The sequence below is a fragment of the Anguilla rostrata genome, chromosome 16 (genome assembly GCF_018555375.3).
Source record: "Anguilla rostrata isolate EN2019 chromosome 16, ASM1855537v3, whole genome shotgun sequence".
NCBI lineage: Eukaryota > Metazoa > Chordata > Actinopteri > Anguilliformes > Anguillidae > Anguilla > Anguilla rostrata.
This window is the reverse complement of record NC_057948.1, coordinates 30,439,640-30,546,313: the sequence shown is the minus strand read 5'-3', so window position 1 is coordinate 30,546,313 and position 106,674 is coordinate 30,439,640. Positions and strand designations below refer to the sequence as shown.

The 106,674-nt window shown below is 42.9% G+C and overlaps 2 protein-coding genes across 8 annotated transcripts; both read right to left on the bottom strand.

Annotated features, from left to right (window-relative positions):
• Window positions 1-15,252: 15,252 nt before the first annotated feature.
• slc9a5 (solute carrier family 9 member A5) lies at window positions 15,253-43,928 on the bottom strand. The gene is made up of 16 exons (XM_064312038.1): window positions 43,467-43,928; window positions 36,135-36,437; window positions 35,247-35,410; window positions 32,456-32,534; window positions 31,950-32,127; window positions 29,020-29,240; window positions 28,456-28,658; window positions 26,714-26,803; window positions 24,357-24,427; window positions 23,983-24,109; window positions 21,690-21,781; window positions 20,768-20,894; window positions 20,008-20,166; window positions 18,632-18,704; window positions 18,311-18,442; window positions 15,253-18,072 (listed from the first exon to the last, which is right to left on the bottom strand). The coding sequence occupies exons 1-16, from the start codon at window positions 43,795-43,797 to the stop codon at window positions 17,534-17,536; spliced, it is 2,889 nt and encodes a 962-aa protein (XP_064168108.1). The 5' UTR covers window positions 43,798-43,928; the 3' UTR covers window positions 15,253-17,533.
• Window positions 43,929-44,754: 826 nt separating this feature from the next.
• Window positions 44,755-93,703, bottom strand: fhod1 (formin homology 2 domain containing 1). 7 transcript variants are annotated; one of them, XM_064313826.1, is made up of 26 exons: window positions 93,145-93,703; window positions 90,662-90,768; window positions 87,210-87,274; window positions 71,867-71,934; window positions 70,767-70,872; window positions 70,002-70,096; window positions 69,108-69,219; window positions 68,892-68,986; window positions 68,264-68,407; window positions 67,168-67,532; window positions 62,496-62,606; window positions 60,913-61,023; window positions 60,204-60,227; window positions 59,592-59,642; window positions 57,579-57,760; window positions 56,027-56,146; window positions 53,488-54,461; window positions 53,091-53,246; window positions 52,690-52,872; window positions 52,049-52,168; window positions 51,459-51,620; window positions 50,551-50,741; window positions 49,843-50,035; window positions 48,414-48,600; window positions 47,832-48,008; window positions 44,755-46,356 (listed from the first exon to the last, which is right to left on the bottom strand). In XM_064313826.1, exons 1-26 carry the CDS (start codon window positions 93,307-93,309, stop codon window positions 46,277-46,279), a joined length of 4,344 nt encoding a protein of 1,447 aa, XP_064169896.1. In that variant the 5' UTR covers window positions 93,310-93,703; the 3' UTR covers window positions 44,755-46,276. The 7 variants fall into 7 exon arrangements, with proteins under 7 accessions (XP_064169896.1, XP_064169897.1, XP_064169898.1 ...); XM_064313827.1 differs by having other exon boundaries at window positions 53,488-54,443; window positions 93,145-93,700; XM_064313828.1 differs by lacking the exon at window positions 60,204-60,227 and having other exon boundaries at window positions 93,145-93,702.
• Window positions 93,704-106,674: the final 12,971 nt, after the last annotated feature.

Genomic DNA, 106,674 nt, shown 5'->3' with positions numbered 1-106,674 from the left:
TACAGCATCCCTCAAACGATTCCCAAAATACGTTCATGCGTAGACGTGCAAGTGTTGGCAGTTTCGCGACTGCAGCCGGCTTTGGCCACTGCTTGCTCAAGTCGCATTCCCACCCTAAATCTACAGATGTAAAAAACAACACTTGTCACTTTAAAAGTGATTGGCCAATCCTACTTCGCATGTTAATACCAGAATGCTAGTAAAACGCAGAAGCTGGAGACACATGCCCAAAAAATTTCAACGAGGCGAAGGGTAACTGGAGACAACTCAAAGAAAGAAAAAAAAAATTAGAGTGCACAACTTTCTATTTTCTTTTTTTCCTAATACCTGAAGACTAGACATTTGCCAAGTAAACAATTGTTCTTATCCTGAATAGGTGACCTGCTACATTACACTGCAATCCGCTACACCTATTATTGTGAGACTTCCTGTTCCTGCCAAGTGTCATTGTGATCCAAACTGCGCTGGAAACTGACTCAACTCTTCGATGACATCAGAGTTCAAGTTTAAAGGAAGCCGAATGTGTCATTATGGGACATCGGAGTCCATTGGCCGTTATTGTCCACGTGTTTCTGACGCATTATTACACAAGGATACAAGAAACTGTTTACGCAACTCAGCTGACCCATTTCAGGACGAATATGGCTGTGGGACAACGGCACTGGCAAAAGCGGCGAATCCACAGTCAGAAAGATCACGCGCTTGCCTTTCTGGTTTTTCCATCAAACACTCTCCTGTGTCTGAAAACATAACATGATCACTGTGCTTCGTAGTCCAACTGCAATACAGCGACTGGCACTTATTAAAATCTACTATTCCTAAGAACACAATATTTTGATCTCTATATTTTGAATCTCTGAACTATGTGGGAGAGAAGTGGCCTGATTCAATAATAACAATAATGGTAATAATAATAATGATGCATACAATACACAGGAAATAAGGTTAGCAAAATGTTTCTGTGCACTGAAAGTCTGGGTGCATTCCTGCATCATTCTGGCTGTCCATCACGTCTGATAAGGCACACACTGCACTGCTGAGGGGGTGCCCAGGGTTACAATCACAGAAAGGCTAACGAACCACCGCTAGCGCTAGACCGCGAGAACTGGGATCAGCACACAAGCGTTCACCTGTAGACCAATCAGAGGCAGAGGTGAGCGCTGGCGAGCGTATCGTGGGAATGCGAGCGGGAGATGGCAATCAGCAGCCACACAGGATGGCATTTCTGCCTGGGGCAGGGGGGCGGGAGGAGGCTAGCAAATACCTCCGCGGCAACTCCAGGCCCCTGGCCTGAGCCAGCATGGGGCAGGGCCCGTAAACACAGGCATTAAGTGGCTAATTGTGCATTACAGGCCCATAAGGACAGCAGAGAGATTACACATCCAGGCCTGGGGGATCTGCGGTTGCATTCTTAAGACCGTGCCTTACGCTCGTTAATCTTCACTGGAGACCCACTGCATGGCATTTTACTGGGGGAAAAAAAACATTTCACACGTGGACATAATTTACCAGTAAAACTCTGCAAAATTCCATCCGCCATTAATTTCACATCCTTATGCACTTTTTGTTCTCATGGATTTTGGTCGAACAGTCAGATCTGGCCAATGGCAGTCCACTTCCAGGGAGAGACACACTCCCGGAATACTGTGAGGAAGCAAGCTCAAGATAGCACACAGGCCTGTGCGTTTTCCAGGGCATAAACATAACTTAATATCCTCAGGACTATTTTGGTTTCTCATTAGTCAGACGCACGCACAGGCTATATGAAAGATGCCTTATGGAGCTTTACAGCAGCGCAAGTGTGCGCGCACCCCCCTTGATGCCCGGGGATGACATCACCCTGTAGACCAGGATAAAAACAGTGCAGCACCAGACATCCTGTCTCCTCGCCAGCTCTCAGCTGCTGCCCCAGAAGTGACTGTCCTCTGGCAGCGCCATGAAAGACATTCTTTGTGCTGGCTCCGCCCGACGACCAGAGCCCGGCGCATAGGCCGCTGCCGCATTCTGAAGGGCCCGCGTCAGCCAATAGCGTCCCGTCCCCAGTGACTGTGAACAATGTGTACAGCGAACACAAAAGGAGGACAAGGTGGTCTGATGGGGCACTTGAGTTCAGGGGATTTAATGCATTTCCCCCCTTTTTTTTTCCCATCAATTTAAAATGCCACACATATCTATACGTCAGCACGCACCGCCACAGCTTCTGCTATGGATTTGGGAGTGCACAGACAAGCATGTGATGTCAGCTTTTGCTTCAAGATCACACGGTTGCTCAAATGTCAGGTTCACACGGACATGAGTGAGAGGAAGATGCTTCAATCGACCAGAACGGGTCGCTGGTGTGCAACAACCTGCTATCAGCCAGGCCACCTGAAACCCTCCCGCCCCTGGGGCAGCACTCCAGCCAACTGTGCATCGCCAAGCACGGGTACCAGCCAGTCAGTCCTGGCACAGTCCACACCAGATACACGGGGCTAAATTAGTCAAACCTGGCACAGTCTGGATTCCACACCAGACACATGGGGCCAAATTAATCTATACTGGCACAGTCGAGACTCCATACCAGACACAAGGGGCCAAACTAGGATGAATTCATCATCTAACAAATGTCAGCATCCATAACCAAACTGATAAAAGATAATAAAGCCATATGGTTTTCTGAATGAGATAACATATTGTGTGTGCCAGAACATACATGTAAACCCAGTTTAAGTAATCTACAATCTTCTGAAAAGCAGATCCAGATGTGTGGCCACTCTGTGCTGGTTATCACGGCTACACAGAAGATAAACATTCCAGCCACTTCAAAGAAATCTATTTGTGAGACAAATACACAGAACTGCAGGTCGGCTGAACAGAAATTATCCATGCATTTTTGCATGTGCACGAGCAGAAGGCAAGACACACATTCCTGCTTCACTTAACTGTGACAAGGGCAGTTGAGTATGTGAATGTGTACATTTTTATAAACAGCTTTAGCTTTTAACCTAGCCAATAATTACGTGGCACTAACTGCAGTCTGGATCAGGTTCACCCCGAGAGAAAGCCATGAGCCTGTGGACCATTCGGTACTCTGGGACAGTGTGGATTCAGAACAAGGTAATGGGGCCCATGCAAGCACTACCAAGCAGCCAAGCAGCACACCGGGAAGAAGATACTGTGATGTCATACTGTATAATGCCATTCAGAATTCAGAATCATACTGTATAATGCCATTCAGAATTTAGAATCATACTGCATGATGCCATTCAGAATTCAGAATCATACTGCACGCCATTCAGAATTTAGAATCACACTGCATAATGCCATTCAGAATACGTTACTGATACACGGCCATGTTTAATATTCAGCTCTGCTCAGGACAATTCAGATAATCAGAACTGAAATCTATAGACTTCATTAGTGCCACTGCTTTCAGCAATGTACTTATTCAACAATGAACAGCCTACAGGACAGCATTAGAGAAATAGTAACGTATATGGGACACACCAGAAAGAGAAACAACGATGCCAATCCGTTCTAATGCAGAGAAATTTAATTGTCTGTTCCATGTGATATGCCATTGTGAATCTACATCCAACCTCAGATACAGATGCTTCCTAAGCAAGCACAGCCAAGCCTACATGACTTAACTGTGATGAATAATCAAATCACTCTGACAGGACAGATTAAGGTATACGGAGGTGTCAGATAAATGTGCAGTTCTCCCCGGGACCAAACAATACCAGCCCACTTTCTTTAGACCCACTTTCCTCTGCTAAATGACTTTTGCTTGGCGCAGATATAATAGAAATAACACAACGTGTTTGCCATTAGCCTCTAATGGACTCATAATATGTCAATACTGACACCGTGTCATACATGCAAGACGCAGGCCAGCTGCGAAATTAAATTAGATCACATTTGCAAAGAAAACTACAGCTGATCACAAACAAAACGGAGACAAATGTTCTGCTAATGCAGCCTCTTTGATAAAGGCACAGAAACACAAGTGAGCTAAACGGTGTGGACCACAATGTGACATAATTACATTAACAAAGCCATATGCTGTCTGCGATCACTCAAGTCTTTTATTTGAAGGCCCAATGACAGCTTGTGAACTATAGAGGTGTCGGTGAATTAATAAAAAAGAAACAAATTGTCAAAATCCTCTCATCAAACAGCCGTTTCATTTAATAGATGTCCAACGTCCACATTTCAAACATTGTTTCTTACAAAAGATATAACTAGATTATGAAACGGATCCAACAATAGATATTTTAAGGCCATTCACAAAGGTGCACTTTCATTGGCCACTGAGTGGCAGCCGTCAGATTCAATTCAGTCATCTTTTCAGAGAGAAGTGTTCAGTGTCAATTCAACACTAATGGAGTTTATGCGAGTTGAAAAGTGATCATGTAGGCTACATGTACTGTCAAAAATGTCCTCTAATGTTAAGAGTTGATTCAACACTGAACATTTTATTGCGTTGTGCATTCTCACTTAATGCCAAGACTATCACGGCACCATCAGCAATGCTGTACAGGCAAAATAGTGGATAAGAGACAACAGGCATCATAAAAGACAGACCATTTCTCCATCTAGATTACTTTAAGGGGATTATCAGTCAAGTCAGACAGACAGACTTAAGTGCTTAACATTTTTGGTCTAGTCAAGGTCGTATTTTACCAGTGTGGTAATAAATGTCAGTTGATGAAAATAAAAACATACATAAACTGCAGTATCATGTAGATGCCTTAGCTAAAATGTCTCATTACTGATACAGCAGGCTAAAACCTATTTGTATTTTAAAAAGCAGAATTTCAACTGCATGCTGGAGCAACAATGTATCCTCCTCTTAAAAACATCTGTACGCTCATATTCATTTATCTCATTTTTGTGGTTTAATTACAATTTGATTGTCAAAAGCGAAAAGAGAATTCCTCTAACGAAGCATGTCTGACGCTGTCATAATCTGCAGTTTAAGAAAAAAGAAAAAAAAACAAGAACTGCACACTAAAATTCAGGCAGGCATTTCAATGAAGAAATACCAGGAAGGTAAGAAAAGCGCCTCCTCCATCATTCTTTTCCGACAGGACAGTAACAGAGCACGCTCAGTGGCAGCTGCAGGAGGCATATGGCAGCTATCGGAAGGTGGAGGGGCTAAGATTATTCCCACCCAAAACCATAATCTGACCCATCGTTAGCTAAATATTTAGCACTACTTACTGTAACACTTATACAATGTGCAATTTGGAGGCCATGTCTGTGAGCAACATTAAATAAACACAAGCATGCTTATTTTTCCCACGATTCAATTATTTTTATAGTAAGTTCTTTTTAAAATACGCCATGGTGTGAAGTCAAAGTCGATTAATCTATTCAGCTCAGTCAGAGAGGACACAAACCTGAAGGGTTTTCACCAGGAAAACTGGGCATGTGGCTCAAGGTCACTGCGCCGTTTCGCGGACTAAAACCAGGCACACCCCCACGGGATCATGAACCAACTCCATTACGACCGTCCGACACAAATGAAATATTTGGTTCTCTCCTGAATATAGCCAAATTCCCCCCTGAGCTTCTGGGAGATGGATCTCCCTGCCACTGACAGGAAAGCCTTGTGTTGGCTTTCAGCAGAGTCTGGGGTAAGTCAGCGATATGACAAACGGTCATCCCTAAAATCGCATTACATGATAAATGCAGGTTAATTTGGCCTGTCCACATCATGCGGTCCTGGCACAGCAATATGCTCATTCTGAGGGACATGATGCAAACTGCTACCGCCAGTGCCATCCAGAATCATCAGTCAGGTGACCACTCTTTCTCTCTCAGCTAAAATCTAAAGCACTGCAGCAGTGGAGCTGGGAAGTGCAGTTTACTCCAAAGTAAACAGAACGGCCCCAGAATGGATGGCGACAGCAAGCCCATTCATTTCCATACGGGCCCGCATTTACAGTCTGCAGATCTGTTTGCTTTATGCTATCACCGTTCAACTCAGCAGTCAGCCTGTGTGCAAAGCCAACAGAACATGTCATCGCTGTCAACATCCATCGAAAACAGCCACGTGAGCACTGCAGAATTTAACAGCGTTGCACACAAACCTTGCTACAACCATGTTGTGCACAAGGCCTACATAAACAGTTAAAAATAGTTCTCAAATTATGACCTGTGGCAGCAACCTGCAGAGGTAATTTTCTCATTTTAACGAGGAACAATTCACATTTCTGCATCATTACGCTTAAAACTTTAACCCTTTTTATTCATAGAGGATACAGACACTGAGCAACACTGCTTGAGTAGCTAAAGCACCAGAATGGCTGAAAACCAGGAACCCCGTGATGGATCACTGCTGAGGCACGGGTGTTTCTAAAAAGGTCATTAACCTTTGCCCGGCTCTCCATAACAGTAATGAAAGTTGTGGAGGGATCACCCTGCCCATCACAAAAAACAAACCCTTTTCATGAATATCCAATGAGCATCCTTCGCTCCATCTCTGAAAACACTTAATTTCCACTGTAATAATGTACTCCGCCCCATGGCACACACTCATGTAAAATGTACAAAATCAGCACACCACAGTAAGAGACCTGGCATGAGATCGTTCAGGACAGAGCAATAAATCACCATTCTCTCTCACAGAGAGCCCAGGGTGGATATCGTTTTGTGCTGAGGATATCAGATATGGGATATGGTCTCTGGTGAATCACTCAGAGCTGCATTATCATACTCGTGTGGTTTTAAAGGGCCAGTGAACCTAATCTGAATAAGCTGCAAATTGTATTATATCTTAAGATTGTGATCCAAAAGGTCATTGCGCAGCCTACCCTGCCCCATAGAACATGTTTTTGAAACAGCTAAACTATTTACATGGTAAATTCAAAACCCCACCAAGTAGCAGATGGGTGTATCCAAGCAGACTGCATCACACTGTGGACTTTGATACAGAGCTGTTGCACAATACAATGGAAGCAAAGCAATTTAGAAAAGTAAAAGGAGGACACAAAGACGTCAGCTATACAAAGACTCTTGGGGCTTCGTCCGCATGACTTTATATAATTGTTTCCATATTCAAAGTGTATTTAAGAACTCGCTCCCAGATCGAAAAACTGCCTTAAAGGGCATCCATGTTTACTTCGTGAAAAATTAACTGTAGTTAATTGCCTTACAATTGTAGAGACTGCACATTACTATACAGAATGCAGTGCTTGAAAGTCCAGAAGGAAATGAGTTGCAGGGAAAGATAACAGGAGGAGGCACTAAGAACAGAATGCATCATGCTTACGACGACCATTTAGAAACATGCGGTTTCTCCTGGTTTTTAACTCAATACATCCTTCATGCACTTTAATTAAACATTTATGTCAACAGAAGGCTCTGATAAACCTCTCCATTTTGTGTAAAGAAGACGGGATGTTAGCCTTAGCTTGACGATGACGTGAATGACTGAGATGCTCTTTGAGAGAGCAGGGGATGCGGAGCAGTAGGCCCCATTTTTACAGTGGAAGGATGTGAGGAAGAGCTCTCTCAGACTCTATCAGATGGCCCGGTACCCAGCGTCAGGGCGGAGCGACGCAGATGACGGCAGCGTTTCCCGGGGAGGGCGGAGCCTGACGTGGCGCTGAGCGAGACTGGTGTGTCGTTTCGCTGTGGAGCTGCTGTAAAACGCTGTGCCTACAGCATGCGGCTCTCATTTCACACACAGCATGTAGACCGGGTGTCCAAGTGCACTGTGGGAGACTGTGTCTTTCCTGGCTCCCTGCGAGACCTCAGCTGACGCCTACACTTAATGGGGTTTTATAAGGACAAGCTAATACAATAAAACCCTCCAAATCGTTCCGAGCTGCTTCCCAGGAAGTCATTTTCAAACTGCTAGACTACACATCCTACCACTGGCCTTTATTCATGTTAGGCTTTAGCCCTACGCACACAATCTCACAGCTTCGGCTTGCTTTGCCTTGGCTTGAAGGGCTAGCGTCGGGCTCAGGATACAGCCAGTGCTTCAGCAGCAGCAGAACTGTCCACTCTGTGCATTCTTCCGCCGATTACACGGGCCGCTGGAGGCGAAGACCGCAGGCCGAAGCCCCCTCCCGCTGAATCCGGGCCGCCTCTTACCTCCAGCACGGACCTCTCCCACCTTCGCTTGAGAGCGACCTACCTCCAAAAAGGCTTCCTTTTCACAGGCAGAAAAACGCCCCGGGCACACACCTGCAGTAAACACCCAGCCCCCCTCAATCACCCCTGTTAACATTTCTTTAGGAGCGGAGAGCGATCTGCACGGGCGCCCTGCTGGGCACCTATTGGCTGAGGAGGGGATGTGAAGCGGAGCGCGCTGCCAGATTGGAGGGGAGCCACGCTGGACCCGACAGATACACTCTCTCCCTCAACCGACAGCCCTGAGAATGTTACTATGGAGCGCAGCCCACACGACTGGTATGTGTGTGAAGTCAGGCAACAGCTGGCCTCTCCCCCGGCCTTCTTACGGCATTCATTACGCTCCCTGTGTTAACGGGGGGCACCTTTAAGCTGGGACCTGGACGGATACCACAGCTGCTTCGGAGATGATCTGGAGTCCGAGGTGGGACTTCACTAGCGTGTAGCTAACTTTTTTAACGCAGTCACGCGCATGAAGGTTTCAAGGCTTCAATCAGCTAAACACTGCTCTCACACACGTCCCTGGCACGGGGACACACACAGCTGAAGGCTACGCGGTGGCGTGAGCTCAATAAAAATAACGCACATAGTTTTTGCCAGAAATACTGAATCAGAACAGGTTGTGTCGGTTCTACGCAAATGGCGTTCAATAAGCCATCATCTCCAGTAACCTCTTCAGCTGCAGGCAAGACCCAGTTCAGTGAGCTGTATCACACGTCATTAATTCAACCATAAAATGACTGAAATTCACAGCTAGTTCTGTTAAATTACAGAAACTAGTGAATTCTGGATATCCATTAAATGTACATTTTTTTGCGGTTAATAGAAGGTGACTAACCACAGAAGCGTGCGTTTCACCAGCGCGTGAGTCACACGACAGCCCGAGCTCAGCCAGACGCGCTGAATTCCTGAGACAGGTGAAGAGAGGCACTCACCCGAGAGAGAGAGCAGCCCTGCTCCTGTCCTCAGGCTCTCCCGCGCCGCGGCTTCCAAACTTCAGAGAGACGCACGAGCGGCTCAGGGTAGCGGAGAGAGGAGGTCCGTGCGCCCGGGTTCCCCCGGCTGCGTGTGCGTGCGCGTGTGTGTGTCAGCGGAGAGAAGAGCTGGAAGAACACAGTGTGGTCAAACACGAGCCAGCAGAGCTTCACAACATGCTCTCCCTCTCTCAGCCTGGCGACTCGACCCGACTGCTCCTCCCCCCTCCCCCTCCCCCTCCCTCTCCCTCCCCCATCCCACCCCACATCCCTTCCTCCCTCCCTGCCCCCTCTCTCTCTCTCCCTCCAAAACCCTCTGCTTCCCTCATTTGCCTGTTTCAGCACGTGAGCTTCCCGATCTGATCCTGTGTGAATGTAACAGACAGCTGGGCGGAAAAGCCCCCTCCCCCCCAAGCAGAGAATGGAAAAGCCCCCCCCCCCCCCCAGCAGAGAACAGGGACCCTCTCCGCTCGTTATCCTGAGTGGCCCGCGGTCCAGTCCTGGGGGGCACTCACTGAGCACGCTCCGTAACTCGGAGAGGGAGAAACCCTAACAATATGAAGGCTGGTAATGTCTCAGTGTGGTTACCACGGGCAACAGCAAAATTAGACTTAACTAAACACTGTGACATTTGTGCTCATTAGTACTAAGAGCTATTGAGTGTGAATTCTTCACAGTGTGAGTGTCAAAACAGATCTTCTCAGGCACCTTGTGTGTGCGTGTGTTTTAATAACCAATTTTGGTCTTTACAAACAAAAAATTCTGCTGTTGCATGAGAATTTTTTTTTGTCATTTAAATAATTACTAAATTTAAATACTGCAAACCGTCCCATCCCGCCCTCCCCACCCTCCTCCACCCAACAGGTGCTCAGTAAATTTGACTTAGGTGACTCACCTGACTAAGATGAAAAATAATTCAGATAAAAACAACCATTATAAGATAGATAAATGGCGATAAATCGAAGATTTGTTAAAATGTAGCACCAGAAGTCCAAATAATAAGGCATCAGTTTGCATACACTACTATGAATTTTTCTTTCGATCACAAGTAATTAGACTAAATCTTCCGACAATAAGATGATGTGTTCTATTCACAAACAAGCTGCTTTTCTGGTGTTAAAAAGCATGACCCAATGAGAAGAGTTAACTTAACAGCTCTCCATCACTCGAACACACACCTCCAGGAGGAGTGTAAACTGCTTGGGTTCATTCGGGCATGTCAGTTATCTGTTATAGCATGGGCACAGGCTGCGTGGAGCTCCCATGATAATTATGAGTCCCATAAATATGAGTCACCTCGACAAACATGCTGATCTCCAACAGCCACCTTCAGGGCCCGTTGCAACATCCTGAACGGCGAATGTTACACTAGAACACAGGGTGGCTAATTCATTTAGCCTTTCAGGCGCCATTGAAGGAAACTGACAGACAGTAGTACAATACAAATAATGTTCAGGGCGAATTTAAAATGCAGACGTTTCAATAGTTTCACGTCTCGTTTTGCCAAGCATTAAGATCCCTAACGCCTGGAGATGTTTCCAATCCTATTACTCAAATTGCCCATTACCTACCCACCGTAACACGAATTCTAGCATTAGCCATTTAATTTCCATTTAGAGCACTGATTCTCATTCAGAATTAGGCATGCAGCCTAGGACAACCGTTGCCAGGCCTACCAGTCATTATTATATAAAGACCGTTACTAACAACTCCATTATTTTTAACTCGTAGCTAAAAATTTTCTATTAAGTGTAATCTGCTTAACATATAATGAATCATAAAACACACTGTGTCTCATTGTCTAATCCCAATTTCTCACGCAGTAGCCATAATCTTCGTATAATCAAGCCCACAGTCTGTAATATACCGTGGTGCAAGTAAGCAACACTGGGGAAAGGAGCATATTGGAGTCAGGTTATAAAAAAAAACAAACAAGCAAGATGTTGCATGCGTGTTGAAATTGAGTGATGATCCCAGACTCATTACAGCGCGATTATGCGCGGAAAAGGCACCAATTAAGCATGACAGCATATTTATGCAAACATGAATGCTGTGCGCCCCAAACACAACTAACCTCTTCACCCCAAAAGCTGACAGAGACAGATCTGATTAACTCTCTTCTCCCTGGGGAATATATAAGACAAGAACTGTTTACATACACACTTTAAAAGAGGAAAACGAAAGATTCTGGGACCATTCAAATATATATTAACAGCTTTCCCCGCAGAGGAACATTAACACAGGGTTAATGTTCAGGGCTAAAGAATTGTGAAAAAATGAATCACTGTCAAACTGACAAATGCTAACCCATCACCCACCTTAATTAACACAATTAATACACTCTTAGAATTCAAGTTCAGGCCTAGGAATCAGCCATATAAAACTATTCTCTCTCTAACAAAAAGTGAACAGTTTAGCACAAACCTGATAAGGCAAGCACTACTGCAGTATATAAAATGTGTAATGTGTACGAAGCAATTCCATTGCTTCTTGACAAACGCAATGCTCTTTACATGAAAGGTCAGATTAAATCCACACAATCAGGCAGAGAACTGTCACAATCTAATGCCTTTCTATGAGTGTTTCTACCTACCTGTCTGTTGAGCTGACAGAGTTGTCTTGATTGTGAGCTAAAAAAACAACATTAATTTCTGACCCAGGCTAGCTGCTTCATACTGCCAGCTAGACAACAATCCTCAACTCAACAGCAAAAAGTAATCACAAGGACTGACAAGACTGACAGGTATGAAATTAGTCAGCATGCCAGCTGTCAGGCACTACCATTCTCAGGTGTATTTCACCAGTACAGGCTTATTTTATGACAGCTGAACCATTACAAATGAACCTACACGACAGGAAAGTGAGTTTTAATTTTAACATCTGGATTGATTTCCCACCACACTGAGATTAGCAAACATGAGTTAACACAGAACATATGCAGTAAAGCAACTGCACAAAAAAAAGATTGAGCAAATTCAACTTTCAAATAAATGAACACTTGGTTCATGGGGAATGTCCTTTCCAGCACAGAACTGAAAATTATTATTTTAATCTGACATGCTTATTTGAAACCACGGAGGGTACCAAAAAGAGCCTAAAATGTAGGCTTTAAACATGTATGCCATAAACATGTGCCATAATGTTGAATAACAACTGATGTGCATGTAGAATGCGCACAGCTCACAACCAGACAAGCCCTTTTTGAGTTCATTAATGTGACTTTAATCCAAGACGACATCCAGAGTTCATGGGACATTTTAATAGCCAATATAATATAAGGGTGAAAATAAAAACCATATAGACTGCCCTAAGTTTTCCTACATGTGAGAATGAAACTCACAGGTGATGTGAAGCTTATTTTTAAAAAACTTAGAAGGAAGCCCACGGTTTCCAAAGTTTTAGCCACCCCACTCTTCCCTAGCCTGTCCCACACTGGGCTGCACAACCTGAAAACACTTCCAACAGAAATAGCCAGTGTGCATGTTAGCAGCGTGTATCATCAAGGGCTTCTGCAAACAGGTGGTCTCGGAATAAAGCTTTTATGTCTCACTGAAATGCACAACAGTGTAAATGAACAACACCCTATGTGTCACCTGATTTAAAGCTCCTCCGCACTGTTTGAGCACATGTACCTCAGCTGAATGCCTATACAGGAGAACTATTGTGCAACCTGAAAATACCTCTGACATGCCGTGACATGCTCAACAACACCTTTCCAGAGTAAAGATAATTGAACTAAAATAGTAGCCAACATGCCAAAGAACAATTAAAACCAATGTTGCCAGTTGGCCACACTTCACCTACTCAACCTAGTTTAAAAAATAAATTTACCAGGATTGTTGCATGCAAATGATTGTAAAGAAAGGTTTGAACTAAATAAGACACTATATTGCTTGACAAGACTCTTTCTTCATTGTTCAACTGCACTGAATTCAGACTCAGAATTTACATCCTCTGTTGCCGGGACACCAGCTACCTTGTCTGTTATTTATATGGAAAATTACCCATCTCAAGTGCGCCATGCCTCTCATACCCAAATAAAGCAATCCGGTGGACTGCACTGTCACATCTGCGAAGAATGTGAGCAGGTTTTCCACCCTAGAGAGCAATTTTCCCAGAGGCCACTGGAACGAGCCATACACATGGGTGAACATCGCCTCTTAATCCATACATGGCAGGCTGAAGCCTGCACAAACAGCTGACTGACACACAGCTGTTCCTGGATCAGTGTTTGACATTTCGAGTACCCCTTTGTGTAACCTGCTGACCAATGATCCAGGAACGAATAGATCGAGACTGTGATTTGGAGACTGAAGCATAAAGTTTCCTTGATTCTGGCAAATACATCCCTGGCTTTTCTGTACTCTTCAGCACTGCATGAATCACGGCATGCAACAGACACAGCAACTACCAAAAAAATAGATCCGATATTGGGACACTTCCATCCAATGAGAAAAAAAGAAAATTGGACAATTTATTGTATCAGAATTTTCAAGACAACCTCCAACTGCACCTATTGCATTTACATTTTTGCATTCTGTCTATCAAGGCTACGTTGTAAATTAAATCCTCTTACACATATAATCCTTATTTCCCCCTCACCGACCTTTGTATTTGAAGCAGTTAAACAGTTTAATCAGTGATGTTAACAGGATGAAACAGGTGCGTATCACTTAAAACCTAGCTTAAAAGCACTCTCGCAGAACCAGGGGTGCATCAGTAACACGCTCACTGCCTACCACCAGCCAGTGCAGTGGCAGCCATCTAATGTAACTCAAGTTTCCGTCGTTTTAAACTTAAAGTTAACAAGCTAGCTCTTAGGAGCAATTTGGGTAGCGGTTTTTAAAACCCATCTTGCGAGTAAAAATTCGCTATCAAGCTATGCTACCTTGTTTTCACAGGCCATGCGACAAGTCCGTAGGTATTACTACTCGCAGCTAGACTAGATTTCTGTACCAGCAAACGGTAGCATTTTCAAGAATCTCCAGTCCCAGTGTAGCTAACTACACTCGTCTTAGCATTAGCTAACCGTAAACTAAATAATACTTTGGCTAGTCTATATACAGCAACAGTCTCATAAGCTTTATTCGTTAACTTGTTTAAAATACGTTTTAAAACGTTTTAACGATCTAGCAACCATTACCTAGCCGTTTCCAATGGATTTTGCTAGATTAGCCTCTACGCCAGTGGTGTCAAACTCGTTGCCATGGAGGGCCGTGTGTATGCAGGTTTTCATTCCAGCCTCAGATCTTGATTATATAATTAGTTAAATTATTGCGATTAGGATGAGGTTTGTGCACAATGGTGACCACGTCTATGTGACCGCATTGTCTAAAAAAATCTTAATCTGTGCTTAATGCAGTTAACGCATATGGCTGAATGAGTATTGGACTCAATTAAGGCAGCATTATTGGTTGGAATGAAAACCTGCATACACCGCCCCCATGGCACGAGCCCAGCCTACGCTTCGTATCAGCTACTAACTCATTTACACTAGTTCTAGTTACCCAACAAAAACCGGTGGCAGTGATGTGAGAACAGGAGTCATGCTAAGCATATGGCAACGCTACGCTAGTAGCAGTTACCCTGGAATTACCCAGTTAGCTATGTAGCCAGTTTGCCGAACTAGCTAGTTACTCACCTGACCCAGCAACAGCAGCCGACCCACAAAGGTGGCCGTAGTCTATTTAACTGCCTAATGTTGAAACCTCTGATTTGTATTTCGGGTATCAGAATCATCTTACATATACCATGGCGTTAGACTCGTTAATTGGTGGAGTTTGAACAACACGATAAGCTAGCTGTACAATGTAGATCACTCTGCCATGGAGGCCGATGTATGCAAATGCTAACAGACATTAGTGCGCTGCAGTTTCCTAAATTAAAATAAATGATCATATGGTTTAAAGCATTGAAGCACAGAAATAAAAAAATTTTATTAACATGTCACATGATGTGGGAATAGTTTTTCAACTGGTTCGTTAATTGAAATAATTTACTCATCTTATATCGCTCGAGGTCTGGAATTGCTCGCAATACAGTGCTTGACCAACAGCTGCATTACACGTGCTAGACTAACCTAATTTACGTCAATCTGCTTCCGATGAGACCGCACAAGAGGGAAAGTGATGAATTTATTGATAGAACCATGTTTGAATTTATTTTAACCTTTATTATTGGACCCATGTGAACATTTGAAGAAGTTAACATTTGGCACAGATATGTTTTTACATTGATTTTCTACATAACAGACATACCGTTGTAAGAAGGAAAAAAAGACACTTTTAGTTATCTCGTTAAAATAGGCCAGTACAACATTCTTTGCATATTTAATTGGCGGTAAATGTAGTTAAAATTACAGTAACAGACAGTTAAGGTGACAAACGGCCGCACGCTCAACGCCAGGCACTGCGAATGTCTTCAAGGCCCCGCTTCTATTTGCGTCTACACTTTTTTGAAGGCACATCCCATACCAGTGCATACGTCGTCATACATCCATTCTGGGGATTTTGCTTAATAAAACATTGGGATTCAAGAACAAAGTAACACTTTTTTTTACTAAAAAAGAACAGACTAGTTATAGGACATCACAAGACCACAGCAGTAAGGCCCATTTGAGATTCAAAATCCCTCCCATGTTCTACTCTGCTGTCTAAAACTAGTGTTAGCCTACTTTAATCGTGTCACTTACCATAACAGAGACATATGTCATGGCTGTCTAACATGTTCACATTTATTTGTATGTGAATGTGTGTTCAATGTTGCATTTATATCTATATGGTGGTGAACAGTGTTTGGCTTCTCAGGTAAAAATCATTGTAAATTGATTTCAAATCGAGTAGCCTATAGCTCACATGCAAATGTTTGCCTTCTACTGTCTGTAAATTTGGTAGGCTATACCATGAGATGCTGTGGATAATTAGGTACTGTCAAAAGTTAATCTGTATGCTCTCTCTATTTTCTATCTTGCCACACATTTGATAATATGTACCTCAACAACAGGTATTTAGCTGGTATTCATGTTTATGTCTATTTTTGTCTATTTGAACTGAACAGATAAGCATGTACTTGTATGCTTATTACTCAGAAAAGGAATGGAAGTATTGAAATATATCATTAAGCTTTCTTGTCAAATAACTTAGATTAGGCACTATATAATGGCACTGTTTAAGCCTCTATATACCATTTTAGCACATCAATTCTCCATCAGTTACATCAAAGACAACAACAATTTCAAATATAAAATATGATAGAATGCAGTAATGATTGACAATACACAAGACACATTCATTGTTGTTCACTTTGGTAGTTAATTCTTTGTTGTTTTCAGTTATTTCAGCTTTACAAAAAGGTGTGTCCATCAATATTTATGAAAAAGATTTTATATAAAGAAAACATGACACTCATAAATAAGGCTGCATTCATAATTCACAAATAAATAAGAGTACTGTTAGACACAGGATAATTTAATTGTTGCTATTCAGTCATCTTATGGGAACAAATCAAATGCCAAAACTGTATGTGATGAGCGTAAATGGCTCACCTGTGAAAGTAATAATAAATATATACCTGATCATTTTCAGGATTTTCTGTACACCATGCAACTTTCACTGATACCGAGATATTCTTGTCAGTAATGTTGCATTTCTCTTGTTGATTCATAAAAATGAGGTGTATCATAAGTGGGAGGGAGTAAATCTTATTGCTCTAGTTTATATTACATTTCTCTAATATCTTGAGTTATTTGAATGAGAGGAAAGAGTCAAGCTATGTCCTATTCTACTCCACAGAAGGGAAAAACATTGACATTGACGCCAGGCTGAATCTCTCATTGCCACACTTCAGTTTAGAGAATGCAATCAAACAGGGCTTCTGCATTTACTCAAGTAGAGTCTGTCCAGTTTTTAAAAAAAATCTGTGGTAATGTGAAAAGAACATGCAGACTTCTCAAAATATATGCTAAAAACACTACTGTAGGCATGAGCATGTGAAATAGCAAAACGGAAAACACGTACGGTAACTGACATCATTTGACATTGTGACATCATTTCATATATAAGCAGCTTTTCCTGCAAGTAGTTGCCCTGTCCCTGCCACACTACCCGCACCACAATTTCCACCTTTTTTTCCAGCACATCCACCTTGAATCTTAGTGAAATGGGACACAAGATTCTGGCCTACCCTACAAAAAGGTGTTCAGAAGTAGAAGTAATAATAATCAGAAGTATGCACAACATTAGGCCAACTTACTCAAATCGAAATAGTTTAAAATATGCCAGAAAAAAGGTCCTCTGTCGCATAATATGATGGTATGTTAGGCCATGACTGTTGTAGACACGTGCCACCTTTTGGAGGAATAAGACTGAGCCAGGCAGACACAGGTGTGAGTGTGATGCAGACAGGGCCTTCGTGCGCTCTGCAGCTTCAGTAAACTACAGTTGTGTGGGTCCTCTGCTGCGCAGCGCACTGCCAGGAGGGGGCGCTGTCACCAGGCCCCTCAGATACCCGCGGGGGTTCCTGTTAAACGCGGGGGGTCTCCTCCCCGCACCCTGAGAGGCGGGAGGAGGAGGAGCAGGAGGATGCGGTGGAGGTCTTCCGGAGCTCATGAGAGGCTGCGCCTCCTGCTGCTGCAGAGACTGGCCGTCCTCCTCCTCCTCCTCGCCCGGGAACTGGAAGCGGGCGCTGAGCACGGGCGCGCCTCCCCCCGCCCACACCCCCTCCTGCCTGAATATGGCCGCCACCCGCGGGTGCTGCGGCTCGGCGGGCGCGGGGGGGGACGCCAGGCTCTCCAGGGACGAGATGCTCTGGTTCCAGGCCTGCTGAAGGTCGATGGGAATGATCTTGGTGGTCTCCATGGAGACGCAGACGGGGAGAGTGCCCCCACCCCCCTTCCAGGGTAGGTGCTTTTCTGCGCAGGTGGGAGACGGGGGCATGACGGAGGGGCTCTGACACACCTCCAGCGCAGGTGAGGCTTAAGAGAGACAATGGTGAAACAAAGCTTTAGTACAGAGCACGAAGCAAGCAATGCTCTGAACACAACACTGGCCTGCTATAAGGTACTGTCTGAATTTGCTATCTCTGCATTCTGCAAGATATAAAAAGCCCTGTGTGCTGAAACACATTTAATTAATCAATAGAGAAGTCTTGTGTGCTGAAATACATTTAAATCAGCATTTAACTGGAAAGCAAGCCTAGCAGGCCTCGCTCACCTGGTTTCGCTTCCTCCCTTGAGATTTCTTCTGCTTTGCGAGCCACAAAGGTGATGCCCACATCCTCTTCTCTCTCAGGGTCAGAGTTTTCACTTTTATCTTCCTCTGATTCTGCGGTTGGGACCACCGGAACTGCCGCCAAACAGAAATTCTCCGTTATTCTCTACTGCTTACTAGGTTTCACTGATTGACACATACCATGCTGAATATGTATGTCTGATGAGAAATGCAAAGTAGAGGCATAAATTAACATTATCGTTAAGTCAGCACTAAAGCAAAAGTGAAACTTAAATTCCTGTTTCTGCTGCGTCGAATCCCTACCGCTGTCTTGCCAGCTGACATTTCTTCTTGGTTTGCCGTTGACGTCTTGCTCCTTGGCATCTGAACCCTTGCGCTGAAAAATAAACCCACATGAAATGTTGGCTCTTATGTCCATTATGCTGATAACTGTATCAGATATGTCACAAGAAATCTAAACAGCAGCCTCACACTAGAGCTATTCATATACTCATACTCTATTATGGATATCCGAGAAACACTATCTTCTTTCAGTCTAAAATGTTTTTATTGAAGGAAATGGGTACGGTATGTTGAAAGTACCCATTGCAGGAATCTTAGAATGGAGCAGAACTCCTGTCCTTGTTACACTCAAATTCAACACAGCTGAAAAATCAGTTTTCTGCACACATGGTCAGCAGGTCAGACACAACCCATATGGGCTGTATATTCAATTCATTATAGACCAAGTATATTCATTTAGACCGAGGACAGATTTCTCCTATTTGGCAAGCATATGCTAACCTTGTATTAATCACCACACCTATCACGGGATGCTATGTGTCAGTAGAACATTGGTAAAACAAAATGATGCACGCAGGGGCAATTACACTTGCATCCAATGCCAGCCGAATCTAACTAACTCCATAGCTGGTCCAGATCAGGACAAATATGATCCATATGTGATTTCTTTTGGGTTCAGACCAAAGTCATTTAATGTGACGTTCATCGTGAAAATGTACATATGTCACAGAGGTTACACAGAACCGTCACCCTAAGTACTTGGCTTGAAACCTGAAAAGATTTGAGGTTTTAATTATTTTTCCTCAGTTTGAATCTTGGATGGGGTGCTGCTGCTGGGCCTTCAGATAGTCTTTCACGTGAATCAACCTCCATTAAATACCCAGGCCAAAAAACATAAGCTATTTAAGCTGTCCTGGATAAGGATCCGATAAGGAAACAGATATTAATGAAGGATGCCAAGCACAAGTACGGCTTGAACTGAAAGGAGTCTACTGCGAACACGCACATCCCTCATCCCTCAGGCCACTGAATAGAGTATACTTATCACCATTTCAGCATAGTCATTAATCAGGGCGAAGAGTACCAGCATCTTCTAACTGGGTTCTGAATGTCTTCCCCCACACACAATCAGTCATGCCCTATTAGAGGCTTCTTCTTCTCAGGTTCTGCTGCCGTCAGTGTGACTTTCAGCAGCTCGTCTAATGGCCCTCAGGTCACACCAAGGCGACACAAACGCAGGGCCACAAGCCTCTCTGCTCATCCCTCTTCAGCTCGGGCTCTGTGAAACCTCTGTCACGCCTCATTGTTTTTCAGGGTGCGGGGAACCAAAACTCAGCCATAACGACTCTCTCTCCGGGAGACACGATAGAAGGTTGGCGTCGGCGACGGGGTCCTGCCTTTTTCTGGCTGCGGTCCTTCTTGTGGCGCCCTTTGCCCTTGTGGCGGGTGGACTTGAAGGACTCGAGGCGGCTGCGCATGTTCCTCTGGAACACCTCCCGGTCCTGCCTCTCCCGGTCCCCCACCATCACGAAGTGACGGCTGTAGTGTGCCTGGTACTGCAACACAGGAAGTGAAGCAAAAATACGTGGGACACTAACGTGGGATTAAATGGCACAGAACAGGCCCAGATGAGAGACAGAGGGGGTCAAGGGGACATTTGAGTGTGACAGAAACATTATGGGATGTTTTAGGGGGAGATGCAGGTCGAAGGGTAGTCATTTGGACCAATTGTTTTGGAGGATGGAAGAAGACAGACTGGTTAGATTGTTGACAGACAGACCGAATGACTGAAGAGACTGAACGACAGAGACTGAGAGACAGAGACTGAGAGACAGAGACTGAGCGACAGAGACTGAGTGACAGAGACTGAGAGACAGAGACTGAGAGACAGAGACTGAGAGACAGAGACTGAGGAACAGAGACTGAGGAACAGAGACTGAGCGACAGAGACTGAGTGACAGAGACTGAGTGACAGAGACTGAGCGACAGAGACTGATTGACAGAGACTGAGTGACAGAGACTGAGTGACAGAGATTGAGGAACAGAGACTGAGTGACAGAGACTGAGCGACAGAGACTAAGTGACAGAGACTAAGTGACAGAGACTGAGTGACAGAGACTGAGTGACAGAGACCAGCTGGGAGGACTTGGGCCTTACCCGTCGCCGAGGCTTGTACAGGTTCCCGGTGAGGAGATGGTGTGTCTCTGTCTCCTCCTGCACCTTCCCACTCGGCACCATGTCGATGACCTGCAGGTCCAGGCACACTCCGCTCTCATTCCCCCGTCTGCCAGGGGGCAAGAAGCCGGACACACGCGTCACTCGCCGAACGCAATGCATGAGCACTACGCTCTAATCACGACATTTATTTACGTTCATACAGTAATCTGACACATGTCCACACTTTACTGAAATTAACCATTTATGGTATAATTGACTGTAGTAATTATAAGGATTTGTGATTTCAAGAGGAAGTAAGCAGATGCTAATCAGAAAACAAAGGATGTATAAGATGTATATTTCAGGTAGGCACAGCCTGGAGGGTGTGGGAGTGAGTGACTGCAGAAGCCTGTTAAAGGCTTACATTTACTCATAATGCATTAGAAATAAATAAAACAAATATTTTAATAATTGGTTGTGAATGTTGTTTCAACAAGAAAATCAGCAACCTCAAATGTTTCACAGTGGACAGGAATTAAACATACAGAAAACACAAGTTGTGCCATTAAGTCAAAAATATGAATAAAACTTTTTAAAAAATGTTATAGTTATAAAAAAGGTCAGATGGCACACTCATATGCGCACACGCACACACAATGGACTCACACACACATGTACCCATGAAAACATGCATGCACGCACACACACAATCACATTCACGTGCACACATGCACTCACAAACACACACACACACATACACAAGAACACACAAACCCACTCACTCACACGCATACGCACACAAACACACTCACGTGCACACATGTACAAACGCATGCACTCACGCGTACACATGCACTCAAAAACACACTCACACGCATACACACGGACACACAAACACAGGGGAGGCCATTTCTGCACTCACAGGTAGTTGGAGACGTTGGTGACATCTGAAAAAGACGTCCTGCTGGCCATGGACGGCAGAGACAGCCTGGCAGAGGACAGCACATTGCCCCCCTGCAGAGACACAGAGGAACGCACTGCAGGGTGGAAACCTTCCCATCATCCCCCGCAAGCCCCTATGGCCCCCTCAACCGGACCCGGTGCCACCACAATGCACTCTTTCTAGCTAGAAGAATTTTGCACGTCAAGAAATAACAGACGAAAAATAATGGGCATTTGAAAATAATAGATTTGTTATTATCTGTGCATCACATTTTTTGGCTGAAACCAACATAATGTCTTCAGATTGCTTTAGAATGTTATGGCGATGCAGAAGAAGAATTGTTCTCAAGATGTGGACAAAGTAAGCTTGTCAAAATCAGTCAGAAATAAGAGAATTCAACACCTCCTTACATAACCTGAGTAACAAAGACCAATTGAGCTTATTTGAAAGGTTGAACCATTAGCAGACTTATTCTTATGTTACACATGCTTTCTCCTCTTCACCATTTCAAAGGGATCTAATCTAAATCCACTCAATCTTTGTGGACGTTTAAATAACTTTCACTTAATCCTCTTTTTATTCATAACTTCACTTCCCGCGTCTGTCCTTAGGCAATGCTTCACCTTGTTCTTTCCTCCTTGTCGACGACTGGGTGGTCCACTTTTGGCAGAGAACAGTTTTTAAAGGACTTTGTTTGTGCTAATATTAGCAGCTCGACGCAGCACAGAAAGCTGTGTGGCCTAAAACTCAAGGATAGAGGAAATGATACTTTTCTGGGATTCCGAATCATCAAAAAAACAGCATTGAGTAATTTATAAAAGATAAATATTGTCAGTCTCTCCACTGCACTGTTGAGGACCACCATCTGTGTTTCTGTGGTTCATGTAACATCAGTTGTTTGGAATCATGAAGAAGTCCCCTGCTTATGACAGAACAGGGGCTCAGTCATATCATCACTTTGTCATGATTTTGTGTGTGTGCCCACGTGCATGCGTAGAATATGGCTGACAGTGTTAGCAGAGGGACATTTTCCTGTCCCCAGGATGGAGCAGGGTAAGACACAGCTTTCAGACACTGCTGTACTTATATAGAGCATTTACGTACAGGAAGCTGGGAGATCACAGGCCATACGGCTGTTTTCTTTTAGAATTAGATGTTATTTTGTTGCTTTTAGAAAAACTACACTTGAACATCAATGTATATAGTTTGCCCACTAATTTTACCTTAAACCAAGGCCTGTACAAGGCATATCAAATTGATTAAATAAATGCATATCTGGCAGAATGAATTTGTCTATGGCCAACTCAGTGTTACGCATACGCATGTGTTTAGGCTATGTGTTGGAAAATGGCCCCATCTGCTGGTCATATTGGGGAAACCATTATACAGGGGTAATACTCGAGAAAGTGTTCACCTTGTGGTTTTAATCTTTGTCCTAATGCTGATACAAGCAACTGGGTTAAATTGTTATGCTTCACAAAGTGACCACCCTAAAATGTGTTACTGTGTACACTAAACCTTCAAAAGCCTATATTTTAATAATGAAGAATCTGTGGACACTTCTACATTTAAAATATCACATACTGAAATGACTGCACTACTTTCCTCCTCTCGAAATATCTCAAATATTATTTTAATATCCATACAAGCTTTCAAAGGACCCACTTAGCTGCCCTGAAATATAGCAATATTACTTGTAATCCATCTCACTTTTCAGCTAAGCATACATGAAGTCAGCTATTAGTGTTTGAAGAGCATACTTGCACATTCACAAGCTGCAATTTGCCACAGTGAACAGAAAAATGAGGAGAAGCAATGTAGTCTGGCGTTTGCATCAGTATTTTGCAAAGAGCTTCGACTGTAGTAAGCAAGCTTTTTATTCCAATGATTCATCCTTTAATTAGGAAGTCAATATTGCTTTGATAGGATATGGGAGTCAGGTTTTCAGAGGACAGCCATGGTAATGAGGATTTCACAGACAGTGGGACTGACTTCAGCATACACTGACTTTGAACCTTCATACGGAGACTCGCATGTATCAGCAGAATGTATAAATTAACCTTTGCCTTTCTGCCAATGTTTACTGCTGCCAACGGAACTGGAACAAGCACACGGGAGGATAAGAGTCTGAAAGCAGCCCAATTAAGTACCGCACATGCTAAGGTCTGTGCACTCAAACAGAGCGTCTGTAGCAATCTGTCAGAGAATTCAGCAGCGATGTTAAATCACTGAATCACTTCCCATTGTAAGTCAGACTAACAGCAGGCCTTACCTGATCAATGAGACTGATGGCATCCCTGATGTTCATCTTCTGGTACACCTCCCAGAGCTCCCCTTTGTGGTACACAGACTTCCGCATCAGAAGTTTACTCAGGTAGTTCTTGTCAAACTGCTCCCACCTACATTCATGAGAGAGGGGGAATGGGAGGGTGAACAAGAGGATGCCATTATGTGGTGCTGCATGAGGAGTATGCCTTATACACATAAGGATTTGCTCAATAATAATAATAATAACAATAATAATAATAAATATTAGATATACATCTCTATAAACATCATAATGCTTGTGTGGTTCTAAGGTTAAAATAATGTGCTTTATTCCAGAGAAACTACAGATCTGAGGCATCAGGGGACAGGGACACTGACTTGTCTCTCCAGTGGTGGTAGCCATTCAGCCCAGCGATGTCCTCCACTGCAGTCAGGATGTGGTCAAACGCCTGTAAAATTCAGAGACGTGAAGGGACCCTAATCTTTTGAGCCAGGGTCTGCCCAGTTTGGGCCTGGCCTCCTCGCTAATCACTGTTCATTTTTCTCCATTTAACGTAGACACAATACAGGCATGGTTCATTGCGGTTGTCTTTATTCCTGAGCTATTATCTTTCCACAGGTAGGGGTTTAAAGTAGTTTAAGTTAGCAGGCTTTCAACCCCTCAATCAGGGTGCTTAATACAATCCCTTTTTTAAAAGAAAGAGACACAGAGTGCATTGCAAATCATAAATGCAATTATTTGCCAGAGATTGCAACCACTGATCTTTGTAAAGGGCTAATTCTACCTAGCGATCTATTTACAGCGTGTTATACTGAGAGAATAAATACTAGCAATGAAAACTAGCAAACAAAAGGGGTCCAGAATTTAGAAAACCCTGCATCAGGCAGGGCTTTGACTCAAGCATAGCATCTGACAGCACTAGCAGCATTCTGAAATCACTAGACAAAATAGGAAATGACATGAAGATCATGAGGTCACCAGAAAGAAATTTCTGCTCACTCTAAAAGAATCAAAATCATCTTGTTATGCATGACCTTTCTGAAGCCTACCGATCTCATTGCTGGAACATACTCTGTCAGTTTTTGGAGGGTTCACACTGACACGCATGTCGTCCAAAACACATGGTCAGCTTCTGCCTCATTTCACTGTGCTCCAGCTGAGCTGCCACAGTTCCTATACTGCAGGACTTTGCTATTGATGCAGTTGTCACACAAAGATTGCAAGTACCCAATCAATCACAAGTGAAAAGGTGTGGGACATCATAATCACCACCCCTGTCCCAGCCCCCAGGGCAACATTTGGCCAAACCTTCTAAACACCACTAAATTTCCAGTGTGACTGGACACAGAGCACAGGGAAAATCACTGCACTCAAAACGTGGGAGGCTGTGTTTTCAAGACTTAGGGACCACAGGCACTCTGTGTATGATCCAGAATGATTGAGCATAGCACCGTCAGGATCCCTAAAGGATTTTTTTTTTTCTCTGAAGAATAAGACAGTGGATGTTTTTACTTTTTTTTCTTGGCCTCTACGGGTATGTGAAAACCCCATGTCTGAACATTAAAAATATAATTTCTCTGTTCCTAGGCTGGTAACTCAGCCTGTATACTTGAAAACTCATTGGGACTGAATAGGCTCCATCACCTCGCGCGACCCTGCCCAGGAATAAGCGGGTATAGTTGATGGATGGATTGATGGATGGTAATTGGGACTGACAGGCGCAGTTCGCATGGTCCTTAACACAGACAGTGAGGGGACAGAGGGTTCACTATCACTGGGCAAGCCAGCAGGACTGTGTCAGCTGGGATCACACTTAAACATCCCGTTTGAAGAGTCCTTTCAGGGGAGAGGAGACACAGAATGCCTCCAGTTATTCTGCTACCATTATCAGAGAGAATGTGCCCAGCTACCTAATGAAAATGCTTCTGCTTCTGAGCAGATAAAGGCCTTTGATGATTAACTTTTTTTTACTGGAGCAAAAATGACGCCACTCCTGCTCACTGGATGAGCCAGCTGCAGAGTTTAAAAATACCCCGATGCATCAGCACAGAAACGGCTTGCAAGGTCATCATTTTCGAAGCCATAGCTCTAGCTCGTGAAAAATAAGTCACACCGAAAAATCAGAATTCAGTCTAATGGCTGTTTAATCAAATTACTGCTGATTCGGTTAAATGCAGATTACACCATGCATTATGAAAGGGTTTAGCAAGGATCTGATATCTGCCCATTTGTCTAGTTCTTTATGCCGTAGAAGGTATTGTCTCAACTGTAACTGTTATGTTTGTTGTAAATTTTACGTTTATTGAAAAAGTTCAACATATTTGAAGCTTTCGGATTATACAGCGTTTTAAAACTTGCTAGCATAGATTTGTTCAGACAATAACTGGTTAAGAGCCTCGGTTATCTGCCGAAATGCAAATGAAATGTAAATGCAGTGGTTGAGCTCCCGGCATGGTAGAGCTGTGAAGGACGGGTGTGCTGCAGCAGCACTGTAACCCTTAAAGGTGCTTGAACTGAATTTTTGAAGCAAACATCCAGCGGTATACAAGGATTTGCATGTAACAAATAATAAATAATGTGAAACCGGCTTCGGATCAAAGCAAATGAACAGAACGAAAATGAAAACGGAAGCGCTTGTGCGAAGTGCCGACTTTACCCACGTGTGGAGATTGCCGTCGAGGCTGTGCATTCCCGAATGTTTTACGAAAGCGTAGGCTTGCAGCACGACACTCACCCTCTCGTGGATCTCCTCGTTGATGGTGGGCTTCCGGTTGGTGCTGCGCGGCACCTTCAGCCACTTCACCAGCGGCTTGATGGTCAGGCCCTGCACATTCCCAAGCACAGAGCTGAAATCACTCACCACAAAAACGCGCCCTGGAAAACCAGCTCCTGCTGACCACTCAAAGGTCAAAGGTCGTGACACAGTCACTGAGCTCACTGAGAAATTCCTTTGGGATGTCCGCGGGCTTGCTGTCGATATGTGTGTTGAGGAAATCACAAAATCCACAATACATTTAAATAGTTGAGTAAATACTGGGAATTCAAAAAATGTTCATGATTATTTAAGGAAAAAAATATCACTGGCGTTCAGTAGAGTTGTCCGCAGGTACAGCATATGCATAGTAGATAAGTTCTGGTCACACTTGGAATAGCAATGCTAACAATAAACGCAAAGATATGTTTGACTAAAGTTTGACCGCATTTATTTATTTTTCATCACACCTGCCAGTTCCTGGAACAACCTTTCTGAGAGCAGAAGTGAACAAAGTCCCGTTGAAGCGAGAATTTAAGACAGAGAGGACGGCGGGACTGCACAAAGAGCACGTAGATACTCTACTGTGATGGATTTGCTAACTTTGATAGCTAGCATGTAGCCAATCACAGGTTGTAGCATATCATAAAGCTGGGATATCACGCTACGTGACTATCTTTGAATAAATCCACTGACCACTGATTTTCAGGGAATTTCTTCATTTTGCCCATGTGTCCCTCTTTCTCAAGGCCTTCTGATTTAGTCATACAATATGACCCTGTGCATTATTTAAACAGAAATAACTTTCAGGCTACAGATCTAGGTTGGAGGTGATTCAGAATGGGCAGGAGGCAAACCCTGGCCACCGCCTGTCTCGACAGATTGCTTCAATTCTGAAATTGTTCTTTCAATCATGTAATTGGTTATTCATTATTCATGATTCAGCCAACATGGGAGCTGCCTGTGGAAAAACATCCACTGTTTGCCCAAGGGTCCTGTTACGCTGCTCAGGTTACACCATGTTCTCCGGTTGTCTTCGTTAAGCAGGCTTGATGATTTTTTAATATCCAGTCATCTTCCTGCCGAAAAATAGGCCATTCTCGCGATGTACCCCGGTGCAGACCCGACCCATGGTGGCACCGCCACCTGCCCCACTCCCTGACGCCTGTGCTCCCAGTGCTGTAATTGGGGGGGGGGGGCACAAAGACTCCCCACCCGCCCCATTCGTCATAATCACTGGCTGTGCCTCAGAGCAGGATTAGTCATCTCTGCAGTTTAACCTCCTCTCTCCCGAAAATGCCAGCTCTGCCAGCAATTACCTTCTTTCTTTTTTTATCGGAGAGACGGCTGAACGGAGACAATGGAGCACGGAGAGACCCAGAGAGAGAAAGAGATGTTAGCCCAGCCAGAGCTAGAGCTACGGTGGTAATTACGCAACCGCTAATCAGCAACTGCGTTTTATCAGCACCGCGCTATATTCATTTCACCAAGCCGTTGGACAGACTGGATGGAATTTCAGCGAAATACGCTGAAAAGTAATAAGATACCACTCCAATGGTCTGTATCGGTTTCATTTAGCCTTTTAGTTATCCCTTTTGGAGATGGGGGAAATAGGGTGCGACACGGTTTGACGTAAAATTAGTGAGGCATGAACTGCGACAGGAAGCCATTTAGCAATCACCACAGCTTCACGTAACATTTTTTTTACGACTGAAAGCACCTACCTGAAACATGACCGTGAAGAACACGACGATGATCGTGGTTGCCACAAAGTAATCCTTTGCTTTCACGTGCTCAACTTTAAGCAATATAACCAAGGCAAATGCAACTGCTCCTCTCAGGCCCCCATACGACATCACCACCTGGTCAATCTTGTCGAGAGGAACAAGTCTGAACCAATTCAACACCCAGGTCTGCATGACAACACCTTCCAACACAATGAACAGACACAGAGTCACAGACATGAGCAACCGGCAGGCAAACGCATTTAAAATATAATTAGCAGATAAAACTGCTTAGCAGTTCTCACATAATGCAAATTAATACAATTGGCAATGTGGCATTATCTGGAGTCAGATCTCTCTCTCCCTCTCTCTATAAATTATGTCAGTTGATATATTAGAATAATTAAATTAAATGTTACTTATTCACATAATTAAGAATAAAGATCTCATTCAGAGTACCCAGTAATTTTCAATCCATAAAAACGGTGATTTTCAAAGCAAGCTGGACGAGAAGTCTGATGCCTGTGGAACGGCCTGATTGCAGTGCAGAGCTCTCAAACTCACCCACGGCTCTGAAGAACAAGATGAAGATGAGCGTACAGACGACCAGGCCTGTGTCCCAGGCCCACTTAGTCTTATCCACGGCGGAGATCCCCAGGAAGATGAAGATGATGGTCTCCGCGATGCTGGCCAAAGTCTTCATGGTGTACTTGACAGTGGTACGGGACTTCTGGGAGATGTTTGCCTCCACGTACTTATTGCAGCCGATGCCACAGAAGGTCATGCTGCCAGTTGGGAAAAGGCTGATGTTAATAAAACAGGTATTTACTCATTACATTTACATTTATTTGGCAGACGTACAATATCCAAAACGACATACAATAAGTGCATACCAAAGGTAATTGGAACAACTACAAAACACAGGACCGATAATACTCATTATGTAATAATTATTCATTATCCATGAGCACATTAAGTCCAGTTCAGAAAGTTATGGTAAGTCAAACTAGGAGCCATGACAACGAGCTACAACACAAGCAACACTACTCTCGAGAGCGATGAATTTGTTAAATGAATGGTAACCTGGTCTCCCTTAAAGAAGGTAATGAAAGCCAATTTATAGCCCCAAAATTGAATTCAGAACTGTAGGCAAGTACTTCAATAGTGTATCATTTTGATACTCCAATTTTGTAGGTTAAATCCCCAAGTGTGGTGCAACAATTGTACCCTTGAGCAAGGTACTTCCCCTGAATTGCTTCAGCTGTATGAATTGATCATTATGCAAAACGGAAACTGTGCAAGCTGCTCCGGATCAGTTATCTGCTAATTTTCTCACAAGTCGCCGTATTAACATGGGGATAAAACAGATATTACACACGGTGCATTCAGGCATTCATACACAGCAACAGCTGTACTGTGCTGAAGCCACAGTGCATGGGAATACAGCTCCTTAAATTAACTTCTGTTAAAACACAGATGATGATGTCTGTTCACAACAGTTTATACTTTACCCACATTACGCAGATAACTGTTTGCAGTCATAAAGAAAAACAAAGCTTTTAGTAATGACTCATTAAAGAAAGAGAAGAGTCGGAGCGGGAGAGATGCGTTCGATACCGAATTTGTAGAAAATAACATCAATATTGATGAGAAAATAAACTGAATGGTAAAATAAAGGCCACGCCGTATTTTTGAAAGAGTAAAATTTTAAAATGTCAGTATGAAGAATATCAAATTAAACGCGGTTTCGCCAATAACCTTTCCATCTATTGTGAAATGGAAAGGGTGCTTCAGCTCGAGTGCCTCTGGCAGACATGAACAATTTATTGGTCAGATGAGGGCGCTATGGTTTAATATATGAGTCACCGTTTGCGGCAATTGCCAGCACATATAGGTTATAAAACATGATGAATGGCCACAGCTTAAACGGCAATCTTGAGCAGTCTTGAGCAGAAGCCGCTGAAAATATTTCCTGACACACTTTTGAAACGCTCCAAACCGAACGCGCTCCCGTGAAATTTTCCATCCTCCGAAACAAACAAAATGAAGACGTCCCTCAGAATAGACTGAACACAATACACCGGGGAAGAGTGCATAACAGTAAACAGCATTTCCCAATGTGAATTATTTGCACTAGTTTTTAATTGCACAATAGCGCACACGTTATGCATGCCCCTTTGCAACTGTCCTGCACGTGTGGATTTTCATATAAATATACAAAATGTTTCATAAATGTATGTGGTACACCATGGGCTGCGTAATGAAGAGCACTATATGAAACAGTGACACACTTTATTTTAATTTTAAAAAGGTCACAACGTGCCATGTCTTCATTTAGAGAATAAGCTCCCCTCGGATCAAAGTAAGCCAATCATGACCCACACATTGAAATTCACACTGGCTGCTTTCTTTGTGCAAGTAATCTTAATCCTGGTCATACAACGCAATGAGTTGTAATTTGTCACCTCATCACAATTTAAATTGGACGTAGGCTCATACAGATGCGGATATATACATGAAACAGGCTTGTGTGTGTGTGTGTGGGGGGGGGGGAAGGGGTGTATGGATTACTGAAGATATGCATTATAGTAACAATCATTACATAACTGTCATGAGACTGATATATTCTCTCTGCTCTCGTGTGTTGCCTTGAGTGTGGGAGATTTTGGAAAGAAAGGTACCCTTGCACAACCCTGCCAAAATACCTAAGGAAATGTAGCATTCTTATGCAACAAGTCCAAAAAATCGTGGTGATAAAAAAGACAAAAGATAAAAAAGTGCAAAAGACCTCACATCTTCATCACTAACAGCACTGCTACTCGTGGCACACATGGCGGAGCCCTGCAATCCCCCCCCCGCCCCCCCCAGCCACTGACAAGAAGTAATTTGCGCCATCTGGTTAAATTTTGTTGCTGGTCGGAATACTGATTGAGGTGTTCCGTCAGAGCCGCGTCTCCTCTGCAGTAACAGGGGAGGCAGGATGCACACACCCACTTCCGTCTGTGTAAACCACAGCCTTCTATTCTCAGGCCCCATCGCAACGCAAGCACACTCCCTCCTCTGCACCACGTGACCTCGGCTTCCTCGTTCACTGTGAAGGCCTGTACTGGGGCTCGACACCCCACACACTATTCTGTCCACTCAGACTAAGGGGGGGGGGGGGACGTCGATTTCCCGCAGTTTTACCCGAGAGAGAAATGTCACCGAGAGTGTCACCCTTGTAAATGGAACATTCCTCTTCTCTATAGAATGTTCCGGACCTGCTGAACCCATCCTTGCTCCTCCTGTAGAAGGGGCTGACTCATGCTCTGCACCACCACATGCTTTGGTATGACTGTGTCCACTCATGACCAATTAGACCAATTTTTTATTTATTTCTTTTTTTTTTTGCTGGCTGCAAGGCCAGACCAGCTGCCCAATGTTTTTTTTTTTTTGTTTTGTTTTGTTTTTTTTTTCAAACACGACGTTAGTGTCCGCGTGCAGGAGCTACTCACGAGAGGATCGCCGACAGAGAGAGCAGCTCGGCCGTCAGGTAGGCCAGGTAGACCAGCAGGAACACGAAGAGCGGCTCGATGATGCGCACCTTTTTGGTGAAACGCGTGGCGAAGGCCAGGATGAAGGCGAAGATCAGGCCTACTATCGTCCCCCCAACGCTGACGATGAGGAAGGAGGCTGGAGGAAGAGCAGAGGGGAGGCCGCCAGAGAGAAACACACACAGTGATGCAGAAGGAGACATGGAGTCAAACATTAAGCCCTCTCCATCTCCCCCCACCCACCCAGAACACACTCTCCTACCAGCACTACTACAGTTTTTCAGTAGTGACCCACATTTCCATCAGAGAATCTTTATAACACCCATTCAAAAGGAACCCGTTCCAATATACCAATATCATGCCAGAAAATACAAGCAATCCCTCCAGATCTCAGTCATGAGAAAAAGCCAACTTGTCATTATGTAAAGGAAAGATTACCACAAAAAACAATGTGTGATCTTTCTTACCAATTCCTTTGAAATAATCTGCCGTGTGAATGTTCCCTGGCCCCACCTCCACGAATGAGATGTAAACTTTATATAAGACCTAGGGGGGAGGAAAGTATATAAATCATCAGTTTATTTCCATATTTTTATTTTCACCCATTGCAAATGCATCCTAAGCTCTTTCTCAGTGTGCACCACCTTTACCAAATATCATCTCTCAGTATGTTAGGACCTATAGCTACATATCCAAATATACACAGCTACATACATGTTGCTCACACATACTTTATGTACATTATGTATTGTAGACTATTTCTGTTGTACATCCAACACAAATGTCTATGTGTAACTGAAAAATACAAAACTTCATTTAGAGATTTCACAGTGAGGGCCACCTCTTTCTTAAGCTATTCACGATTCTGATCTGATTACCCTGTGCTAGTGACCTAATGATCTAACGCTAATCTTGGAATAACCCTGAGATTGTGCTTTCACCTTTTGAAAATCAGTCAATCAAATTTAATTAGAATTTTACAAAGGATTTGTCACGTGTGCAAAAATGGTCATCAATGCAAATTTCAGACAGGTATTTTCACGTTGTAATTTTAGTGGTTTAAATGTGATTTATTTCACTGAAAACTGTCCAAAATATAAAATAAAGACCCTGAAAATACTGCATGATTGCATTTGTCTTGCAAAAAGAACATAACTAAGTGTATTAACCAAAGCAAATAATAAATCTTTCACATGTATATTATTATTATTATTATTATTATTATTATTATTATTATTATTATTATTATTATTATTAATAGTCCAGTCCATTCTGCAGCACAACAAGCTTCTTCAATGAAAAATGTGAAGAGTTTACTCCTAAACATTTGCTGGATAAATGTTGCATGTCAGTGAAAGGCAAGACTTCATCCACCATTCACCATTTATACTGAGATGGTCTTTGATCTTGCTAATGAAATGCACCTCATTCATGATGGGATACACATAATAGGGTAAGTACCAGGTGAAACTGTCATAAATACCCAGTCTGTCAAAACCTAAAAAAAAACTATATATGGCAGATACACAGATTCAAACCTTTTTGATTTATTTAATGTGTTGATTTTTACAATAACCAGTATGGCTTAGGAGGCCTTTGTGGACTAATCACTACAATACAGCAACAGCTTGTACCATAACACAGCAGTTACATAACAGTTAATTTGCAAACGCAGAGAACATTGTACAGGGGATTAATGAATCTCATTACATACTGTTTTTAGTACATGTTGATCATCTTAATTCCAGCTGAAGCTTCAAACAGCTGTTTCAGCAAAGTAGATCATGGCTCTCATTCTCTGAGCCAGTAAATGACTTCTAAGTAACCCGGAGAAATGTACAAGCAACCTATTTACAGCATGCAACTAATCTGCAATAAGTCTGTATCAGATTGCACTGCAGTTGCTGCGTAAAACACAATCTGCACTGAAAAAAAACCTTTGGGATCAAACTAATATGAAGTCAATATAATACGAAACCCCTGAGATCAAATGATTACTGGGCAGTGAACGGAACTGACACTGGATCAGAGGTGGAGTTGGAATGACTCAACAATGAGGCACCCCTTGCTTTTGCTTTTACAGCTTTAGCTATTACAAAAATAGAGAGAAAATTACAGGCCTCACACCATGAATCAGAGGGCCCTGGAAAACGATTGCTTTGAACTTTTAGATAACTTAAAGCACAGTGAGGTGGAACGGGACCCTACAGTAACCGAAATGTTTGGTCTAGCAGGTGGACAAATCCCAAGAATGTCGATGATGATGACCGATAGGCTGTGTTTCAGCAAATCGTGCCTCTTTTCAGAGAGCCAGCCAGGGGTCATCAGAGCAGAGAGATCAGCCGAGCAGATTAAGTCCAGAGTTTAACGGGTCACGCTAACAAAAGGAGCTTGTTGAGGTGATTGAAGCATTCCTGTAAGGACGGTATAAATAGTGGCCATGCAGCCAGAAACTGCCGTGAGGCTCCAGAGGGAATTCCAGACGAGCACAGACTCAAATCCGAGACGCGTAGCCCCCTCAGCATAGCCTGCGCTACAAACTAGCACGGACCCAGAGAACATTCTTGTGGTGAAAAGTCGGTGAAAAGTCAGTGAAGCGGCCTCTCGGCGGTCAGGTGAAAACCCGGCTACATCTGGTCAAAAAGTGAAAGTTTTCAAACCGACTAGCACATATCCAGGCTATATCAAGATAAAAACCTAAGCCATATCGGGGTTAACCCAGTAGCGTTTATGCCTAAATGTGTCGCAGCCTAGATCTCTATCCCTGTAGACATCTAGACTCTGGACTTTTGCTCACTTAGGACATTCAGGTAAACTGATTAGCCGAGGTTCCCGCTCTTGGGACATGTTTTTAAGGGCAGGAAATGTGAAAAGGCTCAGCGGTTAAAGATAATCAGAAGCTGGGGTTCAGAAGCCCTGCTCTGACCCCAGGTTGAATTCCTTATTTATGCGTCCTGACAGTTGAGCTAGCCTCTGAGCCTAATGCAGTCTGCAAGTAGTGCAGAGACACCAGTGTGGAGGTGGGGGGGTAACAGGTACAATCTGAATATCACTGTGGACCCATACATGGCCTTTACTGAGAGGGGTCTCTATTTTGCTTTGCCTCAGCCAACAACGGGTCACAGCCTAGACTGTGTCTCTAAGATTATTTTAGTCATGTTGTCATTTGTGATAGTCATCACACACACACACATAGCCCAACTCCCCCCCTGGATTACTTTCAGACGGAGGTCTGCGGCCTGACGGCCAATGACTCACCACCGTGACAGCATCGTTGAGCAGTGACTCGCCAAAGACGATGATGAAGAGCGTCTCGTTGACGTGAACCTCCTCGAACACGGCCAGCACCGCCACGGGGTCCACCGCCGAGATCAGTGCCCCGAACAGCAAGAACTCCATCATCCCCCCTTCCACCTTTTCATCTGCATCCTCCGGGAGACAGGAGGTTGGGTTAGGGAGCTGCCTGCCGCTGAAAATTCATCCAAGGCTTCCCTCCACATCACACTGTCAGAGCGGCTCTGAGGCGGCCCGAGTACACCGTTCCATGCTGAACTCTGTCGCTCTGTTTATAAAAGCTAACTGTCCAGATGATGTGATTTAAGCTGTGCTCTAAACTGCTCTGATAAGACTGCCCTAAGGAGAGCCTGAACCTGTGAGAGCCATCCTTCTTATAAATAGACCTCCACACGGACAGGCCCAAATCGGGCCTCATCCAGGCTACAGTGCTTCTCTCTGTGCTAGCAACACCAGCCAGAATCACCTTCTACAGTGAAAATACCAGACCTGGGTCAAATACGTATTTGTTTTGGATTCAAATATTTTTCTACGCTTTACTGATCTTGTCTGGTGTATTGGAACCAATGAAATACTCTCAAAAAGTGCAAACTCCGCCTTCTGGTCATACAGGCAGGCTCAACTACACCAGGCAAGATCAATGGAGCACAGAAAAGTATTTGAATCCAAAACAAAAAATGTATTTCATCCATGTCTGAAGAATACCCTCCAACCCCGCACTGGGCATGTCGAAGTGTCCTTGAGCAAGACACAATAATGCTCTGGCGAAGAACATCAATTGTAAGCGTGGAAAGGCTATATGGTCCATTACATTACAACCCATGTGGAGGCCGTGCCTCTGCACAAACTCACCGATTATTCCTGCCAGCTTCGCCCCATACAGACAGAAGCCCGTGCAGAAGGCGTTCCACAGGGTGCCCACCACGGCGTACATGAGGATGGCGCCCAGGTTGTCGAAGAACAGCCTGCTGGGCATGAAGTAGCCGGCATCCCCGACGATGGTGGGCAGCAGGAAGAGGAAGAAGAGGCCGGGCTCCAGCTGGTACAGCTGCTTCTTGTTGGCGACGAGGACGATGCCACCCAGGACCAGGCCCAGCAGGATGAGCAGGCAGCTCTCGGGAACCACGGTGGTGACGCGCTGGGAGAAGTGGAACACTGAGTGGAAGACGACACGGGGTTGGCCAACTTCGGTCAGCTGACTGGAGCGAGACTTTCCATTTGAGACTGCATCGCGTGCACACACACACACACACACACGCACACCCGTCTCCGTGTAATCGCACACATTCTATCGCTACCTTAGTTTAGGAAAATAAATAAAAAATAAAAATTTTCTGCATTTTCAATTAATTTGTTCATAGACAATACATTTGCCGAAGGTTTTCAGTGAATGAACAGTCAACTCTTGTGTTGACATTGTGTATGTTATTCAAATCATTGAAAATAATAAAGTAGAGCACAGATAAATATATGACTTTGATATGATGTGTCTTCTTGTAGCTGGGAAGTCAAAGCGGTCTGCCAAGAGATCTAAAGCATCTGTGAACAGATTTATTTTTTTCAAACCTGTAAATAGCATGTGAGGGAGTGCGAGAATGTGAGATTAAGGCTGACAGCGTTACTGTGAAGCCAAATGCGTGCGTTGGCAAGCCTGTGAAAGATATGAACCCACATACATAATATGGCTAATACAGTATCCACCTCAGTATAGCAGACTTACGTTATGTACAATTACAAACAACTCGCTCTCGAAAAGAGAGTCCAACAAACGAATACACACTATTTTCATGAACATATAATATTGTTGGTATCTTAGGCAATACCCACTAATGTTTCTCATGTTTCTTTTCTAATTACTCTTATCACATGACATCTCACAGTCCCACAGCCTTAGCATAGTCCCCCAGGGATCCATTCTTGGCCCCCTTGTATTTGTTCCCTTGGCTCAATTATATCCTCCCATACCTTCTCCATTCACTGCTATGCTGGTCATATGCAGCGTTTCTCTCTTTTCCACTGTAAATTTGCCTCAATGACATTTCAGTCTCGACTATCGAATCGGCATCTCAAATTCAATGCTGCCAAAACGAGTTATTCTACCTATCAGCGACATCCTCCCTCCTGAAGAAACTTTCCATTACCCTGATTTAATAACATAATGGTGTCTGCAGTCTCTGGGTCCGTATGCTGTCCAGACTGGACTACAGCAACTTTTTTTCTTATTGATTTCCCTGCATGGGTCATAAGATAAGATAGACTTTGTGGTCCCAAAGGAAATTTGTTTTAGACACATCTGGTGCTTTCTGTACGAAGACAGTATACATAATAACACACAATAGGACAGCACAATTGCACATTGCTCATTATACATACATTTAAGACAGGTACCTACAATACATACAGCACATACATACATTATATAGCCTACATAATACAATCTGGACTCTCCAGATCATTCAAAGTGCACCTTATCTATAAATCGCCAAAGTACACACAACAGGCCCCTCCTCATCTCCTCACCGTTACTAACAATGCACTATTTGCCTAGCACTTGTAAGTCCCATGCAAACAGACACGCACCAGTTCACAGGAACCTACCACCACCTGATTTTTTTCCAACATTTTTTGAGACAATTATACTGAACCATGTTGTAGAAAGACACATTAGACTATACGGTGGCCCTGCTATACAGTATATTAACACTCCCACAGATGTACTAACAAAGGTGTTTCTTAACTGTCAGTCAGAGCTCTGTCTGCTACAGTTGCTGAGACCAGTTTCACAAATTTGTATAAGTTGTGCACTCATACTGATTGCAGCAATGGAATGCAAAGGATTTTGTATTACGTTAAGAACTTGCTCAGTTGTTAGCATGTACACACACATCAGTTAGCTGATTAAACACATACATGCAGTGTCCCACTGGGACCTCTTCTGCACAGTACATGCCACAGAGAGCCTTCTGAGTGAGAATATAACATGCACAGAGGACACATTACATTGGAAATTTTAGAAAAATCATTTTAGAAAATCATTTAAGAAAGGTTGATGGTACTGTAATACACAATACATCAGCACTTGACCTGTTAATTTATGATCAATAAAAATTGTTTGTTTGCTTTGGGGATGCCCTGTCCAATCAGCACAGTGAGTACAGTCACTAATGAGAGATAAAGTAACAATGATTAGCTAATTCATTTTCCCGGCCATTCTGACTAAACGCTGAGGTAGGGCTACGGGTCTGAGCAAAATAAAAGCTCTTTGTCTCTGCCTGAGGTGTGCTAATCAGAATGCTGTGAATCACCAGAGAGCCAATAACACTCATATGCTCACACACACACACACAAACACACAGACACACACACACGTACACACACGCACGCACACACGCATGCCCACACACACACGCACACACATGCACACACACATGCACATACAAATGCACACACACACACAACATATAGTACAGGTACATACAAACATAATAAACAAACAATCGCAGCTACAGTAAGACCAACATAAAAACATGTCTCTTCACACCACTTTAAAGGCTAGTCACATCAAAAACAAGTTTTTAAATCTTTGCCCACATAGTCTTTTTAAAACGTACACTAGAGTGACATAGCCTGAGAGAAAATAAATATCTACAGCTTGGATCATTGATAAGACAAGTTCACCTCACAATGAACTGTAAGAATAATTACATATTGAATCACACCAAAGTAAACATGCAATTGTATTCATGACGTTTATGGCAAGGCATGGGTGAACAAGACAACCTGGATTATATGTATATGTGCAATATGATGACTTTACCTGCAGTAATTTTTCTATAGTGAGATATTTTTTAGAATGTATGAAAAGCTAGTCATTGTGCAAGGTGCAATGCCTAGCCAAAAAATAATTCAGCGCTTCATGGTACGTAGCCACAGTAGTGCAAGAGGAAGCATTCTCTGCAATTTGATATTGTGACATTTTCTTTCACTCGCCTTATCGCCATTCCTCTTCCTAAATGCAAAGTCATTTCCTGAAATGCTTTGCTGCCTTACAGTAAAAACATTCAGAGAAAAAGCACAGAGGCTTGAAAATATCTGAACACTGAAAAAATCCTTGAACTATTTCCCATTTTTAAATTCAATTCAGACGTTACAACAGTAAATGACAATCAGCAATATCTATGAAATTGAAAAATGCAAAAAATCCAAGCTATGACAGCAATTTAACAAACAACCATTCCCTTTCAAATCACAGAAATGTTCTCCCTCTGACCATGAATCTCAGAAACGCAACACATTCCTGCATAGCTTGTAAGGTACATAAGTACACCCATCAATTGTCCTCCGGTACCATTACAGCAAATGGCATTATGTTCAAAATGAGCACACATGGTGAGACATCAACTGCGGCACAGTTTGAAAACTTGGTTTCTTCTAACATTCTACTCTGATGCTCACGCACACCCACAAACCTGTATTTACTTATGATTTTAAAACTGAGCAAAGAGCATCACACATGCATGGTTTTAAATAAATACTATTGGGATGCCTTGCTTTTATGATCATGCATGTGTAAGTGGCAGTGTGGGAGAGTGGGTAAGAAACTGGGCTTGTGACTGAAAGGCCATGGGTTAGATTCCTGGGTAGGACACTGCTGTTGCACCCCTGAGCAAGGTACCCAACCTGCATTGCTTCAGTATATATCCAGCTGTATAAAATGGATGCAATGTAAATTCTGGATAAGAGCATCTGCTAAATGCCTGTAATGTAGTTAGGAGAGATTTTGTCTATTCCCACTCACCCTCACTCCATGCTTCTCCTCACATTCATCAGTTTCCAGTTGAAACCAACATTCAAATTTTGCATGGAGCCTCATACAATCTTCCCCCACTCATTCTTTTTTCATCAGTCCTTGCAGGCTTGTGCCCTGTGATTATCCTCAAATATTCCCTGATCTGTCCACAACGCTGTACCGCGTGTCGCCATGACGATGCCCATAAACCCTCAGCCTTGGCACCCCAGTGGTGGAGTGATTCATCTGCTCCAACCAGGAGAGCAGCCGCTCTCCACCTTCCACCACTTCTCTGAGTCTCACCTCTGAAAACTGGGTTTACCCAACCCCAACCACCTTTAATCTTTAAGTGTAAGACTAGAAGCATCTCTGGCTGCCTTTTTTTTTTTTACAAGCACTAACTTCGGATTTAACCTGGGGTTGAACTTATTTAGTTTCATTTTAAGTGGTTAAGATGGCTCCATGTTGCCTTCAGGTAGCTACTACCGCTTCTGTTGTACTTTACTATCCAATAATTTAATTGTTCTGTAAATTACTCTGGATGTTGGTGTCTGAAAAAACATGTATTTTCATTTTTTAAAATAATGACAAGAATACGTGTGTAGCTACACTTTTAAATAACAAATTTAGGAACATTATTTTATTCCATTACTTACAAAATATTGTTTCATTGATTTCACAATAACAGACCACTGATGTTTAATAATGCCCATGTTTGGCTGTACATTTCCATTAGCAAAATGTCAACAACAAATAATAGCATCTGCACTGTCCTGTGCTGCCTTAAATGTCCGCACAGAGACCATCCAGTGGAGAAGCCTCTGTCATTTACAGCAATAATTATTTCAAAAGAAAACAGGATGTTCTTTCTAGAATTAAAAACAACAACTGTTACAAAATGAAGCCAGTACCAAGGAGATAAAATGATATGACTACCATGGTGAATCTATCCAAGATGCTTGAATGGTGGCTTGCTTAATTTGTAAGACAACAGATGGAGGCTGTGCTGGTCTCGGAGGAAGACATTTCTTATGGTATTAGCTGAATCCTGGCAACAAGATATTTACTTAATTTATTAAATTAAGCAAGGATAAAACACTGTGCAGGTTCTTTTCTGTTTAAAGAAAGATCCATATTGACCAAACTAATATCTACCTCGTTGTATTTTTTAGGCAATTAGTGGAGAAAAACATTTTGTGCACTAAAAGGGTCAGTTCCTCAAACACAAAATTGGTCAAGGGGCATTCAGTGTTTCCCTTTAAGTGAACATACCTGTGAAGATGTTAGTTCTCAAAGATATCAAAGGCAAGCATTATGTTAACATCAAGTACAAACTATCTCGAAAAGTAATCAGTTCTGATTCCACTGTAGGTTATTAATATTATAGATGTTAGACAGTACGCTTCTTTATATAAAGTAACCCCATGGTACAGTTGCCATAACTACTGTGAAGTGGGGGAGGGGTTTCAAACTTGGCCGCCAGACTAAATAGTTAATAACCATATCAACTGTGAAATGAGGCCCACACTGCTTTGGTTGTTTGTGTACTGGAATCAAACACACTCTGTAGCACACTGTGAAATGGGAGGTGTGTCTGGAAACAGTGAAGCGCCCTGTGTGGCCGTGTGCAAACAGAGAATACTGTGAGACTGCTACTGGTTCTCAGACCTCGTGTTAGTCTACCTTGGGACCTCCACTTGAGGGCCACAGAAATTCACAGAATCTCAGTTTGGGGGTGAGGGAAGAACACTGACAATGTGAACTAGGATAGGAGACAACACTGAGACACAGACCATATTTAAACTGAGATATTTAAGCTGATACTCAGGCACAGAGGAAACAACGGTGACATTTAACAGTGACTGAATATTGGCGGTCAAACACAGAACAGACATCACTGAGACTCACTGGCAAAGGAGAGAACATGGAGACTCAGACACAAAGAATGCCAAGACTCTGACAGAATAGAGACTCAGACACAAAGCACACTGAGACTCAGACACAAAGAATCCCAAGACTCAGACACAGAGCACACTGAGACTCAGACACAGAGACTCAGACACAAAGCATCCCAAGACTCAGACACAGAGCACACTGAGACTCAGACACAAAGAATCCCAAGACTCAGACACAGAGCACACTGAGACTCAGACACATAGACTCAGACAGAATAGAGACTCAGACACAGAGCAAACAGACTCAGACACAGAGCACACAGAGACTCAGGCACAGAGCACACTGAGACTCACACAGAGCATACGGAGATCAGGCAAAGAGGAGAGAACACAGTCTCACAAAATTATACAATCACAAGATAATTCAGGAAGGGAATAAGGTATCCCTGAAACAGATGATCAGTTTGAATTTGAATTGATTCCATGTCTACTGTAAATATTTGTACTGTATTCTGATTGTAAGAAAGCTGCCATGAAGGATACAAGCTTTGGCTTCCTGAATACGGACCGCAATGGTGCATTTTTGTGTGAGCTTGTTCCTGCAACAAATCAAGCTCAGGAAATAGCTAGACTGTTTCGTCATTTGCAAACATGGTTATAACAAGCGATCCATTATTTAAAAAATGTTCCATTAGCACGTTTAGAGTTTGCTGTTTGAAGCCCAACCTCATGTGAATCAACACGAACATAAAAGACACGTCTGTTCCAAGGTCATGTAACATGGTGGACCAGGACTTGATGCTAAAGTGTAAGTGGTCACATTGATAGATGGCAGAAGCTAATCCGAGGCTTCAGGTGTCAGAAGAGACTTTGGACCAATGTTTATGTCATGTGGCTTTTACATCACAAGCCAGCACCAAAAAAATATTGTTTAAAAAATATTACAAAACGCTAAACGTCTTTCTATAGATCATAATCCTCGTCTATTTTAAACACCGATGGTAGAAGTACTTACAGAATGTAAACAATGCAATAAAACCAGCATTATTTCTGGTGGAGGGGATTCCTGAAATCTTACAGTATTTCGGTCTTTGTTGAACTTTAGGCATCTAAATTTAACCAATTATGACAGTTTTTACGCAGTGTTCATCGTTAATGCAGTGACAGTCGTTCTGAAATAATAAACACAAGAAACGCACAGGTTTTGACTAATTACTCCGTGTTCGTTCAAAGCTGCTCAGCGATATTCAGTGATCACCATGGTTAACTCTTTCAGTGAAAAAAATATATATTTTCATTGTATAGCCATTTTGATAGTATAAAAAAATCACCTTTCAGCAGTACTACAGGAGTAAGTGATAAAACTTGTGTGGGATAAACATGTGTGCAGTAATATTGCAACTCCAACTCGTGGATAAAAGGATTAGACAACAACCTGATGCGTTTCCCACCATGTCCACAAGTTTGTTCTAAAATACAAAATGGAATTTTACCACTTACGTATTTTCGCGACACTGGCCACCAGGATCCATATGGCGATAATATAAGGTGTCTGTACGTAGCTCCATTCCCACTGAACAATTTTGTATCCTCCACCGTGGTGAGACAATTCGCCGCGATCAGTGGTCGCAGCTGACTCATATGAGTCCGCGGATCGAGCTAAGGCTATCCCAGCATCACTGCGCTCTTCGGGAAGATGATGAGACGCTGTGGGGGATGGCACCGGCGCAACGGCTACGGCGAGTTCTGTGCGAGGTGATGTCTCAGTCACGTAAAGGTCAGCTACAGCTCCGCTGGCTGTAGACAACGCCAGCAACAGAGTGACGAGCATCTTCTTGGCACAATCAACGGACTGTCATGTTGCCTTCTCCTTTATACATCTGACGGAGGAGCGTAAGGACAGCGGGTGACCAGTCACCGGCGCGTAGTACAAACACCTCTGCCTGGACGAGAGCGGAGGTATCGCTGTGGCGTATCTCAACACGTGACGGCTCCCAAGGGAGAACAAAGATTTTTTATTAAAGAGCTACTACATTTCCGTGACATCAGCCCTCGCATAGATTGAGGCTTGGATTTAAAACACGCATTACTTACTTCACTGATTTAAAGGGATAGTTTCCTATAAATACGTGTTATTTTTGGTGAGGTACTGTAAACCAGCTAACCAAGTAAAAATGGTTTGGTGTGTTCACGGATTAGGTTAAACTTGTCTTTGTGGGAAACCGGCTTGTATTCAACACTCATTCTTTCAGGTTAACTGGATAGAAATAGAAATGACAAACATATACGTTTATAGGGGTTATTAGACATCTAACACAGTGGGATTCACTCGTAATTCTGGATTTTTACAACCCTGATGATATCTGAGATGCTCTTCAACCACCAGATGACGGGACAGTCACATGGAACTACAGGCTACATAAGATCTGGCCTCGAGTACCGTTTACTATGTAAGACTTGAATCGAAGACTGGACATTTGCAGGTTCGTGCTGTAACTAACTAGCCGAACACGTTCCCTCTGTACTGGTGTACCATGAACTAAATATACGCGCACACCACCTTGTGGACAAAACGGAAATATAAATGTAGGCTATTCGTATCACAATATCACAACAGAATTATTCTGACTTTTGTAAACAAACCATCAGGATCATTACTGCAGTACCATTAAAAATAAATTACCGAAAAAATAAGTTTGAATGTATAGTCAAGTTCAGTCGCCTTACTTCCCTCAGTTTAGTATCAATGGCTTAGATTCAAAATAAAAATCATGAACTCTCACAAAGCTTATTCAAATCTGTGAAAATGTTTATTTTGAAAGACATTGCATTTTTTTTTATTACTTACTGATACATCAGTCATTGAAGGCATATGGGTCTTGCATGTATACATTTTACATTAGTTTCCACATGAACAGCAAAACTTCAGCATCTCATGGATTAAAACAAATACAGCAAGGTAAAATAGCATTCAGCAGACAAATAGTACTTCTGTTAATGTGCCTCATAAGACCGTGGTAGAGAGGAGTTTCTAACAATGGAACATATCTACACTGATACATTCATCATGTAAACACAATATTCAGAGCAAAACAAACCTTTAGTGATCTCGCACATAAAGAATACTAATTTAAAGAAGGGAGTACATTTGATGTGACATACAAGTAATTATCAATAAACAAATATTACCACACCTAACACTCCCCCCAGTGCAAAAAAGCAACATCCACACCACAGATGTATAATTTCCTTCACAATACACATATTCAGCATTGTCATTTTAGGGACTAATTGTTGTGTTTTCAGGTTTAAATTTAAACAGTCCACATGGCACCTACTGTGAGCCCACCTCCCCTTCCCTTAAGTGGCTTTTGTCACTTGCCAGGCCGCCATTGTAAATAAGAATTTGTTCTTAATTCTTGCCTGGTGAAATAAAGGTGAAATAAAATAAAATAAGGCACTTTCTTCGAAAGAAACTGCGTGATGGAGGTCACGGTGACCTCGATTGGATTAGTTTCATTTGAATTTTGCTTCAAAACTTAACGGGACAACGTAAAATGGCCGAACACTGTGAGTTAAGGTTCTGACATACCCCTCTTTCAGTTCGTTCTTAAATGTGCTTACACAGTGCCGCTAACTGACATTGCAGCTAAACGGTTTAAATGTTTTGAGGATGATTGAAGCCATATAAAAAACTCAGGTGAGGAACAAAACCCCAAAAGTAACAACCAAATTCATAATGCAGCAACAGTTAATCCAGTGCCGATTCGAACAAAATCCAACATGGACCGTGGTGGGGACTCCTCTCTACAGTCTGTTTCAAGAATTGTCAACATAAGTTAACCCAGAATGCTTAAAACATAATATTATCAAGTCAATATAATCAAAAATACTTACATCTGTACAACATTTTCCCACTTAAAACTTTCAACATCATAGCTTAAAAGTATGTAACATCAACTCATCTATACACTTTGGAACTGAAAATATGTGTCTAGCTTGCGCCACTCAAAACATACTTTCAGATATTCAGCTTCTTCTGTCCCCATCTTGGGCCAGAGGAAGCTCACTTTTGCTTACAGTTGCCTTCCAGCACCTTTTGTCAGACTGAAGCACTTGTGGTTCGTCCGCTGTCCACCTGGAGAGTTATTTTCGGCCCTTCTTGAAGCGTTTCTCAGTACCCATTCCCTAAGCAAAATTGTCACACAATTACCCTCCTCCTCCTCCTCCCTGTGTTCCTGTGGTGCCGTTTTCCAGAGGACTCTCCCCAGCTGATCACTCCTCTATTCTCAGTGCAAATGGGCCTCTGCTCACAGCTGCTCACTGTCTTTGCTCAGTCCCAGGGCCTGCACCATGTCCGAGCTCAGCCCACTCTTCAGGGTCCTCCGCACTGGAACATAACACACACACACACACACACACATCACAACATATACATGACCTACATAGCCACAATCTGTACTGGAACATAACACACACACACACATCACCAGATATACATAACCTACATAACCACAATCTGCACTGGAACATAACACACACACACACACACATCACCACATATACATGACCTACATCGCCACAATCTGTACTGGAACATAACACACACACACATCACCAGATATACATAACCTACATAACCACAATCTGCACTGGAACATAACACACACACACACACACACACACACACCACCACATATACATAAACTACAACAACAAAAATCACAACAATGCAAGCACAGGTTCATGAGCTTGTAGTCTAAAGCTCACTAAAATCAAAAGTCTGTGTTGTCTGTGTGTATGCATGCATGCGTGCGCATGTTTGAGAGAGCAAGTGAAAGACAAAGAGAGAGAGAGACAGAGAGCGAGAGAGAGAAAAGGACACTGTGGGGGACAATCACCAACTACTTCAACAGACCAGAGAGACGGCCAGCGTCACTGATATAAAAGTCACTAAGCCTTATGACACAGGGATAAAGTGATACCTGGGGTTGGGAGACTTGAGCAAACACGTATGGCAGTTTCCCCACCGAAGCCCAGTGTAAGAAATTACTTTGAGCTATCTGACGGTCAGGAACCCGAAATTCACAAAGAAAATGTTATTGTCTGGGTGGCATTCGAAAAGGAAACGGCAGTCAGTGCACAGAGCTGGGTTATTAATGTCTGGTGAAGAGCCGCATAGCCGGCTGGCATTCACCACCAACACCTTTCTCCCGTCCGATCCAGATCTACTGCTCCCGGTAGACAGGAAGGAAACCACCCCCACTATTACCGACAATAACGGGAGAAACTGCGGGGAGATATGCTGCCTGGTTGCGATAATGTAATCTAAAGCACTGTGCGTAGCTGAAAGAAGAATAATGTTGGGAAATTGTTACTGGACTTGCTTTCAAAGTTTTCAGTTGTTGTTTTTTTTTTTTTTTGTAAAAAGCTTATCTTCAGCATGTTCTAATGTTTGTAACTTCAGCAGAATGTGTGACCCGATAATGGTTGAAACAGACCATATCCAAGAAGAAATATATGAATAACTGCATGATAACAATAAAGATTGACCAAGCCAGTTCTAGAAAAATGATGACGGAAGCATAAATCTTAAGTCCCCAGCTGCCAGTGTTCCTAGCCAACAGGTCATTCAATGCAAAGGCCTATGCCTGCTTCATGTAGCACCACTTCCATTTTAAAACTGGCTTATCTGATCAAACAGAAATACATTAATAGATACAGTATGTGTCTGGTATTCCATTGGAATCAAATCCAATCAAGTCAATGGAGATGAATTCTTAGGTGAAAATGTCTGGAAGGGTGGTGGTGAACTTTGGGCAGAGGGGGGCGGTAGTGTGCAGACCTTTTTGTCACAGTACTTACAGGACTTCCTATTCAGGCGCGAGCGTTTGCGTGTTTTTGGACTGGACTGTCTCTCAGTGGGGTTCTGCGCGACACACTTCACCAAGTGGGCTAAGATTTCATCCGTGGCGTCGTCCTGTGAGTTTTGGCTCTCCTCCTTGGCTAGCGTCATACTGGATGGGCTGACTTGGCCTAAACCTGGCAAAATACGAAGAGCGGCATATTAAAAAAGAAATCACGTACATGCTGTCTGAACACAGCACTGCCCCAAAACACCAAAAAAAAAACAAAACAAAAACAGAACAACTGACCTCAAACAGCATCACACAAAAAACAGTTTCGCCAAGCAAAGTACAGCTCTTACGCTAAATGCAGTAAAACCTTCCCCTCAATTAATCCAGATAGTTTAAAAAAAAATATAAAACAACACTGTCGACAGCAGCTCCAGAACACTGCGTCGGCAGCAGGGGGTCCACAGCCGAGCCACATTTCTCCGCGGGTCAGAACGATCTAGCGACTGTCAGAAAGAGTGAGGAGCCAAACGCACGCCGCCTGAGGGGCGAGCCGGGAAGCGGCCCGGGTTTTGGCCAGCGGGACCCTTACTTCTGACGGCCCGGCTGCGCCGGATGCCGCCGCCGCCGCCGCCGCTGCCGCTGCCGTCCGTGTTGGCGGTCAGCATGTTCTTCATGTTCTCGTGCTCCTCCTGGGAGGGTTCGGGCTCCGTTACCGTGGAGACGGGCGACGTGCTCTCCTGGGGCTGCGGTGGCACGGCACCAGAGAACTTCTCCGTCTGAGAAATCGACAAAAAGGGGGGGGGGGGAAACTCAGCTTCAGCTTCACACAGACCGATATCTACCCATATATAGCCTTCATGAGATCTTCAGAAAGGGGCGAAATTCACTGTTCTTTATAAACCGTGGATTTATGACTGCAATGTAATAGTACTTCTTGGCTATAAATAGCTGTACGAAATAAGTATTGTACCTTACCGACTGTGTTTTGTAGTTGTTCAATGATGATGATATGCACTTTTGTACGTCACTTTGGATAAAAGCGTCTACTAAATAAATGTACTGTAATGTAATGTAAGTACACAGTACATGTTCCTCAAAGTAAAAAGGCTCATTTATATAGAGGGGACACGGCCCTGTAGTGAGTGGTGGTTCGGTACAGCACCCGGCACACACACACACACACACATGCACACACACAGACACACACACACACAGACACACACACACACACAGACACAGACACAGACACAGACACAGACACAGACACAGACACAGACACGCGCGCACACACACACACACACACACACACACAGACACGCACACACACAGACACACACACACACCAGCCACACACACAGACATGCACGCACACACACAGACACACACACACACACACACACACAGACACACACACACACAAACACACACACAGACACAGACACACACACACACACACACACACACAGACACACACACACACACACAGAACACACACACACACACACAGACACAGACATGCGCACACACACACACAGACACACACACACACGCGCACACACACACACAGACACACACACACACCACACACACAGACACAGACACAGACACACATGCGCACACACAGACACACACACACACAAACACACACACAGACACAGACATGCGCACACACACACACAGACACACACACACACACGCACACACACACACAGACACACACACACACACACACACACAGACACAGACACAGACACACACACACACACAACACACACACACAGACACAACACACACACACACAGACACACACACAGACACACACACACACAACACAGACACACACACACACACACAACACACACACACACACACACACACACACACACACACACACACACACAGACACACACACACACACACACACACACACACACACACACACACACACACACTGATACACACGCACGCACACACATACACAGAGCCGCTGGTTAGCTCTCTCTCTCTCTCGCTCTCACCTCAGTGATCAGCTTCCCGCGCGTCTTGGTCCGCTCCCGGTGCGCGGCCCGTTTGCGCTTCTGCGTCAGGACCCTCTCCCGCGCGGTGCGGTACTCCAGAGCGAACTCGCTGATGATCTTGCAAAACTGGGTGATCTTCGTGTCCCGCACGGAGTAGGAGGGCTGGCCGAGGAACAGCAGGAAGGAGTGGAACCTGTCAAAAAAAAAAACAAACGTTCCTGTGAGGTCACAGCACTCCACCTGAACATAGCCCAAGAGTCACTATAAGGAACGGTGATTCAGGTCACGGTGATGGCAGTCGTATTACTTGTATATGCAGTTCTTTATGTTCATGCATTTTCTTCACAGATTCTCAGGCTGATACACACAGCTTCCTGAATTGATGTAATTCAAGATGCCATCCCCATGAAAAGCCAGCAGGGTTGTCAGAAAGCATCTTCACATTGCACATAAAAACTTGGTCTTGGTCAGTCAAACACATACACTAAATACACCAAAGCACTATTTGAAAAACAACTCCGGAAAGTGAATTATCCCTTTGAAACACTCCTCCCTTCAAAGAACTCGACTGGCCATTACCTCTAATTACAAACTGACAACTGAGACTGCCGAGTTAAACGCAGGAAACGCAGGAAGCGAAGAGATAAGGAGACTCAACAGCGGAAGACATTTCACGAGGTGGGGAGAGAGGTCAGCGCAAGAGGTCACCTGTTGATGATACGCCTGTGCACCACTTTGAGAATGATGATCCTCTCCGTGCAGTCCTTCAGAAACTCCGTCATCTTGTTCTTCAGAAGCACCTTCGTCTCATGTTTGGCCATCACCTTCAGGCTATCCCACGATGCTTTGCACCTCCTCTCCAGCTGCACCAGGTTGTCTGACAGCTGTTCAAACTCCACCTGAAGCGCAAAAACACAGCGAGAACTTTTTAAATAGATGAACTGTTATGAAGAATTCCCAGGCAGAATTAGAGATTAAGTACAGGATTCACACAAGTCTCACATTAACACAAATATAAAATAAACATCTGTTATATTATAATGTATTTTATTTATTCATGGTAATTATTGTTTCCAGTAATAAAAAACACTGGTGTGGGTGTCAATTGTTTGGTGTACAGAGAATACTGCTGTGCCATAGCTTGGGTAATTGGGAGCCAAACACAACTGGAACAGCATTTGACTTTTCCCAATCCTTTTTTAAGGTATGTTTTAGAAACATAGACCAGTACCCTATATCAGTTGTAGATGACTGTTGGAACCAAAACAGAAAGCAACTAACTGATACAGTATCCTGTGTTGATTTTAATTACATACTATGTACTGTAAACATCATATGCACTTATAATATTTATTCATTGCATCACATATCAAGGCCTGGTAGTTCTTTTCAATATTCACCAGCCCCAATATTCGTGTCTGCAAGGAGGAAGTCAGTTTCTCAGGGAGAATGTGATCGGCTGGGAGCAAGTACATTTATAAACATGTCCTTGTCTCATGTTCTAATTTACGTCCCATACTTAGAGAAATAAATAACTTTGCGAATGATATCAAGTGCAGAATCATATCAACGATGGCATCCATAACTCGGGGATAACTCATGACACAAGGGCTCACCTTAGCGGAGCGGGTGATGGCCGGGATCTCAGAGTAGATGTCGGACGTGTCCGGGTACTTATCCACCACGAAGTTGCAGGCGTGATGCAGAAGAGACTGCCTGTGCACTGTGTCCTTCACCTCAATCACCTTCTCCAGGTAACTCAGCTCAAAGCCCTTCGCCTGTCGGATAGACAATCGGTGAAAGTGTCACCATGATTCAAACACTGGACTCGTTCAACCTAAACAGAATATACAGAATGCCAATATTTTCCAATATTTCATGACTCACCAGCACGAGAACAAATAGGTCAGTAGCTTTCGATGATGTTAGTGCATTTTTTTTTTTGGTCAGAGTCGATATAGTCATTTAACTGTAGCATGCTACTGACAGTTTACTACGCATAGCGTGTTTTTGGATGAAAATGCAGGGCCAATTTTTTGCCACTAAATTCGGTTAAAAATCTAAATTTATTGACGTTCCGTGGATGCTTTCTAAGAAGAACTGTTCTGTTATTTGATAGAGAATGACATAAAGACTTAACTTTGTACCAGTATGCTGAACAGAATGAACATGCCAATAATAATAATACACCAGGAGAGCTGCTCACATTGGTGCCGTTCAAGAAGTTTCCGATGGCCAGGAGAGTTGCGAGGACGCGCCTGAACGTCTTGTTCTTGGCAAGTTGTTCCATTCCCAGCTTCAAATCAAACAGAGGCTCAGCAATCTCCTAAAAAATAAAGACAAGAGCAAACACAGAGATATTGGGGGGTCAATGAGTAGCTCACATGCTGAACTGTCGTTGGCTGCGTCACTCAAGGTTGCCTCTACTGGAGCAGTTTGACATTGCAACTATCCTCAAATATAGAAGTCAGATTTGGTTACTTTGGTACATTCCCCTATTACTTTATCAGTCCTATCCGAATAAATAAATAATACAAATAATTATTATGTAGAAATGTATATTAAATTAAGTTTATAAATATTCTCTGCAGTACATAATTAGATGTTCAGAAATGCTCAATTAAATAAAGAATTTCATGATTTATTTTTGTTGCATCCAGACAGAGAAAATCAATTACAAATATCACTTAAAATGGAGCAAGCCTAGTTCATCAAACATGGCATAGTGGGTGATAAATTGTGTATTCAAGCACTAATGGTGGTATTCACAATAATATTTTCCAGGAAACGGCAAATCTCCCCTTTGCTGCACTGCCTGATGGTTCGGTCTGATTGCGAGTCGCTGACCTTCTCCGTGGTTTCGTAGTTGAGTTTGAAGGCCCAGAGCTGCAGCCTGGCGGTCAGGCCGCTAATGGAGGCCAGGGTCAGGAGGAACTGCTCTGCCGTCCCCAGGGGCACGTCCGGATTGGCCAACTGCGCCTCCTGGATCTTCTGCTTCTCCTCCTCAGTGGGCGTCATGGTCAGGATTTTCTGTCCCAGAGGGAGACGGGTACACAATGCTGTCACTGTGTCGACTGTCCTGTGACATCACGTACGCTCGGCCAATTTATTCACAGAAAAATGGAGGGAGGATTTTTTTTGTAACCTTTTGCGGTGACATGTTTATTTTCCACGATAGATAATGCAATACAGCTTGTACAAAGAGACTGGGAGTCTTGCTCCCTATAACCTGAGAGCATTATTCCTACCTCAATGCCTTCTTTGCTAATGGCAAATTCATCGAAATTGAGGATGGCAGCTTTAATGACGTGGACCGCAGGTAACACAGTCATCCCGATGTTAATCGCATTGCTCCTCTTGGAATCCAGGACATGAATCTCAGACTTCTTCACTTCTGGTCCTTTCTGTAGGGGACAGTACAGCACCACTCAACACTGCTGACATAAACAAATACAGACATACTTCTCCAGCTCCAGTTCTCCCCAAAACATAGGCTAGGTAATTCTAATTTTCAGCTTTACAGTTACCATGCTGTCCAGAAACATTGTTTCGGCACAATGTAATGCTCTGGAACAAACCACAGAAAGAACCTCACTCATATAATGAATTGGTTATGGACATTTTTGGTAGACAAAAATGAGTTACCTTGGCAGCAGGAAGCTCTTTGGCCTTTGACTCAAACAGGTGCTCCAGTTTGGCTGTGTCCACGGTTACTTTGTCCAGAGTTGCCCAAACCGTGCCACGGCCAAACTTGCATTTCCTGGGGCTGTCAGGCTGTTTGAGCTCCTTCCAGAACAGTTTGACCGTCTTCCTCTTTTTGGTGAAAGCTGGATCAGGGGACTGGGAGGGTAGGGGTGGAGGGATTCCCATTCCTGGTGGAGGTGGAGGGGGTGGAGGAACTCCACATAGTAGGGGAGGAGGAGGAGGAGGAGGAGGAGCAGGAGGACCCAGTCCAGGACCTCCTGGAGGAGGAGGAGGAAGAGGAGGAGGGGGTGGGGGAGAGGCTCCTAGGCCTGCTATGGGCGGAGGAGGGGATATAGCGCCCCCATTGTGCATGCCCGAGCCAAAGGAGTCCATGTCCAGGACGTCGATGTCCTCTTCCTCCAGCAGGTCGGAGAAGTCCAGGTCCTTGATCTTGAGGGAGCTGGAGCTGGGCGGCAGCCGGTCCCAGGAGGTCTGGCTGCTGACCTTGGACAGCGGCGTCATCATGGTCTTCTCCAGGCTGCGGGAGTGGGTCTCCGCGTCGATGCTGTACTGCGGGCGCAGCCTGCTAACCTGCTGCTCCTCGGCCAGCCGCTGGCGGGCCGCCTGCGCCGTGCCCCCCAGGCCCTCCAGCTCCGCCCGCAGGGCCCCGTCCTCGCCGGGCGGCGCCGCCGGCCGCGCCCGCAGGCTGGAGAGGCGGTCCGCCACGCCCGGCCCCTCCCAGGGCGCGGCGTCCCCCGGGCTCTCCGCCCCGTCGTCCCCCGGGCCCTCCTCCGGCCCCGGGCCCTGAAGGACCTCCTGCGAGTTCTTGGAGTACAGCATGTCCATCATGAACTTCTTGTCGTTGGACAGAGTCCTGTGCTGCTCCGTCGTGCTGCCCCGCCTCTGCAGTCCTCCACCTGCCGAAGGAGAGGACCCTGAAACACCTGGGATTTCAACAGGTGTGCGTGTGTGGACCCCCGGGGTCTACCTGGCCAGACTCAATATGCACTGACTATATATAGACTTGGAAAAATGAAATAAGGGCCGTACTTCCGTAAAATATTATTATACATCTTTTACTTGCACAAACGTTTCAGGCCAAACGCCCTTCTTCTGCGTGTAAAAATAGCAATATGCTCTACTTTTGACACATTGAAAAAAGGCATTTTGCCCAAAACGTTTGTGCAGATAAAAGATATACAATATAAAAATATTTTATGAAAGAGTGGTCCATATCTCATTTTTCCATATTTAATGCAAGACCGGCACCCAAGTTCACATACTATTGAGCTGAGCATGAAATCTTTCAAAATAGAACCCATTTTAACTTATGATGGGTGTCTCCTGGTGAAACACATTCTGCCACCACCTGATGTCTACATTCCACCAACTCTGACGCAGCATCACTTGAATACATAAATAAAATATTTCCACTCCAAATAAAACATTTCTGTCTGCTCTGTAATACAGTATTTTCTTTAGTGCCTCTGTGACATGTATAACGTATCGAGTCTGAGCATGCAAAGATTTCCAAAAACACATTCACATTCACAGTGAGTAGCATTCAAAAATATGCTCTCTCAGTATCTACATTAAAACAACAAGTTCCCATAAAACCAAGGAAACGACGCCGTAAGTCTGAAACCAGGCTGGCAATCGAAAAGCAGGCATACGCACACAGAACGAAAATAATAACTATCAGAGTGAACGAACAGACGTTACCGTTGAAATGCGCAGCATTGGAGCAAACCTCTGTGTTTCCGCAAAGAACCATCCTGAAAGCCTAGCGAGCAATGCGGAGCGGCTGCCTACAGGAGCGAACCGAACGCTGCAGACTGACTTAATTGTTGGGCAGATCAAAACAGGAGAAGGAAAGCACCCACATCTCCTTCTCTAAACACGTCAGTTATTTGCCCAATTTAAACAAATCTGCAGTCCCCCCCGGGCAAACGGCCTCGTTTAGGGCGGAGTCATTTGGCGGTCGGCCACCGGAGCGAGATCTTATCCCGCGGATCATAACTACAGGATGAAAACGGTGGCGGCGGAGTTTTGATTTAAATTTTCCTTCCATTCGATTTTTCCCCATTCAATAAAACCAGTACGTGATGCATGCAGATCGGCCTTTTTTATTATTATTTATTATTCACTTCTATTCATTCTGTCATTATTTGCTGTCATGACAAATGTTTGTGTATTCTGCTGCTCTGTTGCATGGTCAGTGTTGAAATGTGACCATGAAACAATTTCTCATATTTATAGCTTGAATTTTACATTCCTAGTATACACCAGTTTATAATGTCAAATAGTTTGCATTTGACCTCAGCTAAATGTCTTGAGTTTCACTTAAAAGCACCTAAATTCAACGTCAGGCATTATTCAACCAAGGATCTGTAATGACAACACATTTGTATAGTCCTGATCCAAGGAAAACTGAAAAAGGAGAGAGAACGAGAGATGGAGAAGGAGAAAGAGAAGAAAAGAGTCGGGTCCAGTCTCTTGCCTGCTTCATTTTGAGCCGCCTGTCCATCTTCCGTCGGCTCCAGGGTGCTGGGGGAGGGGCTGGGGTCTTCGCGGTTTGCTTCCTGAACGAGGGGCTCCCGTTTCCCAGACAACCGGCTCCCTGCGACAGAAACACCGAAAAACACAGAGAATCGCGATCACGTCCACAGCCCCACGGAGCTCGTCCAGCGCTGGGCCGCACAGCGCTGCTGCCGTCGGCGGGAAACTGCGTCAGACGCAGCTAGCTGCAGGCTAACTCGTATTTAAACCAGCAATAATCAAAACATTCAGAAAACTAATAAAACCGTAACTACTTTGTCAGATTGTGTGTTTTAGAGAGAGAGAGACATTATATGGAAGAATATTTGGCACTTTTTGAGTTAATGCAACATCAACCACTGCACTGATAATGCAATTTCCACAAGGCTCTCGAGTCAAGCAACGTGATTTGTTGGTTTTTTAAATAACCAGCAATCATTCTAAATGGACCTGAACTGAATATGGGCAAGAGTTCTGCCCCACCACCACGCACCGCCGCCCCCTCAAAAAAAAAAAAACATTCTTTCATAACTATGCAAATGTTCTTGTCCCTACTCTCCCCTCCTTCGCCAAAAAGACTTTTTTCATGGGCCTTTGTGCCACAGTTTCCAGCCTTTATCATTCGTTTACATCTCTGTGGCTGCAACTGAAATGTATTCTCTGCAGATCACAGCCCAGCTTCCTGAGCCACAAGGAGGCCAGGAAGCATCATGGGAAATCTAATCTTCAATCTAAATCACAACCCGACTGTCTCTGTGCCACTTCCTCAATGCTATACACAAAATCGGACAGGAAGTGGGCAACATACCATTCTGTAGATACAAAACAGTAAGTTTGTCAGTAAGAAGAGACATACTGTAATTGTGAAAAGAAGAGACATACTTATGTGACAAATGAATACAACATGCACTTGTTACAGTGTATAGCTGTACAGCTTGGTTGTCGTGTAATTGAGGGAGGGTTTAAAGACGGCAGGGAATAAATCACAGAATTTACCAACTAACCTGCCAGTTTGGCTGGTTTGCCATGATGGATAACAGTGCTTTTCAGTACTCAGTACAGCAGGGTCAGTATGTAAATGTACTGTACGGCAGGGTCAGTGTAAATGTACAGCAGTGTCAGTGTAACTGTAGGGCAGGGTCAGTGTAAATGTACAGCAGAGTCAGTGTAAATGTACGGCAGGGTCAGTGTAAATGTAGAGCAGGGTCAGTATGTAAATGTACTGTACGGCAGGGTCAGTGTAAATGTACGGCAGGGTCAGTGTAAATGTAGAGCAGTGTCAGTGTATATGTACAGCAGGGTCAGTGTAAATGTACAGCAGGGTCAGTGTAAATGTACGGCAGGGTCAGTGTAAATGTACAGCAGGGTCAGTGTAAATGTACAGCAGGGTCAGTGTAAATGTACAGCAGGGTCAGTGTAAATGTACAGCAGTGTCAGTGTAACTGTACAGCAGGGTCAGTGTAAATGTACGGCAGGGTCAGTGTAAATGTACTGTACGGGAGGGTCTAACTCACACTGGGGGACGGGCTGCTTCTCAGGGTCGTCGCCAGCACCAGTCTCCGTGGGGGAGGGCGCTTTAGGTTCCGAGGGGACACCCTCCTCCTCGGCCGGTCGGTCCTCGGACTGGGCTCTGTGGTAGGACCGCCTCTTCCTGTTCTCCCACTGGGTGGCGGCCAGGTTGCGCAGGAAGGTGCCTCTGCGGGAAGGGAAGGTGGCACAGGCGCGGGGTGAGACGCGAGCGGACGCTACGCCACACACACCCCCACCTTCAGCGCGACGACAAAAACGCCGTCGAAAACCTTAACCCAAGCCCGACAGCCCCAAGAAGGAACCGTCAAAGCCCCCGCTTGCAGAATTTAACCCTCTAAAAGGTGTAAGATCACAAATACGTGATTAGAATGTTCTTCAGTGAACATTCTAATGCTGACGGAACGACCGCTACTGGTTACTGAGAACAATGACGTTCTAGAACACTGACTTAGAATTTTGAAAAAATATTCCAAAAAAACCCACTCTTCAAAGCATTCATTTGCTGTATGTGACAGTGAAGCTGATTTTTGTTTTCATGACAGTGATTGATTGCATACTTACAATCCTAAGGGAAATACACTCAAAGATGATGCCTTTCCCATTAAACAGACCATTATTCATTACCATATTCCTGTGAATAATCACCACAGACTTTACCTCAGAAAACCCTCTTTAAGTGTAGACCGTCCATTTGAGGGTAGTGTACATTTGTGGTAACACAGTATACAGCCATGAAGCTCACGTTCACAATCACCCACTGCCCCACAGCATAACACACATTGCAGCCCCACCACAAAAGCAAGTTTTCCCCACGTCGAGCTCTCACCAGCAAAGAAGCCAAGCCCATCTCCATAACACTCATCCAAAACCAGCCGATTTAATTTCATTGTTGGAAACAATTGTGATTGGACAAAAGAAAAGCCCCAGCATCTCAAAAAAGCCAGAAATAAAACATTGCAGTGTGATGATGGGAGTATGAACTGGTCTGTATCTGTTGAAATGGCGATTAATAAATAACACACACACACACTTTTTAACAGTGATGGTTGTTCTCAAAAAGAGCACGTTTGACAGTAACAGGTTAGAATACACATGCATCTTCTTTGCTTCCTCATTCCGAGCACTGCAAAAATATGGGTAACTCTATTAAAAGGTTTTTGATTTTTTGGGGGTTTTTTTAGGTACATTCTAAATAATTACTGATTATATTTCCTGCCATGCACTTTTTTTTAACAGTTTAATGATTTCTTTAATGAGTGATACCAAGTAGATTATGTATGCTAGACTGACGGCAGCTTGAAGGTCAGGCTGCACTGTTCAAAACTAGTGTTACAAAGATATATTGGATAAATGTAAAATAATAAAATATAATTTATCCTATTCTCCTTAAAAAAAACCTCCATTATAATGTAGCCTGATAAACATGATGATCCTAACGGTTATCCTTGATTGAATAAATCTAGTAGTACATGCAGTCTGGCACGCCAAGTACAAACCGTGCCATTTTATAAATGAAATAAATACAAGGGTACTGCAGATAAAATTAAAGTTATGAATGTCATTTTAGTCTAAGATATATGTACACCTAGTATTTGCTGTAGAGTTTCCTTCCCTCAGTTTATCCTTAACATGTATTCTTTCTCCATAAACGTTCAATGCTATGCAAAAAAAAAAAAAGAAGAAAAAAATACATTTCATTTCCAAATTCACTTCAGTCTCAGGGTCTGGAACTCACAATGTACAGTGGGTTCTTTGAAACGCAACCCATGCATTGGCTCGTTACTTCTCAAGGACAGATCAAACAGACACGGGGTGTTGTGCATGTGCATCCGATCCCACTCGGGTAACGACAACGTGCAAATCCCAAATTAAGTCCATCCACCAGTCAGACACCACAAGGCACAAGGCTCCCAGCCCCAGAAGCAACGATAGCCCCAGTTTCCTCGACGCCATGCAGGGAATTCGCACCCGCGTACGAGCCGCTGCTCCATACTTACTCAAACTTCCTCAGAACCGGCTTGTCCATATTTACATTACACATCTCTGGGCTGCAGACAGACAATTTGTTTTTACACAGAGGAAATCATTTTCACGGGATGCCAATGCTAAACAATCCATTGTGTACCATCAGCCCTAAAGGTGAGCGGTTAAAACCAGCTGTGGGCAACCACCTGTTTTTGTACATGAATGAAAGCAACTTCCCAACACTCCTCTTATGTCAGATAGGAAAGAGAAATAAGCAATGGAATGGAAGGTAGGGAGGGTAAGAGCACAGTGTATGTGAAGAGCAGTGTACAGAACAGATTCAGATCAGAGAGAGAAAACTGCACTTAATTAACTGTGGAGTTTAGGTTCCACATTTTCAGATTTTCTACTGATTCCAGACTAAACTAAATCGAACAGAGCTGATTTATTACAATCGCCCCTGTGAGCTGTGAGCAGCTGAACAGGTTGAAGTGATCTACTCCTTGTTATCACAGAGATTGCTGTGCAAGTGGCTTGGTGTTTGAATCGCTCGTCTTTCACTCACACCCAAAATGACTAGCTTTCATGATGATTTAACACTGTAGCACCTCCAAAAGCCACATTTCTTGGCTGTTGTTACTTACCAAACGGCGTCGGTTTGGTGCAGTCTGTAAAAGGCAAGAGTTTTGAAGCAGACAGGAATGTTGGAAGGCAGAACAGCAAGGAAAGAGATTAGGATTCCAGCCAAACGTTATGAGGGAACAGAAGAGAGAAGGAAACAGCTATCAGTGAAACAGAAAGGCTGAAATCCAGTTCGTTTTTTTAAAGGTAACAAGATGTTAACAGGCAGCAGAAGAAAAAAAACAGAATAGACCAATATATAAAAGAGAAGAGCTAAAATGTAAATTTAAAGTAATATTTAAAAGCTCAGTTAACATTAGGGAAAACAAATTTTTTTTTAAAGAAATAGAAAGAAGTCATTTTATCTATTGATTAGGGTAGTCTACAGGAAATGATGAGCAGTTTTCAAGACATGGTGACTTTTGAAGTGCTCCAAGCTTTGCAGTCCCGCCCAACGGACAGAACAAGATGACAAGTAATGTTATCAGCGCTGCGTTAACTCACAATCAGGATTAGGTGCTGACTGCCAGCCTGCTTCAGGAGAACGGACCACTGCCCTCCAGGTAAACTCACCAGCTTAAAATGTAATCGCTCTCCAGCCATTTGGGGGACCAAAACGTGGTCACGCTGGTCTAACCTCCTTATTTTCGTAGTTAATTGCTACACACCCAATCAGTACTCTTCACAGTAGCCCAAACTAGCCCCACAAGCCCCCTGGTAGAGGGTACTCACTTGAAGACACTCTTCTCCTCAGACTTCTCCTGCTCCTGCTGCTGCTCCTGCTGCTGCTGGGAGAGCGGTCGGGACTGGTTCTCTGGGGGAGCGAAGTCTGTGGGAGACGAGCTGTGAACAAGAGGCGAAAACACACACACACACACACACACACACAGATGCGCGCACACACACACAAACAGAAAGAGAGAGAGAGAGAGAGAGAGAGAGAGAGAGAGTGAGACACAGCCAAGGCAGTGACGGGGCAGCGGCTGCAGCTCCGTGTCTCCAGACAACAGTGTTTCCTCCTGTCAGCCCTGTCAATCAAATGGCCCTCCTGCATACAATGGGCCCTTAGCCGAGTGTGTCACTGCAAGCTTGTGTTTCTGCGTGTGTGCCCGGGTGCGTGTGTGTGTGTGTGTTTGCGCGTGCTCATGACTGTGTGTCCGTGTGAGTGCATGTGCGTGTGACTGACATTGTACTAGACAGCTGGAATGTTTTGTACTGGACTGCTTATTCCAAGGATAATCTTACAGCTTTGCTGCACTTCAACATTAAGAAAAAGGGCTACATACGCTCAGGCTACGACAGAAATAATATCACTGTGATGAAACGTCTCTATGATGATACAAACAGGCATCTACCACTGGAATATTAGCTTTCCAGATATACAACCAGCCCAGAGGAACTAGAGAGGCAAGCTAATTTATATCCATTTTCATTTATAATACAAGATAAAATCAATTGTGTGACCGGAGTGAAATGAGTGACTGAAACAGCTATAAAAATTATAGTCAGTAAAAATGCAGGCTAATAATTTATTTATTTATTTATTTAAATAGGCACCAATTCCATTTGGTTCAAAGTGTTTATTAACACTTTAAGACAGTACTACTACTTTTTAAAATTCATACCATTTTGATTTCAGTTGGCAAATGCTGCTTAAATTTGTTCAACTGTTTGTTTTTTTGTTTTCTTGTTATTTTGTTTGCCAGGAGACTTAACAGCTTCCTTTGATCCATTTTGTTCAATAAAGAAGAATTTGAATGTCTTCTTAGAATCATGAAATGTTCACATTTCTGTATCAATAGGCTTTTGATTTAATGATTTAACAGGGTGAGATCTGGAGGTACTCCAAGCTCAGCAAAAATCACAGAGATGTTTAAAGTTGGCACTTTGTGCTAAAGTAGAGACATTCTGCCAAGATAACAATATCAGGGTAAGAACTGATGGACTGTTTTTTTTCTTTTTTCACGAAAGCCTTTCAACTGTGAAAGGGAGAGAGCTCTTAAAAGCCACATCAGGGAAGGAAATGCTAATCTGCCCTCCTAGAAACAACTAAAACATTCATGTCCCAACAAGGTACAAGGGTCTAAAGTGTTGTGACCATGAACTATTATTGTATGACAGGCCATAATCTAATATCGCCAGATTATTATTCAGATAATTTACAAAACTTGATCACCACACACCTGTAATATTTTAAAATGTTTTATGAATTGAAGAAGGAACTTGAGCAAGAATTAAAAATGATGTATTGAGATTAGACTGCAAAAGGGTTAGAGGTGCAGTATGAACAAAAAGCAATAGAATGATTTACAGACCTGCTGGAGGTTGGCGAAGGATCTTCGGCTATTGACCCCGCCTTCTTAAACAACCTCGACCTTCTAGAAATTCCCGAAGGAGACATATAATGACTGATGAAAGAGCGCCCCCTAATGGAAGGACCAGGACAGTGAGAGAAAAAGCGTTTGATGAATGGTTACGTGAGGAGAGAAGGTTAGGTTAAGAACGAGACCCACAATGCAATGCAAGCATTCTAAAAGTGATTTCACTGCAGTCCAGAGATGGGCATGCTTAAAGAAGAAGAGGGAGAAGAAAAGAAAGAGAAAACAGATCACCCGTGACAAAGCTGTGCAGACAATGACCACATACCTTAGTTTAAAATACAGCAGAACAGATTTTTGTCTTGAAATGTGTGGAATTCGTTTCCCCACTCGAGTATAAATATGTAGTTGTTCCGTATAAAGATAACTTTCAAAAGCGTTAAAAACATAATTTCCATAAAACTTCATCAAGCCAAAGCAGCTGAATTGAGCATTGCCGACACAGCAGATTAGTGGAAGTCTACTCTCTACAGCTGAAGACAAATATAAAATAAACATTAGGCTTAGCAACAGAAATAAGACAAATTTAACAAAGTGACTCATGATGTCAACGCAAAAGCATATAAGATAAATAATTCACAAAGTGGATTATACACCATTTTTTCAATAACTGGTCAAATGCCAGGCTTTCTTTTGCAGTAGCTGACAGTCAACTAAACTAGTAACTGCTCAGAAACAAATAGGCACAAGCACAAACTCTTCCGTGTCTGACACAATTCAGGGACAGGATTCTTGCTGATCTACTCAAGAGAAACAGGTTCCAAGCACAATATTTGCTTCCCACTTATATATGTTGGGTTTGTCAAATGAATAACATGCATTTTTTTTGTTATTATTTTACAGGGCTATACTTAGAAAGGCATGTGGCAATTGCAGTATTTTCAGAATGGAATGCCAGCGGACGTCACATACCTGACGATCTACAAACATCCAACATCGGACTAAGTCACCCGCGGCATAACATGCGCATTCCAAACTAAATCACAGCGTAGACCTCAGGCATGCACATGACTCAGAGCACCATTCCAGCTCTGGACCTTCATCCAAGATCAGCGCTGTTCTCTCTCACTGAATCACCCGGATGGAGATGAGACCCTGACCTTCAGTTTGGTTCCCCTAGACCCAGCACCAACCCCCCCCCCCCCCCACGCCACCCCACCCCCCTTTTCTTTACCTTTCCCTTCATCTCCTTTACCTGTTCACCTCATTCACTGCATATGGTTTCTGGTGTAAACATTATGTCCTGCCTGTAGACTCCTGCTCTGCTCCGCTCTCTCCTTCAATTCAGGAGCTAAGCCTCGTCTTCCTCATCCTCTTCGTCCTGTACTCACCGAGTATACCTGCTTCACTTCAGTTAAATGCAATGGTGCGATACTTCTTCCAACAGCCCATATACACTTTAGTTTCTATTCAAAAAAATGAACTTAAAAAAAATTGGTATCTGAGATCAGTAAATTATGCAAACATAAAACCCCCTGACATGACTAGAGATGCACTTGGATATTTCAAACACAACCATCTTCACAAACAAAATCCGCAGCAATGGAATTCATAAGTTTACGTCCATTGAAACCCCATTACCACAATGACAAGAACAAAACTAAATAAATTTCCCACCGAGACACTTACAACATGAATTACAAATTACAACTCCAGTTACGACTTACAACTTACATGAAAGATAGCTACTCGGATCCTACAAATGGCACGTTTTCCTTAGATGGCTAGCCCTTCGCCCGGCCTGTAGAGCGCTAAAAGAACACTGTGGCGTTTCTGTTCTCCGAGAGATTTACGCTCCCGAATCCCTCCTCCAGGCCGGGAATGTCTCACGGCCTCCTCCGGGACAATGTCGGAAAACTCATGACTCACAGAGACCACATGGAACACACGGGGAGACATGGAAAATACACATTCTAATAACGCTTACAAGCATTGCTTACTTAAATTACGACATCACACAGGTACTGCAATATCATTTTTTTGGGAAATTACATATTGAAAACCCTGGGAATGAATAACCGCTCAGCTCCTTATGTGCATTTTGTCTATAAAAGGAATACAATCATTTCCTGTACTGTCATCAATAGACAGCAACCTCAGGACTTTCCACACTGCACATTATTCATGACATCTCAATGGTGCCTAAAGACACAATGGATATGATTCCAAAAACAAGACATACGTATAGCACCTTTCCCCCATCTATGTTTACCCCATACAGCCAGCTAACTTGGGTGTGCCGAGTATCTACTGACCAGGAAGCATATACAAGCTGTTCCTCTCTAGTAGTTTGAGTTACAGTCTCTGCTCAAAAGCTCATAGAAGCCCTTGTACACTGCAGAGAGACAAAGGAGGTAATCTGTAAAGTCCCAAAACTGGTCCTTCAAGAACTAGAGAATTGTTGCTGGAGCACACCCAACTACCGCATAACATTCATACAACACTGTGGCGAGGTCATCGCAACATTATTCAAATTTCTGAAAACACAGTCTCTCTGTCGGACGGAAAAACACTTACAACTAAGGCTGAGAATCTCAGGAAGCATCTGCTTCATGAATAAATAAGACGCATGAATATCTGCCACCTGTCCTTTCATCTCAACCCCATGCTGACATGCCATGGCGATTTATTAAAAAGAATACAAACTGTAACACTTTTATCAGTTATGTACATTTCTTATTATCCGTGTTCAGTCTTGAGATGTTTTGAAATGACATTATAAGATTTTTTCACTTTAATGAAATAAAATTCTCACATTAAGATCAGCTGTTGACATGACCACAATGATAACACGGTGACTCAGACAAAAACTCCAAGCACTCCAAGTGATCTGGAAATGACTCAAAAAAAAAAAAAATGATTTATACCCCACGTGTAAATGACTAAACAAAGATAGGACGGCTCAACCAACTCCCGATATTACCAGACAATAAGAAAAAGTTAAAAACAAGATGATGCATATATGCGTTGTTCCAAATATCAATGAGTCATGAACTAGTATTTTCCAAAATTGCATGACAAAGCAGGAAGTAATGAAGTAACTGTGCCATTGTGAGGGTCAGACGATTTTTTTACAGATGATAGTCCTTTATTAAAACCGTCAATGAGATGAGCGTCATCCACGAACGTCATCCTCCATACGGTGATGACTTGACTAAATTTACTTTAATGCACAGTGCAACGTACTGAACGATCGAATCATTTCAGGATTATTAGGCGCGGTTTTCGTCCCCCAGATCACGGTTTTCACAGAACATTACACTGGTCAGACCGTTTCAAGTCTCGCTTTATAAATAACCAAAAGTAGAGGCTTTTCTAGCAGTAGAGCCAATGAATAAAATGGCATCGTTGTTGGACAGTTGACCGTGCTGATACAAAGAAGAAAAAAAAAAAAAAAAAAAAAAAAAATGCTTCCAGTAATTTCCAGTATAAAGACTTCAGCAGAGATAGGAGTTTTGTATTTACAGACACTGAAAACATTACTGGGTTCTTTCAGTACGTATGGCCACCGGGTTAATAGCAGAAACAGCTAACCCCAATAGCTCTACCAGTCATGCAGAAACGTTGCGCTCACAATTATGTTTTGGAGGGCCCGCTGTGTAAACAAGAACTAAATAACTTCAGCCCAACATCTGTCAGCTTCCCCTACCACATTAAAATTGTGTGGCAGTCGAAGAGGCAGAGAGACTATATAAATAAGCTTTATTGGTTTCTGACACACTGGAATCCTGAGGAAAACGTGCAACCATTTTAAAACACAAGTATGTTTATGTTCAATCTCTGGTGGCTACCCAATATAGTAATCCAAAAGTAAAAATATATGATATAATAAGCCGCAATTCCATACACAAAACATAAACCCTCCAACTATCCTAATACACAGTTAACATAACGCTATTTCAAATATCCCAAACTTTTATGTCTGGACTTTCTGTTTACTGGCCACAGTGATGAAAATATGCAGGACATACACTAAAGCTACAAAATGAAGAGGAGGTACCTGTAAGGTGTCTGTCTTTTTCTTTAATTTCTTAACTGTTCATTTTGCCCCATCTCTGACTTTGAAAATACTTTATCTTTCCCGCATGGGAACTTCTTTTGCCCGGTTGGGTACAATGATAAATTACAATATCACGCACAACCTTGAAAGACACTATTTAAATCCAGAGTCTCCTAGAAAGGAGGACAAAATGCTATCCCATGAAATACACTTCACTTCCCTCTCCTTCTCTATCAGCTTCCCCGCTGGCCTTTCTCCGCATACAGATTCAGCTAAAACCGATTCTCACATTTCAGTGCATCTCCTCCCCTGAGTTGATCAGACCCTAAGGCAGTGAGCTTAAGCTTGTGGGCACAGTGGTAGTCATGCGTGGGCAGCGTGTGTGCGCACACACACACACACACACACACACACGAACGCACGTGCGAACACACACGCACGCACGCGCACGCGAACACACACGCACACACATGCACATGCATGTGCACACACACACGCATGCACGCACATGAACGCGCATGCGAACGCGCACACAAGCACACACACACGCACACTCAAGGGAGCAGCAGTTTGTCCCGTGAGGCAGAGCACGCGAGCACAGTCACTCACGTGCTCGAGGAGAGGTTCTGCTCCTGGTCGGTTGCCGTGGCGCCGTTGCCGGGCACCGGCGACAGGACGGGGGAGGCTCTCTGAGACCCAGAGTCGGAGTAGCTGGAAGTGGGCGTGGCCGGATCCGGGGACGGGGGCTCGAACACCTGAGGGGAGGAGGTCAGGGCCAGTCCGGGGCTCCTCTTTCCCAAAGTCGGACTCTCCGACGAGGGGGAGCTGGCCGTCAGCGACACGTCAGGGAGGCTTTGCCCGGACGACCTCCTGCTCTTCCTCACCTCCTCCTGGATTGACGCGACCTTCCTGCGCTCTCTCCGGATGTAGGGCGACGCCACGTCCAGTTCTCCATCCTCGTACTTCAGAGCATTCTGGACATAAGGGAGACGGGCAAGCGTTCACGGCTGAATCGGCTAATGGCATTTTATCTTCTAAAACAAAACTGTGGGGCAAATCTGTGGAAACGGCCCTAAAGTCAATCAATTAAGAAAGAAAGACAAAAATAAATATACCGTCCACATATTTATAAAATTTTGGGTGAAAGACACATGCTTTGTATTCATTTACCCCTTCTGTGACTGACAGATTGAGATGGAGAGATGCAAAACTAGCTACATTGTTGTATATTTGTATTCTTATTTCAAACACAGAAATGCTACTACAGAACAATTCCTTGTATGCAATAAACCGTAGCCTGAGGCATGCATACACAAATCTGGACCTCAAATCTAAATTCGGCCCTGGTTTTCTTTTCTGCCAGGTACTTTACTGAACGATTTGTGCTAATGATTGAACAGACTGTTTTCACATGATTCCCAGATAAAGAGAGGGTGGAAAAACCAGCAGTAACCGAGGTCTAAGGGCTTCCTTTTACTACCTTATAAACAGGTCTGCGATACAGCACCGAAATATTTATCTATTTATTTCACATTTCTATTTATGAATTATTTTTCTTTCTTTTCGAAGAAAAACAGATGACATGAACCAGATCATGCTACCCAGCACAAAAAAAAGAAAAGTGGTACAGACTTTCGACCATGGTAATTTATGCCACAAACCTGGTTCTGCTCATTTCACGCTTTTGACTTTGGACAGCGCCTACCTCATATATGGTGAACTGCTGCTTCAGGTCTGGTTCAGTCCCTTTGTTGCTCATGTGCTTCTGCATGATGCCCTCCATGCCCTGCTGCTCCAGACAGTCAGTGGCGTCATAGAAGGAATCTTGGTCTGGAAGCGCTGCCAGAGTCTGAGTCCAAGAACAGGCAAGGGGGTTACAAATTTCTCACACACACGCACATGCACATACAGGCACGCACACACACATGCATACGCGCACACACAGGCACGCACGTGTACACACACACACACACACACGCACATAAAACAACTTGACAAGAACAGGCCCTTCAGCCCAAAAATGCTTGCCATTTTCCTGACTAAATTGTACCTAGTGCTCTGATTACCTACATACTAGGTAGTATCTAATACCGTATCAAGCCTAGTCTTGAAAATCCCCAGAGTGTCTTCCTCTACTACATGACCTGGTAAGCTATTCCACACATTGACTACTCAAACTGCTTAAACAGTCAGAGAAAACCTACAGGGCAGAAAGCGATCTAACATCAGTGTGGGGAGGGGGAGCGTTTGTCCCCATTCTAGGAGTATGTTTTTACTTAAATAAGTGTGTGTTAGGTCACTGGGGAGGTAGAAGGTACCATACAGTGGCGTACCTTGTTGATGAGCATCATGGTATACACCAGCAGCTCGCTGTCTGACCCATTTTTCTCCTCCAAGATGTCCGTCAGGTAGGCCCAAGGCTTCACCCCTGGGGGGTGGGGGGGGAAGCACATACACGGACACTCACACAAACGTATTCCAGATCACAGGAACCAGTACAGCTGAGGTTGGCTTTTTGGGTGGGCGCGTTTCTAATATCAGACACTCACCCCTCCGGCCGTCGACGGCGTTGATGGCCTGGATGAGCAGCAGGCCGTTGGTCTCCGTGTACTCCACGAACACGATCAGCAGCTTGAGCGCCGTCTTCACCACAAGCCGCGACTTTAAAAATCGCCAGGGACACAGAGCGAACGAGAGGGTTTAAGAACGCAGTTACAGCTCTTCTCCACAAGATGGTGCTGCAACACCTCATTAAATTGAGCAGGTGAAGCATTTAAGCACTACTGCACAAAAAGTGACAAAAAATGGTACCACAAAACTAGCAAGAGAGTTATCCGTGAGTGTATAAATGCAGTTGGCAACATTGCATGTTCTTATTTCTGCCAACTACCCGGATTAACAATGTGTGGTCACTTTTCTGAGCACATAACAGACACACTGCCATAAAAAAGCCATGTTAAGTATATTTATAACACTCAAAGAAATTACTATTTACCTCGACAATATTATGTACACGTGTAATCATTCAAATATTTTAAAAGTTATATTAAGGTCAATGTCACGTAGTAAAATGAGTGAATGACATATTTCCCAGAAAAAGGAACTGAAACAACTGGTTTATTAAGACCGGAAAAATGCAACTGCTTTTTTCTTTTTTTTCCTTTTTTTCTTTTCTTGTTTTTACACTTCACGTTTCAGTGAATTCCTCCGAAGCCCATATTTAATCTCTCATCCAACCAAAGTGCTCCTCCAGGGGCTTCTCATTTCTTTCAGCTCTTCAGCGCTCTCATTCATTCCGTTTCATATCGGTGCCATATTTCGCACCTGCGCGTTTCTGTTCCCCGTTTCAGAGTGGCGTGATTTGGAAGCAGGGGGAGCCGTAATGGCGTCGGGTTGGGGGGGGTGGGGGGTGGTTTTTGTGGTGGATTTCTCGACAGACTCACCAAGCTCCCGCTCAGCGTGTAGAGCCACTGCACGGTCTCGTTGTGGTTGATCACCCCGTTCATCCCGTCCACAAACAGCATGATCTGGCTGAGAGCTGGCGGACGCAAAACAGGGCGTGGCGTTTAAAAACCATAAAAGGGCAGGCACTGACCGCATGACCGCCACCGTTTCGATTTCATAGAATTTTTTTTGGGTAAATTCTAGTAGTCAGCGGCCTTTTCGTGAGTCACGCTCTGCAGCTCAGGGTCGCTGCGGAACCAGCCACACCTTCCGCACAGTTTCGACCCAGAGTTTAAAAAGGCAGCACCAGTTACGCACACAAAAAAAAAAAAACAATTATGCCCAGGCAAGGTGTTTAGGAGGGGCACTCATAAATATTCCTCATTTGGGCGATGCATTCTATGCACGCTAGTCATGTCCAACTAAACCATTTACGGTTCATATTCAAATACATTTTCCCAAACTAAAAAAAAAAAAAAAAAAAAAAAAGCGTGAATTTCACACTGCCATATAACATACACAAAAAATGATAAGTGTTAAAGTAAGCCACTGACAATTTTCCAGAGGACGGCTCAAAAAAAAAAAAAATTAAAAAATTAAAATAAATAAATAAATAAAAGCACTTTCACAACCCCGGCCCACCAGTGCCTTCTGCTTTGCCATGGATAACAACAGAATCCAAAAATATATCCTGTTCCCCAACCATCGATCGCTTCCTACACACGACCGCAGTCCCGGGCTGGAGGACCCCACTGGAGTCGTACCTCTCAGGATGTAATTCTGGTAGTTGTGGTCGGCTTCCGAGCCCACTTTGATGAAGCAGGTGAGCCCTTCGGAATTTACAAACTCCGGCACCAGGTCTTTGTCATCCTGCAGGAATCCGTAAACACAATAAAAACCTATCAATTCGCTTTAACACTGAAACTACAGATAACAGCCATAAAGTGACCTCACACACAGACACACACTCTCGCTCGCTCTCTCTCTCTCTCTCTCTCTCACACACCCACACACGCACGTGCACACGCACACATGGACACACAAAGACAGCAATACAAACTGGTTCAAGAGCTCGTAGTCTAAAGCTAAACGTACTAAAGAGTTTAAATCACTAACGGGCAGATCACTGCCATATCGTGTAATTCTCTTTCATCATGTTGCAATAGTTTTGAAGCAAAGAAAACTTAAGTCGTAAAGTAGCTCTCAGTGTGTGTGTATGTGGGTGTGTGTGTGAGAGAGAGAGAGAGAGAGAGAGAAAGAGAGACAGAGCATCTGTGTAAGCCAGAGTGACACAGGAAAACAATCCAAACAGCGTAAATCATCTCCTGGAACATTTGTGCAGCAAATTCAGAACAGACCCGGCTGCTGTCATGCACATCAAATAGTGTTTCCTTTCTTGTTCATCCACTTACACCCCCCCCCCCCCCCAACAAGGCAGTGACAACATCTGACATACAAACAACAAGCCAGGATTTAAGAGCACGCAGCGCTGCACTTTATGAGATGGGGGATTTTATTGAAAGCAGCAAGACGAGGACTGTGACCATTGACCCCCTGAGCTGAACGCAGCTCAAGAGGATGCATGTAATCACACTGCAGAACAAGCACAGTACACAGACAGGGTAATGGCCTCAGTTTCGTAACAGTAATCTTCATATCCTCTTTATCTTTCAAACCATTATAACTGTGTGCCTGTCCAATGCTCGATTTCTATGTGTGGAATGCGTGGTATGCATTTCCTTCATTTCATATTCGGGAAACCAAGTTTCAGGGCCAAAAGGTCAAAGGACAGAATTATTTCCTCTGCAGTTTTCTGTATCTCAATTTAAAAATGAATGTTTAAGCCAGAACTTTTTTGTTGTACCTGAAAAAGCTGCTTCAAAGAAAACAGGGATCTTCTGAGTTCTGGTCCTTGGGAGTTGTACAGCTTTTCTGAAACGGGATCAAAGGACTGCATTAACTGTACTGCACGCATACACACAACACAGCAATACAGTGCAAGCAAGACGCACATCCTAATCTATTAACATAACTACAAAAATGCAAATACACTCATTTCTGACAAGGCCTTTACCTACCAAAACACAAATGCAAAACGGCAATGCTGATAGCATACACAGGAGAAGGTGCAGACGTACAGTATCTCAATAATGTTTGGCACGTTAAATACTGAAGCGATTAGGGTATTTTCCCTCAATTCTAGCAGCATTCAAAGCCTTCCTTTTATTCGCAGAGTGCTGCTGCAGATTTCCAGAGCATTCCCTTCGAAGGCATGCCGAAAAGGAACACCCAAAAGATAATCACGAAGATAAAGCACATCTGGTAGGGAAGATTAATTAAACAGAAGGGCTATGGGCTCTAAACAAAAACTCTGTTCTGTTTTGCAGCAACGTAAATACTTCCTATGAGTTCCACCTGAACTCAACGTCTCGCCATACTCTGCAGTTTCTGTGGCGTAAATAATGAGTCACGGGTCATAACTCAGAGCTATAACCAGACAGGGAATCCCAGCCCATCAAATTAACAGGGCAGGAAACTGAGAGACCGCACTGGGAGAGGTTTGGCACTCGTGTGGGAGGAGTAAGATTCCTCGCTCAGAAGGACAACGTCAGCATCTTTCGCGACTGTCCACGCATGCATGGAACACAACGTCCAACCCGCTCTATTTTCAGGTCTCCGGTTACTTTGTGCATTTCCATTTTTAGTTGTTCGACACAGGGACCACAAGGGGGTGCTTCCTCCAAACAAGAAAAAAAAAGCCAAAAATATCACTGTCCCAAATGGCATGTTTTCTCCCCAAAAGTAAATTCCTCTATCAAAACATACGAGCGCCACTGCCTGCAATGGACTTACATGTAAACAGTTTTTCTTCCTGTCGTTATATCGAGGCAGAAAATGCCCAATCACGTGAAACTAGCTTCATCCTGATCAGACACAGCTGGCGCACGACTACAAACAAAGGTTGGAAAAAGCCAGAAATGGCAGCATAAAGAGCCACTGAAATTCCAATGTGGCGTACAACACTGTGCAAATAAATCTGAGGATTGACAAATTACCAAACTCTCATTCAGCCCTGTATAGTGCAGCCTTTACAAGGACGCCACGACAGTGTTCCAAGCAAGATACGAGCCTGCGTTGTTCTGGTCAAAAAAAAATTAAAAACTTAAAAAATCAATATAGCCTGTATTATTCTGCGTTTACAGCTGGAGGCCTGTCCCGGCTGAAGTCATGTGACCAGCTGACCGTGCTAATTAAGTCACTAAAAAAATATTCGGAACAACAGAACAACCAGCCGCAAGGACCCGGCTGGATACTAAAAAAAAAGAGGGGGGGGGGTGTGTGTGTGTGTGTGTGGGGGGGGGGCACCCCCTGCACATACCGGCCTGCGTCCATATTTCTGGAGTAACGACGCGTCACTCCGAGCAGGAAGCTGCGGTGGGGATTCACAGCGATACACTGCTCTGTGCTGACAATGGCTCCAGACTGAGGAGGCTGCCTCACGCTGATAACAGACACAATGTGCCGGCCCACACTACACCCGTTCCAGAGTGTATAACTGAACGTACACACACACACATGTGCAGAGAAGCAGTGTCTTTTTAATTTTTTTTATCAGGGGTTAACAGCTGGGACAGTTCTAACTATAAATGCCTCAAACGGAGAAGGACAGCAGGACAGACGAAAGAGTGGCTTCTACATTACAAGAGATATGCTGACTGCTGATATTCAGCACGACACATAAAGCGAAACGATGGCTTTCATATTTGAGTGACCAGAATGCATAAGTATCATGGCTATATTCCTCCCATAATTGTACAGTGCATAACACACTGCCTGACTGAAAGCTGTTCCCAAGCCTCCGTTTATAAATATATGGCCAAAACATGGGACAGAATCCAGAGCAGTCCTAGTCCTTTGACCTCTTTATTTTCTTAGCGGGTACAAGTATGAGTTTTGTCATGTCCAGTATAAGATATCACCATGACACCATGTGAAATTAATCAGTAAACAAAGTTCCATGCAGGAAGGAGGAAGAAAAAAAAATGCCAACAACACAGGGGGCAGGAGACCAGGAGCAGATATGAACATCATTAAAAATGTGCTCTGCTGGTATCTATGACAACACATATCTCAGATATGATGGAGAGGGAGGACAACAAACAGAAACCGGCATCGATTTTCACAATCTGATTCAAAACACTGACTTCATCCAGACATTCACGACACGTGAAACCGAGGCCACATCACATCACCCTGCAGCCGAAGGAAAAAGAATCGCGTTAAAAATGACAGCAAATAAGGAAATTCAAGGGGGGGGGGGGGTCTTTACCCATAAGCACTACCTCCAAAAATGAGAGACGGTTCAAATGTGTGGATATGAAAACCAAAGGATTCCAAGAATAAAAGGTGAACAGAAGTTTGGAGAGACAGAACTAACGTGTCGGAGTACAATAGGTCAGACTAAAAATGAGCCAGAAATGCAGATAATCCTTAGCTCACGGTTTAGTTTTGACCATTTAAAAATATGTTAGCAAGTAGTTGGTTACCCACTTATTCAAAAGTCATTCACTGAACACATAATTCAACGCATCTTGGCTTACTAAAAATGGCATGCTCAATATAACTAGCTACTGGCCCATCCTGTCTCACATATCCAATCAAAATGCAGCCTGTAATAGACGAGAACTGAGGTCCCACTCACAGGTTTCATGATTCTGCACATTGTTCCTACACATGGAAACTAGAAGCAACAACTTCCAGTGGCTCATACTGAAGGTTCTGACATCATACAATAACAACTCCCCCCCCCAATCTTGAAAAGCTTGAAAACAAAACACACTAGCCATGAATGAGAACGGCTGGCAAGTTACTCTTTAGATCACCACTCAGGCAGGGTCTTGTTTAAATTTTTGCTTTTTCTTATATCCGTACATGAAAACTCACCCCTCTCAGTGTAACTGTTGTATGGGACAGGGCACAATGTTTTCAAAGTTAAAAAAGTTAGATTGGGACATTTTGGAAAATATTTCTTCATCCGTTAGGAATTTAGATCACCAGTTTACAAATTTTACAATTGTATACAGCGTCTTGTTCAACTTCTTATACCAAAGAATCTTTTTTAAAGAAGAGGTCATATTTCTAGACATTTTAGCTATGGAGAGGTCGATGGTTGCCTAGGGAGATTTGTTTAAATTTGAACAGTTGGTTTTTTGTCAGCTTTTTTTTGGGTCTGGCTGTTTGGACCCTGTTTCTCCTGCTTTGTATTTGTTTGTGTGTGTGTGTGTGTTCTTTCCCCTACCAAAGTCTTCCAAGTTTCTCATTTTTAAAAAAAGTTATGGGCTACTCAACTGTTCTGCTTTACTTGTTTGTATTCAAACTTTGACTTGAAAAGCATTACTTTTCTGGGTATTTAAACAGCGAGCTGAGCTCTGCGAGTACCATAAACACAACGCTTGTTTGGATTTATTAACAAAAGATGAAGACTTTCTGAAGTGGGATGATTAAACGACTCTCTAACCGTTGCGTGAGACATTTCGTTTAAGTGGATTTAGTGAAGATGCCTCTATCCCACATTCCACCTGAGGTTATGGGTCTGCGGCCCGTTTCGTGCCGTGTCTAAGACCAGAAAGAACGCAAGTTGAGGCCGTTCGACTCGGATCATGCCACCGTAAATTAATGACATCTGAAACATTTTAGTGAATTACAAGTCAGAGGTACAAATCCGTTATCCTGACTCCGTGAGGGTAGACGCTCCCAGTTACACACAAACTGTCAAATAAAAAAAAGGGACGAAAAAATAATTGGGTGTTCAAACGCGGTTTTTCCTGAGAAAAAAAATAAATAAATAAAGATATAAGCATAATGGCTATTCCTTTGGTGGGAAGAATAAAGATTAAAAGAATTAAAAAGGTACAGTTAGTAGTACACAACTGGTCGTGATTAGGTAAGACATGTCTTGGCACAGGATGTTGGAGCGAAGGCAAGTGAGTCAGTCCAAAAGCTCACGGGTTCTGGGAAACAGCCGAGAACAGGCAGAGACTTATTGGGGAGGAAGGAAAAGCACGGGGGAATGCAGGGAAGGAGAGGAGAAAAAAAAAGAAAGAGGAGAAAATAGTTCAAAGAGAGAAAAGAAGAGTAGCAGTTATGATTCATAACAGAAGAAAAACAGGACGTCCAAAAAATGTCAGACAAACAGACAAACAATAAACAAATCCCGGGCTGAACTGTAGGCTTTTCGGATTTACACTCAGATGATCAAAAATAGTTTAAAATGAGATTGTGTGTACATCTGAGAGATTAAACACTTTAAGGTCGACCCCCAACTACCACCAATCGAGGAGGACCATGCAGTCCAAGGGACAGTGGTCAATGGGGTATTCACCGTCTCACAGAGCAACAGGGGCTCCTCAATCAATCAGCACCTTTGGACTGCCAGGGCTCCACCTACACGAGCAGCACAGGCCCCCAGTGCAATAACAGCACAACTCAGCTGGTGGGCTGCAATAATAAAAGAAGGAATAGCCAGCAGCATGCATGTGCTTACGCGCACACTGGGGGGCCCCAATTCATAACTGGGAGGAAAAACTGAGGAAACAAACAAACTGACTTTACTCCTTAGAATGCATAGTGAAAATCACAGTCTGCACTCTTTTTTCAAAATTTTCCAACCACTTGGGATAGCCCACTTCATTTTTCTGTTCCATCAGCCTTTCAGGATTTTTAAATCAAGCAGCATCTCACCAAATAAAATTTAAAAATTCCCCAAGATACTCAACTCATGCGAGTTGGAAAATCCTGCACACCGCACACAGCTCTGCCCCATCCCTGCAGAAATGCAGGCTGGACTTGCCAGGTCTTATCAGGCAGTGCCGATGAACACAGAATTAGGGCCTGGATCAACCGACAAGATGCAGATTCTAAACCCTTCACTTCAAAGCCTTTGCGTGAGCAGGTGGGGTATCAAGCTCCTATCCGGTGGACCTCAACATCAAAGGCTTCAACTGCGCCGAGGATCGCTGCTCCTGCAGAAACCAACGCTCTCTCCGTGACACAGAACACAAGAGACCTCCTACTGGTGACGCCAAACCGTTCGAACTTCAGTCCTTTATATAAACGGCAGATTACTCTGCGATTCCGTATAATTTCCCTCCCAAGAACCAGAAACATTCTCCTCCGTAATTAGGCAGGGACGTTTAACTAGTCAGAACATGCAATTTCGCCGAGATAAACAAGCCCCGTTCATTGCCTCAGTTGGCTTGCATCTCAAAAATCGAAAAGGCTAGGGAGCCCGTGGCAGTTAAGTGAGATCAAAAATACAGACTGGAGCAGGATATTGCATTTGAAGCAGAGAAAACAATAGCATACCCACCAATAGCATTTGGTACAGGTCACCGTGTGTGCTACCCACTTCTAATGGGGGGTGCAGACACTGACGCAAGGTCTTTGTCAGCCTATTTTGTTACGTCAAAGTACCTCCCCACCCACTATAAACATCGCATTTGTAGCGCAACCTAAATGCACTTACTTGTAAAACTCTGCAAACCCTATCTTTTCCTGCCACTGGGATGTGCCTTTACTACAGTCATCTAGTTGCCTATGCCATTCATAATGTAAGAAAGCATATCTTTTATTTCATTTGCTGGCAATTGCTGCATCTATTATTGACTGTTACACATGAACCCTGTCATTTCAGAATTATACAACAAACTACAGTAATGTGGTAAACTGGGGGAAAAATGCACAGAAGATTCAGAAAACAAAGACAGGACCAGAGATCTGGCCAGAAGTCACATCTATACTGCTTTAGGTCTGTAAAGGAGGGTTTGGTTCACACAATATGCTTAATATACATCTCCAGGCCCATATAAGGTCTTCTGCAACAAAAGAGATGTAGATCATTAAAGAACAAATTCATGCGTGAGCTGCCAAGCCCTGTGCAATCTAAATTATTCCCCCCGATTCTGGAAAAGCACAGCACAGTCCAGCTGTCAGGGCTTACAACAAGCACTGCACTATACTTAGTCTGCCAGGCCTGGACCATGCCTTCCCTTAGCTGGGCCCCAGTTTCCCACAATGCAGTGCTTCAGAGGAGGCGGGAAACAAAGCACAACAAATACATGTTGTAAAATGAAATGGTAAAACATGCCATTGGCACGTAATGGAGCTCAACAGGCCTGCTTTGCCAGGTTCGCCCGTGCCCTTGGAAAGGTGACGGAGGAGAAAACATTGCAAAAGCTTGAGCAAAGGTTCGACTAATGAGGTCCAGCCCCCAAAACAGACTACACGGATATCACCCTGCAGTAGTGATCCAACTTACAAATAAACTCCCCGGTGATCACAATGTGTGCTTTGGTCAACAAACTGAAACAAATCATTAAAAAAAAAAAAAAACACGTCCAGTGCTATTCAGGGCAATCAAAGGGTCTGAAGACAAAAAATGGACATGCTGCAAAAAGCTTGGTTAAATGATTGTCATCCCATCACAGTTTAACAGACATGATTACATACACTCTACAGATAACAAAGTCCAATTGGCAAACTGCAAATGAATTACAAATAACACATATGAAGTGGTCAAAGAGTGGTCAATTTGAGCAATGACCTTTTGACTGACAGATAACGTGATCCCATACCTAGCAAACAATTTGAATGTCCGTTTATCTAAATTTAGTTGAAGGGCAGAGGGCATACATACTGCTGGATACATGTATTCGGCATCGAAAAACTCCGCGCAGCTTAATCCATGCACGGCACCTGCAACATAACTAGCTTTTATGATTGGAAAAATAAGCTGGTCATCACGTGAGGTTTTAAGAATGGCTAAACATATCACGCAGGAAACATAAGACCATGGTTATAATTTAGTTGCTAACCTAACAGGACAAACCCGAGGCAAGAAAACCACAGCCTATCAGATTGCATTTTAGGATTTCACCCTGAGAGGAAAGTTAAATGAGGTGTTTTATCCAATTTTTCGTCAATCATTTGTAGTGCAATGTGTCCAAAATCTTTCAGGACTGGTTTTCAGAAAACAAAAAGAAAATGGAAAAGAAATGTGGGTATTATTGGCTCTGAGCAACAGAGAATGGGAATTTTAAAACTCCAAACATACACTAAGCAATGAATACTTTCAGCTTCACAGCCCCAAATGACTAGAATATATTACCAAAACACCTCAAACCTGCCCACCACCCCACCCCCCACCCCTCCACACATACAAAGTAAACTACTTCTGAAAAACGTACTGATGTTAAGGACTTTCTATTATTGTGTTGATGTCAACTGAGATTAATGTATTTGTATCTGAAACTTATTAAATGCTTTGTCTATTTTTTCAATCAAATTTGACTTATTTTTATTATACTGTAAGGCTATATTTTATTGTTTTAACAAAATCTTTGAATATTGAATATGTTAATAAAATAAATATCTTGTTAGTCCATTGTTATTTTTATTATACACCACAGTTATGATATCCTGTTATTGACTAGATTTGACCCACTCATTTTAACATACCGTACATGTTCCACCCTGTCTCAGCTGTGCTGTATGTAAACAGTTCCTCAGAAATGAAACTTTCCATTTCAAGGAGTTTATTCGGACACTAAATGTCTAAACAAAACACTGAAACACAGGATAATAGTGTTCCCATAGGCTGTGTGTGGGGTGGCAGATTTCATGACCACAGTTAAAACCTCATTGCTGGATGTCATCTGGTAGCACTTTCCCCAGGTCTAAACAGTTCTGAAGTGGTTATTACAGATGCCTTATCAGTCATGGCCTTTTGTGGACAATAACCTTAAAATGACAAATAAATAATAACAATACATCTTTGGCCATGGCCTTTTGTGGCTAATAAAATCAAATTTAGCAATGTACTGAGAAACTTTATCTTTGCAAAGTGCTGACATTTCATTTTTATTCAACCTATTTAAGCATTTTAGCAAATAATTTCATTAAAAGACAGGGATTTTAACAACAATATGCTACGTGTCTTATTAAAATTATTGATGTTCACCAAACATCAAGACCTGTCCCTCTCTTTGTTAAACTGCAGGCCTAGTTCGTTTTATAGTTATATTTCCTCGCACTGCCAAGAACTCGAAAGCAGAGAAAATTTCTGTCACCATTGCCGACCTTTTAATTCATGATAAGCAGTTAAGTCAATATTATTGCTAATGTGATCATAAGCACATGTTATAAAGCCATTGAGGCTCACAGGTTCCTACAGGGGGGAAGGTATAATAAACAATCCAGCTAATAAACGGGGGGGGGGTGGGGGGTCTATGTCACAGTCAAGGGGTCTGGTGGTTCCGTAACAGAATGAGGTCCATTTTCTGGCACAATTTGGGCGTTCTATTGTAAAAAAGAAGGGAAACCTGCGTATACCTGACCCGATGAAGACCGGAGGGTCGAATAGCGGTAACTAAATTATTGACTGGCTAAGTCATTTAACCGATCTGAATCCAATTGAACATGCATTTCATATGCTGAAGAGAAAACTTAAAGCAACTAGGCCCAGAAAGAAGCAGGAGCTGAAGATGGCTGCACTATAGGTCTGGCAGAGAAGATGCTCAGCACCTGGTGATGTCTACGGGTCACAGACTTCAAGCAGTCATTGCATGCAAAGGATATACAACAAAGTACTAAACATGACTACTCTCATTTACATAACATTGCTATGTCCCAAACATTATGACGCCCTGAAATAGGGGGGATATGTATAAAAAGTTCTGTAATTTCTACATGGTGAACCAACGTGTATAAAAATACCCTTGAATAAAAGCTGAGAATGTGCACTATAACCACATGTGAATTGTTTGATTGCACATCTGAAATTGTGGAGTACAGTGCCAAAGCAAGAAAAAAATATATATGCATGTCTTTGTCCCAAGCATTATGGAGCTCACGGTATATATAGATATTCATATTTATCAATTGTGTGTGTGTGTGCGTTTTAGGAGGCTTCATGTGTGTGGGGTCATTTGTTCTACTTCACCCGTAACACATCCCAAAGATGTTAACTCCTCAGCTATTTTAAAAGATATCACATTCTAGCATTGACCTGAGTCAAACCACCAAGGCCACATTGCAAAGCTTCTAAGTCATAACCCAGGGATAATTAAGTGTGCGCACACTCCGATCAGCGAGTTATAATGACGAGAGATATCCTGAGCCCAATGACTACACAGAATAAAATGTAACACAACACTGCCGGTGCTTTCTCTGGGCTGTTTACGAGGCCCGGAGACTCCCAACAGTGCAGAAAGTTCAACCTCAACGCCTGCAGTACATGTCCAAGTGAGCCAGCTCTTCATATAGCAGCAGAATGCGAAATGTTCACCCTGTGAGCAAGAGGGCTTTAGTTAGTAGTCTCAGTGAAGTGATTGTCACACATGGGACAAACTCAGGGACGGACAGAGCAGGGGGAGAACGCCTGTGTCATCTCAGAGGCGAAGGGCGAAGTCCAAAAATATTGGGCAGCTTGGTAACCTGGAGGTAATTCAGCTGCAGGGTGCACCATGAACCTCCAGGGGCTCCAGACTTTAAAATCAGCCGCACAAAATGTTGCGGGCTTTCTATTGCCAACATGGTCAGAACAAAAAGGAACTTTGTCTGTGCTGGTCTGAAACCAGCTCTTTTTGGAAAAAAAAAAAAAAACCAAAAACAAAATGGGATTAAAACGAATAAAACAAGTCAAAGGTTCCTTTGCAACTGGCAAGCAGGGCCTATCAGAAGAATCTACCAGCTCAAAGTGCAGATATAAAAATACCCTCGAATAAGGCTTCGGGAATTCCTGCGTGCCACAGCATTCCCAGCAGACCGCCAACTCTTATGTGAACAGACTGGCACTGGGACGCTGCAGGGCAAGACTGCAGGAACTTAAAGGGGTTTCGTACCGGCAAACGCAGGCCATAGCCAGCTGTGCCAGCGTGGGTCTTTGCTCCCATCAGAAACAGTGCCAGCTTGGGTGTACGCTCATACACCAGTAGCAAAACAGTGCAAATTCTGGTCTGAGTTTAAATCAAGTTCATTGCTAATCTTCATTTGATTTTACACTGTTTCAGTAGCAGGTAAAGACACACTAATATTGAAACAGTTTTTTTTTTTTTTTCTTTCATTTTCATTTATGCTTGAAGAAAACAGATTAATGCTACTCTACACAAATTAAGCAGTACTCATACACTAAAGGCACATACTGGACACTACAGGTAGTGCGCAGTACTCATACACCACAAACACTTACCGTAAACTACAGGCAGCGTTCAGTAATTGTTCACTGCCTGTAGTGTGACAGAAGGTTAGGAAGTCAGAAGGTCACCTACAGGGGAGGCGCTGTGTACTTTTTCATTCTCAAGGTTAGCCATTACACACGTGCGCTTTCTTTACTTTGGCCCTGATGTTTACATGGACCTTGGGGAGGGAAAGTGAAAGTGATCCACTTCAGTTTGTTTAGCAGTAAAGACGTGATGTTGGACAGAGCCTCATCAAACAGTTTTAAGCGTTTTGGCTCCTTGAACTAACATTGGTGAAAACAAAGCCACCGTTTATGGGTCTGGTAATTTCCCCGACAAGATCTCGATACAGGGGACGGTCTTTTCCCATTACGGTGTTTAAATGCATTTCCCAATGTATTTTTCACAACCGGTTTTTAAGTAAATCGACCAATGGAGGTCAAGCTGTGTTCATGAACGTAGCGAAACAAGCTTCCCTAATATAACATCAGCTGATGACATCTGACGCACGTTTAAGAATTTTTATTCGCCAACAAATACAAGTCTGCAAAATGTGACAGAAAAATATACATTTTCTTTCTTTTAAAAAAAATTATAAACCCATTCGTCCTTGCTGGTCATATATAATATCATACATACCAGTACTGGACTTTTGTCAAGGTTGTATGACAAAACAAATTCTGTGATAACAGTAAAACTGACCCCTGATTTGCTTCTGTTCCGTTTCTCATTTATAAAAACCATACCCCTGTTCGTCACAACAGAAGTGGGTCAATGCTCACAACGCCACTGAAAAGAATTGTGCTGAAAAGCATTGTCCACAAAGCCTACAGTAGGTTACACAATGCCGAGGACGTCATCCCAAAACGCCCGCACCCACCCACACCGTGCCCTAGAACCCAACACCGGATCCGGTAAACGTGACCGTCACACGGACACCACGCACAAGTTCAAGTAGCGACACGAGAGAGAGAGAGGAGAGAGAGGGTGAGAGGGAGACAGAGAGGGTGAGAGGGAGAGAGAGGGAAAGAGAGAGAGAGAGAGAGAGAGAGAGAGAGAGAGAGAGAGAGAGAGAGAGTGAGAGGAGAGAGAGCGGAAGAGAGAGAGAGAGAGAGAGAGAGAGAGAGAGAGAGAGAGAGAGGGTGAGAGGGAGAGAGAGCGGAAGAGAGAGGGAGAGAGAGAGAGAGAGCCCCGCACAGTAAAGCAGACTGACTTCCTGAGAAGCTGCCCCCCTTCCCTGTGAGTAAAAGGGAAGCGCGACGTGTGGCCACACAGCCCAGGGAGCGGGGCCGTCACTCACGGGTCGCTCAGCCACCGCCTCCAGCCCACGCCCCAGCAAGCCCTGGGACATTAACGCGGGCCTTCCATTCCATAGGAGAAAAAAAACAAAAAAAACAGACATGACCGTGCACAGCCATTTTGGGACGTAGCCCCGCTTTACCCGGCGCTGTACAGGCCTGCACTCCCCCCGCAGCTCCGAGCTGAACGTGTGATGTCATCCGAAAACGGAACGGCTTCACGATTGGCCCAGACAAACAATATGTGCAAGAGGGGGAAAGAACAACAGGACGCTGCGTCAGCCAGAACGGGAAAACAAATCACAACCAAGTGAGCAACTGAGACTGACTCAGATCCAGGGGAAGGGGGCACTTAAGTGCACTGCCGTGCTCCCCCCCCCCATCTTTCAGCACGTTCCCGCTAACCAAAAACCATGCAATTGTCCCACGTGTCCCACATCAAATGAAAGCACTTCCGTTCCGTGCACAGGACGCAGTTTGCAAAATAAATCAATGCTACAAACAGGCTGGGGCGTTTCATGTTCGATTACGATAGAATACTATTAGCATAGTGTCATTTTTCATTCATGGTACAGACGGTGCTGCCCGCTGTGACTCACGGAAGTGATGCGCTCATTTCAGCCACCCCCTGCGGTGAGGCCAGCTCCCTCACCCTGCCCTGCCAACGTCTCCAAGACCGGTTTCCACAGCTCTGTTACTGTGGTTACACCGCACAAGCACACACACACACACACACACACACGTGCTCACACACAGGCGCGCACACATACACACGTGCTCACACACAGGCGCGCGCACACACACAAACACACGTGCACATACACACCCACACAGGCACACACACACACAGTACTTGGGACAGTATTGTGGTACATAACCTCTGTTCAAGCTGTAATTTGGGCATAATCCCTTATTGAAGAAGTCACCATATTTTGCCTGAGAAAAAAATTAATTACCCTTATTCCATTCCAGTATAACTACTCGATTCAAAATCCATCCATCTATCCATTAACCAACCCCCTAATTCCTGGTCAGGGACGCAGGGGGGCTGGAGTTTATCCCAGCATGCATTGGACAAGAGACAGGAATACACCCTGGTCACCAAGCCATTGGACTATGGGGGGGAAACCGGATTCGAACCCAGGACCTTCTTGCTGTGACAGGGCTACCCACTGCACCACCGTGCCGCCATTGATTCAAAATCCAAATCTTTTTTTCTCTCACGAGAAGAACTCAGCCAAGAAATTGACACTGTCCTCTAAACAAACAGTTAAGCTGCCATTCTATGGCACTTGTCTTTAAATTAAACTGTACACATCAATGCCTGGGCCATATGGAAAACGATTTAAAAACAGAGAATATTTCATTGTTGCACTGCTCTGAGGGGTAGCTTACAACTGCCATCACACTGGGAAAACAGTGAACGGGGAAAACAACTCAAGCAGAGTGAGCGTAGCAGGCAGAGGAAATGGGAATGTGTGGGAATTCCCAGGCAAATAAAAAAACAAACGTATAAATACGTCAACAAAAAAATAAACAGCTTGGAATGTGATTCAATACACACTTCCACAATCTTCACAGCACTTCAAGCGTGGACACACATCACTTTCCGTAATGTTCAATATTCAGAAATAGCGGTTAAAGGCTCACAGTGGAAAAAACGCTCATTTACTGCAACCTGTCAAGTACAAAAATAGGTACGGTACTTCTGTCAATTGTAACAAAAAGAGACCCAAAAGAAGAGAATTGGTGCAAGTGATGTTTCTAAAATGACGAGAATATGTGACGTGTTTATGAGACGAGTTGCAGGACACCCGGGCCTCCCCTCTCAGAAATGAGCAGCACTTTACCTAGAAGCGATCGCGGATTGCGTGCATCACATCGGAGTGTTAAAGCATCAGAAAATACACCTCAGGGAAATCAAACCACTTAATTCGGCTTTTAACATTTCCACACAGCACCGAGGGGAGGCTTTTCAAGAACAACACCCAGGACCCAATGGCGCACCGCCACCGTGTCCTGATAATAGTTCAAAAAAAAAAAAAAAAAACCAAACCAGTCGATCCTGCCGACCCGCCCACTGTCATTATCGCACACGCCAGCACACACCCATGAGCTCCGCATGCAGATGTACCCGAATGGAGTTCAGGGCACAGCGTTTCAGCCACGTCTCGATAATACATTTTAAAAATCCACATATTCCTGTGGAATCTGAGCACCGAGGTGCGAAGTCTCACACATTCGCAAATAATCCGTCATTCGATTTTTAAGGACGTGCATGTGATGCCCCCAAAGGGGGGGCGGGGTGGGGGAGGCACGGCGCGTCTACGCTCAGGCTTTCTGATAAGGTGCCAACATAACTCGGCGAAAGCAAATAACTTGAATACTTTAGAAAATGTTGTGCCGTCCGCTTCAACCCCACCCTTCGAGAACAAAAAAAAAATCTCTTTGCACAAAGGAAAAAGATACGGCTCGCTCAAGGGAGCCACAGGTGTACATATACTGTAAAGAGAACGTCGGCCCATGGCCGCATTCTCCCCACAATGCAAGAGGATTGGCAGAGGGCAGGAAACCGCCCATTGCAATTGAATTGTAGGTCCGCATGGAAACACACCCAAGGAAACCACACCTTGCCCACACTCGAGCCCAACGAAGTCACTTTCTAAGGAATGTTACGCGGCAACTCGAATTACGTAACGCCCATCTGTTCATTTCAGTGACGCCACTTACAGTGTAACTTGAATAATAACCCATTATCTGCATTCTAGTCCAGTCCCTGAAAAGACATGTCATTTCATGATTTTTCATTTCCAGCGTTAAGGCAACTTCCAAGTGCGTGCAGGACGTGCTCAAACTTGAGAGAAACCAACACGCGAACTTCAAGCTCTAATTCATTGCAGAAAATGAATGACTGACTTTTTTCCCCCCCAATAACTTTGGCAGAAGGTATGCTTGTATTTTGTATTGCACATCATTAAGTCAGCTTCTTTACATGCTGGAAGACCTATCTAGAGCTTTCTATAAGTGTGTAACATAAACAATTTCCTAGAAAATTCTTTTTTTTTTAATTCATTCAAAGCTGAAAAACAATAAAAGCAGAAAATCGTTTGCTGCATTTTTTGATTAAAACTTGCATTTCAGCTTTGCTTTATTTGACACTGAGACAATATGTCACACTTTTTTTTTTTTAAACCTGTGTGTAACTTATTTCATTATTAAAATCTAAAGAAAAAAACATGGCCCAGTGCAGGTTCTCAATAAGTTCCAATGAATGAGTCTAGTTCAGAGCTCAATTTAAGCAAACATTAACTGCTGCCGCTGATGCCATTGGTGGAAATACTGACGGATTACACTTGTGGAAGGACCCAATTCCCATGTCTCAAACTTGGAGAAAAAGCTAAAGGAACAAAATCATTAAAGCATTAAAAAACACTCAAAAGTAACAGCTTGTGGTTTTTTTTTTTTTTTTTTTACACAGAGCACTTGGAAAAGTAAAGCTCGTGGTGTAAGCCTGTAAAGGAACCATTTTGACACTGTAATTCTTATATGTCATCAGTTTCAACAGCTCATGAGAATGAAAATGAGGCTGGTTGGGTCGTATCAATGAAAGATACAAAACGCATACAAAACGCGCACTAGTGATATGAAAGTCCAATTTGAAAAGGGATATTACCTAGAATGGAATGAACACGAACAGACAGCTGGGTTCTCAGGATCAGGATGGGCTTCTTCCCCTTGCTGTGAAAAACAGAAGCAGAAATCTTTCAGAAAGGAATGGTACAGTTTCATTAGACAGCTAGTGTACTAGCTAGGACACCATTTGTTTCTTGACCGCACAAGAAAACCTGCTCGTATCTGGTGGTCTAGGATTTTGCGTGCGAGATATTACACTTAAAACGCACCTCCAGGAAAGGTGATTTACTGTATGAGAAAATTTTATTTTATTTTGTCATTATTGAGAATACATAAATCTGTCTAGTGATGTCATTGACTTCACATATTCTTTTAAGCACTGTACAATGATTTTTTTCCCCTGTAATCTTTAAATACCATATCAAATTCCATATAAAAGCTGAATAATAGATGCGTTTCTCAGTTTTGAACTGTCAGCGGAGATGACTTGCTTAAGCATGGCTTTACCACAGGCATCAAAACTGAGTTTTGAATGTTTCCCATCAGCCCAGTTTCCCAAGCACCCTAGCCTCCATTGGCTGCAGATTCAACAAACAGCCAATCAGAATGCACGGAACACTCAGAGATCTTTTACATCAGCAGAAATAAAATTTGAGCCTCCTCTCTCACTGGAAATCCATACATACTGTACAATCATACTGTCTGTACCCACTCCCAAAAAAAAAAAGGAGAGGTAAGTGTTCTGACAAATCGTCTTAGCCAGGGGGATTATGCGATGGAAATTTATGGGGCACGGAGACAGCAGGGATGTGGAAAGTATGCACTAGATGTGCAGACGGTTGCACACAGAGCACTTCTCCGGCTCACGTTGTTCTGAGGCGCGTAAAGAAATTCAGCATCTCCGCATTTTCCACCAGTGGCATTTCAAATGACGTGTTCTCCCGACCAACCGCTCCGCCCTCCACCACCACTGCCTCAGTTCCAGCAGTAATCACACGTGGGCCATGCACTTACACACCAAGCCCATTGTGCGTGCTCGCTGTTGCATCTCCGGCTTATGCATTAATTGAGCGATCATAAAATTACAATGGTTGTCTTGAGAGGTACCTTAACACAAGAACCAGTAGGAGTGTCAAATGATGTTATAACATTAAATAATCTAAGCATAAAATTTCTGCATTATAAAATTATTATTATTGTTATTATCATTGTCATCATTATTATTATTATTACTACATATAATCAGACCATCCAACCATGTTACCAGGGGCCTGTCCGATGGGGGGGCCACCTCTGAAATTTGATTAGCCACTCCCATTTTTCCACCTAAAATAACACATTATCGCTGACTAATATAACTGCCGGCAAAAGCGTGAAAGCTTGGCAACCCCATGAAGGCAAACCTGGTAACCTCCATATATTTTACACATGGACATTTGTTAATGCATTCTGATGGACTGCTTTGTTCAATTCTTTTCCAGGATATAAATATAGATTTCAAACAAAAGGGGAGTGTTAGCACATTTTACACAGTGAACCCTTCGGGTTAACATTTTCCATGAGTCTGCACACAACTTGGTCCTTAGTCACAAAAGCAACAGCCCAAAGTCCTGGTGGTTCAGATAACGTGCAAATTATATTCAGATCACATTCTTTATTTACAAGCATTTTCATTGTCCCGCATATTAATGAAGTCCCACAGCAACGATTCCACATTTCATTAAACAATCCCTGTCTGTTTTCACAGGAACAATACATATGCATTGAATATAAACTAAGCAGAGCATATGAAACACATTTTGTGTTAACAACAAAAAAAAGCTCTCAACAAAGACTCAATTATTCAACAAAAAAGCCACACATCATCTACAGTATTTACCTCATTGCTAGACTGTTTCTGAGTTGTGTTCACTTATTGCTACATTACATTACAGACATATTATCCAGAATGACTCACAGAACTTTTACATAGCATTTACATCGTATCCAATAATACAGCTGGAGATATACTGAAGCAATGCAGGTTAAGAAACTTGCTCAAGGGTACAACAGCAGTGTTGTTCCTACCGGGGAATCAAACCTGCTACCTTTAGGTTACAAGACCAACTCCTTACCCATTATGCTACACTGCCACCCTAGACGTAGACTTGTTCCCTTTTAGACTTCCACCAATGCTAGGATGATTGAAGTCGGGCATTAGTAAGATAGCGCCGAAGCTCCTGTCACTAAGCGAACGTTGTGAATGATTTAGTGTAACAGATACAGGTCATGACCACAGGTGATCAACCCTCACAATCCAGAGTGACACTGATTGGGAGAAGCTTTTCTGCATTCAGTACTCTCGGTCACTAAAAGGTCATACCGAGCATAGCCAATGCACCACTACATTTCTCCCATTCGCACTGACAGGAACTGTGAAACGTGAAATCTGCCATATATACACTATGAAAACAAGCCGGCTAAAAGTAGGCCCATATTTCAACCAACCAGGCATCTGAGTGTGTAATGTAATGGCCATTTCCTGCTCACACAAAGCATTTTCTTGTATCCTGTAGAGGCTAATTTCATCCAGTAACCTCAAAAGGAAGCCATTGTCGTCAACAATAGGCTCTGCATTAGCAACCGCCACTGTGCATCTCGGCTGTTGTTCATATGAAAAGACTTTTGAAAGACTTTTTTTTCCCCCGTTTGAAAAAAAAAAAAAAAACAGTCGCTGTCAGAGCCGGGAGAGTCTGAGAGAAAGCCTCCCTCTCTCCTGCATGGACAGCCTGCATAACACTACATTAATTAATTTTTTTTTTTTTTTTAATTAATGTAAATCCAAAAAAATGAAAACTTCAAATTTAAACATCTATTGGCTTTCACGTGAGAAAATGACAGCATGTATGTATACGACGTCATATGGAAATATACCTCATTTATGAAGGTTCAATTAAATTTTTTTTTTTTTTTTTTAAAAAGCCTTCCATCCACTTCGTTGGAAGAGTCTATAGCAGTTTCATCCGAGCCATCCCTCTCTGAGGACTCCTTCAGTCTCCCCATCCCAGCTTTCAAATCCCATTCACATCCCATTAAAATCCCATTAAAATCCGATTCACATCCCATTCACAACCCATTCACGTTCCCACATTTTCCATCCTGCCAGGGAAATGCCACCCCCACCAGCATGAAAGCGCAGGGTCACAAACAAACCAATGCCACCTAAAATCCACGCCCGTCATGCCCGACCGACAATATGTCTGCCCTTCTGATCATTTTCCGCTGGCAACTGCAGCTTTTGTCCCGCACTGTCCAGTTTCACAAAACCTTTTTTTTTGTTTTGTTTTGCTTTGTTTTTTTTTTTGCACCGAATTGCTGGTGCTGGTGGTGTGTGGTTGCGACAAAACTTCCGGTGATTCAGAAAGTCCGGGGGGGTGGGGTGGGGGGGGGGGGGTGGTGAAATGCAAGCGAGCGGACTGAGGGCAGATTCAGCCGAGACGGAGGACAACTCACCCAATATCCTCATAAAACTGCTCCAGGTCGTCCCTCTGCTCCACCAGGGATAACTCCAGGTCCAGGTAATTTCCATTCGGCGCCAGCTGAAGGGCACACTCTTCCAACTGATTAAAGTAAAAAAAAAAAAAACAGGGGCAAGGTCAGCAGTGAACACCCCTGAATCACCAAGTCATTCCAACTACGGAACTACTACCCAACTGATGTAAAGATACCGCCAATCAACTTTTACATCTGCTGTACTTGGCAAGGTCACATAGAAAACTGCTGGATGCAAACTGGTCACATATTTTAACATTTAATGTGGACTCAATGTCTAGGGAATCACATCGTTTTAACTTTTAATGATATCTGTTGAGGAGTCAAGAGGTCAGAATGTGAGCTTCGCTGTGGCCCCGCATACTTTTTCCATCAAAATTCTGTTATCAAAATTCCGTTACTCAGAATCAACCAACAAATTCATCAGGGAATTCTGCAGCACGAAGATCACATAGACATTCCAATTGTAGCCCATCAATCAGGGGAGAAAACAAACATTTAAATTACATCCCATTACATTTATTTAGCTATCCAGAGAAACATACAATATAGGCAAAACATTTGGAGACGTAGAAGTGTGTTCATCAGATTGCTATGAGCAACAATGCTAGGCCTGGTAAACAACATTCCCAGACCAGTAAGCAAAGACACACCAGCACTACTGCTAGTTAACTATGCTAACAAAGAATGAAAGTACAACTTCCCAATACATACAGACGCCATTCATAACTTGCCTTAAATCTTAAGGGGAACATAAAACTATTAAAATCTAACATAAAACCATATAAATAAATGCTATAACTTGAACCTATACCGTAAATGTCATAACCTCAATGTTCACCAAGTCTGATAGACATGCAGGGCTAATGCAAATACATAAGAATGTCACTATGATTAAATTCATAACATGTAGAAATATGTAGCTCAGGTCCATTGTTAACTATCGTTATGAATCATAGGCATAAGCATTCTCACTTCATCATGTGGGAAATAATAATTGCAGTACATTGGTCTAAATGCTGCCATGATCCTCCCATCCCCCAATAACAAGATGACTGAGGAGCATTCCCAACTATTCTTATCTTCTGTTTACAGATCCCACCCTTTCCTCAAGTTATGAACACAATTAGGCCAGAAATGACATCCAGGATGCCTCACGTTTCAAGCTGGACTGTTCCCATTAAGGCACCAGAATGGTGTATACAGCACCATTCAGTAGCCAGGTCGCCCCCTGAATGAATACCAGACCTAAGTAATAGTGTTGCATGAGCTCAATTTCCCCTCCCTGAGAATTGGGCCCCACCGGCCTTTTTGTAGTATATTATTTCTGGACCAAGGGACTATCATCCATAAACTGAGGGAATTTATGGCCAAATAAAAACAAACAAATTCTATTTTTATAAATCTGAAAACGGAGACAAGCACAATATTCTGTAAGGCCGTTGGCTTTCAGCAATCCCAGCTACCATAAGGCTACAATGCTGCTAAATTATTTCCCAAGGCTTCTGAGAAATTTCTCTGTTTACACAAAGGGGCAAATGCGGTCTCCACGGTCACTTGTGTATGATAATTGTTTTGAGGGGTTAGTTTATCTTCAACATATCTACAACATTTAAACGCAGATGAATTAGCCGGTGGTAAGAAAGGCATCTCTGACCTTAATAATTAACATACGTGCGTTTATTTAACACTTGTAGAGTACCGTACATATAGCAGCACTTTTAAGAGAGGTCAAGATGAGCGCATCCAGCACTAGCTGGTGCCCATAATTTAATCTGACAATAATAAAATGGCTAAAGTGCAAATAATTGATTTATTTATTTTTTTTCATTATTGGGTATGGAAAATATCACGCTACAGGGAATGCACAACAGTGAAATCATTGGAGATTTGGTCAAGTATTATCCCATTCATGTAATTCTATTTTAAAGCGCTAGTTGTGCACATCCGCCGCTCACCATCGAGTGCGACTGACTGAAGAAATAGACACTTCATCCTCCACAGTGCACTTTAAATTAAGCATTTTTTTACAGACGCTTTTAAATAAGATACAGTTACAATTATTACATGACTATTCAATGATTCTGGCAAGAACCTGTCCGTTCTGTAGAAAACGATTAACATGATCCTGTTGCCTACTTTGTTTGGACAACACTGTCATTTAGACTGTATTAACTGACACGAGGGGTAATTCCAAAAACAATTCGGTATAGGTTGTTCCTACTTCTCATTCAATGCCCCTGCACAAATTGTTGTTTTATGAACATCTACAATTATATCTTAAACACAGTTTATAGTAGTTTTAACGCCTTGATCACATTTGCGCCACTTCAGTTGATCACTTGAAAAACTAGACAGAACACTGGAAAGCAACAGTGTTGCGTTGTTTCTTCTATTGGTTTTATTTGGGAAAACGCAACAACTAAACAGCTTTCAAAGCTTACCTTCAAAGGAGCTACCAACAAATTATGAACGCCAGCAATCTGCTCACTTAACGCAATATTTTCGTGGAAATCGTACGGTGGCGGTCTTCTTGGTTCGGGAAAGTTTGTGCATACGAAAGGATCCGAATCTTCCAGGTACTGGACTCTGCATGTTACTGTCGCCATGGTTATTCTCTACAGTTCAGTTAGCTCTTTTCAATTTAGCCTATATAACAAAAATATATTGTGTATCGAACATCCATTAAAATAAGCGACGAAGACCGTGCCACTTCCTTTCCGTAGAGGTATACCTAAACTGGAGTCAAAGCGACACGATTCAGAGCTTTAACCCTCCGGGATCTGTGACGTGATCAGGAAACAGCCCGTAGACCTGTTGGAACTTCTGAAACTGAAGCGAATGACTCATGCGAATTTAAATAGAGTTGGCAGTATGCAGGCATGAACTGAAAGTGTCCTATACAGTCAGCTGTTAAAGTAGTGACAAACTCTATTCAGGAACAGAATTCTGAAAGCATAGCGGGAAATTAATTTCTTCAGGGTAAAATGATCCGCCGTTGCAACACTGCGCCCTGTCCTCGCTAGATGAACTGTCAACGACGACTGCGTGAAACAGAATTAAGTCATTGAAGGTTGGCTGCTAAAACATTGGTTTGCAAAACGGTCACCGCCAATTCAAGCTATTTTCGTTGTGTCTGGGGACTGGGCCAATAATATTGCCGCAACTCGAATTGTTTCAGCAATCCAGTGGTGATGTCGATATGACAGTACACTACACATTTGGGTCATTACGTGTTCGAAACGAACATATACCATAGTTATTCGAACAGAAGGACGTCAGTTTCTGAGCTATACGTCACTGATTTAGGATACTTCTCATAAATGGCCTTAATCAGTCTAGCCCTGTGAAAGTGATAATCACTTTAACTTAAACACAACAACTAAGAATTAAATGAAAAAATGAAAACGAAAGAAAAATAAATAATCTTGTGATGTTTTGAGGCTCATAAGAACACAGGAGTCCAAATTTTTTTTAAAACCCGGGTCCTTAAACATTTGCTTCTCTCTCAGCGCCCTCTGGTGTCTGAATATTATAATAGCCTCAAACTACTGTCTATTTAAACGCTATTTTTTTTTTTTAATCCAGAAATTATTATCCAAGTTTTTAATTTGAGCAAATTAACACACTGTGAATATATGCTATAACATCCAATTGTCCAGTAAGCCTATTTGCGGTTGATGGGTCCACTCTCTGTTAAGGCAAGGGTGTTTAATTCTCACAGCCCTTTAACTGAAACATACATTCTCCATGTGAAACCTAAACTAAACCATATAAAGAAAAAAGGATCTAAAAGAGAGAAAACAAAACCCAGACAGAGGATTCAAAACTAAACTAAAACTTAACAGAATTGGAATATGTTCAAAAATAATATATAAATAAAACACACAAAACTGATGTGACTTTAGTGTTCACTTTGTGCAGGCTAGAAGGTGTGAATTTATCTTTTGGACCCAATTAGATGATCTTGATCATATGGAGAAGAGTGGTCAGTGATACCTACCAAATTTTTTAAACATGTAAATGTATGTAAGGCTACTAGGACCTTGGTAATATCAATGCTGTTCTTCTCAAAACCTCTACACAACATCTGGACCTGGCTTGGCTATTTTTGGATGACATATGGATTTAAATAATACACAGCGTTGTGAAATTTCCATGTCATTCCAATTCCAAATAAGTCATGTCCAAAGGGACGCTGTGATTCATTTTTGTTGCGGTTCATTCATTTCGTTGCGGCTCATTGAGAGAGTTATAAGCTCTAAGAAGAAGGGGTTCCAAAAAACTTGTTTGTGTCTTCATAGAGGAACCCTATCTAGTTCAAGGTTTCTTTGTTGGGCAAGATGGTTCACACCTTCTGGCAGCTTTCGCACGTTTTATGGGTTCTATGATGGAGACAAGCTAAAGAACCTTTTTTTTCAGAGTGTTATAACCTCGTAGAGTTCCAATAAAAGTTGGACCAGCATTCTCAGTGCTGTGTCCATTTCTGCATGCAAAACTGGACACAACACGGATGCTTGTGTTGTCACTCTGTTTATAACACCTTGGCTTAAGCAGTCAAAAACAAATGGCAGAAGTCTTTATGAATCCTTTCCATTTAACAGTATTCAGCTTGCGATGCTGACAATACAAAGCATGTGCTTCCAACTGCCAGTTAAATTCAGGCTAGCAGCTAAATTGTGCTGTCAGAGGAGTGTGTGCACCTGCATAGGTGAACTGGTGACACTTGATTGACTAGATGGGCAGCTGGTGCCTGATGCAACTTCTTCTCCCCCTGGGCAAGATTACAGCCAAAAATGTTCTGGACTATGGGGTTGCCAGACTTAAGTACAGGTGTGGTAAGGTTTTCATACCAGACTGTGGGATACGTCTATGAACTGGAGCCAGTACCTTAGCAGGATGAGCCGCCAGGCAGCCTCGTATGATCAGGACTGAAGTGGACAATTGGATGCAGACCATTGCAAGTAAGGTGAAATGATATGTTGATTGTTTGTGGCCTTCATACTGTGGTTAGTTGCATATTTCCTTTTGTTTTAATATGAATTTGACACGACCACTGACCTACCACTGTAGTTTTCCTACCACTGACCAAACAGAGCCACTGTTTCCACCTCCATGACATGTTCACAAAACATCTCCTGGGAAATGTTGAATGTAGCAAAATTTTGTGAGTTGATTTCCTGTTCAATTGACAAAACTTTTTAAATGTAACAGTACATTCTGTGTATAAGCCCCTAGTTCAGTTTCCTGCATTCCATGAGCCTTAGCTAAGTTTCCTAATGACAAGGTTGGATGGAGAAAACACACAAGGCTACAATATTCGCTGATTCATTGCAAATATATTTAATGTAGAACTTTCCACAATTTGAACATCCTGGCTTTCTTCTTAATCTCATATCAATTCTAAATATACTTTTAAGGAAATAGAGTGTACTTATTCACATTTTTTTAAGCTTTAATAATAATATCATATTTAAAGTATTACCCAACATTCTATTGGCCATTTCAGCTCATTAAGCTGGAAGAGGTAATTGCTGTACCTGATCAGAGACAAACCATTTGAAACAAACTCTTCCATTATAATTTCTATCATTCACTGTGCAATTTAAAGTTGGTCAACTGATCATTCACAAGCTTTAATGCCCCCTAGTGAGTAAGAGTGAAACTAGTCAATGAGACAATTGGGATACAGCCCCCTCTAGTGGATTTAAATGCAATGAATAAGAGTCCAGTTTGACTGGAGCACACCTAGCTGGGTAACTGGGAGTGCATACAGTTCCTCAAATAAGCTATTTTTAAATCCTTCATAGCAGCAGTCTTTCCTCAGACTCCCCATAAATTAAGATTATTGAAAACATGTGCTCATGTTTTTTTTTGTTGGGGCACCTGGTAACTGTTGAAAGTGTGGGCACCTGGTAATTGGAACTAAATGATGGTAGTCAATAATGTCATCAGATAAAATTAAACTGGCCTGCAGCGTCACAGTGCTGCACATTAATGCCGTTGGGGCACAAAGATTTCAGTTTGTTACAGTATTTTCAGCTTCTGCACAGATTTCATTCTTATCTGACCTACATTCAGCGAGTTTTTTTTTCTGCATCCAGTGGATGTTGAATTTGACCAATTTGTGGTTGTGCTGCAAGAGAGACAACAGGGTTCTTCACACAACTGTTAAGGACGGACAGTGATAACAGCTAGAGCAGGGGTACCAAACTAAATCCCAAGGGGGGCCGCAGTGTCGGCGAGGTTTTTATGGTTTCCTTTCGATCAACTGCCAGTTAAGGCCTTGCGAACAAGGTGTGTGTATTCTGTAGCCAATCGGTGACTGAAATGGACCACTGGTGCCAAAAACACTGTGAAATCCAGCGGACACTGAGACCTATGAGCTAGTGCCACACTGGCTTTCCTGAAGTCAGGAGAAATAGTGTTTTCACACTCTTGATTGTCCAAGTACAAACTTCCCATTGTGCAGCAATGCTTCAATCCAAGTAAAACGTGTAAGGTCAGTGAAAGAATCCACTCAAACCTTTATCCATACATATTGGAAATGTTGTCTGTTTATACATTTGGATATGAAAAGCGTTCAGTGGTTGCATTTTAAAATGCTTTTTATTTTATAGTGATGGATTTCTTTTTGCATTTACATATAAATATTATATACATGTATATATAAGTATCACATATCAAAGTGATCATATATCTTGTCGAAAATGTGTATATCTGAGAGACAAACCCACTATTTAGGTCGTCCCAGTCCACCTTTTCAAAATGGAGTGAAGTCTATGTCAGATCTAAAACACATCCTTCATGGAACCCGTAACACAGAGTTAAAGTTAACTCAAGTCAACTTTGTCAACTTTATATACTGTATTAAGCTTCTGGACACAAACAAATTTAAACAAGATAACTCTATGCTGTTATGCATATGCACAACTATGATGGTAATGGTTCACATTTTGAAAAACTGCCTGGGCAATAATATTTCACTTGCTGTGTTGCCTTTAAAGTGACTGCGAGGGTAAATCAGTAAATGGCTTCAGACTACATTGTGTGGTATGTTACTGTGGTATGTTTTACGCATCAGTGACAGCACGAACAAAAACATGCATTGTTTGTTTATTTTCTCGTATATCTACATCATATCTGTATATACAATATATCTGAAATAGCATATTGTTACGAGCATTCATAAAGTTTAACACTGGACGGGAGATTGTAAGAACGATCTTCTGATTGCTCTGTCTACATTAATACGCATTAAACAACGGTAATTATTTTGTTAAATTTAACAATGAACTTATTAATTATACTATGTACAGCCATATATCGCACAAGGATAATGAAGAAAACAAAGCTGAGACCCTAACATTAATCGTATTATCTTAGAAATTAGACTACTTAACGGTTTCATCACGAAGTGTCTTTTAATCAACTTAGCAGCATACTTAGCAAATACATACTGTAATGTTCTTATCAAATGTCTTTCGTAACCTAAGCCTATATACTAAATAAAATAAGCTATGTATTAATGTTAACCACAAGAGGGAGCCAGCTTCACGTGAGTAGTGTGGAACATTCACCTTATATAGGTTCATTCGCTGTAAAATATTCTTCAATATTGAGAAGTTGGGTGAAGACTATTGCTAATTGTTTTCCTTTATGAGGAAGTCTACAGTAGGCTGTATGTAGGGGCCGCAGAAATCGCGGACAGAATCACAGAATCTGGGTTAAAAGACGAAATTTACACTTAAATCGGAATACAAATTGCGTTTGGTGCTGTTGAGCATCTGAGATACTGTTTTGCGTATGTCTGGTGTGTGTTTCATCAGCCATGATTGTTTGTTTACTTGTGGGTGGGACCGTTCGGGAGGAGTTCAGTGGGGTGGCGGTGTGGCGGGGTTTTTTCAGGACGGATTTTATGCCTGATTTGAAACGAGTGTTATTACAGCTATTGGCGTTACTTTGAATAGATGTTTGGTGGGTGTGTAGTGGATACACGTAATCTATGGTTATTTTAACTATTTTCAGCCACTTTACAATCACTTTAATTAAGATGTGGAAATGAGGCTTTTCGAAATTCCACACTACTCATACTTCTGTTAATTTTGTCTTATAATGAGTGTTGTGTGAAGTGGACACAAATTTGCTCCTTGAAGCATTACATTCTCAGTCTCCATCTGGCAATTACTATGGCACTTAACTTGTGTAGCTGGTTTATGGTTTGGGTACTTTCCAAGCAAGCCATGCATTAACGCCTACTATGGATTGTAACCTGAACTGGATCTTTGCCTTTGCTCTTCTTTGCCTAAACCCGTATGTGTGCACTAAAATAAATCACTATGGATAAGAGAATATGCGAAATGCCTAAATGTAAATGTAAAATGTTAAATGTCAATACAGTTGCATTTTGCTGCAGCTTCAGAGATGTCCACAGCCATAGTCCACAGGGGGGCACTGTTGCATTGGAATAAACATTTTCAAAGCAAAGAACTGTCACACTTGAAACCAGAGAGAGAGAGACATTTCAACAAACTGGAATTTATCTCTTCTTCTATTGTGATTACAGATATGTACAAATTTGCTCCCAAGAATCATGTCTAATTTTTTAATTTAGCTTTTAACCTCGGTCAATCAGGCAAACCACGGTCCAGCTGTGATTTACTGCATTTAGCTGTTTCTGCTTAAGTAAAACTACTTGTGATTTCATAAAAAACATCCCACATCTGCTCAGTATTTTGGAACAAACAATCGATCACTGACTACAGTGAGGGTATTATTTTAGGTCTTACATTACAGTTGGACCAAGGCTGCTATTTTCAATCGGTTTGGATTTTTATTATTTTATTGTCTCTGAATAAAGCTAAAATGGGGAGTCACATCGACTGACCGGGAGGTAATCAAAATAAAAAATGTTGTAGATACTGACAGATATGGCTCTCTTTGGCACAAGATGAACATGTTTATGTAGTTTTGTTACAAATGCAAAAACAAGAAAAGCTTAACAGAACAAAGTCCTGAATGGGTAATTACATTTTAAACAACCTCATATGGATGTCATCTGGGTTTTAACTGGAAGTAATTTTGTGAAGGGAGAAGACATGGGGCTACTTGAGAAAAAGAAGAACTCTTGGGTACAGTTTTTTTCCTTTCTTTTGGGCTTCGTAACACTTCAGATAAATATAACATATCTTTAGGCTCACTAACAGCATCGTGTGAAAGGGGTGATCTCTGGGTTTGATAACACGTTCCTATATACTTTCAGGCAAGTGAAACAGTTGCACCTTTGTGTAACATCCTTACTCAAAGTTTGGGTCCAATCTCCAGGGTCATATCAGGGGAAGCTCTTTATTTTCCTGTGCATGCTACAGATGTATACTGCTGTCACTGTTGATTTTATTTTAACCCATGTCTGCAAAGCTATATAAATACAGATATTGTTTAGCAGTTTTTCTATGTCACTCAATGCACTGCACAAAGTGCTCAAGACCTTCTTTCTTATTTTTCGTTTTGTGTATCTAATCTATACGTTTTATATTTGTATGCACTGATTTTATTCATGTATTTGTATTATTTTTACAGCAAATCAAGAGGCTTCAAGGCAATTTTGAAGGCTTACATTTGAAGGCCTGTTACATACGTACATGGTGTGACAAATGAGCAGTTCTCTAAATTAGTGTGGAAAATGGAAGACAACTAAGTACATCCGTTACTGCACTCAAACCCACTGCTGTTGCGATGACATATTTCTCACTGGAAATTCCTGATTGATTCTGGGTTGTGCTGTGAACAAAATTGTTTAAAAAAAAAAAGTATATCACGACCACAAAATCTCCTGCTGGGTTTCACCACACACTTTGGGTTCTACCTGAATGACTACCTGGAACTTTGGGTGTTCTACAGAATGAGCCACTAACCACAAGATGAACACCACACTGCCTAGGTAGTCCAAATTTACCCCAAAGTACCATGACAGCCTGTGACTTTGGCTGAACCGGACCTCCTCATCAGCTCACAGAATGCCAGGTGTTTCCTCAGTAAAGAAAGGTGACCTTTGTACATCGTGCAGTATCACAAAGGTCTGCACTCAAAATCTAGGGCCTCAGAAATTTACCTGCTGCTCACGATTTCATTGCGGATCCTGCAAGTCGGACTCGGACCGATATCCTCGTGAACCTACTTCTCCGTCAGAGTTATTAATAAAAACCCAAGGGATAAAATTGTACAAATTACTAAGAATGGTTAAAAGGGTCACAAGAATGATCACAAGAAGACTCAAGAGGAGGGGAAGAGCCATATGACTGTGAGTCAGACATACCAAAAAAAAAAACAAAAAAAAAAAACAGGATGACAACGACGGAGAGCCTTCGCCCTAGTGCGCATACCAGAGAAACTGGAAGTGACTTGCCGCCCAGTTTACTCACACTCACCACAGCACTTGCCCTTTCCCAGTAAACGCTACTGTAACTGTAAGCTTGTGTGCATTTATGCTGGAACATTTCCTTATGATCCCATTGTGTTACTGATTTGAATGTTATGTGTCGGTGATGCCTATGTTCTTTTTAATAGCTAAACGTTTATTTTTAGTGCGTTTGAACGTGGCTGTGGCATTGATGAAACTACTGCTTGAGCATGTTACACACCCTGAAGTCAGTAAATTATAAGCAAGGGCTTTATCCAAGTGTTCTAATGTTAATAATGTCCAGTAAGATTAAGAACTGGAAGCTGTCTGTAAGGAATGCAGTTCCATCAAAAAAGAAAGCATATGTGAGTACTTGCATACTGAGCACTGTTATGCATGCAAATAAAAAAATGAATTAAAAAAAAGAACATTGGTGAACATTGGCTTTGTTACAAGAAAGTTGTTACAGATCTCGAAAGAAGGTTGAAATGAGACTGGACAACGGGAAATTTGAAGCTATCTGACACGCTTCTCTCTCACTGTCCTTTCTTTACGTTTTGATTATGGACATCTTGGAGCCCAGAGCAGCGTTTTATAAATATTTTTTTATAGAGTTTGACGGAAAGCAGAGTCTTGGCTCTTCTGGGGCTGAGGCCCACAGCCTTTGTTGCATATGGATACAAACAAAGCCAGCTCACAGCCCAGAATTTAGCACACAGACTTGAACCCTACTTTTCCCAGTTATTTGGTGGTTCATGTAGATAATATCAAATTCGTATTCCTTCCCCCCCCTTCTTTCAGCAAAAAGCATTGTTTCCATGTCTTTGCGTTACAGCTGTATCCTGTCCTGGTGTGGACTGCGTAGCTGACTGCTTGACCTGTGGTCCTCACTGATATGACAGACGGCCCCACAGAGGTCTTTGCACTCAGAAGATCTGATGTAGAGTTATGATGGCTCCTCCTCTGATTGCACCTTATCAATGGAGGTGCAGACGAAGCTGCCAGAGTGCAGATAAGATAAGTTCGCACACGGGTTGACACGTCTCTGAAGACCTCTGATTACAGGCTGGACGTCTGCCCAATCTAACTCCTTTCGGATACTTCTCCAGGTCTTGTTAAAGGCTACAACTTTTTATTTGCTGTTATTTGGATGCTGTGATGCAATGATGAGATGAAATTCGGCATCTGAAGAGGCCCTAGGCGAGACTGCTGGATCGAGTAGCTTCTTGTTAAGTTATTATTCATTATGAGCAGAATGGCTGGTGATGGCCTCCATAATTTCTGTTATTGCTATATCCCATTCAGTCGGTGTCACACAAGAACCCTCATGTCATCCAGCTCAATGTACTATACATCTGGTAAGTCAACAGCTAATAAAATTTCCAAACCCCATGCGACAAAACTATAACGTTGTGCTGGCAAACGTAAAAATTAAACACATAAAGACATGTTTATGTGGGCTCAAGGGACAGGTGAAATCAATAGTCCCCCAGAAAGTAATCAAAAAGAGAAACTTTAAACCAAGTAGGACTTAAAGGTTGTTGGTTCCTACCCCTATCCCTACCTGATATTAAATGGAAAGGCCATCTTGGTTTGCTCAATATTTTTTAAATATAATTTTATGTCAATAAAAAAACAAAACAAATTGAGTTATGCTTGCACATAGCAGCAGTGTCCCTACCTACACATTACATTTGCAGAAATTTCCCAAAAAATATTCATGAACATTGCGATACCAAAGTCTGAGCAAGCCATGCATGGTGTGGGGGAGGGGGGGATCATAACCCAAAAGGGGACATCTGTGGTCAACTGTGAGCACAGTGAGAGGGCCAAGGGAACACTGCCTGGACCCAATCCACCAGAATGTATTGCACATTGACACTGGAGCCCCCTCCCTGGTAACAAGGATCGAACTTTCCCCTACATTTGCCTATAATGCCTTGTAATGTGTGTATTAAATCAACAGACGCTATCAGCTTGGCCATCTGTGTGCGAGCCCAGTGGTTAGAAAGCTATGTTTAGCAGTGCGATCCCTGCGAGTGACGAAGTATCAGTATTAGCATGGAGCACCTGCTCCACAGGGGACGGACTTTGCCCAATCTTTGTTTGCCGAGTCCCTTGGGGTGGTGACGTCAGCCCAGATCAGCATTGAAAGACTGTTTGAGTATGACATGAACTCTTTGAACCACCCCCACTCTTAACCAAGCCGCTCCGCACCAAATGAAATTCGTGACCAGCTTTTCACGATCGCGGCTTGAATCTTATCAGCGACAATGAGCCACGGACGCTGAAGAATCGCGTATGTCCTTGGCCAAATTAAAGGTATCATAAAAAAAATATCGAGACCGATTTCGCAATGTCTATATTTAGTTCCGAAGTGATAACAGGGAATCAGGGAAATTTGTTTTGGGGGAGTTGGCTGTCTGGGGCCTAATTGAGAATGAAGCAAGCTATCCCGGCGGCGTGGGGATTCGGAGTGCGGTGTTGGACTGTACCTCGGCTTTTTTCAATCTCTCGTGGGGGGGGAACCACAGTGCACTGCAGCCGCCAGCAGCACTGTACAGTCATGGTGGCATTGTGGACAGATCTCCGGACTGAACTTGTGTAAACCATTTTCACAGCCAGATATTTCTCCTGAAACACTGCCGACCGATGCTGCTTGAATTGTGACTGCTGATTCACCGATTCCGCGCGGTTCCAGGTCTCTTAGGCAGGTTCATCCTTACAAAGTGGCGCCAAATTTGAGAATTTATGCCTCGTCTTGGGAACATTTGGACAGCATCTCCCAACTGATCTATAACTCGGGCCTGTATGAAATATTTATTTAATAAATATTTAATACATTCCACAGAAATACAAAATAGAGAGTGATTTCCAGTTGTAAACCTGTAAACGTGTAAAAGACTGTAATAAGCTTTGTGTTGGTTGATAGAAGGTCTCTGAATTTGAAAACAGGCCGGACTACACACATCAAAAAAGAAAGCTGAAATGAAAGACTCCTTTTTGGCACTTTTCAGAGAGAATGGAAACAAGGGAGATGGAATAAATGATTGCAAAGAAAGAATGGATTGCCTGGATGAGGCACCCCAACCTGAAATAAATGGTAAACATCATTTATAATGCCAGCAAATTCAGCTGGACTAAAGTATGCCTTGTGTATTCTGCAAAAAAAAAAAAAAGGGGGGGGGGGGTGGTGTTCTCACACGAATTATATGAACAAGTCTGTGCTAGCTCAATGACAGTTCACAGCGAACAAGACATTTTCTTATTATTTTCAAACAGAATAGATGCAAGATCCTGACTGTTTTTGGGATTATCTAATATATCATTAGCTCAGATTAGCTTGCCATAGAAATGTTTCCAGTGTTCTGATGAGTCGGGTCAGTGGGTACACTAACGCTCTGGGGTGCCGCCAGGGATTTTGGGGCCCCATGGAAAGATCTCACATTGGGCCCCACCACCCCCACCTCTGAAGAATTACAGCACAATCTTTTTGGGGCCCCCTATCAGTTAGAACCCTTGGAATCTTCCTAACTTCCCCCCATACGTTGCTACTGCAAAAGCTGATATGCAGATATCAAAACATCAGCAGGCGGCTTCCTGGGGAACTCTCTCCACAACTTGAAGCTTCCTTGCATTTGAGCAGAACCCAAATTTAAAGTTTCACTGAGTGGCTGCACTTGTAGAAGTTAGAAACAGGAACGTGCAGTCTCTATTTCCTTTCCTACACTTTCAGACTTTTCTCCTTTCTCTAACGCTCTGGAAAAGGTCTAGTAGAGTCCATTTCCATTGCCTGATTACAATGGCAAAAACCTGTTGTGCAGAAATGTTTGGCAAGATATAATAATAGCAGTGTTACAGACAGCACATTGTGAACCCAGGGAATTACTGTAGATACAAACAGGTTTTCTTACGGCAGCATGACCAGGCTTGGTGGACTGGATGCAACGGCCTTTTTCCCAGAGTGCTCTGCCCCCACTCAGGAACCACTCCCAGAAGCAATGAAGGAGAGAAGCGCCTGATAAGATCTCGTGTAACGCTGTGAAAGTTGGAGACCTGAAGATCATTTTTAACAGCCCCAAGTGATGCCAAAACAGCACAATTTACAGTGTTTGCCTGTCCATTTGAATGCATTTAAAGAAAAGTTTCTCTCCTTTGTCTCCTTTTTGCCTTGCACACGTATGGGCAGCTGTCGCCTTTTGCTAAGTGTGAGCTATGCCCAGTCACTATCACCTTTCATCCCCTAAACAGTCCTGCCACAGTGAATCACTACTGTAGAGAGCTGACTGTACACACACTGTTTGCTTCTACCACCAGATTCTCATTATATACGTACATAAAGAAGATCCAAAAAAGTGTTTCTTTGGTTCTGTTTCCATCAACATGTAGAATAAACATATTTGAGTGGGTTTTTTGGGGGGATTTTTTTATGTCACCTGCTGGACTTTTTGGGGATTCAGGCCAAATCTTTCATATTTCCTGCATCTAGTGAAGCATCATTGTGACAGTGTCTGTGTAAGGAAATACTAGACAAAAAAATCTAATTGAATTGAATAAATGAGAATGAATGTCCGGTTGAATAATATAAGACATATTATCAGGGGATTAAAATATTAGTTTTATGTAAATACTGCTCTGATCTGTCAACGAGAATCATCATCATTCCTTCTTTCCTCGTATAGTAATCTCCAGCCATTCTCCAAGATCCTCCTTTAAACTCGCAGGTCCTTCTCCACTTCAATGAAATAATTTACCTCTGTTTTAAGTTCCCTTCCCAAGAGGTGCTCCAACCTTCTGTACACAGTAACCTTCCATCAGTGTCCTTCTACAGATCCCCTTCGAAAACCTTTAATCATTCACCGTCCTTTAGGATCCCCCTTCGCAGACAGTAAATCATTTATCTGCATTTGCTTCTCACCAGAGATCCCCTTCCAGCACTAGCAATCACCTTCCCTTCATCCCCAATCGACAATTAAGTGGACCAAAGGTTGCATTTCCATGCCACAACTGTCTGCTGCAATATAGGCCAAACTGCCCAAAGCGTTTCATCATGATCGCACTTTAAACTGATAAATGCTCCTCATATATTCATATGTAAATTGAATATCGCGTCTTCCAAATGTTGTGTCTTAATTTAAATATTGTTGAAAATGCATCATATGTGGTATTGCTGTATCTATTTATATGATGTTTCATATGAATGCCCACGGGGACGTTTTGCCACAGATGCTTGTTCTGAAAGTCCATTAATGATGGACATCATTAAAATTATTGACTCAGCAGTGGGTTGTCAGTCAGGAATGAGGAACTGAAGCTTGAAGTACAAAACACATGGTCTTTTACCCATTTTCAGTATTATATATTCATGCTTAACTTGTTAGTCAACATGCTTAAAATGTGAGTGAAGTACAATGTGTAACATCTGTTTTTTTTTTGTTTTGTTGTTTTTTTTTTCAATCTCCAAGTTTCTTCCAGATGGCACAAAAATGCTGATGATTCATCCTAAATAGTTCAGCTTACTTTCCTGTGGAAAGAGCGATATGTATTTCACTCCTTCCTCATTGCGTGTTATATT

Bases quoted from the DNA above. Each gene is read 5' to 3' on its own strand.
- slc9a5 (XM_064312038.1), bottom strand. From the start codon at position 43,797: ATGCTCGTCACTCTGTTGCTGGCGTTGTCTACAGCCAGCGGAGCTGTA. The intron at 24,110-24,356 runs GTCAGTGTCCCT...TCATGAATGTAG, and splicing joins TACCACCACTGGAGAGACAA to GTGGGAGCAGTTTGACAAGA. The intron at 20,895-21,689 runs GTGAGTGCAGAA...GCCCCCTGGCAG, and splicing joins ACCAACGTCTCCAACTACCT to ACGGGGGAATGAGAGCGGAG.
- fhod1 (XM_064313826.1), bottom strand. From the start codon at position 93,309: ATGGCGACAGTAACATGCAGAGTCCAGTACCTGGAAGATTCGGATCCT. The intron at 70,873-71,866 runs GTACAACAAAAA...GGATTCCTGCAG, and splicing joins CTTTGAAGCAGCTTTTTCAG to GATGACAAAGACCTGGTGCC. The intron at 59,643-60,203 runs GTAAGTAACAAC...GTCTGTCTGCAG, and splicing joins CACCAAACCGACGCCGTTTG to CCCAGAGATGTGTAATGTAA.